General features: G+C 40.0%; 1 protein-coding gene across 1 annotated transcript; it reads left to right on the top strand.

Moving 5' to 3' along the window:
- Window positions 1–22,881: 22,881 nt before the first annotated feature.
- Window positions 22,882–129,412, top strand: LOC126335038 (uncharacterized). The gene is made up of 6 exons (XM_049997906.1): window positions 22,882–23,008; window positions 77,152–77,434; window positions 104,273–104,411; window positions 121,880–122,112; window positions 126,894–127,067; window positions 129,342–129,412. The coding sequence occupies exons 2-6, from the start codon at window positions 77,267–77,269 to the stop codon at window positions 129,345–129,347; spliced, it is 720 nt and encodes a 239-aa protein (XP_049853863.1). The 5' UTR covers window positions 22,882–23,008; window positions 77,152–77,266; the 3' UTR covers window positions 129,348–129,412.
- The last annotated feature ends 14,767 nt before the right edge of the window (window positions 129,413–144,179 follow it).

Here is a 144,179-nt window from a genome sequence, read left to right as displayed (position 1 = left end):
TCTTGTGGCTTAATCGATGGGAATATTTCTATGAAGGTTATTAAAATCGGCACACAGAAAAACACTGTGTGACTGCAAGTTTAGAAAACTGTGTAAACACTGACTGCTCTAAGATCGTAGCAGAGAGAGCACAAAAACCAGACTGCAGTATGTGCTAAAGACATTGTTCATATGCCACTGCTGACAACGAAAGGTGTTCACATTGCTGAAAATTTCCCCGACCACATGGAATGGCTGATGACATCACACTAAATCATCAGCACTCGTTATGTGAAACATCACACATTAAGTGAGTCACTTTTTACAATTTGGTTTGCTCATTATGTGAATTGTGCACTATGGGAAGTGCTCGTTAAGTGAGGTTCCACTGTATAGGAATATTGTCCACATGTTTTAAAGTGAAACACCCACATAAAACTAATCATAGAAAAGGCAGATGCCATACTGAGAGTACTTGGAAGAATTCTCAGGAAGTATGGTTCAATCACAGGTGAGGTATCTTACAAGTTTTCCATTTGACTGGGTCTTGATTATTGCTCCTCAGTCAGGGACTCTTACCAGACAGGTCTAATAGAGTAAACAGAGAATAATCGAGGATAAAGCTGCACATTTCATCATAGATTTGTTTAGTATGTGTGAAAGTCTCACACAGGTGCTCATACAAATCCAATGGCAAAAACTACCAGGAACATACTTTGTTTCACAGTGTGGAGGTTCTAAGAGTGTACAGAGTGTGTTCCATAAGTAATGCGACCAATTATTTTCTGTTGCAATGGTACACCACAGCATATTGTAACCATCTGGGCTAAGAGGAGGGGGGTGTTAGCTTCAAAATGCTCTTTTTCTCATTCAGCTGCGAGCTGCCAGAGAGTTGGGACGTGCGTTTCCATCAACCCCGTTTTGAGTTTATGTAACACGGCGCAATGGATCATTCTGTAGAGCAACGGTACACTATCAAGTTTTGCGTTAAAGTTGGGAAGTCCACCACCAAAACGTTTCCATTACTTCAGCATGCCTTTGGGAATGATTGCTTGTCCAAATCACAAGTTTTCTGTTGGCACAAGTCATTCACGGAGGGCTGAGAGATCACTGATGAACGTCGCAGTGGACGGCCATCAACCCCACGAGTCGACAAAAATGTGATGCGTGTGCATGATTGTTTGAATTCTGACAGATGGCTGAGCCCTCAATTGATAGCACAAACTCTAAACATGTCAAATATAACCGTTTTCCGCTTTGTGACTGAAGATGAGAAATGTGTGTGTCAAACATGTTTCAAAAGTGTTGACTAACGAACACAAGCACATGCGAGTGCTTAGGTGCAGAGAAATGTTGGAAATGTGTGAAAATGATCCTCATTTTTTAAACTCAGTTATCGCTGGTGATGAGTCATGGATTTTTTAGTATAACCCTGAGACAAAAAGGCAGAGTTCAGAGTGGCACATCCTATCATCGCCCCATCCCATGAAGGCATGCATGAGCAAGTCCAGGATCAGAACCATGCTCATTGTCTTCTTTGACATCAGTGGCATTGTCCACCATGAATTCATACCTACCAGGACTACAGTGAACTCAGCTTTCTACTTGGAAGTGCTCAAAAGACTGAAAAGGAGGGTCTCGCATTGCTGAAGCGACATCAAGGATACATGGGATGTTCACTACAACAAAGTGCCGAGTCACAGTGCCTTCATTGTCGATGACTTCCTGGCCAGGACCAAGACCCCATTGGTTCCCCAGCCTCCCTATAGTCCTGACCTGGCTCCCGCTGACCTTTTTTTGTTTCCTCAGTTAAAAGGAGTCATGAAAGGAAAAAATTGGGACATGATTGAAAGCATCCAGGTGCATGTTACATCAGCTCTAAAGGACGTTCCGGAAAAGGCATTCCAGGATGCCTTCCAGGCATGGAAACACTGCCTCCAGAAGTGTATAGACACAAGAGGGTGCTATTTTGAAAATGTTTGATTATTTGTATGAATATATTCAAGAAATGATTTTTTATGAATTTGGTCGCATTACTTATGGAACACACCTTGTAAATTCCTGGAAGAGTCAAGCAATACATTTATTCCTCATTCAATATATTTATTCCCTATTCTTCTGTGTAGAAATGTTTGAATACACAATACAGCATTTTGACATTCATATTACTATTCTCAATATTTCCCTCATGCTCTTTGGGCCAAAGATGCTCATTGTCATGGCCATCTAGATAAGTTAATGTGCTATCAAACTGAGAGAAATAAAAAATAATAAACTGTAAATTAATGAAAATACTGTAAAGTAAATTCTGCAACAAATGTAAATTGTAAAAAACTCCAAACCTGGCTGATCTATAAAAAACTGCGTAATTACTGAGCCAAGTTTTATTTTCTGATACATTTTTATAAAATCTGATATTTTATTGTCTGTAAATATATTAATTTCTTACTCACATGGGACTTTCTGTCATCACATAAAATAGATGACAAGTCTCCAATTTATGGTTCACCTTCTGGTTAGCAAATTTTCTGCATTCTCTCAAAATGTGATGGACAGATAATTGTGCAGCACAAACAACACACATTGTGACTGGTACTCTAAGTAGAGGGAATTAGTGTATCAGGATGGCAGTTACAAGGATTTTATTTTCCCTCTGTGGCCAGAAGGAGTTATTCCTTGGATGAATAATATACTTCCAATTAATGTAGATTACCTTCCAGTAGCTCATTCTCTCAAAAACAAATGACCCATCCCCCAACATCACAGTTACTGCATGTAAGAAGGAACATTATTGTTTATTGTCTAGTCCTTGAATAGCAGAAGCATTAAGTCTTTGACAGGCACACACAAAAGAGAGAGAGAGAAAGAAAATAAAAAGAAAGACTTTTCCTTTTGTGCATGCCTGTTGACATTTCAACACTTCTACTATTCAATGTGTGGTCTCCCTTACTTCTAAAGTTTAACCTTCTGCCAGGACTTTCCCACTATATTTATTGCATTTTGTCTCATTGACAATGAGATTGTTAGAGATGGATCAAAAACCATTTTGTATGCAAAAGATTCGCCCTGGAATTTCTCTTAAACAAGTTTAAGAAATCCTCAATCTGGCCATCTGAAATTGAATTTGAAGAGGCGGTGTCCTCTTTGTCATCCTTACTTGTGACTCCTAAATCAGGTATGATATAACCACCAACTTATGCAGTTTACTGAATGTATAGACTTTCACCCTTGTTTTTCTAGTATTTTATACCTCCGTGGTTGTTTTTGTTACAATTGTACTTTGATGAGGTATGCTAGTCTCTCTGTGTGAATCTTCTCAATGATGTCAAGTTTCTTTCTCAACAAATTGAATAAGTATATTTCTATCATGGATAAGTTTCTGAAAAGTATCTTTTAAAGAGTAAATACCAGTGTAAGTGTGAATTCTGATACAGTTAGGTAAGTTAAGGACATTCTGTTAAACATAATATTAAAATATTATGGTATATAAACATTTCTGTTGTATCAACAATGTGGGAAAAGGCAGACTGCTACTTACTGTAAAGAAGACATGTCAAGTTGCAGACAGGCATGATTAAAAGACACTCACATATAGCTTTCAGCCACAGCTTTCATCAGTACAGAGAGACACATACAACATTCACACACACATACAAGCAAGCACACCAGATGCACATGTGACCACCAACTCCAGCATCTCGAGCCCACCCATACACTACTATACCATCCCCTTTCTGACCCCCTCCAGATTGCTGCTTGCATCCCAAATGACATTGCATTCTGGCCTGAGATGCTGAAGTTGGCAGTTGTGTATGCATCAGTTGTGCTTGCTTGTGTGTGAATGTGAATGTTCTGTGTGTGTATTGCTCTTTACTGATAAAGGCTGTGGCCAAAAGCTGTAAGTGAGTGTCTTTTAATTGTGTCTGTCTGTAATTTGACATCTCTTCTTTATGGTAAGTAGCAATCCATTTTTTCCTACATTGCTGGTTTTCCTAGCTGGAGTTTCCATTGTTTCATTTCTGTGGGACAGTTTCATTTAATAACATAAAATGTATTTTAGGAGCTTGCATGTTTCATGAAATTCTAGGTAGTGCTGTGGGAAGAAGATGAAAACAAAAGATTGCTTCTGGAGAGAGAAGTGGAAGAAAACTGGCACTTAGGCCCAGTATTGGTGCTAGAATCATTACAGGGTGCTTTGTTCACTGCCTGCCTTGTAATTGTATTGCAGTTCCCAGACACAAGGTGAGATTCTTGAAACTATTAAACTCTTTTTATTATCCTCACAGAAAAACATGGAAAATATGATAATGAAAATATGATAATCAGCTTTTTACTGAGAATTCCAGCGGTGTGGTGCTCCAAGTTTTACCCCAAGCACAGTATGCGCAAGTGTCAAGGACAGTGTCACTGGTCATGATTCATAAATAAGAAGATCTGTAATTCTCTCGCCAGTGCTTCATTGAGCAATTATGCTCTCATTCCTACTCATTTCCCCAGCCCAGCTGATGCTTACAAACTTAAGTATATGTTGGTATTATTCATTGTATGGATTGTGTCATCGCTGTTAATGGATATTTTGCAAGAGACTTGGGTTTTCTTGGTATTTTCTTTCACTGGATTGTGACCCAGCTTATGACAATATCAAAGTTGCTCTTTTATCTTTAAACAGATAAATCTTTTTCATTATGTGGTCTTAGTGATTTGACTCCTCATTTCTAATCTTCTACTCCCATCTAACCTCCCACAACATCTCTCTCTTTCCTCCCAGAGGAAGGAACTAATAGTTCCAAAAGCTAAAAGCTAGGATGTTTTCTTGTAATTTTATCTACATCTACATACTATGTACTCCACAAGCCAGCTTATGGTATATGACAGAGGGTACCACATACCTCTATTAGTCTTTCTTATTCCACACACAAATGAAACAAGGGAAATTAGTTTAGTCAAGTATTAATTTTATTGATGTGTATTAACAGTTTGGTGCAAGTGATTCTTTCTAAAACAGTGTTGATTCATGGACATGAGATTTTTCATATCAGGGAACTTCATTATATTCAAACTGATGAAATGTTCAAGAATTCTGCAGCAAACTGATGTTAAGGATATGTGTGTGATTTTGTGGGTCCATTCTTTTACAGAAGGCACCTGTAATTTTTTGCAGTCACTTTGGAATTTGCACTGGATGAGAGACACCAAATAATTGCAATCTAAGTTAGAGGGCAATACTGTAAACTATTCTTTGTAAAACCGAATTGGGATTCCATCCAGACCTGGAAACTAATTTGTTTTCGACTCTTTAGGTTGCTTCACAGTGCAAGGAATGGCTATTTCTATGTACTCCATATGGGAGTCTGTGTGATGATCAAATGGTGATCTCTCTGTATGATGCCTCTACACAAATGATTTTTTAAATAGAAAATTGAAAACTTTAGCTTCTCATTTGCTGCCTTCTATTGTCACACCAGGCTGGTGAACAAGTAAGTGGATAGATGTGTTTGACACATGTACTGATTTCTAGTAGAACCAGTATTTTCTTGAGATTGTTGGCAAGATCCTTCACTAAGATATGACAGTGGAAGTTTCTAACACATGAAGTACTCTTTAATGATGATGTAAATAAAATAGAAAGAAACTTCCACATGGGAAAAATATATTAAAAACAAAGATTCCAAGACTTACCAAGCGGAAAAGCGCCGGCAGACAGGCACATGAACAAAACACACAAACACACACACAGAATTACTAGCTTTCGCAACCGATGGTTGCTTCTTCAGGAAGGAGAGGTAAAGACAAAAGGATGTGGGTTTTAAGGGAGAGGGTAAGGAGTCATTCCAATCCCGGGAGCGGAAAGACTTCCCTTAGGGGAAAAAAAGGACAGGTGTACACTCGCACACACACACACACACACACACACACACACACACACACACACACACACACACATATCCATCCGCACATACACAGACACAAGCAGTCTGCTTGTGTCTGTGTATGTGCGGATGGATATGTGTGTGTGTGTGTGTGTGTGTGTGTGTGTGAGTGTACACCTGTCCTTTTTTTCCCCTAAGGGAAGTCTTTCCGCTCCCGGGATTGGAATGACTCCTTACCCTCTCCCTTAAAACCCACATCCTTTCGTCTTTCCCTCTCCTTCCTGAAGAAGCAACCATCGGTTGCGAAAGCTAGTAATTCTGTGTGTGTGTTTGTGTGTTTTGTTCATGTGCCTGTCTGCCGGCGCTTTCCCGCTTGGTAAGTCTTGGAATCTTTGTTTTTAATACATGAAGTACTCTGGTTTTTGTGTAATTTATCCCACCACTTAGTGCCAAGGAGTACTCAAAAAAGTAAAATATTAAGCCTGTGGACCCAGGCACTGCCAGGTGGGGAGATGCCAAATACACCCACTGTTAGACAACAGAAGAACAGCTGTACCTAAAATACATCAGTGAGGAAGGGGGACCTCTATTTTAGGACAAACAAACAGTCTACTCACTGTTCATAGAATTATTTTATTGCATAAATTACCATACACATTTGGGTTCAGGATGGGAAAATGGTAATCTTAGGAAAATCCTATACAGTCTAGGAAGACTCCATGCCAAAAATATAAGCCAAGAAAAGTATATTCATCCAATTTAATAAAACTTAATAAGAAAAATATGACAAAAGTGTAAGTATAAATCTGAACTGAAATTTCAATCAGAAATATTCACTCAGACAATATAAACTAAGCTGATGTAACTGGACAATGTTTCCTAATACCTGTATGACTTACCTGAATTTAAACTTCAGGATGATGAGGCTGTCACAAACACAAACAAATTCTAGCTCGTACTCCAAGCTTATGCTTATTAAATGAAAACACACTAATGACTGTTACATTTAGTGCCTCAACAATGTGCAGCAACAGTGGTGGTGATGGCAGGCTGCTGTGTGCGAACTAATACCACTATGCCGGCCTCTGACTGAATTCAGTCAAAAACTTCACTCAGTTTCCATGAAGCAGAAGACTGTATGTGTCCCTCGGTTAAGACAAAATGGCTCTGTACTCTTGCCAAGGCTGGGTGATGTGCACAATATTGCCCTCAAAGTTCTCACAGGAACGTTACCTATAACGGCTCATCTTGTTTCCTCCAATTCAATCAGCATCCAAGTTTTTGTTATTGCATTTAAGTTGTACCAGGTGTCTTTGCACATGGAGCCAATGTGATGACAGGATCACATGATATGTGTGTTTACTAAAACTGCAATAGGGTTTTTTCTACCTGCCTTATAAATGTGCAGAGACAAGGGCCCAGACCATTGTCATCTTAAATTGGCTCACTGCTCTGAGGGTCAGTTTTTTATGCCTCTCTAATGTTTGTGCCCACATCTCGTTGCACTGCTCATTATGTACAAAGTATGGTATGTGCCATGTCAGCTGAATTGGCATGTCACAGAGAATCACATGTAAGGTGGTAAAATATCCTGTCACCTTACAAGGTGTTGTATGCTTCAAAAATTGATCTTTTTGCAGACATGTGGATTTCTATTAATGTTTGCCTGTAAACATTCCCACATTCTTTTTCACCCAAGAGTACAACAGTCTGTGCCTCCGTGGCATTTTTTGAATTTTGTTATTAAAGCAAGGCAGGTCTTTTCCATCTTTCATTCACTTACTCGGCACATAATTCTCCAAAGAATGGTTTACAATCAGTTTTAACTTCATGCACAATTCTTCTACTCCCATCACATTGGAACTAAATCATTTCCATTTGCTGACTAATGCAATGATTCCATAGGCACTCCAGTCTATTCTTGGTAGGTTAAAGTATATTGAATACTCTGGGTATTTCTGCACTACTGAGTGTGAACTTTTTTGGTGATTCTACAACTGTTACAGCAGAATTGAGTGGCCAGTAAAAACATAGTGATCAATTTAAGTTCACTTAGGCCAGTCAAGTACTTTTGAAATTGTTTTCGAAAACTGTCTGGAGAAGTTACCTTGAGAACCCATATGCAATGGAAATATTCAAGGCTTTGTCATTTCAAACAGGCCCAACCTTATCAGCAGTGTCATTATAGAGACAGGGATTAGTAATCATGATGTCATCATAGCAATTATGGTTACCAAGGTAATAAAACCATCAAGAAGGTTAGGAGAGTATTTTCTATAGAAAGAGCAGGTAAGTAGTTGTTGACATCCCACTTGGAGAATGAATGGACATCATTTAGTTCCATCATGATGGATATAGAGGAAATGAGGACAAAGTTTAAGTGGATTGTAAATCCTACATGGAGAAGTAGGTGCCGAGTAAATGGCTTAAGGATGGAGAAGACCTGCTGTGGTTTAATATTAAAACTGGGAAACTGGTGAGGAAGCAAGACAGTTACACTCTCAGTTCAAAAAATTATACACAAATGATGACAGGCAAAAGTTGTAGAAATGCATTCATCTGTAAGAAGTATTGTGTGTGAAGCATTCATCTGTCACCATCATACCTTAGAAAAATATCTTTCTGAGGACCTGTGAAAGTTCTGGAGCTATGTAAAATCACAAAGCGAGTGGCAGGCCTCTATCCAGTCACTTGTTGATGAGTCTGGTGTGGGAATAGTAGAAGAAAAAGAAAGGATGAAGTTTTAAATCTTGTATTTAAGAAAGCACTCACACAGGGGGTCACACAAACATATCATTATTTGACCATTGTACAGACTCTCATGTGGAGGGCATAGTAATTGGCATGTCTGACATAGAGAAACAACTGAAACAGTTGTAAACAAATAAATCCCCAGCTCCCAATAGAGTCCCAATTCAGTTTCATAAAGAGTACTGTATCACAAAATTCTTGAACATATTTTGAGCTTGAATATAATAAATTTACCTGAAACTGAGGAGCTTATGTGCATGAATCCATGTAGTTTTACAAAGCTTCACTCATGCGAAACTCAGCTTGCCCTTTTCTCATATGATATACTGTGAACTATGGATGAAGAGCAACAGACAGATTCCATATTTCTGAAAAGCAGTTTGTTATTCACAGTTAAACAAAAAAATGCACCTGCCTGAAATCGGCCTTTTTCATGCACCAGTTTTTTTCTTTTGGAGGATGAGTTATTGTACCAGTGATTGGGAGGAAACAAACAAAATTCAAATGAAAGTTGAATGCATGTGTTTTTAAGTTAGCCCCCAAGCATTTGCATTCTGGTGCGAAGACTGTGGAGACTGCAACTTTCCTGGCAGTGAGCACCTCCAACGAAGGGTATTGTATCCAGTAATTCTGAAGACCATGAAAATGATGAATGTCACTCTGGCACTCTATTTCACACAGTTCGCCAAGCATTTGAACGACCACTGGCTTCAAGCGGCAGAAAACTGCTTGTCACCAACAATACAAACTGCTCTGGAGCTGTGCAGGATGGCCCAGATCGAGCAGAACATCCTCTGTGAGGAAGAGGAAGGACTAGTTTATGGATACAGAATAGCAGATTGAACATAAGTTGCATAATATTGCTTTTATATGTAGTCAGAACTTCAAACGCGTTTTTCTTGAAATGACTTTCTTTTTATCAAATGGTGTGGTAACTTCAAATCTACTGAACCGATTGGCATGATTCTTTGTTTCTAACAAAGCTAACTAAATTGTCTAAGAGTTGTACCACTTTTATTCCGATCCATCAACTATAAATATTTTTACTTTGCTGACAAAGTCGAAAAATCAATGAGAAAACCATATGTTTTTTTCAAATGGCCATCATTTTGTTTCCTATGGTCCAAATAACTTAAGCGAGGTACAACTCCTAAAGAATCTTATATACTTTGCTAAGATCAATTCAATTTTGATTTCAGACAAGCCAGCCGACCTGTGACATACTGCGAATGGAGGTCTACATCGAAATTTTGTTTCCTCCCGCAGCACTTCCACATTTGCTCTTTGACATTTCTAGGCGAAAAAATTCTAGTTTGTAGAGGAAATATCAATAAACATTTGACCAAATTTGACATTGATATAAGTAACACATCCTGAGAAAAAAATTCTCAAAGAACATGCTTTTTTCGGGCCAAAGATAGTAAACCTCCCCTTAATAACATGCCTTATGCTTGCACACTTCCCTTCTACCTCTCACTGCTACTTCCCTTGGGACTTGTTTACTATGTCTCATATTGAGAATGTGATTAAGTTTATATGTAAATATCTTTTTTAATTGTGCCTGTCTGCAACTCAGTGTGTCTTATTTATGGTAAGCAGCCATCCGCCTCTTCCTACACTATTGATATTGCTACCTAGAGTTTCCATTATTTGAGTTTATCAGAAAATCCAGTGAGTCAACGTTTTGTGAATTTTGTTGTATACAGTATGGGAGCACAGCTCAGATAAAGCTGTCTCACCATAATATCAACAGATCTCAGGAGTACGCATGCATGTTACAAGCTTAGACAAGCTTGTGCCTTAGACCTCTCAATTATATTTGTGTTAACCACAACATGAAACTCACTTCTCAATATATTTTCTCCTTAAAACAGTTGTAGATGATAAGAAAGTAACTACAGATAAACAATGTAAGGAAAAGACAGATTTCCACTTACCCCAAAGGTGACATGTTAAGTTGCAGACAGGAGCAGCTAAAATACACTTACCCTATGCCACTCCCAATCCCAACCCATTGCACCAAGATCATATTCCTGTGGAAGACCCAGGTGTAAGACCTGCCCAATCCAGCCACCCAGCAAATCCTATTCCAGTCCTATCACAGGCTTAACCAACACTATCAGAGGCCAGCCCTACTGTGAAAGCATTCATGTCATATACCAACTTTTCTTGAATCACTGCAGAGATTTTTATATTGGTATGACTACCAAACAGCTGTGCACCAGCATGAAAGGCCACTGCACAGAGTAGACCACCATGTGGCATAACACACAGCTCAACATAACATGCTTGGTTTCAATGGCTAATTTTCTACCAAAGCCATTTGCCCTCTGCCGCCAGCTTTTCTGAACTGTCCAGGTGGAAGTTATCCTTACAACACATTCTCCACTCCCAAAGTTACCCTGGCCTCAACTGGCAGTAACATACTGTTTTAGTATGTCCATCCTTCTGACTGGAGGTCTGAGAGACCCGTTCACTTACGTAATAAAATGGAATGCCTACAGCCATCGTAGCAATGTTATCTATTGAATGGCTACCTGTTTTGGTGCTTCAGTACATGGTCTTCAGGCCTTATCTGATGCTGAGGGATTAACTCCAATTCTATACACATTTCGTCAACATCTATGCACTGGTTTTTACAGATTACCTGTCGCAACGATGATGTTCCTTCAGAAGGGACTCAAATATTTGCTTTCTGTGCAAGGATTCTATCAGATTGCCTGTATAGGTACTCTATCTTCCAAAATTGGTTTTATGAAGCCATTAGGCAAATGCATAACTATTCACTTGGTGAGCGGATTTAATTTTCAACTTACTGTTTCAAAGTCTCATTGTTAAAGTATGATGCAACCTACAAACTTGGTGAGAAGAATTTATCTTTAGATGTCTGAAAAGTTAGCTTGAGGCACACATGTGCTTCCTCACACAGGTGGATTACTGACGTGTGAAGCACAGGGTGGAGCTTATGGCTAAGAGCTTTCTGGTGTCACATGGTAGCCGTTTTGCTGTTTTGTTGTCTTGAAGTCATGCCCTTGTACAATCTGGCACTGTTAGCAATGTCACACATAGTGGCAATGGAACTTTTTTATTCATATTTTTGGGCATATTCCTTATGGTGCAGGGGTTAAACACTGCTGTCTCCAAGTTGGTGGAAGTAAACTTACCTTGACAGGCTTCTCGTTGTTCTACATATTTCTAGTAGGTAGGCACAGGGATGATAAAGCATTACAATGAAGAACTTCAGTGCTTCTTACAAATTATTTCAGTTCTGTATCAGTTAACCTGAATAAATGTGTAATCAGTGGTTATAAATGTTGAGCTTGGCAGTGTTAGCTCATATTTGTTCTTCTTGTGGTCTTCAGTCCAGAGATTGGTTTGATGCAGTTCTTCGTGCTACTCTATTCTGTGCAACCTTCTTTATCTCCAAGTAACTACTGAAACCTATGTCCTTTTGAATATGTTTAGTGTATTCATGCCTTGGACTCCCTCTATGATTTTTACCCTCTGCATTTCCCCCCAGTACTAAACTGGTGATCCCTTGATGCCTCAAAATGTGTTCTACCAACTGATCCCTTTTTTTAGTCAGGTTGTGCCAAAAATTCCTCTTCTCTCCAGTTCTATTCAGTACTTCCTCATTAGTTATGTGAGCTACTATATAATCTTCAGCAGTCTTCTGTAGCACCACAGTTCAAAAGCTTCTATTTTCTTCTTGTCTAGACTATTTATCGTCCATGATTCATTTCCATAAACGGCTACACTTCATACAAATACTTTCAGAAAAGACTTCCTGACACTTAAATCTGTACTCAATGTTAGCAAATTTCTCTTCTTCAGAAACACTTTCCTTCCCATTGCCAGTCTACATTTTATATCCTCTCCACTTTGACCATCATCAGTTATATTCCTGCCCCAATAGCAAAACTCATCTACTACTTTAAGTGTCTCATCACCTAATCTAATTCCCCCAGCTTCACTTGATTTAATTTGACTGCATTCCATTACCCTCATTTTCTTTTGTTGATGTTCATCTTATATTTTCTGTCCAGTCTGTTCAACTACTCTTCCAGGTCCTTTGCTGTCTCTGACAGAATTACAATGTCATCGGCAAAACTCAAAGTTTTTATTTCTTCTCCATGGATTTTAATTCCTACTCCAAATTTTTCTTTTGTTTCCTTTACTGCTTGCTCAATATACAGATTGAATAACATTGGGGATAGGGTACAACCCTGTCTCACTCCCTTCCCAACCACTGCTTCCCTTTCATACCCATTGACTCTTATAACTGCCATCTGGTTTCTGTACAAATTGTAAATAGCCTTTCGCTCCCTGTATTTTACCCCTGCCACTTTCAGAATTTGAAAGAGAGTATTCCACTCAACATTGTCAAAAATGTTCAGTAAGTCTACAAATGCTAGAAATGTAGATTTGTCTCTCTTCAATCTATCTTCTAAGATAAGGAGTAAGGTCAGTATGGCCTCACGTGTTCCAACATTTCTACGGAATCCAAACTGATCTTTCCCATGGTTGGCTTCTAACAATTGTTCCATTCATCTGTAAATAATTCTTGTTAGTATTTTGCAGCTGTGATTACTTAAACTGGTAGTTCAGTAAATTTCACACCTGTCAACACCTGCTTTCTTTGTGATTGGAATTATTATATTCTTCTTGAAGTCTGAGGGTATTTCGCCTGTCTCATACATCATGCTCACTGGATGGTAGAGCTTTGTCAGGGCTGGCTCTCCCAAGCTATCAGTAGTACTAATGGAATGTTGTCTAGTCCCAGACCTTGTTTTGATTTAGGTCTTTCAGCGCTCTGTCAAACTCTTCACACAGTATCATATCTACGAGTTCATCCTCATCTATGCCCTCTTCCATTTCCACAACATCGCCCTCGAATACATTGCATTTGTATAGACTATCTACATACTCCTTCCACCTTTCTGCCATCCCTTCTTTGCTTAGAACTGGTTTTCTATCTGAGCTCTTGATATTCATACAGGTGTTTCACATTTCTCCAAAGGTCTCTTTAATTTTCCTGTAGGCAGTATCTGTCTTACCCATAGTGATATATGCCTTACATCCTTACATTTGTCCTCTAGCCATCCCTACTTAGCCATTATGGACTTACTGTCAGTCTCATTTTTGAGATGTTTGTATTCCTTTTTACCTGCTTCATTTACGGCATTTTTATATTTTCTCCTATCATCAATTAAATTCAATATCTCTTCTGTTACCCAAGGATTTCTACTAACCCTCGTCTTTTTACCTACTTGATTCTCTGCCTTCAGTATTTCATCTCTCAAAGCTACCCATTCTTCTTCTACTGTATTTCTTTCCCCCATTTCTGTCACTTATTCCCTAATGCTCTCTCTGAAACTCTCTACAACTTCTGGTTCTTTCAGTTAATCCAGGCCCAATCTCCTTAAATTCCCACCTTTTTGCAATTTCTTCAGTTTTAATCTCTAGTTCATAACCGTCTGCCTCTGGAAATGTCTTACAGTTTAAAACCTGGTTTTTAAATCTGTATCTTGCCACTATATAATCTATCTGAAACCTTCGAGTGTCTCCAGGCCTCTTCCATGTATACAGTCGTCTTTCATGATTCTTAAACCAAGTGTTAGCTATGATTAAGTTATGCTCTGTGTAATATTCTAACAGGTAGCTTCCTCTTTCATTCCTTACATCCATTCCATATTCTCCTACTACTTTTCCTTCCCTTCCTTTTCCTACTACTAAATTTCAGTCCCCCATGACTATCAAATTTTTGGGTCACGTCACTATTTGATTTTTTTTTTTTTTAATTGCATCATACATTTCTTCAATCTCTTCATCACCTGCAGAGCTAGTTAGCGTATAACTTGTACTACTGTGGTAGACATGGGCTTTTGTCTATCTTGGCTACATTATTGCATTCATTGTGCTGTTTGTAGTAGCTTACCCATGCTCCTATCTTTTTATTCATTATTAAATGTACTTCTGTAATACTCCTATTTGATTCTGTATTCAGGTATTCACCTGACCAGAAGTCTCATTCCTCCTGCCACCGAACTTTGCTAAGTCCTACTATATCTAGCTTTAACCTATCCATTTCCCTTTTTAAATTTTCTAACCTACCTGCCTGATTAAGGGATCTGACATTCCACGCTCCCATCCATAGACTGCCTCTTTCAATAAGGTTGATATATTTCATTGAGGGAGAGGGTGGGTGGCAGAACGTGCCCTGTTCTCATTGCCCCATGCATTAGTACTCGTGTTTCACTGATCTGCATTTTTGGCAGCTCTAGCTTCATGTTCATGAGTTTTCATGGTAAGCCACTCCTGTAGCTCTATTTCTTCAAGTTCCAGGATGCTTATCTGCTGTTGCAGTAAAGTAATGTGATAAGGCTCATCTGCGGACGTGGTTTTCTCGTTTCTGCTTAGCGAGGACTTAAATCAGACATGATTACAAAACTGGAACTGAGACTGAACAGATGTACACAAAAAGATATCTCACTCTATTCTTGCTGATGAAAAGATCCCTTGAGGGAAGTTTCCTGGATTTGTTAACTAGCAGAATGCTTTGCAGTGACACTTACCCCACGTGGATGTGGCGATGACTTGCGATGGCAATGGCCTGAGCAGTGACACAGCAGCGGCACCGGCATCAGTGCTGGTGACAGCACTGGAGATGGCTCGGAATGGCATGGTGCTTCCATCAAACTGATGCAGACTGTGGCAGTCCATGAGATGCCAACAACTTTACTCTGCTTTGCTTGGGTGGTGAGGGGGTGTGGCTGATAGCTTACTTGGCACAGTTACTTAGCTGTCCCGACTGACTCCTGTGGCAGGTGCACTCAGCATGCAAACTTATGTTCAAGGACACCAGGCAAACATCCAACACAGGTGGACATGTAATCTGCAATGAGGTACTGCAGGGCACATGTGTGTACCAGCTCATGTGAGTGCACAGGAGAGGTGGAGGTGGGGGTGATCCCACATCATTATACCACTTTTAGGTGGCAGAATGGATTAATGAGCATAAGTGGGCATCCAGGACTGATCCTGTTCATGCTAGTATATGGAATGAAGAATAGAGTTGCCAGAAATGGTGCTTTTTGCTTCTTTTCTATGGGGTACATTTGGTCTACTGTCTGCTATGGCCATGGAGGGAACTGTACATAGTCATGGACAACATTTCACTCTCAATCAGTGGAGTGGGCAGACACATTAGTAGAGTAGGAGGGCTGGTAGACAAGAGAGCAATCTGCTGCTGAGGCCACTGTCTCACCGGTCAGCCTGCACACCACATATGGCCGATCTCTGCTCTCCTATTGTTTGGCTTTCATCCTTCTGAAAGTGTTACTTGCTCAGCAGCCTGTGAATAGTGTCACTAGCTCAGCAGAATCAAGTGTGGGATCGATCCCCAGTGCTGCAGAGCTGCTTATGTAACCTGCATCAGGCCAGTGAGATGCAATGTTAGTCACAAGAAAAAAATTCCGAAATTTGGAAACAAAAATAATGCTCTTTTTTTACCCTTAACACCACATTGGGCTGCACAGTACAATGCTGTTTTACAAAGAAATTATTTGATAATGTGAGGCTAATGCTCCATTTTTCATTCATTCTCATTCTCTGTCACTGCACAAAGTATAGACACTATACACATTTCATGATGTTACAGTACACACACTATCAGCTGATGTCAGGACTTTAGCTGCAGTGTCTGGTTTCCATTTTGTTGACAGCAGCTTCCATTTGCTAGCCTAAAAAGCTCAGTCAGCAACCCTCTATAACAAGTGAAATTTTGAGCTCAGAAAGAGGATAAATTGTTAGTATGATGTACTGCATAGCTTAGCTTATTGTTATTATTATTGCTACTACTACTATTATTATTTCTTTCTTATCTCAGGTGTTATGTCTGGTCAAAAGCAGAAAGTGACGTGGAGCTTGATCAAGCGTGACTTCCTTTTAACTGTACGGTATATGTTATATTGCATTTAGGAACTTTCGGGTAATTGAACATGTATCAGTAATTACGGGTTTCTGTAGTTGTATATATAAGTTTGGATGTAGCTGTATTGCATTGATGTACTGGTGGATATTGTGTGGTATGACTCCTGTAGTTGATAGTATAATTGGTATAATGCCAACTTTATCCTGATGCCACAAGTCCTTGACTTCCTCAGCCAGTTGGATGTATTTTTCAATTTTTCTCCTGTTTTCTTTTGTATATTTGTTGTATTAGGTATGGATATTTCGATTAGTTGTGTTAATTTCTTCTTTTTATTGGTGAGTATGATGTCAGGTTTGTTATGTGGTGTTGTTTTATCTGTTATAATGGTTTTGTTCCAGTATAATTTGTATTCATCATTCTCCAGTACATTTTGTGGAGCATACTTGTATGTGGGAATGTGTTGTTTTATAAGTTTATGTTGTAAGGCAAGCTGTTGATGTATTATTTTTGCTACATTGTCATGTCTCCTGGGGTATTCTGTATTTGCTAGTATTGTACATCCAGTTGTGATGTGATCTACTGTTTCTATTTGTTGTTTGCAAAGTCTGCATTTATCTGTTGTGGTATTGGGATCTTTCATAATATGCTTACTGTAATATCTGGTGTTTATTGTTTGATCCTGTATTGCAATCATGAATCCTTCCGTCTCACTGTATATATTGCCTTTTCTTACCCATGTGTTGGATGCGTCTTGATAGATGTGTGGCTGTGTTAGATGATACGGGTGCTTGCCATGTAGTGTTTTCTTTTTCCACTTTACTTTCTTCATATCTGTTGATGTTATGTGATCTAGAGGGTTGTAGCAGTGGTTATGAAATTGCAGTGGTGTAGCCGATGTATTTATATGAGTGATTGCTTTGTGTATTTTGCTAGTTCCTGCTCGTTCTAGAAAGAATTTTCTTAAATTGTCTACCGGTCCATAATGTAGGTTTTTTTTATGTCGATAAATCCCCTTCCTCCTTCCTTCCTGCTTAATGTGAATCTTTCTGTTGCTGAATGTATGTGATGTATTCTATATTTGTGGCATTGTGTTCGTGTAAGTGTATTGAGTGCTTCATAGGTCTGTGTTACTCCATTTCACTACTCCAAATGAGTAGGTCAATATTGGTATAGCATAAATATTTATAGCTTTTGCCTTGTTTCGTGCTGTCAATTCTGTTTTCAGTATTTTTGTTAGTCTTTGTCTATATTTTTCTTTTAGTTCTTCTTTAATATTTGTATTATCTATTCCTATTTTTTGTCTGTATCCTAGATATTTATAGGCATCTGTTTTTTCCATCGCTTCTATGCAGTCGCTGTGGTTATCCAATATGTAATCTTCTTGTTTAGCGTGTTTTCCCTTGACTATGCTATTTTTCTTACATTTGTCTGTTCCAAAAGCCATATTTATATCATTGCTGAATACTTCTGTTATCTTTAGTAATTGGTTGAGTTGTTGATTTGTTGCTGCCAGTAGTTTTAGATCATCCATGTATAGCAAATGTGTGATTTTGTGTGGGTATGTTCCAGTAATATTGTATCCATAATTTTTATTATTTAGCATGTTGGATAGTGGGTTCAGAGCAAGGCAGAACCAGAAAAGACTTAATGAGTCTCCTTGGTATATTCCACACTTAATCTGTATTGGCTGTGATGTGATATTATTTGAATTTGTTTGGATATTAAGTGTGGTTTTCCAATTTTTCATTACTATGTTTAGGAACTGCATCAATTTGGGATCTACTTTGTATATTTCCAATATTTGTAGTAACCATGAGTGGGGTACACCATCAAAAGCTTTTCGGTAATCAATGTATGTGTAGTGTAGCGACCTTTGTTTAGTTTTAGCTTGATATGTCACCTCTGCATCTATTATCAGTTGCTCTTTACATCCTCGTGCTCCTTTGCAACAGCCTTTTTGTTCTTCATTTATAATTTTGTTCTGTGTTGTATTTGTCATTGATTTCTGTGTAATGACTGAAGTTAATATTTTGTATATTGTTGGTAGGCATGTTATGGGGCGGTATTTAGCTGGGTTTGCTGTGTCTGCTTGATCTTTAGGTTTCATATAAGTTATTCCATGTGTAAGTGAATCAGGGAATGTGTATGGGTCTGCAATGTAACTGTTAAATAATTTAGTTAGATGTGAATGTGTTGAGGTGAACGTCTTTAGCCAGAAATTTGCTATTTTATCTTTTCCAGGGGCTTTCCAATTGTGAGTAGAATTAATTGCTTTGGTGACTTCATGTTCCAAAATTATCACTTCAGGCATTTGTGGTATCATCTTGTATGTGTCTGTTTGTGCTTCTATCTACCATGCATGCCTGTTATGTTGTACCAGGTTTGACCATATGTTGCTCCAGAAGTGTTCCATGTCTGTTATGTTTGGTGGATTGTCTATTTTAATGTGTGTGTTATCTATTGTCTGGTAAAATTTCTTTTGGTTTGTGGTGAATGTTTGGTTTTGTTTCCTTCTATTTTCACTTTTTTAGTATTTTCTAAGTCGTTTGGCCAATGCTTGTAATTTCTGCTTCTTTTCATCTAATTGCTCTATTGCTTCTTGTTGTGAGATCTTACCTAACCTTTTTCGTTTTTTGTCTGATATTTCTTTTCTTATAAATTGTGTTAGCTGTTCAATGTCTTTTCTCAGTTTTTCTATTCTGATCTGTAGCCTGTGTTGCCATGCTGGTTTTGTGGGTTTCTTCTGTGTGTTGGTTGGTTCTGATCTCTGCCTAGTGTTTATATTTAGTATAGTGAGTGCTCCTATATAAACCAGTAATTGTAACTCTTCCATAGTTGTGTTTTCATTTATTTTGTTGTGTATGATTGTGTTGATAGTTTTTATTGTTGTTTCGACTTGTGGGTTATTTGGCGGTCTATGCAAGAATGGTCTAATGTCTGTATTTGTGTCTTTGTATTCTATATATATCAGCTGAAATTTTTCTTCTAAATCTAATATGTGTGTCACTTCGTGTTCTATTTGTACTTGTTGTGGTGGCAGTCTTAAGATTTCGTTTTCCTCTGATTGTTTAATTGATGCGTGTTGTTCTTTGTTTGTTTGCTCTGGGATGTGTGAGTCCATTACTGTATTTTCTTCTTCTTCTGATTGCACGTTATTTTGTTCCAGTATTTGTTTTACTTGTTGTTTGATGTTTTCTAATTCTGACTGGGGTATCCTGTTATTTTTGATTATTACACAGATCTGATCAGCTAGTCGTTGTTCTGTTAAAAATTTTAATTCTGGGTATCTGGTAATAAATGTTGTGTATACTTGTGATCTGTATCCAGTTGTGTTGGTTCCTAGGTTTGTTGCTCGGTAATAACAGAACATGAGGTGTTGATTAACTTCATCTGACCATCTCATCCTCTGTCTTTGTTTTCCTTCTAGGGTGGTTGCAGGAAGCATATCCTGCAAAACACCTCTATTTGGATTTAAATCTTTTTCCAGTTGGCTGGCAGTGTCGTTACCATTGTGGGCGGGCATAGGGTTCAAGCGTCGTCCCCGACCATGACGGCGCTTGTCCGAGGCTTCTTTAGTTGTGTCCTGAACCAACTAATCACACTAAAAGAGGGGTTAGCCCTATTAGTGGTTTGTTCTTTTTGTCGCCTTTTATGACTGGCAGAACATACCGGAGGCCTATTCTTTTCCCGGGCCTCCACGGGGAATGTATTATTATTATTATTATTATTATTATTATTATTATTATTATTTGTCAGCAAAAAATGAAAAGATGTCTCTCCTGCACTTGAATATGAGCCCAGTCAGTTGTGTCACTGTACTGTTGCTTGGAAATGAACATAAACAGTATTACATAAAGCTTTCAAACTATATTCCCATTTATGTCTCCCTTCACTCTGCTAAAACTGCCATAGCTCACAGTAAAACTCAGACACCCTAGGCTAAGATAACTACTTTTATAGTGGTGTGTGACATCATTGTTACTGCATCCACCAAGCCATGCATCTGAATTACAGTTTCTTTTGAATCGAATTTTAATTTGTAAAGTTTTAAATGTCACTGAACTCCAATTTTCAGTGGCTCAAAAGTTCACAACAGTGACTGCAAATACGAGGTGGTTTAACATCAAAAATATTTTAATAATGTTCGGTAAGGAATGAAACTGAGTAGCAATTTAAGAGAAGATCACAAATTATTGAATGTCTGGATTGCACGGCTCAGATTGTAAGAAAGGAGGGCGGTTAGTCTTGCTGTTAATAGAAATGTACTCCAATGCAGCAAGTGAGCAAGAAGAAACTTGCTCACATGCAAGAAGATGAGGAAATGAAATTTATCAACAAGAAATGACTTGAGCTCTTTTTTTGAGATTTTATGGCATTTAAAAAGAGGACTGAAGCTCTCTTAATGAGCTATGAAATACTTTTGATTGCAGGCACATTATATTAGCATTTATGCTTTGAAAATTGTCAAAATTTACATCTAAAACATGTTTTCCCCAATTTTTTTTTATTTTGTAGTCTGAATTTAATTTAAGTTTATCTATTATATTAATGCCAACAGCCTTGCTGCACTGAAGACACAGGTTCCCATCAGATCATCGAAGTTAAGCACTGTCGGGCTTAGCTAGCACTTGGACTGGTGACTGTCTGCATCTGTCAGGTGCTCTTGTCAAGCAGGGTGCACTCAGCCCTTGTGAGGCCAATTGAGGAGCTATTTTATTGAGAATTAATGGCTACGGCCATGAAAGCTGACAATGGTTGGGAGAGCAGTGCGATGACCACTTGCTCCTCCATATCTGCACATCCAGTGATGCCTACCAGCTGAGGATGACATGGTGGTTGGTTGCTACCATTCGGGCTTCTGAGGCCTGTTGGGAGAGAGTTTTTAGTTTTGTTATATGAGGGTCATTCAGTAATTAAAGAGACAAATTGGTCTGGAGAAAAAAGCATTCATTTTTACAAAACAATACTTTTCTACTTTTCAACATAATCCCCTTGAACATTTATGCACTTGTTCCAGTGGGCTACAAGCTTTTTTTATTCCTGCTGCAAAGAAATCTTTATCTTGATGATTGAACCAATTTCCCACAAACGTTTTCACATCCTCCTTGCCCTGGAACCTCTTCCCACGTAATGCCTCCTTCAGTGGACCAAACAAATGGATATCACTAGGTGCCAAATCAGGACTGTAAGGGGGATGAGGCAGTACTTCCAAGCCCATTTTGTTGATGGTTTCACAAGTTGGTTGAGCAATATGAAGAAGTGCATTGTCTTGCTGGAGAATCACATCTATTCTCTGAGATCTGTGACCTCTCTCTGTCATGGGTGGCTTCACCTTGTTTAAAAGCAAATACGAGTAGCATTGGCTGTTCTTTGTATGCTGCTCTTCACGGTAATCACAAAAAAGTAGACCTTCAGCATCCCAAAACATCATCAACATAACTTTTCCTGCTGATGCTTGGGTTTTGAATTTTTTCTTGATAGGCGATTTAGTGTACTTCCACTAAAAGCTTTGTCTTTTTGATTCTGGCTCATAATAGAAACCCAAGTTTCATCACAAGTTAAAATTTTGTTGAGAAAGTGCTCACCCTCTCTTTCATAATATTCGTTTAGCTCTGTGCACATGCTCAATCTTGTTTCCTTGTGTAGCTGTGTCAACTCCTTTGGGACCAGTCTTGCACATGTTTTGCGGTACTTCAGCTTGTTATAGATAATGTTATGAACTGTACCAGTACTAACTTCAACCTTATCAACTATTATTTCCACAATCACATGGCGGTTGGCATGAATAATTGCATCAATTCGACTTTCAAGTGAGGGAGTTGAAACTGCAACTGGCCGGCCAGAACGATGTTCATCAGTCACTGAGTCATCAGCATTTTTGAACTGCTCTACCCACTTGTAAAAATTTGCATGATTCATATGACCTTCATCATAAACTTTGGACATTATTCAGTATATATTCACTAGTTTCTTGCCTTCAGCAAATAAAAAACGAATAACAGAACATTGTTCAACTAATGTGGGCGTTTCAAGTGAAATGTATTTTTGAGGTTATAAACAAAACAATGTTGATATGTTAGCTGATCAGGGCTCATCCCAGTGATGCCATCTTAAAGCCATAAAAGCACCATACTTGCCCTACTAGCAGTCTTTTCCCCAGACAAATTTGCCTCTTTAATTATTGAATGACCCTTGTATTAATGAGTCACTATAGTAAATACAAAAATGTGTCACAACACTGACCACTATAAATCAGATTAATAACATAAATATGTATTTCCAGGAAGCATACAGAAGGCCGGCATCCCAGCACTAGATTTAATCTTAAGCTATGCAAGTGTGCTAAGGCAGCTTTGTGGCTGGCAGAAAAACTCAGAGCAGGAAACAATCTTCCCTCCGAATGTCGATTTGTAGTGGCTACAGGATCACTAGCATGCTTCTCTGTAGCTGTTCTCGCAGAAGCTCTATTTGATCGGTAAGTATCATTATGTTATGAGTTCTTGACACACTGATTCTCTGAATGACACATTGTGTCCTACACAACTTCTTCATGACAAATATATGTAAATATTTTATTTGCTTGTAGATACAGAGAGAATATTATTTTGTGATCCAACAGAATTAACTGAAGAAAAATGTACTATGCAGGAAACAACACATGTGAGGCATGCTTTGATCACAACATTTGTTCTGGCCCATTCCTTATGTGGTGTATGGGTTGTATCTGAAATAGACAAATTAGTAGCAACTGTGGAAAGACGTTCAAGAAAACTGTTGTTCCGTGTAGAACTTCAGAATGACATGTCAGCACCATCTGCACAAACTCAGCAAACAAACAGCAGTGCGTTGGTTGACTAGTTCAGATTCAGATAGTGATGGTGAGCATCAGAACTGCAAGTAGCTATTCCAGATTGTGTGTATATGTTGGAGCGGTTGATCTTGTGAAGCATTCTTTTTTTTTTTTTGTGAAGCTTTGTTATATTTTTTGGTGTATGCAAACTTGTCCAAAAGTCCGTCTTAGAGTTCTGAAAGTACCCGCCAGTTGCACGGAGATCGTCAGCATCTACGTCTACATCTACACACTGCAAACCACTGTGAGACACATTGCAGAGGGTCCATCCCATTGTAAAAGTTTTTAGGGTTTCTTCCTGTTCCATTCACATGAAGAACGGCTGTTTGAATGCCTCTGAGCATGCAGTAATTATTCTAACCATATCTTCATGATCCCTATGTGGGCAATACACAAGGGTTGTAGATATTCCTAGAGTAATCATTTAAAGACAGTTCTCGAAACTTTGCTAATATAATTTCTTGTTATATTGTATGTAGAGCTGCAAATCTCTTAAACAGGTACTGTGTTTCTGTTTCTGACAGGTTGGAGTTAACAGGTTTTGTAAAGAGTGCAATGGAGTATCTGAGACCATTCTGTACAAATAACTCCAGTAAAATCGATATGTCACTCATGTCTCCCAAAGAAGTAGCATCCATCATAAAATCTTTAATATCTAAGTATTCTAGTAGTTATGATAAAATATCAATGAAGTTGATCAAAGAGTGCTCATGCAAGTTGAGTTCTGTCCTAAGTTACTTTTGTAATCAATCTCTTATCAGCAGAACATTTCCAGACTGGCTGAAATATACTGAAGATAAATCTCATTACAAGAAGGGGCATAAAGAGATACATCAAACTATTGACCAATTTCACTTTTCACAGATTTTTCAAACGTATTTGAAAAGGTTGTATTCGAGTGCCTTGGTAACAATCTGGCCACAAATAATGTATAGTCCAAGCCACAGTTGGATTTCTTAAGAGTTCAGATATAGAGAAAGCAATTTACACATACAGTGTCATGTATGTAATTCATTAGATAATAAATTAGAGGCTACTGACAATTTCTGTCACCTTTATAAAGACTTTGACTGTGTGACCATAGATTTCTCATAAGTAAATTAAACTATTATGGTGTCATTGGCAATGTGCAAAATGGTACGAGTCTTATCTATCTAACAGGAAAGAAACAATCTACTCACCAAGTGGCAGCAGAACACTCACATAAAAGTTGGTGTATTGGCAAGGTATTGGAGCCAGGGGCTCCTTCTTCAATCAGAATGGTCGAAGGGGCAGGAAGAAGAGTGAAGAAGAGGGCTAGAAAGGGATAGAGAGGTCTAGGAAAAGGGGTAGATTTCAGAAAAGTCACCTAGAACTGCATGATAAGAAGGAAAGACCAATTGTTGGTGACTGAATCAGATGAGATGCAGAGACAAAAAAAAATCTCATGCGATGCAGTCCCCAATAATCAGTTTTTCCTTCTCATTCCGTACAGTAAGTCTCCTCTGACCCACGGTTCTGGGTGACTTTCCCAGAATATACAACTTTTCCTAGACCTCTCCAGCCTATTTTCTTCACCCTTCAACCCCTGTGCCTGAAGACGAGAGCCACTGGCTCCGAAACCTTGCCAGTTACAACTGCCTTTTATGTGCATGTTCTGCCGCCGCTTGGTGTGTAGATTTTTTATCTACCCAATTAAATAATTTATGATGATGTAAATAAAATAGAAAGAAACTTCCACATGGAAAAAATATATTAAAAACAAAGATTCCAAGACTTACCAAGCGGGAAAGCGCCGGCAGACAGGCACATGAACAAAACACACAAACACACACACAGAATTACGAGCTTTCGCAACTGGCAGTTGCTTCGTCAGGAAAGAGGGAAGGAGAGGGAAAAATGAAAGGATGTGGGTTTTAAGGGAGAGGGTAAGGAGTCATTCCAATCCTGGGAGCGGAAAGACTTCCCTTAGGGGAAAAAAAGGACAGGTGTACACTCGCGCACACACACACACACACACACACACACACACACACACACACACACATCCATCTGCACATACACATACATGTGCGGATGGATATGTGTGTGTGTGTGTGTGTGTGTGTGTGTGTGTGTGTGTGTGTGTGTGCGAGTGTACACCTGTCCTTTTTTTCCCCTAAGGGAAGTCTTTCCGCTCCCGGGATTGGAAAGACTCCTTACCCTCTCCCTTAAAACCCACATCCTTTCATTTTTCCCTCTCTTTCCCTCTTTCCTGACGAAGCAACTGCCAGTTGCGAAAGCTCGTAATTCTGTGTGTGTGTTTGTGTGTTTTGTTCATGTGCCTGTCTGCCGGCGCTTTCCAGCTTGGTAAGTCTTGGAATCTTTGTTTTTAATACAATTAAATAATTTTGTCAATAGTTGATTGTTTTCATTGTTATAAAAGGAAACAAAGGGTGTCATAGCAAGATACCAGTGCAATAAACAGTAGGTCGTCATCTGATTGGGAGTTAATTACATGTGGTGTTCCTCAAGGTTCCTTCTTGGGTCTGTTGCTTTTTCTTTTGTACATTAATGATCTCTCGTCTGTTACAATGCCACATGATAAGTTTGTTTTGTTTGCAGATGATACCAACATTGCAATAAGTAGGAAGTCAAGTACAGATTTAGAAATAACTGCCATCAAATAGATGGTTTAAAGCTAATTCACTGTCATTACACTTTGGAAAGTCTCACTATATGCAGTTCAAAACATGTAAGAGATTTCCTTCTAGCATGTGTATAACATATGAAGACATGCAAATTGAAGATGTTGACAATGTTAAATTTCTGGGATTTACACTTGATAATAAATTCAGTTGGGAAGGGCATACCACAGAACTGCTGAAAGCCTTAAAAAGTTTGTATTTTCAATGCGAATGATCTGAGATGTAGGAGACATAAATATAAAAAACCTTGCATACTTTGCTTACTCTCATTCTCTTATGTCATAAAGGCTCTTATTATGGGGTAACCTGTCAAACGAAGCAAACGATTTTAGTGTGAAAAAGCGTGTAATAAGAGTATTTGTTCTCCAATTAAATTTGTTGCAAGTAAGATATCTCTATTTCTAACCAATAGCTCAATACATTTGTGGTTGTTCCTGATATGCAGAGTGGCAGCGATCATTAAATAACACACCAACATACATTAATACAACTTTATTATGCGAGAATATTTACAACGTCTTATACAGTCGGCAGCAGAAAACAGAATGGAAAGCAATATGGCGGCGCACAGTAGGTCCGCATGGGTCAGAGAGCCTGCTATGGCAGAGATAAATAACTTGTAGAGTCAATAGTCGCCACTGAGCCCCCCTCCCCCTTTCACTCTCCCCACCTCCTCCCCCCCCCCCCCCCCCCCCCACCTTGCAGTGCAGAGCACAGTGGTGTGTCCTGTTCCAGCCTGGTTGGGGTGGGTCACTTGATACATAGAACACTTGGGAGTAGGTGTAGCAAGCATAACTGAAGCTAGAACATAATAACTGTGCCAACGGGGTGGAACCACCGGTCGTCCGGCCCGTGATATAGGCTGCAAGGGGGGAGGAAGGGGGGGAGGTGTGGTGGGCCCGTCCAAATCATGATAGGATTCCTGGGAAGGAGGGCAGGTGTGGTGTATGTCGGGGTCACTTGCAGAGTGTTCCTGCAAGGTCCACGCAGGTTTCACCCGGTGGAGTGAAAGAGTTACTGGTTTGCCGTTGTCAAGTATCAACAGTGTGGAAGGGCCTCTGGACAGGACTTTAAACGGACCAGTGTAGGGTGGCTGCAGTGTTGTCCATACTGTGTCATCACGTAACATGATAAATTCACATGTGGCCAGTTCCTTATGCATGAACACATGAGGCTGACAGTGGGCAGAGGGCAAGGGAGGTTTGATGAGCGCGATGTGCCCTCGGACACTCTCGACAAGTGCTGGGAGCTCGGAAGAGCTTGGTAGCATCGTATCCTCAACAAATTCGGCTAGTAATACCAGAGGCTCCCCATAAAGGATCTCGACAACGGAGGCTTGCAAGTCCTTTTTGTGTGCTGTGCGGAGGCGTAGCAAAACCCAGGGGAGTGAGTCAGACCACTGGCCACTGTGGCACATTAGTGTGGCTTTAAGCGTGCGGTGCCAGTGCTCCACAAGTCCATTGGTCTGGGGGTGATAAGCGGTTGTGTGAAACTTCGTGGCGCCACAGTATGAACAGAGGGAGGTGAGCAGCTGTGATTCAAACTGCCTACCTTGGTCAGTGGTCGGTGAGGTAGGGCTTCCGAATCGGGAAATCCAAGTGGTAACGAAGACCCGAGCCACAGACTCATCCGAAATATCTTCCAAAGGGACTGCCTCAACCCTTCTAGTGACCCTACCAATAACAGACAGGATATATCAAAAGCTCTTGGAGGGAGAGAGGGGACCTACAATATCAATATGGGCATGTCATAGACGTCCTTTATGTAGTCGAAAATGCCTGGCGGAGGAAGTGCATGGCGGCCCACTTTAGCTCTCTGACTCGGTACGTAGGCGCGAGCCCACATCCTACAATCATGTTTAACACTGGGTCGGATTTACCTTTCCCTGACCAATCTGATGGAGGCTTTGGTGCCTGGGTGAGCTAGATTGTGGAGTGCATCAAAAACAGAGTGGCGGAGAGCTGTGGGTACGAGAGGGCAGGGGCTACCAGTGGAAACATCACACCAGACCGGTTCTGTGGTGCCGGGGAATGCACATTGTTACAGTTGGAGGGAAGAGGTTGTGTCTTGTTGCAAGGCACGAATATCGGGGTCTTCGGTTTGCCGGCAGGCCAGGTCGGTAAGGTTAAGTAGGGTAGTGATGATGTTGATGTGAGACAGGTAGCCAGCGACTACATTGTCAGCGCCTCAGATATATTGTGCATCAGTGGAATATTAGGATATGAAATCTATATGGCGGAAGCATAGTGGGAGGAGATCGCGTGAAGGGTTGCGGATTGCATTTGCCAAGGGTCTGTGATCTGTATAAATCGTGAACGGGCGACCCTCGATATCAGCTCTGAAATATTTGACCGCCTCGTACAGGGCGAGGAGTTCACAGTCAAAGGCGGACCATTGGGACTGGGATTTAGTTAACCTCTTGGAGAAGAAACGGAGGGATTGGGGGGTATCCAATACATGTTGCTGAAGGACCGCGCCAATTGCAGTGTCACTCACATCAGCTGTAATAGAAATCGGTGCATCAGGAGCACAGGAGCAGGGTCAGTGAGTGTGACAGCTTCAGAGAGGGCGGTTTTGAGATTTTTGAATGAATCGGCCATCTCCAGTGTCCAAACAAGTTTGCGTTTGCCTGTAGTATCCTTACCTGCCAGAGCGTCGGTCAGGGGGATCTGGATAGACGCAGCATGGGGGAGGTGGCGCCTGTAGAAGTTCACCATACCTAGAAAACAGCGAAGTTCAGCGAAGTCCTCTGGGGAAGTGAGGCTAAGTATGAGTTCAACCTGAGAGGAGGTAGGGCGGACACCCTTGGCCATGACTATGTGACCTAAGAAGGTGACCTCAGGACTGCTAAGCTGCGACTTCTCATGGTTGATACCCACTCCATTAGCAGCAGGCAGTGCAAGCACTCTGGAAAGATGGAGAGTGTGTACCTCAGGTGAGGGGGAGAAAATCAGAATATCATCTAAATAGGCATAGGCGAAAGTGAGGTCAATCAACAGTGTGTCGATGAAGTGTTGCCCTGTCTGTGTGGCGTTTTTGAGACCATTTGGCATGGAACAGTACTCGAAGAGGCCAAATGGAGTAATTATGGCTGTCTTGGGGATGACGTTGGGGAACATGGAAATCTGATGATATGCTTAGCTACAATGGAGAACGGAAAAGATCTGGGAACCATGCAACATCTGGGTAAAACCTTGAATGTGGGGGATAGGGTAGTTATCGATGGTAGTGCATGTGTTAAGAGCACGGTAGTCACCACAGAGGCAGAAAGTACCGTCCTCCTTTGGCACGAGATGGACTGGTGACGACCAGTTACTATCAGATTGACGGAGAATGTTGGAATCCAAAAGATCTTTAACAATGTCTTTAGCACGGCGAAGTTTCTGCGCATTTAGGCGGCGCGCCTTATGCCGCACAGGGTGTCCTTCAGTTGCATTTATTCTGTGGCACGTGCCATTGGCAATTGCACGCAAAAAAGTGGGAGAAGCAGACGGGGTAGTGGTAGGAAGGGTGGGGGCAGGGGAGGTTGGGACAGGAGGGTCAGGGGAAGGGGGGTAGTGGCACGGGGGGTAGTGGGAAAGGGAGGGTAGGGGCAGAGAGGGTAGGGGCAGATGGGGGAAGGGCAGAGGGGGTAGGGGCAGATGGGGGATGGGCAGAGGCTGGCCGAAACGTTAATGGGATCACAGCTGCAGAACAATGACCAGGTTGAGGAGGAGGGTCCACGATTGCAAGAGTGGGTGTGCGGAGCTGCAGAGTCTGCTGTTATGTCTGCAACAGTTGTGCATAGACTTTGTCGATGCGAACACGCAGGTTGGTCTTCTGAGTGCACAATGCATCCACGTCTGAACGCTCGTGCAAGAAACCTGAGAGAGCAGAAGAAAGGTTTGCAGCAAGTGACATCCACTCTGAAAGGGCAGAGTGTGAACAGTTGTGACACACCAGGAACACTCCAACCGGAGACGTGAGTCAGACAGCCGGCTTGCAGATTAGGGGAGAGGGCATAGTGATGAAGAAAATCGAGGCCCAGTACAGGTGCATCAACTTCCATGACGTAAAATGTCCAGGTGAAAACCTGATCTGGGGCAAATTTAAGCAGGAGATGTGAGGAACATAGCACCAGAATTGGGGAATTGTTAGTAGTTATCAGTGGTGGTGCAGATAAGGGATCTGTGTTAGGGGCGAGGGAGGATGGGATAACACTAATGTCGACTCCAGTATCCGCTAGAAAATGAAGTTCGGTGTTGGTGTCCTCGACGAAGAGGCGCAAAGCAGATGACAGTGCAGCAGGCGTCGGATGAGTTGCTGGTAGGCACCGTGAGGCAGCGTGGTGGGACGTGGCACCTAGCCGTGCCCGCCATAAGCATTTGGGAGAGCACACAGGGGTTTGAAGTTGTGAGCCGTGTCACCAAAGTTAGCGTGGAACCAGCAATAAGGAGAGCCTGCTTGTGGTGCAGGAGCATGGTTGGGCAGTGAGGCGCCGGAGTGTACTCAGGTGCTCGCTTGGCCATCTCCGGTGATCTTTGGGGCGGCAACGTAAAAGTAGGTAGTGCAGTCGGGCGACCACGTGGTGACGGGGTCATTGCTTGCGCTGACAGCAAGATGCATCTCTTGCCACGGCCACGGGTAGGCTTGGCTTCTGTTACTGCATAATGCGTGGGGGCGGCAGATGCTGGACTCGAATGCTGGAGGTACCAGTGTTCGAATGCATGGTCGGCGATGCGCAGGCGTGCTTCAAGGGGCTCAGAGACATGGGACAATAGCTGCAGTTGTAGCTTAGAAGGAAGTTTAAGTAGCCAGATTGTCCAAAGCGCGACATCTGGTAGAAAGTCTCTGTCCACAAGGGCGCGTAAGTGGTGCCACAGCTGTGACGGGGTACGGTCATCGATGTGTTCCTCATGGATAATGCGTTGGATTGACTCAGCAAGCAGACTGGATAAGCGTTCAATGATACAAGCTTTAGCAAATTCGTACTTATTCTGCATGGGAGGCGAAAGCAGTAGGTCACTAATAAGATCTGTGTGATCATGCAGGTGACTAAGGAGGCACACATATCAGGTTATGTCATCTAGGACACCATGAATGTCCAACATTTTATCCAGTAATGCAAACCATGTCTTAGGGTTCTCCGTTTGTAGGGCTGGCAGTTTTGGGAATCTGCTAGGCGTGAGGTACTGAGGAATGGTCAGTGCAGCAAACACACTCCTTGGAGGTGCACACGGTGTAGCAGTGTAGAGTGATGCCAAATCAGGATCAGTAGCAGGAGACTGGCACAAAGTAGCTGTACTAATCTGGTTATTAGGGACAAAACCACATGATTTACATGCAGCAGGAAGAGAATTTAGTCTTGACATGTGAGTTCAATTGCATAGTGTAGGCAGGTACAGTTGCTGGGGCCTCGGCTGGGGGGGGGGGGGGGGGCATGGTTGGGTGCGGAAGACTCTCCAGTACCATGGAAACAGGTACAGTTCGAACTGGTGAGCACGTGCCCGGTGTTTGCCAAGTGAAAGAACCCGGCGCGGAGAAACGTGGACCGGTGCGGCTGGGGTAGCCGGTGCTGCCGCGGGTGCGGGCGGTAGGCACGTGGGAGTTATTAACAATGGGTGCAGGAGTGTAGCGGGTGCGGTTGAAACTGACATGGCAGAGATGGATGAAACCATCGGGAAAATCTGTGGAAGACGAACAGGAGTCGGGTTGGCGCGCGGTGCGGAAGGCGCGTCTGCATCATACCTGAGCGGTTGTAAGATGTCCATGGAGAGTTGCATAGTCTACGGCTGTAGAGCAGGCGTCATGTGTGGGTGTAGCAGATGAGCAGGAATGGCAGGCTCTGGCAGTGCTAGGGCGTCGATAAGCAGAATGCAGTCCGATGGTCGTGAGGCAGCCATAGGCACGGGACACATGCTGTGGCGGCGTAGCGGGAACCGTTGAGGTTATCTCGGGGCCACATAGGTTAAAATCCGGTTGACAGCAGAGTTCACTTTGGCACTGAAACTGCGGCATGATTTCCGGTATGGGTTCATTTTTCACTTTGAAAGGCTGCGTCTGAGAAGTCAGATCAGAGGGACTGAACGGTTGTTGAAACATTGTTTGTAGCACAATACAAATCACTGTTAATAGCACTTGTGAATCGAATTAAAACAGATCGGGGTCACCAATGTGGTTATTCCTGATACACAGAGTGGCAGCGATCATTAAATAACACACCAACATACATTAATACAACTTTATTATGTGAGAATATTTACAACGTCTTATACAGTCAGCAGCACAAAACAGAATCGAAAGCAATATGGCGGCGCACAGTAGGTCTGCATGGGTCAGAGAGCCTGCAATGGCAGAGATATATCACTCGTAGAGTTGATAGTTGCCACACATTGATACTATACTAGGAATAACAACAGTCTAAATAAGGACCTAAAATCACTTACCTTGTTCCAAAATGGGGGTCCAATATTCAGGAACACACATTTTCAATAAATTTCCAGCAACCATTAATAACTTGGTTTTTAGGTAAAGTACATTTTAAACAGAGCTTGAAAGACTTTTTCGTAGACAACTCCTTATACTCTATGATGAATATCTTAACAAGGACTGTTAACTGTTTTAAGGTAAAACATTCTGTTATATTTCAGTTTTGACAGCACTTTGTCACAACAGTCAAGATTAGGTATTTTGTGTCTGATAAATTGTTTAAAAGTGCATAACTGTGTTCTTTCTGACAGTGTATTAATTTTGTAAATGTTGCCACTTCCAGTTTACTGTAATGCACTTGCCTGTTTTGACAATCTCCTGATAAATGATCAGGGTAGTGAGTATTATAGTCAAATGTTTTTCTTTTTTTTTTGTTATACTTTCTGACTTGTTCTACAACCATGAGAATCATCTCATTTTTGAGTCTGTGGAATGAGGACTGAATCTAATCTAATAGTTTACATCTACCTTCAAGAGTCTTTCAGTTCAATTCCTTTAGCATCTCTGCGAAACTCTCCCATTGGTTAAACAAACCAGTGACGAATTGTGCTGCCCTTCTTTGTATACACTCAATATCCCCTGTTAGTCCTATATGGTATGGCTCCCACACACAGGACCAATATTCTAGAACCAGTCACACTAGTGATTTGTAAGCAATCTGCTTTGTAGATTGTTGCACTTCCCCAGTATTCTACCAATAACTGAAGTCTACCATCTGCTTTTCCCATGACTGAATCTATATGATTATTCCATTTCGTATCCCTACACAGAGTTACACCCAGGTATTTGTATGAGTTGGATGATTCCAGCAGTGGCTCATTGATATTATAGTCATAGGACAAAATGTTTTTCCATTCTGTGAAGCACAAAATTTTACATTTCTGAACATTTAGATCAAGTTTCCAACATAAGCGCCACTTTGAACTCTTATCAAGACCTGACTGAATATTTATGCACCTTCTTTCAGATAGTACTTCATTATAAATAACTACATCCTCAGCAAAAATCCAGATTTTACTATTAATGTTGTCTGCAAGGCCACTAATATATAACATGAACAACAAGGGTCTCAACACACGTCCCTGGTGCTCACCTGAAGTTACTTGTACACCTGATGATGACTCTCCATCCAAGATAACATGCTGTGCCCCCTCTACCAAAACGTTCTCAGTCCAGTCACAAATTTCACTTGTTACCCCATATGATCGTACTTTTGACATAAGCATAGGTGTGGTACTGAGTCAAATGCTTTTCAGTAATCAAGAAATGCAGCACCTACCAGATATGCAGGGTGTGTGGTGTACAATAAGTGTAACACAAATTATTATTCTCACCTTCTTCCATCAATACAAAACAGCTTCTGATAAGTATATGAACAATATTTTATGACTTTTTTTTTATTTCAGGGAACCAATAACTAACAAAGAGTCCTACAGATATTTCACACAGGACACTGCAAGTGTACACACCACCAATGCATGTATGTGAATACTATGAAACGTCTGCATCTATATGTACATCTACATTCTGCAAACCACTCTTTAAGTGCAAGGTAGAGGGTATGTCCAATCGTAACAGCTGTGAGGGCATTTTGCTGTTCCATTCACACATGGATCTAAGGAAGGATGTTTAAATGCCTCTGAGCACTCTGTAATTAATTTAATATTTACCTTATGATCCCTATGATCTTATATTCCTAGAGTCGTTATTTGAAGCTGGTTCTTCAAAATTTGTAAGTCCATTTGGTATGGTCCCATACACTTGAGCAATAGCCTAGGATGGGCCACATCAGTCATTTGTCAGCAGTCTCCTTTGTAGACTAATTGCATGTCCCTTGTATTCTACCAATAAACTGAAGTCTACCACCTGCTTTACCCATGACTGAGGCCATGTGATCATTCCACTTAATATCCATAAAACATGTTACACCCAGGTATTTGTGAGAGTTAAGCAGTTTCAACTGTGACTCATTGATATTTTAGTTACAGGATACAGTTTTTTTCCTTTTTTATGAAGTACACAGTTCTACATTTCATTGATGATATAGTTCAGAATTCTTCCCCATAATCAGTTTCCTAACTACCTTGGCATCATACTAGATTACACCCTGTCTTTAGAAAATACTTGGAAGCAATGACAGCTAAATCCAACATATGCAACAATATCCTGCATAAATTGTGTGGCAGGAGGTTGGGGGCATATGCTTCCACAACAAGAGGGTTTACAAAGAGTAGTCTATTGCATGGCCCTTTACTTACCCCACATTTACCATGAATCTCTCACCCAGCACAAGATCCCAAGTGACTAGAAGAAAGCAAAAGTGACTTCAGTTTATAAGAAGGGTAAAAGTACGGACCCGTAAAATTACAGACCAGTATGTTTAACATTGGTTTTCTGCAGAATCCTTGAACATATTCTGAGTTCAAATGTAATAAATTTCTTGTAGACTTCTGTCCTTGAATCAGCATGATTTTAGAAAGCATCACTCATCCAAAACTCAACTTGCCCTTTTCTCATGTAATTTACTGTGAACTATAGATGGAGGGCAACAGGCATATTTTATATACCTAGATTTCTGAAAAGCATTTGACACAGTGCCCCACTGCAGATTGTTAATGAAGGTACAAGCATATGGAATAGGTTCCCAGAGTTTTGATTGTCCCAAAGTCTTCTTAAGTAATAGAACTCAGTACATTGTCCTTGACGGTGAGTGTTCATCAGAGACAAGGGTATTGTTAGGAGTACCCCAGAGAAGTGTGAGAGGACTACTAATATTTTCTATATATATAAATGATCTGACAGACATGGAGAGCAGCAATCTGTGGTTGTTTCATGATGGCCTTATGGTGTGTGGGAAGGTGTCAAAGCTGAATGATTACAGGAGAATACAAGATGACTTAGACAAAATTTATAGCTGGTGTGATGAATGGGACCTAACTCTAAATGCAGGAAAGTGTAAGGTAAGTTAATGAGGATGAGTAGGAAAAAGAAGCCCATAATGATAAGATACACCATTAGTAATGTACTGCTTAACATAGTCTTGCCATTTAAATGTCTGGGTGGAACACTGCAGATCAATGTGAAACGGAACAAGCATATGAGGATTATGATAGGAAAGATGAATAGTTACCTTTGGTTTATTGAGAGAATTTTAGAAAAGTGTGGTCCATCTGTAAAGGAGATCACATATAGGATCCTTGTGCAATCTATTCTGGAGTACTGTTTGAGTGTTTGGGATCCACACAAGGTCAGATTAAAGGAAGACATCACAGAAATTCAGAGGCAGGCAGGTTAATTTCATTTATCTTTCTGTTACTTTTCTTATTGTCCATTTTGATATTCTTTTTATAGCTGACTTTTAACTTTTATTCAACTGCTCATCTTAATGTACAATTTATTGTTCCTCTTACTGGCTCCTCTCACAGCCTATGTTTGCTGGTTGTTTTACAGTCTATTGTATCACACATTGTGCTGTTTTTTTACTGCATGTTTTATATCTATTTTATAACTAATTGTACATAAAACGTGATGTATTTGTTTTCTGAGCTTCTTAGCTGGAGTAGTTTGACTATCTGATGCACCATAAATGTTCAAGTGCTTGTGCCAAATGATAAATGAAATACAGGACCTTTGCCTTTTGTGGGAAAGTGCTCTACCAACTGAGCCACCCAAGCATGACTCATGACCCATCCTCACAGCTTTATTGCCACCATGACATTGTCTCCTACCTTCAGTCTTCTGCCTTCAGTCCAGCACACAATTTTAATCCACCAGTAAGTTTCATATCAGCAGACAGTCTGCTGCTGAGTCTAAATCTCATTCTGAATAAAGAAACTAATTCACAGTTCCAGTGTCAACTGTTCTGTGAATTTCACATACTCTAGTAAATGCAGCCATTGCCAGTTAATGTCCAGCTCAACAGCAATAGTGCCAGAAGCCACTGACCACCAATGTGAAGTGTTAAAAGGTCTGCCCCACAGCATGGGTAGTAGTTGGAGCCTGCCTGCACATTGTTGATTTCCTTTCAACGTTAGATATGGAACTTGTGTCATTGATGTAACTCCTTGTGTAAAGAGGTGAGTTCATATTGTCTTCACAGAATAGTTGTAATCACAGATACTGTAATCTATTGGAGCAGTTTTGCTCTACCAGTGTTTTAAATGACTAATTGCTTGTGCCTGCAGGTTCTTCTTCATGTGATTAATTGGTATTCAATGTGTGTGTGTGGGGGAGGGGGGGGGGGAGGGGGGCTTTTGGGAGGAGTCTTGTTTATTCTTCAGCCTTCAGCCTTCAGCCTCTATTCACAGACCATGTTGGGGCCATCAAAATGAAGTAAAGCAACACTAAATATAACTCACACACAGACATACCAATAGTCATTGTTTTAATTAGACACCCAATATTGGCTGGGAATAAATGTGAATATAAATCACACTAGCTGTGATACATTTTGTAACAGATGTAACAGACCAAGGTGGTATGGAACCACTTGTCTTCATACCATTCCTGATGCTGATTGTTTTTTCCTGATCAGTTTTCATTATTATTGCATGTAAGTAGTTAAATAATATGACTAAATTGTTATCCATGCAGTATTTCACTAAAATTCATTATTCACATTATAATTTACAATCTGCCGACTACAACAGTGTAAATAGTCCGTGTAGAAACAATTTATTTAAAGAAATATTCATAATTTATTATACCTGCAGGCCATATGCACATCAAAATCTAGTACTACTTTAGTAGTAGTACTCTTTTAGCAGCAACGTAGTTTATATGAAAACTCTGATTCTCCTATTTCTAGTAACCATTTTACTTTTTATGAAAACTTAATATTCCAAAATTTATTCAGGTTCAATTGAAGAGAAATAAAAACAAATTCTACCATGTTGTGTACATCATATAATAACAGTTCATTATAATCAACAAACACACAAAGAATATTAAAGAATAAAGAAATTCAACAAGGAAGATGGATTTGAAACAGATCAGAAGTTACAATTTTATGTTGATTATTAGAGTTCAGTTTCAGAAATGAATGTTGATGCACAATATTCAAATGGAGGAGTATTGTGGATGTAAAAGTAATGCCATTAACAAGTGAGAATTTTATTCCTAGGTTATCACTGGAAGGTATGAGATATATGAGGGACAACTTACATTATTAATTTTTTGTTTGTTGCAGGTATATGCCTGCAGTACTGGTATGCCCTGAAATCAGTGTGCCATAGTACTATAACATACTGATAGAGAAGCCAAATAAATCTGTTCAGTCCACTGATAAATTGGAGTATTTGTTATACCTTCAAGTTGAACAAATACACTTCAAGGACAACACAATACATGTAAGTCACAGATCAAGTAAACATAATAAGACGTGTATACATTTTAACAGTCAAACCATAACTGAGTCTGAGTCTAGCCGCCACTGGCTGGCTGGTCGCTTAGGTGGGGCTGCTGCTGCATGGCTGGCATACAGCGCCGCATGTAGAGGATGTGCGTAACTGCGCAGCGGCACTTTGAAAGATCGGTGAGTCACAACACTTTTCCCTCCTTTGACGTTTTTGCACAGGTCTTGATGGAGGTGACCTGTAGATTGCTAATGTCCATAGGTGTTGTTTGACTGGCCGTAAAGTTTTGAGGAGGAGGCTTCCCGTACGGACTGAAGTGCCCCCGATGATAACGGGTTGAGATGACAGGAGACGTTAGGGTCAAATTTGCTGGGGCCCCGTGCACCAATCTGCCCGTTGCAGCAAGTCTGGTTGTTGTAACAGGAGACATGGACGATGTACCCGCGTCCGTAGGAGGAGGAGGCAAGTAGAGTTGCTCTGGCAGATGATGGTCATCTGGTTCCTGCCTGGGCACGTCTCCTGTTGGTGTCAGTTATTGTGCTGGCACCAATATGATGGTGAGAGGACTGCGTTGTGAGTAATGAGAAATTCCAGGATCCCAAGTGTCAGGTAGAGCCGAAGGTGGCGTAGCAGCATCCGGAACAGGCATTGCCAACACATGAGGCCAAAGCTGGTCCAAATGACGCACTGCAAACACCCATGTCCATCGGGATTTCATACATGTGTTGGCCACGGTGTCGTAAGATGTGGCCAAGACTCCATTTTGGCTGCCTGCCATATCCCCGTACCCATACAAGGTCGCCGGCGGTGAATCGGCCAAGCAAAGGCACCCGCGGCCATGAGGTGGAAGGCCGCAGAAGATGAAGTAGCGTATGGGGCTGTCGGCCATGTAAGAGCTCAGCCGGGCTGTGGTCGCCCATGGGGGTGAAATGGTAAGAAGGCAGAAATTGGAGAAGTGCATCATCAGCAGCAGAAGAAGTCAGGAGTTTCCTCATCTGAGCCTTAAGTGTGTGGACCAGTCGTTCAGCTTCACTGTTTGACTAGGGATGGAATGGAGGGACCGTGACATACGTGGCACCATGACGGGCACAAAAATCTGCACAATCGTAAGAGAAAAATTGGGGACCATTATCAGTAACAAGAGTAGAGGGAAGGCCTTCCAAAGAGAAAATATGAGCTAGAGCATTGGTGTTTGCCGCAGTGGTAGGCAACGCACAACGGACAATGAAAGGAAAGTTAGAGTAGGCATCAATAACGAGAAGCTAATAAGTACCTAAAACAGGTCCCACTAAGTCAGCTTGAATACGCTCCCAGGACTTCTCAGGCTGCTTCTCAGATGAAGGCCTGTGATGCACAAAGGCTGCAGGCAGTGGCGATGTGTGCGATTTCAGAGTCAATGCTGGGCCAGTACACATGACAGCGCACCAGAGATTTTGTGTGAAAGACACCCCAGTGCCCTTGATGAAGGGGGCGGAAGACCGAAGCCCGCAAAGATGCAGGTACCACAACACGCGGCGAAGCATTTTTGGTGGAAAGGAAGATAACACCATTCCTAGCCGTAAGGTGGTAACGCAAAGTGTAGTAGTTCCGCAACAGATCAGAAGTCTTAGCGGACGGACGATCTGGCCAACCCTTCTGAATACAGCGTAAAACCTGGGAGAGGGTAGGGTTAGAACTCGTAGCAGCTGCCAGCCGGTCCCCGGTGATGGAGAACCCGTCCACAATCCGCTGCTCGGCAGCATCCAGGTGGAAACACAAAAGTTTGTCCCTGTCGAATGCTAGAACAGGACCCATGGGAAGGCGAGACAGTGCATCAGCATTTGCATGTTGAGCCCTTGGCTGGAAATGAATCTCATAATTGAAACGAGACAAGTAAAGAGCCCAACACTGGAGGCGTTGTGCAGCCTTGTCGGGAAGTGATGTTTATGGATGAAACAAGAAAACAAGTGGTTTGTGATCCGTAACAAGATGAAATTTGGATCCATGGAGAAAAACACTAAAGTTATGAAGAGCATAAATAATGGCCAAAGCTTCTTTTTCAATTTGAGAATACTTGTGTAGGGCATCCATGAGCATTTTGGAGGCATAAGCAATGGGTTGTTCAGAACCGTCAGAAAAACAGTGCGCAAGGACTGCACCAACCCTGTATTGAGAGGCGTCTGTGGCAAGAAAAGATGTTGGCCAGGTCGATAAGTAGCCAGGCACAGGGCCTGTTTCAGCATAGTCTTCAATTTCTGGAAACCGCATTGGATGACGTGGACCAGTGAAAAGGCACATTTTTATGCAACAGGCAATGCAATGGCTGAGCCACTGAAGCAGCAGACAGTAAAAACCTATGATAGTATGCTATTTTCCCCAAGAAGGCCTGCAGTTCCTTAACAGATGTAGAGTGAGGAAGGGCATCGATTGCAACGACAGTTTGCTGAAGTGGACAAATACCATCCCGAAAGAGTTGAAACCCCAAGTACGTGATAGGTGCCTGAAAAAATTTTGATTTCTGAAGATTACACTTAAGACCGCAGTCTGTAAGACATGAAAAAGCGTGCGGAGATTTTGAAGATGTTCTTCAGTTGTGGAGCCAGTGACAACAATGTTGTCCAGGTAATTTATACACCCAGGGACAGTGAGGAATAATTGTTGCAAGAATCGCTGAAAGAGAGCAGGGGCGCTGGCAGCCCTGAATGGCAATCGTTGGTATTGATAGAGGCCAAAAGCTGTGTTAAGGACCAGAAACTGATGGGAAGCAGCATCGAGAGGAAGTTGATGATAAGCTTCTGACAGATCAAGTTTAGAAAAATACTGGCCTCCAGCAAGTTTAGTGAACAATTCTTCAGGTCGAGGCATAGGGCAAGTGTCGATAAGGCATTGAGCATTGACAGTGGCTTTGAAATCGCCACAGATACTTACATCACGATTTGGCTTAGCAATGACAATGACAGAGGAGGACCACTCACTGGAAGTAACAGGAAGCAAGACCCCTGAAGTAGTGAGACAATCCAGCTCCCGTTTGACCTGATCACAAAGGTCCACCGGAATGAGCTGAGCCCGAAAAAACTTAGGCTGAGCAGTGGGTTTGAGCGTGATATGAGCTTCAAAGAAAAAAGGGACGAAAATGTCATTGACAAGGAATCCAACTGAGCATAAGGAATAGAATCAGAGATGATATTGACAGAGTCATCTATGGAGAACCCAAAAACGCGAAAGGCATTGAAACCAAAAAGATTCTCCGTGTTACTATGGTCGACCACAAATATGGGAACAGTGCTAACAACAGATTTGTAAGATACCTCAGCATCAAATTGTCCCAAGAGAGAAATCTTCTGTTTATTGTAAGTCCGTAATTGCCTAGTGACAGGTGACACGATTGAAGAACCCAATTGAAGATATGTCTGATAATTGATGATAGTGGCAGCAGAACCAGTATCCGCCTGCAAGCAAACATCTCGACCAAGTATTTGGACAGTGAGGAATAACTTCCCTGAAAGGGAAGAAGTACAATTGACAGACAACACAGAATCAAAATCAGTGCCATGTTCATGAACATCATGCATGTGGTCGGATTAGCAAACGGATGACATATGACCTTTTTTTTTGCATTTGTGACACACGGCCCAACGTTGTGGACAATCCTCTCGTGAATGTTTCATAAAACACTACGGACATGAAGAAAGTTGCCGTGGGGTTTGCTGCAGTTTCTTAGAGGGTTGTTTACCGTTAGGCCAAGGCTGCGCTTGGGAGCATACGGCGGTCACATTGGCTGGCGGGGACACACCACACGCTTTGCCAACAGTGCACAGAGGTTGTATTTCCCTGACGTCACCGCATGACTCTATTTGTGCTCCAGCAGCGCAAGAAATTTCAAAAGACTGAGTGATGGCTAGGATTTCATGTAGAGTCAGATTTGCCAACTGAATAGCATGTTGCCTAACATCTTTGTCGGACACCGACCCGATAATAGTATCCCGTACTATGGAATCGGCGTAGGATTCTGTGTGAACTTCAGTAAGAAATTGACACTTTTGACTGAGGCCATGAAGTTCATCATCCCAAGCGTGATAGGATTGATTTGCTTGTTTTTGACAATGATAAAAGGCAACATGAGAGGCTACCACATGCATATGCTTTTGAAAATAGACGGACAGAAGTGAGCACATATCAGCAAAGGCCAAAGATGCAGGATCTTTCAAAGGAGCCAATTGTGACAACAACCGATACATTTGAGGTGAAATCCATGAAAGGAACAGAGACTTACATGTTTGGTTGTCCGCGACATGAAATGCCAAGAAGTGCTGTCGAAGATGTTTTTCGTAATCAGACCAGTCTTCCACCATCTTGTCATAAGGAGGAAAAGGAAGTAGAGACGACGACGAGAGACACCCCACATTTGATGCCACGACAAAATCACGAATCGCATTTGTGAGAAGTGTTTGCTGTTCAATGAGACTTTGCTATAGTTGCTCTAAAGTAGCCATGGAAACATGTGGGTCAACGATGAAAAATAAGAATTCACTACCTCGTCGCCAATTGTTATAACTTCAAGTTGAACAAATATAACTGAGTCCGAGTCCAGTGGCCGCTGGCTGGCTGGCCACTAAGGTGGCGCTACTGCTGCATGGCTGGCAGACAGTGCAGCACGTAGAGGACACGTGTAACTGTGCGGTGGCACTTTGAAAGATTAGCAAGTCACAACAGCATTGTGTGGCAAATCATTTTTGGCACCAGGGCAATCTTTGCAGCAGCAACATGTCAGTCCAAATAAAGAAGTAAATATCCTGGTCTGACACAGCTCCAACATTTCTGTTTCTACCAAAAATGAATTAGCAGACAATACTCCACTTTATCAGTGGGCTTCACCAATTTATTTGGCTCCTGTAGACAGCATGCTATACTACTGTGGTACACTGATTTCACTGTATACCAGTACTGTGGGCATGAACCTACAAACAAACAAATAGTACATAAATAGTGCAACAGAGACTGTCTTTTATTTTGAACCTTATGACTCTCGTGACATTTTTAAATTGACAAAATGAACATCACTGTGATGAGTGCAGTTGCACTCAGTGGAGGGACTGATGATGGTGTGGGATAGAGAGCCCAGTGGGAACACTGGTGCTTGTAAGGAATGCCTTATTCTGCCTTGGTACATGCTTTGTTGTGCTTCAGTGGGGCAAAATGCACCTCACTCTGTTGACTCAGGCTGGCACAGAGGTACAGGTGGCAGCTTTTGCCCTAATGAGAGGGTGCTATGTAGGCACCCTGTATTGCTGACAGCAGGCAGTGGTCTGTGTGGGCTGTGGTCTTGATGTCAGTGGCACAGTACCTCTCTGTGGCAACAAGCACAATCATGTCTCGAAACCATGGCTGCTCCCGGCAACGTCCAGTCTGGCATGGCCCAGTTGTCATGGTGGTACTACTAGACTCTGGCAAAAGGAAGTGCTCTGCCTCAAAACACAGTACTCCAAAAGAGGATGGACAAGTTTAGTGTAGACAGTCTCTTTAGTAGATATGTTGCATATTCCATGTGCTCTCCCAATAAAATGCAGTTTTTGTTTTTTCTTTCCAGTTTAAGTTGTATGTAATTGCAATTTATAGGTATTTAGTTGAATTTATGGTCTTTATATTTGATTGATCTATCATGTAACTGAAGTTTAATGGATTCCTTTTAGCACTCATGTGGATGACCTCACACTTTTTATTATTTAGGGTCAATAGCCAATTTTTGCACCATACAGACATCTTATTTAAATCATTCTGCAATTTCTTTTGATCTCCTGATGACTGCATTAGATGATAAATCACAGCATGATCTACAAACAACCTGAGTTGGCTGCTCAGATTGTCTCCTAAATCTTTTATATAGATAAGGAACATCAGAGAGCCCATGATTATCCCTGGATTGGATTTCTGAATGTTTTATTGTTTCAGATACATAAAAACTAGGCAAAGCAAAATGAGAGTCACTATGGTGCCAGGAACTGTGACACTCAAGGTCATGGTTACCTGATATTGGCCATCCTAATACTGCTGTGATCTGCCTCTCCTGTGTGGCTATCATCTGATAGTGAATAGTCCATGCTTGGTTACCAAGTTTCATTTCTACATCTAAATCTACACCTATATGCTGCAAACCACTGTAATGTGTATGGCAGAGGGTAAGTCCCACTGTACCAGTTATTAGGATTTCTTCTCATTCCATTCACATATGCAGCACAAGAAGAATGATTGTTTGAATGTCTCTATGCATACATTAATTATTCTAATCTTATCTTCACAATCCCTATGTGAGTGATACATCGGGAATTGTAGTACGTTCTTAGAGTCATCATTTAAAGCCAGTTTACAGAGGTAATGTTCTGTCTGGACAACATCTCTAGAGGTTCATCTGACCAAAACAGCTATGTCTGTGTTAAATTCAACAAAGTAACCTCTGTCATTTATCTGATAAATAAAACATAGGCTACATGATATCACAGACTCACAGAGGTGCCCAGGGTTACTTTAATGTTGGTGAAGTTTTTAATAAAGATACTGATATGTCTTATTTTTATAGTACAAGGCGCATTTGGAAAGTCCGTGCAAAGTTTGAGAGATGGCACCACCGGTGTGTATCAAGGTCATGTTTAGTTAGTAGCATCTTTGGAAAGGATGCACACCAAGTTTCAGCCATATTGGTCTATCTCTTTGTGTTTGGTATTCGTGTGAATCAAGGAACTCGAGTGGTTGTCAAAAAATATACGAAAAAGAATTTCGTGTGGTGATTAAACATTACTTTATGAAAGGCAAAACGTCCAGGAGACTAAAGAGAAGCTTGATAAAAATTAGGGTGACTCTGCACCTTCTATTAGAGCAGTTTACAAGTGGTTTCAAAATTTTCCGAGTGGCCATATGGGCTGAAGTGATGCTAAACATTCTTGATGCCCTGTGAGGGTTACAACTCGTTGATAAAATCCATGATATGGTGATGGTTGACAGAAGAGTTAAGGTGTGTAAGATTGCTAGTGCTGTGAGCATCTCAAATGAATGGGTACATAATATTTTGCAGGAACATTTGGATGTGAGAAAGCTATCCGCAAGACGGGTTCTGCGATTGCTCGCGCTTGACCTAAAACTGAATCGTGTGAAGTGTTGCAAGGATGGTTTGCAGCTGTTCACAAAGAATCTGCAGGACTTTAAGCTTCATTTCGTCACTGTGGATGAAACATGGATACATTGCTATACTCCTGAGGCCAAACAACAATCTAAACAATGGGTTACCAAGGAAGAATCTGCGCCAAAAAATGCAAAGACCATTCCTTCGGCTGAAGAGGTTATGGTGACTGTCTTTTGGGATTCACAGGGGATAATCCTCATTGACTATCTAGAAAAGGGTAAAACTATTACAGATGCATATTATTCATTGTTATTGGACCATTTGAAAACCGAGCTGCAAGAAAAACACCGGCAGTTCGACCACAAAAAAGTCCTTTTGCCTCACGACAATGCATCAGCACACACCTCAGCAATTGTGGTTTCAAATCCCCCCTATTCTCCAGACTTGGCTCCCTTGGACTGCTATTTGTTCCCCAATTTGAAGAAATGGCTGGCGGTACAAAGATTTTATTCAAACAAGGAGGTGATTGCAGCAACTAATAGGTATTTTGCAGACTTGGGCAATTCATATTATTCGGAAGGAATCAACAAATTAGAACAGCATTGGACAAAGTGTATAAGTCCAAAAGGAGACTATATCAAAAAATAAAAAAGGTTTACCCCAAACACGTAAGTAGTTTTTACTTTTTCATAGACTTTTCAAATGCCCCTCCTATGTTGCCTTTTGTATTGAGGACTTTCGGATATCATAAGGTGGATCAAGATGGAGCTATCTACATGAGGGGTAAAGGCTCTGGTGTTTGTGAAGCTGTAAAACTTGTTGACGGTTTGATTGTATATTATCGCAAATAAAGAAGCCTGATTCCCAAACACTACACAGTGATCTTAAGAAAAGCTGAGAAGCACCTCCCAGGAATATCTTGGATGCTCTCTGTGTGATGCACTCCTGTGCATCTATGTGAGTTGTGGCTACTATACTGAGTTATAAAGCAGTGAAATTTGTGTGTCATTGCCCACAGCTGGTAAAGACGCAAGTTTCAAAGCATCTGAATTCTGATGCTGATAAGGGATAAGATAAGGTCACACTCAGCTATATAAGTGTTGACCATTTCTAGTTGCACTGTCAGTCTGGATTGGGTTGCCGCACAGACGACTGCTTTGAATGACTCACAATATGCATTATGATAGGCGTGTTCAGTGCTCACGTGCTACTGTTTACAAACACACTGATAATGCTGAAATCAGTACCGAAGCCGTGGATAAAAATAAAGTGAAAGTGAAAGGATTTGCTTCTCATGCTGTCCTTGATGGTCCTTGTGTTTTTGCAGGTGGCATTTTGAATTTTACCCTCATAAAGAATGATAAATTTGGTCATGTTTCTGGATGTCTTACCATGACTATTGTTCACTGTGGAGGTATTGATAGTATTTCTGGCTTTGAAAGTTTTAATAATCTTGATGTCATTACTTACCATCCTTTTAATGCTGGTTAAGTTTTTAATGAGGATCTTGGTATGTCTTATTTTTGTTGTACGATGCCTTTCATATTGTGGAGTCATAGATGTCATAAGGTAGATCAAGATAACAACAATCCACTGCTTTGTAATTCGAAATATCTTGCTCCCATGAGCTTTCTCTCCTAATAGCAATTAGCAACCATTACTGTGCAATCATATACTGAGTATACATGATGCAAACCTACTCTATGAAAATACACTTTTGTGCAATCACTACTTTTTGGTATGAATGCTCCCTGCTTTGCCCCAGAACAGGTGCATAATGCAGGTGTTTCCACCCATCACAGACTCATGGCTGGGCATATGGTTACCATAGAGTTCTGACATTGTTGAAGCTCACCTTCCATCATGACCATGTATCAGTTCTCATTTTCTCCCACTAATAATACCCCCTCTTCTCTTACTTGCACAAATCTCCCAACTTACATGAGCTTCATTGAAGAGGTGTGCAGTGTGTATTGTTGTTGTTGTTGTGGTCTTCAGTCCTGAGACTGGTTTGATGCAGCTCTCCATACTACTGTATCCTGTGCAAGCTTCTTCATCTCCCAGTATCTACTGGAACCTACATCCTTCTGAATCTGCTTAGTGTATTCATCTCTTGGTCTCCCTCTATGATTTTTACCCTCCACGCTGCCCTCCAATACTAAATTCGTGATCCCTTGATGCCTCAGAACATGTCCTACCAACCGATCCCTTCTTCTGGTCAAGTTGTGCCACAAACTTCTCTTCTCCCCAATCCTATTCAATACTTCCTCATTAGTTATGTGATCTACCCATCTAATCTTCAGCGTTCTTCTGTAGCACCACATTTCAGAAGCTTCTATTCTCTTCTTGTCCAAACTATCGTCCATGGCTACACTCCATACAAATACTTTCAGAAAAAACTTCCTGATACTTAAAACTATACTCGATGTTAACAAATTTCTCTTCTTCAGAAACGCTTTCCTTGCCATTGCCAGTCTACATTTTATATCCTCTCTGCTTCGACCATCATCAGTTATTTTGCTCCCCAAATAGCAAAACTCCTTTACTACTTTAAGTGCTTCATTTCCTAATCTAATTCCCTCAGTATCACCCGACTTAATTCGACTACATTCCATTATCCTCGTTTTGCTTTTGTTAATGTTAATGTTATATCCTCCTTTCAAGACATTGTCCATTCCATTCAACTGCTCTTCCAAGTCCTTTGCTGTCTCTGACAGAATTACAATGTCATCAGCGAACCTCAAAGTTTTTATTTCTTCTCCATGGATTTCTTTTGTTTCCTTTACTGCTTGCTCAATATACAGATTGAATAACATCGGGGAGAGGCTACAACCCTGTCTCACTCCCTTACCAACCACTGCTTCCCTTTCATGTCCCTCGACTCTTATAACTGCCATCTGATTTCTGTACAAATTGTAAATAGCCTTTCGCTCCCTGTATTTTACCCCTGCCACCTTTAGAATTTGAAAGAGAATATTCCAGTCAACATTGTCAAAAGCTTTCTCTAAGTCTACATATGCTAGAAATGTAGGTTTACCTTTCCTTAATCTATTTTCTAAGATAAGTCATAGGGTCAGTATTGCCTCACGTGTTCCAACATTTCTATGGAATCCAAACTGATCTTCCTCAAAGGACGGATTCTACCAGTTTTTCCATTCGTCTGTAAAGAATTCGCGTTAGTATTTTGCAGCTGTGACTTATTAAACTGATAGTTCGGTAATTTTCACATCTGTCAACACCTGATTACTTTGGGATTAGTATTACTATATTCTTCTTGAAATACCCTCTTCTGAGGGTATTTCGCCTTCCTCATACATTTTGCTAACCAGTTGGTAGAGTTTTGTCAGGACTGGCTCTCCCAAGGCTGTCAGTAGTTCTAATGGAATGTTGTCTACTCCGGGGTCATTGTTTCGACTCAGGTCTTTCAGTGCTCTGTCAAACTCTTCACGCAGTATCGTATCCCCCATTTGATCTTCATCTACCTCTTTTTCCATTTCCATAATAGTGTCCTCAAGTACATCGCCCCTGTGTAGACCTTCTATATACTCCTTTCACCTTTCTGCTTTCCCTTCTTTGCTTAGGACTGGGTTTCCGTCTGAGCTCTTGATATTCACACAAGTGGCTCTCCTTTCTCCAAAGTTTTTTTTTTTTTTTTTTTTTAATTTTCCTGTAGGCAGTATCTATCTTGCCCCTAGTGAGATAACCCTCTACATCCTTACATCTGTCCTCTAGCCATCCCTGCTTAGCCATTTTGCACTTCCTGTCAATCTCATTTTTGAGACGTTTGTATTCCTTTTTGCCTGCTTCTTTTACTGGATTTTTATATTTTCTCCTTTCATCAGTTAAATTCAACATTTCTTCTGTTACCCAAGGATTTCTACCAGCCCTCGTCTTTTTACCTACTTGATTCTCTGCTGCCTGCACTACTTCATCCCTCAGAGCTACCCATTCTTCTTCTGTTGTATTTCTTTCCCCCATTCCTGTCAATGGTTCCCTTATGCTCTCCCTGAAACTCTGTACAACCTCTGATTCTTTCAGTTTATCCAGGTCCCATCTCCTTAAATTCACACCTTTTTGCAGTTTCTTCAGTTTTAATCTACAGTTCATAACCAATATATTGTGGTTAAAATCCACATCTGCCCCTGGAAATGTTTTACAATTTAAAACCTGGTTCCTAAATCTCTGTCTTACCATTATATAATCTATCTGATACCTTTTAGTATCTCCAGGGTTCTTCCATGTATACAACCTTCTTTCATGATTCTTAAACCAAGTGTTAGCTATGATTAAGTTGTGCTCTGTGCAAAATTCTCTTTCATTTCTTAGCCCCAATCCATATTTACCTACTATATTTCCTTCTCTCCCTTTTCCTACACTGGAATTCCAGTCACCCATGACTATTAAATTTTCGTCTCCCTTCACTAAATGAATAATTTCTTTTATTTGATCATACATTTCTTCAATTTCTTCGTCATCTGTAGAGCTAGTAGGCATATAAACTTGTACTACTGTAGTAGGTGTGGACTTCGTATCTGTCTTGGCCACAATAATGCGTTCACTATGCTGTTTGTAGTAGCTTACCCGCATTCGTATTTTCCTATTCATTATTAAACCTACTTCTGCATTACCCCTATTTAATTTTCTGTTTATAACCCTGTAGTAACCTGACCAGAAGTCTTGTTCCTCCTACCACCGAACTTCACTAATTCCCACTATATTTAACTTTAACCTATCCATTTCTCTTTTTAAATTTTCTAACCTACCTGCCCGATTAAGAGGTCTGACACTCCACGCCAGTTTTCTTTCTCCTGATAATGACCTCCTCTTGAGTAGTCCCCGCCCAGAGATCTGAATGGGGGACTATTTTACATCCGGAATATTTTATCCAAGAGGACGCCATCATCATTTAATCATACAGTAAAGCTGCATGCCCTCGGGAAAAATTACGGCCGTAGCTTCCCATTGCTTTCAGCCGTTCGTAGTACCAGCACAGCAAGGCTGTTTTGGTTATTGTTACAAGGCCAGATCAGTCAATCATCCAGACTGTTGCCCTTGCAACTACTGAAAAGGCTGTTGCCCCTCTTCAGGAACCACACGTTTGTCTTGCCTCTCAACAGATACCTCTCTATTGTGGTTGTACCTACGGTACGGCTATCTGTATCGCTGAGGCACCCAAGCCTCCCCACCAATGGCAAGGTCCATGGTTCATGGGGGGGTGGGGGGGGTGTAACATTTGAATAATGCATTCTTGTTTGCTATTGGAAACCTCATTGATACATACAACCATGCACTGTCAGTTGTCATAAGCACAGTTGCTTCATGGTAGTAGAATGGTAAGTTGTGGCTGCTCAGCTCCACTACCAACTGTAATCCTGGCTGTAGTTCTCCTTGTATTGTTCTCAATCAAATCTGGTACTGTTCAGGGACAATCAGACCATGCTTAACTGTCCATGTAGTGCCTTATGAATGGCTTCCTGCAAGTTCATCAACTCCACTCTTGCATCCCATATACTGTCCACTAGTGACTGCAACAATCTTTTGGGGATTATTCTTCCATCTGATACTTGCACCCAAGCTTGAACTGCCTCAAATCTTGGTTTGGACAAGACTCTGCCATAATCCACAACTTCATTAGGTAGCTGTTGAAGCATGCATATATTGTTCATCATGCCGCTCTCCAAGTTTGTACTCTACATGGAATGCCACTTCATAGTTGCTTTATTCACCTTGACTAAATCCCTGGTGGTTCCTGCTGTTTTGTTCAATTCACTCATGTCACTTGCATCAGCAGTCCCAAATTGAGACTTTAGTATTCTCCTTCGGCATCTATCCACCCCCCTTTTCATCCTCCTTGACTCATGTGGCACCACACCTGTCACTTCCTGCATCTGCTACCTCAGTTTTGCATATTCCCTGAGCAGCTTCCTAGTCCCTTGAACACCTCTCTAAGCACTCCATTACTATCTGCTAATAGTTGCACCCTTGAAAACACATCCTCCAGTCTCCTGGTCTCGTTTCACAATTCCCATTCATTAACTAATAAATCCAATGGCCATCTGTGGCTAGATAATACTATGTTTCATTGCCAGAAAAACAGAATTCCTCCACCAAGGTGATGATCTTGGAGGGCTCCTATTCCATCCATTGTGAAGGGAACAACACTGCCAAAATTAGCATTTTTATTCTCTCGCCATATGGCAATCTGATATTTGGGACCATTACCACCTCCCCTCCCCTCAGAAGGCTTGGCTCTGTGAATCGCATGTCATATCAAACTAAAGACTATTCCTATAAACATATAACCTTATCTGAAATAACTTCAATAACCTATACAAGACACCAAAGGAAAACTACCCAAAATCACAAAAACACAAAATATGTCTACTGCTTCCTTGGCCTCCATGTAAACTGAGCCTTAGTTACATGGACCCCTTCTTCCTATTTATCACATTTTTGGTCCGTTTTTCTTTTCTCCTTCCTCAGCTTCATTAATACCTCTCATGGAATTGCTTCAGGCATACCCTTCAAATACCTAACAAAATCACCATTGGGCTTTGAATTGAGGTAATGTCCCCACTTACTTTATTGCCTCATCTTACCTCTCCAAGGACTTAATATATGCTTGCTGGACCCTACTCCACACTTCCCTCACCTTTCTTGCAAATTCCATGACTGACTCTCCATTCCTGCTTCCTTTCTATCTAAACATATCAAAAGGCGAAGGCATCACCATACACCACCTTGAATGGTGACAACCCTGTGCTAGAGTACACTTGGAGCTATATGCACTTATCACTATATAGGATAAATATACATTTCAATTCAAATGGTGTACATTCATGTAATAACTAAGCATCCTCCCAATTTTCTAATGAACTCGTTCTGGCATTCTGTTAGCTTGAGGATGAGGTGGATTAGTTTCTAACATTTTTACATTTAATAACTAAAACAACTCTTTCATCAGGCCTGAGATGAAGTTCATCTCTTGGTACTTTATTATTGTCTCTGGTACCCCAAACTTCAGTATCCACCTATTAACTAATGCTTATTAGACTGTGACTGCCTGTTGGTACAGCATCACCTCCATCTCAGTGTTATGAGAAAAATGGTCTATTATGGTCAGCAAAAAATGGTTACCTGCTGGTGTTTGATTGAATGGTTCTGACATGTCCACCCAAATGAGACTAAACTGTTCTGTTGCTTCTAGCAACCTCTGCAATAGTATCTGCTTCCGATTCAAATCCACGGACTGCACACATTCTACACAATTTCTGAGATGCTTATGAACATAATTTTTCCTTCCCTTCCACAAGTACTTTTCTGGCAGTCTTCAGTTGGTCATCCCTCATTCCTCATGGCCCAATAAGATAATATCATGCATTCCACTTCTTGCTTCAGCTCTGCTGGCAAAACCACTTGTGGTCATAATTTGTTTTCTCTATATAATTATCTGTCATACATGCTAAGGTGCTTGTTATATTGTTTATATTCCTCATCAATGCTGTGTGGTGTTTACTATTCAGTGAGGTTCTGACCCAGTGCTTGTACTACTGCTATTTTCCTGTTTAACTTGTTGATATTTCTGCTGTGTTGTTTGAACAAAACATGGCCAGGGACAAAGCATCACAGGCACAAAGATGCTAGCTGGTGCCAGTGCCATAGCGACTTGCCACTTCCACGAATTCCACCAGCACCATGGTGGCACTGAGGATGAAGATATTGACTCTGCCTCAGCCAATTGTCAGCTGAATACAATGCACCAATGACCAATGATTCGATATTTCTAGATTTCCAAAAAGCATTTGGCTTGGTACCTCATTGCAGACTGTTAAAGAAAATATGTGCATAAGGAATAGGCTCCCAGATATGTGACTGTCTCAAAGGCTTCTCAAGTAATAGAACCCAGCATGTTGTCCTTGGTAACGAGTGTTCATCAGGACAGGGGTAACATCAAGAGTGCCCCAGGGAAGTGTGATATGACCAATGCTATTTTATGCATATATAAATATTTTAGCAGACAGGGTTAGTATACCATCCAATAAATGCTGCTGGCCTATTTTTTTTAATCTGAACAGCATTCTTCTATACTGATAATATCCCCAAGGTGATGAAAATGCAGCTTCCACACTGTTCTCTGTAGCCACTTGTAACTGATGGTACCGCTCCTCAAGTACTGCCCAAAATTATCAATCATTTCTATGATGTTCAGAACTGGGTAAGCATGTGTCACAATTTTATTACTTAAATGGCAATAGTCACAACAGAATCAGATTTCTTTGAACTGTCTGTAGACTTCTTTGGTACAATTATAATTCTCCTCCCCACAGGTGCTACTACTGTCTTCTATTATACCATCAGTCAGTTGTTGATTAATAAATTCCTCCAGAATTGGTTGCAGAGATTGTGATATTCTGTACGGTTTCCAGTATACTGATTCATTTCCTGTTGGAATCCTGTGTTATGTCACTGATGTAGCAGGTAATGGCCCTTGCAGAAGAATGAGGTACTGAAATTCTAGCAGTAATCCTCCACCTGTGTTCTTTCTGTCTCCTCCAAATGACTTAATTTTCACAAAGTGCAGTCCTAGCAGAGTCTTGTGCCCTCTTGAAACCTACACCACTGGGACAGCAATCTTCCTCATCTGAAATCTCCAATGTAGCCAACAGTGTTCCCTTCAACAACTTAACCTCCTCATCACAAAAACTATCCACACTGATGGGTACTACCTGGCCTCCGACTCTCTCTTGTGTGCGTACAGTACTACATATCCTCAAACAACATGCTGGATCCAATACCTCACTATCCTACAGCAGTTCCACTGTACATGACATATGTCTCAATAAGTCAGGCCCCAGATCCATCCATAGTGACCTTACAGCGCCACTCGACACACAGTCATGTGAATTAAGCCTTACTGTCATTGTCTGATGTTTAGCTGGATTGCTCCATACTGGATGCTCCTTATGACAGATTGACATTGACAATACCTTCCTGTACCCAGAATGTTTTTCAATTAAGCTTCACTATATGTTTTCAAGGACAGTTATTGCATGATGTCGACCCAGAAAATCTAACCCTAGGAACGTGATGTACCCCTCACTTACATGAGACACCACTTCCACACATTGTCTAGACTGAGTTGTCTCAAATGAAAAATTTATCATTACTGACCACAATGGCCATATATCACTATCTCATGCACCACCCAACTTGTAACATGGTGGGTTCTATTGCCTCCTACTTACTCACACTCCTGAGTTCACCAACACATGTTCCCCTGTGTCAAATATAACTTTATATGACCTATCACCTACAACAGCCACTATGGCACAATCCACCTCCACATTTGTTTTTACTGCATTTTATCTTTACTGGGAACCCCTTCCAGTGACTCTGGGGTACTCTCTGAAGTTTGAAATGTACTTCTTACCCCACAAACCACCCCTCCCATTACCCTTATAAAATCATTGGGAGCCCATGCCATCCATATTACCCCTCTGTGGTAGATAGCATTGTCTCTGGACAAGCCCTGTACATCCACAATTAAAACATTTTACATTTGAGATGGACATATGTCTCCAATCATGTGCCCATGTGATCATGTCCTGTTGACGTATCAGTTTCCTCATACTCCAGCCCTAACCTAACTCATGCATGGAGATTGTTAGGCACCCCATTGTGCAGCTTCCTTGACATCTCTGGTTTTAAATCTCTTAGGAAAGCCTCAACCACACATTGCTTGACTTCCTGAAGCAATACTTGCAACACTTCGTGTACCTCCTCACTCCATGTTAACTCATAAGCACGTACATTACACTGGGGTGACAAAAGACATAGGCTATCTCCTAATATCACTTCAGACTTCTTTCTGCCTGGCCTAGTGCAACAAGTCAATCTGGCATAAACTTAATATGTCATTGGAAGTCACCTACAGAAGTATTAAGTCATACTGCCTTTATAGCCATCTATAATTGCAAAACAGTTGCCAGTGCCAGATTTGTGCATAAACGGACCTCTCGATTACATCCCATAAATTGAGGGGGCTCATGTCAGGCAGTCTTGGTGGCCAAATCGTTTACATGAATTGTCTGGAATGTTCTTCAAACCAGTCATGAACAATTGTGCCCCATGTCTGGGAACATGAAGTCCATGAATGGCTGCAGATAGTCTCCAAGTAGCCAGATATAACTGTATACTGACAGTGATCGATTAGTTAGACCAGAGGACTCACTCCATTACATGTAAACACAGCCCACACCATTATGGACCCGCCACCAACTTGCTCAGTGTCTTGTTCATAACTTGGGGCCATACCTCCATGACGTCTGTGCTATATTCAAACCCTACCATTAATTCTTACCAACTAAAATCAGGCTCGTCTGACCCTACCATGATTTTCTAGTAATCTGGGGTCCAACCAATATGGTCACAAGCCCAGGAGATGGGCTGCAGTTAATGGCGAGGTGTTACCAAAGGCATTCACATTGGTCATCTGCTGCCATAGTCCATTAATGCCAAATTTTGCCACATTGTTCTAATGGATGCATTCATTGTATGTCCCACATTAATTTCTTTTGTTATTTCACGCATTCTTGCTTTTCTGTTCACACTGACAACTTTACGCAAATGCCACTGCCCTTGGTCATTAAGTGAAGGCCATCAGCCACTGTGTTGTCTATGGTGACACTGTGGATCTTGGAATGTTGAATTCCCTAATCATTTTTGAAAGGGAATGTCCCATGCAAAATTGCTACACCAAGAAGAAATGCAGATGATAAATGGTTATTCATTGGACAGATATATTTCTAAGACAAACTGAATCACTTTTGGTCCACCTAAGTAGGAAAACTAAATGTATCATTGTTATGGGTGACTTCAATGTGGACCTTTTAATAGAAAATAGAAACAAGACAGATTTTGAACATTTAATTGACTGTTACAATTTAGTACCATTGGTGGACACTCCAACTAGAGTAACTGCCAGCTCTAGCACTTTAATAGATAATGTATTTGTAGATAAGGATATTTGAAATAATTCAACCATGAAAAATATTATAAATGGTCTCTCTGATCATGAAGGGCAATTCCTCACTCTAAACCAAATGAATGTACAAAGAAAAGAAAATTTCATTTAGAAAACATTTAGGATTATAAACAGACACACCACTGAAATCTTTAATCAGCAATTACAGCTTGTGGACTGGTCTCCTGTATATTCTACAGTTGACGTTAATTCAAAATTTAATATATTTATCAATGAAGTTACAAGCCTTTTTGAAGAAGCATTTCCTAAAACAATCAGTGAGAGAAAACCTGTTCAAATCTGAAAACAAGCCTTGGATTACTAAAGGCATCAAAATCTCTTGTAAAACAAGAAGAGAACTGTATGCTGCAGCCAGGAGTTCAAATGATAACAGTAGGATTACACACTATAAAATCTACAATAAAGTTCTGAATAAGACAATTCAGGCAGCAAAGAACATGTGCTTGAAGGCAGAAATTGACAACTCGAGAAATAAAGTAAAAACTATCTGGAAATTTGTAAAGAAGGAAATGGGGGAAAATTCAGTTTGTAGTGAAAATATCCAAATCAAAAGTGAGGGTAATCTTGTTAGCGACCTAAAAACAGTTGCTGACACATTCAACAACAATTTTTTAACAGTAACAGAAAAAATAAATTTACAAGGGTCCATGAAGCAAGCCATCAATCTTTTGAAAGCTAGAGTACCTGGTTCAGTACAACATATGAAGGTAAAAACAGTCACTGTTCAAGAAATTGAAAGAGTTATTAAATCCCTGAAAAGTAAAAACTCTGCTGGAATTGACAACATTTCTAACAAATTATTAAAATACTGCTCCAGCCATGTAAGTAAAGTCCTTTGCCACACTTTTGATGCCTCACTTAAGCAAGGAATAGTTCCTGAGAGGCTTAAGTATCCAGTTGTAAAACTGCTGTATAAGAAGGGGGATAAGACGGATACTGCTAACTATAGGCCAATATCACTACTGAAAAGCTTTTCAAAGGTTTTAGAGAAACTAATGCATGCTAGGATAGTTAAGCACCTCAGTGAACACAATAGTTTCAGCAAAAGTCAGTTTGGATTTCAGATAGGTTTGTCAACAGAAGATGCAATATTTGCATTTACTGGCAAACTCTTGGAATCTATCAACAAAAAACTGAAAGTGATTGGCATATTTTGTAACCTAACAAAAGCATTTGACTGTGTAAATCACCAAATTCTTTTACAAAAAGCTGCACATCTCGGTATAAGTGGTGCAACAGGGAAATGGCTCGACTCATATCTGTCAAACAGAAAACAAAAAGTTGTTGTAGATAGCCAAGATGGTGGCCCAGTATCTTCAGAATGGGGTCCCATCGCATGTGGAGTGCTGCAGGGCTCAGTTCTGGGCCCCCTTCTTTTTATTATATTTATAAATGATCTTCCTCTCTCTACGGAAAAGTGTAGATTCACCATTTTTGTGGATGACACTACACTACTTATTGATAATTCAGTAGATAAGCTTGAGGTAACAGCAAATAAGGTTTTAAATGAAATGGTGAACTGGTTCAACATTAATGGTCTTATTTTAAATTATTGCAAAACAAACTACATTCAGTTCCACAAAACATCCAAAGATGAGGAAATATTTGTAAAGGTAGGGGAGCAGACAATAACCAGGGTGGATTCCTCAAAATACCTGGGCTTGCATATTGATAGCAAACTGAATTAGTCAAACCACATCGTGGATCTGTGCAAAAGACTAAGTTCAGCAACATACGCATTGCGCATTATTTCTTCTTATAGAAATATGGAAACTATGAAGTCAGCGTATTATGGTTACTTTCATGCAATTATGGCATTTGGAATTATATTTTGGGGAAATCAGCCACTGGTTAAAAAAGTACTGTGTGTACAAAAAAGAGCCATAAGGATCATGTGTGGAGTCCATCCTAGAGGCACACGCAGGAATCTTTTTAAGAAGCTTGAAATACTTACATCCACTGCGCAGTATATGTTCTCGTTGATGTGCTTCATAAGAAAAGAAAAATCCATCTTTAAGTTGAATAGTGCATATCACAGTCACAATACTAGAAAGAAACATGATATCCACTATGAACAGCCAAATCCAAGTATGGTGCAGAAAGGAGTCCATTTCAGTGGCTGTAAGATTTTAAATGCCCTCCCTTCAAGAATTAAGTGTTTAGTAGATGATGATCTCTTGTTTAAAAAAACCTTAAGGCAGTTCCTTTTGCAAGGATCATTTTATACATTACAAGAGTTCCTGAACTGCAGTGTTTAACATCTCTTCTGTTGTAAATTGCAAATGTATGCCCAAATTTGTATTTGTAATACAGAATATTTTGATTGTAAACATATATTTTGCAATATTTATTTCTCTGTAACACTTACTATTTTGTAATCTTTATTTCTCTCTAAAATGTATTTTTGTAGTGGGACCTAAGTTACTGTTTACTGTTTTTTGTTTTGTAATCTCTATCTATATCTAAAATGTATTTTTTGTAGTGGCACCTAAGTTACTGTTTACTGTTTTTGTTTTGTTTTATGTATTGCCATAAATTCTTGCCAAAAGCTTGTAAAATTAACATGTTCCATATCCTGTGATAGTGTCACAACATGGATTATTGGAACAAGAGATTAATAAAAAAAAAGTAAAATAAAATAAAAAATATAAATAAAAATACTAGAACTGACAAGTGATTACATTTTCACGCAATTTGGGTGCATAGATCTTGAGAAATCAGTACCCAGAACAACCACCTCTGGCCATAATAACAGCCTTGATATGCCTGGGCATTGAGTCAAACAGAGCTTGGATGGCGTGTACAGGTAGCCCATGCAGCTTCAACACGATACCACAGTTCATCAAGAGTAGTGACTGGTGTATGGTGATGAGCCAGTTGCTCGGCCACCGTTGACTAGACGTTTTCAATTGGTGAGAGATCTGGAGAATGTGCTGGCCAGGGCAGCATTCGAACATTTTCTGAATCCAGAAAGGCCCATACAGGACCTGCAACAAGCAGTCATGCATTATCCTGCAGAAATGTAGGGTTTTGCAGGGATCGAATGAAGAGTAGAGCCACAGGTTGTAACATATCTCAAATGTAATGTCCACTGTTTATAGTGCCGTCAATGTGAACAAGAGGTGACCTAGACATGTAACCAATGGCACCCCATACCATCACGCCGGGTGATACAACAGTATGGCGATGACAAATACACGCTTCCAATGTGTGTTCACCGCGATGTCGCCAAACATGGATGCGACCATCATGACGCTGTAAACAGAACCTGGATTCATCCAAAAAAATGACGTTTTGCCATTCATGCACCCAGGTTCATCGTTGAGTACACCATCACAGGTGCTCCTCTGTGTGATGCAGCGTCAAGGGTAACTGCCGCCATGGTCTTTGAGTTGATAGTCCATGCTGCTGCAACCGTCATTGAACTGTTCATGCAGATGATTGTTGTCTTGCAAACATCCCCCTTGTTGTCTCAGGGATCAAGACGTGGCTGCACGAGCCGTTATAGCCATGCAGATAAGATGCCTGTCATCTCGACTGCAAGTGATACGAGGCCATTGGGATCCAGCACGGCATTCCGTTTTACCCTCCTGAACCCCCCAATTCCACAATCTGCTAACAGTCATTGGATCTCGACCAATGCGAGCAGCAATGTCGTGATACAATAAACTGCAATCACAATAGGCTACAATCTGACCTTTATCAAAGTCGGAAATGTGATGGCACGCATTTCTCCTCCTTACACGAGGCATCACAACAACGTTTCACGAGGCAATGTCCATACACTGCTGTTTGTGTATGAGAAATCGGTTGAAAACTTTCCTCATGTCTGGACATTGTAGGTGTCGCAACTGGCGCCAACCATGTGTGAACGCTCTGAAAAGCTAATCATTCGCATATCACAGCATCTTCTTCCTGTCAGTTAAATTTTGCGTCTGTAGCACATCATCTTCTTCGTGTAGAAATTTTAATAGCCAGTAATGTAGCTCCAACTACAACTCCACATTCAAAACTTTTAATTCCTGTCCTGCAGCCATAATTACATCAGAAATCTTTTCACATGAATCACCCCAGTACAAATGACAGCTCTGCCAATGCACTGCCCTTTTAATACCATGTGTGTCCAAATCATTATTTCATGACTTTTGTCAGCTCAGTGTAAGTTTCCTAATTCTATCCACAAAGTTTTCTGCTGCTTCATTATGCCTTTTGGAGACCACATTCAGCTGCACACAGAAAAACTGTGCACTGTTCTGTTTCCTGTATATTTGCTCTAATTTTTGAAAAAGTAATGTACAGTCGACTTTATAACCATCTTATCTCAAATAACATACTGTCAAAGTCACAGTTTGGATTTCTAAAAGGTTCTAATATTGAGAAGGCTGTCTACACTTACAGTGAAAATATGGTTAATTCATTAGACAAAAAATTGCAGGCAACTGGTATCTTTTGTGATCAGGTATTTGACTGTGTAAATCACAACATCCTTTTAAGTAAATTAGAATATTATAGTGTAACAGGAAATGCTGCAAAATGGTTCAAATGTCGTATCTCTGGCAGGAAACAAAGAGTGTTATTAGGAAAGAGACATGTATCAAGCTGTCAGGCATCATCCAACTGGGAACTAATTACATGTGGGGTCCCACAAGGTTCCATTTTGGGGCCCTTACCTTTTCTTGTGTATATCAATGACCTTTCATCAGTAACATTACCAGATGCCACATTCGCTTTGTTTGCTGATGATACAAACACTGCAATAAATAGCAAATCAAGTGTAGTCTTAGAAAGATCAGCTAATAAAATATTTATGGACATTAGTCACTGGTTCCTAGCCAATTCTTTGTCACTAAACTTTGAAAAAACACACTCCATGCAGTTCAGAATTTGTAAGGGGTGTCCCATATGTATATGTCTAACATATGATGACAAGAAGATAGAAGAAGTGGACAGTGTTAAATTCTTGGGATTACAGCTTGATAATAAATTCAACTGGGAGGAGCACACCACAGAACTGCTGAAGCGTCTTAACAAATCTCTGTTTGCAATGCGAATTTTGTCAGACATAGGAGATATAAAAATGAAAAAGCTGGCATACTATGCTTACTTTCATTCCATAATGACATATGGGATTATTTTCTGGGGTAATTCATCAAGCCAAGCTAAAGTTTTCTGGGCACAAAAACTTGCAGTAAGACATATATGTGGTGTGAACTCAAGAACATCCTGCAGAAGCCTGTTTAGGGAACTAGAGATACTAACTACTGCTTCCCAATATATTTATTCCATAATGAAATTTGTCATTAAAAATATATCACTGTTTCAAACCAACGGCTCAATTCATGGAATCAATACTAGAGATAAGAATCTTCACAAGGATTTAAAGTCACTTAGTCTTGTACAAAAAGGTGTGCATTATTCAGGAACACACATTTTCAATAATTTGCCAGCAGCCATAGAAAGCTTAACAACCAATGAATTTCAGTTTAAGAGAAGCCTAAAGGATTTATTGGTGGCCAACTCCTTCTACTCCATTGATGAATTTCTCAGTAAAACCAACTGATTTGTGTATATATATAAAAGTACAATATAACTTCTGCACAATTTCAGAGCAGTAATGTGTTCATTGTAAATGTGTGTGTGTGTGTGTGTGTGTGTGTGTGTGTGTGTGTGTGTGTGTGTGTGTGTGTGTGTGTAAGTACAATCTAACTTCTGCACCATTTCAGTGCAGTAATGTGTTCATTGTAAATAAGTATTATAGTAGTTGCATTATATGTTTATTACCTTATAAATAAATAAAAACCTTTTTTTATTTTAACTTCAGTGCATTAGTATTTGTAAAATGACTCTTTCACATAGTATTCATTAAAAAATGATGATCATTCCACTTGGGACCTGTGGAATGGTACATTGGCTTATTTGTTTTAGTTGTAAATATTTGTCACGTATTGTTGTTTTTTTGACATGTTCCACATCCTGGAGGACCTCCTCACTACGGATCAATTTGAATGAAAGTAAATCTAATCTAATCCATAATCCCCATGTGAGTTGATCAAAACACTCTGCCTTGCACAGAGACACCATGCACTGTATGAATGACTTCATTTTTCCTGTTTAACATGACCTTGTTATCTGTAATAATTGCTTATTTGATCAACCCCTTATGTCAACCAATGAACTGAGATCCACCACAAATGCTAACACATCCTCAGATGACCTACCACAAAAAGAAGAAATAAGGTTTGCATCAGTCAGATTACTAATTTTAAATTGTGAAAATGAGTCATAATGGGGCAGTGGCAAAATAAGAGACACAAGGTGTCATCTGGGAAGAGGCATACAGTCACTGGTAACACAGGTAACTCAATTAAGGGTAGTTTTGGATAAAAAAAACTAGCAGAGAAAAGAGAAGATAGACTGGTTAAAGTCACATAGTCTAGGTGTGGATGAGGCTGTTGCTGAAAGGAGTGGATGTGGCTGTTGCTGAACTTATTCTCTCTTTTGTGGTAGGTCACCTGAGGACATATTAGCATTAGCAGCGGATCTCAGTTCAAAGGGGTTGGTCAAATAAGTACATTTATAGATAGCAAGGTTATGTTTAACAGGAGAAGTGAAGTCATTTGTATGGTGCATAGGGCAGTGTGCAAGCCAGAGAATTTTATCACCTCACATCAGGATTAGAGCAAAGATGTAGGAAACAGAACAGTGCACAGCTTTTTTGTGAGCAGATGAGTGTTGGTTCCAAAAGGCATAATGAAGCAGCAGAAGACTTTGTGGATAGAATTAGGAAACTTACTCTGAGGTGACAAAAGTCATGGGATAATGATATACGCATACGCAAATTGTGGTAATACCGCACACACACAATTTATAAAAGGGCAGTGCATTGGCAGAGTTGTCTTTGTACTCACGTGATTCACGTGAAAATATTTCTGATGTAATTATGGCTGCACAGCAGGAATTAACAGAATTTGAATGCAGAATAGTAGTTGTAGCTGGATGCATGGGACATCCCATTTCAGAAATCATCAGGGACTTCAACATTTCGAGATCCACAGTGTCAAGAGTATGCCAAGGATACCAAATTTCATATTTTACTTCTTACCACAGAGGTCCAGCAAGCAAATACTAAGACATTGGAGAGACAAGATGAGACAATAAAGTGAATAGGAACGTTACCTTAATACAAAGAAGTCCGATAAGTGATTTTATAAAGTCTCTATACTCTGAGGGGGGAAAATAAAACTGTTTGTAACATGGTACCAGGGCCTGTAAAAAGTAACTGAAACATCACCAGTAAATGTGGGGCTTCAGTTGCCAGAAAAGTGGGAAATAAGGTTAGCAACAATCAGATCCACTCCTAGAGTCGGTGACTTAAGCAAATGTATCTTCTCATTTTTCTCTGCTGGTTGTTTATTCAAAATCACCCTTAATTGAGCTACCTGTTATATCAGTGACTGTACGCCCCTTCTCCGGTGACGCCTTGTGTCTCTTATTTTGCCATTACCTCGCCATTACTCATTTTTATGACTCAAAATTAATAATCCAAACAATAAACAAGATAGAATGCTCCATTTCTATTTGTACTCCTAACATATTTCTTTTGCCTAATCTTGAGCCACCTGGACACTCTGCTCTTTGCCCAGAACCACAAGGGTGGTTTGAAAAGTTCTTGGAATCACCACACTCTGTCAGCACTAATGCAAAAAGTTGTTCATTTGATATTCATTGGACTGTTGCCTGTAGACACGTGCCATCTCAGTCCTCTTGGAAGAGAGATGTGGTGGTGTCATGGTTCTGTTGTTGTTCCCATGTAGTGATTTGCAAAAATGGAAAAAATCGAGATTCGAGCAGTGATTAAGTACTTCGTAAAGATAGGTCTGAAAGCAAAGGACATTCATGCTGATTTCCAGAATAGACTGGGGGACTGCTCCTTCACATCCAACTGTGCCCAACTGAACAAATGAATTTAAATTTGATTGGGAGAGCTTAGATGATGGTCCACGCAATGATGTCACTACTCCAGAAATCATGACAAAAGTACACAAAATGGTCATGGAGGATCACTGATTGAAAGTGCATGAAATTGCTCACATTTGCCAGAAGTTATCCGAAAGGATATATCACATTGTAACTGAAGAATTATAAATGAAAGAAATGAAAAAAAAAAAAAATCTGCAAGATGGGTGCCACAACTCTTGATGCTGGATCAAAAACATATGCCATCGCCATGGCAAAACTTCACAGACTAAGGTATGAATTGTTGCCACACCCTCCTTATTCACCTGATATGGCTCTGTCAGACTCCCATCTCTTCCTAAAACTGAAAATTTTTGTTGGTGGACGAAGATTCACTTCAAACGAAGAATTGATAGCCGGAGTTGACAGCTATTTTGCAGACGTGGAGAAACTCATTTTTTAGGTGGGATCAAGGCACTGGAACATCATTGGACCAAGTGCATTATTCTACAAGGAGACTACATTGAAAAATAAAGTTTCAGTGATGTAAGAACTTTTTTCTATTCCATTCCAAGAACTTTTCAAACCACCCTCATATTACACATAAAGCAAATAGTTGCTACAGACACAGTAAAGGGGCAGAACATCCAAGCAAACTGCACTGTGTACAACCCACAGGTTGTAACTATTCATCTCAAGAATTACCTTTATACTGTCATTTAAGCCCACTAGTTCCTCTGATTTTGCATATGTAACCCTACTGTTACCATACCCCCTAATCCTTGGCCCCATTATTGTCACCACAAAAGAACAAAACATTCTTACTCACCCTAAACAATGATATTGTAAGCTGTGGCTTGGACACCATGTTGCAGCTGCTTTCTCTCACTCCAATAGTGACTGCAGTGACATTGGCTCCTCTGACACCATTCTGAAGACAGCAGTTGCACTCAGAGGGGTGAATGATGGTGGTGATGGGCCAGAGAGTCCAGTGGAAACATTGGTGGAATGCTTTATTTAAATTTGTTTCATGGTTTGTCTTAGCAAGGCAAAAGGCACCTCGCTCTGTTGACCTTGGCTGAAACTGATGTACAGACAGCAGCTTCCACCCTGGCAAGAGAATGCTATGTAGGGATCATGCATTGATCATAGCAGGCCTGTGGATGGCCAGTGGCCTCTGTAGGTCACAGTTGCAACATAAATGGTATGCTACTTCTCCATTGGTGATGACGCTTGGATAGGTCCCTCAGCCCTGCACATGTTCACCGCAACTGGAGACCACTGTGCATGGTATTTGACCCACTGGCCTCTCACAAGTATTTTGTGGAAGTTGGGTGGGTGATGGTACATCACTTTACAAGAGTAGGAAGGATCGTGAGTAGGATGTCCCTCATTTCAGGGCATAATTATAGATAATCAAAGCCCTGATGAAAGATGTGGTTCAGTTGTTCCAGTCTGGGGTGCTACTGGATGACAAAGGGGGCACTCCTTTGTAGCTGGTTCTTGAGAGTGGTTGGAGTAGGGGGGGGGGGGGGGGAGGGGGGTGCAGGATTGTCGGATTTGTGAATTTTGGGGAGCTAGAGTAATCCTATCTCAGAAGTCCAACATAACCTCCAACTCCAATTAAAGCTGTGGTAAATCGGATCCTATATTCACTGGAGAATAGAATGATCCACCACTTGATTATAAGATTGAAGTTTTATTACATTATACACTGATGCAAGAGACATAAACAGTACAAACAAGCAAAAGATGCACCTGATTAGCATCCATTCAAAGAGCTTCAGCTAAAGCTCCAGACACTGTCGGTGGTGTAACTATTGATAGCCACCATAGAGGCTACCACTCTCCCTCCCCCAGCAGTATGGGACATAGGAGAGGACAAGAAATGTCAGTGTGGTGAAGGTAGAGGACGGCCCGCATGGGAAAGTGGAATCACTTGATTGCATGTCATAGGGGGTTAGGGGAACCTGTAGTCTGCAGCACCCTGAAGAAAGAGCACTACGGGGGTGGGGGTTGGGGGGGGGGGGCAGGTGTTTGTGTGTGTGTGTGTGGGGGGGGGGGGGGGCATGTCACACACAAGGAGGAGGCACTAGGGATAAGGTCATCCAGATCAGAGTTGAGTCCGACACCAGTTTGACTCTGCTGAGTGCTATAGTTTGGCACTTGCCATTCGGGTAAATGTCAACCATTTGGCTGTACGATTAAGTTCTCTGTGTGATCATGACTCTGAGGGCTGAAAAACTGCCTGAACTGAGTCATCACAGCTCGTAATAAACTCACACCAGTCAAGTTCCTTGTGGATGAACATACAAGGTGTAGAATGAGTGCATGGTTGAGGGATGCGTCCCTGAAAGTGGTACATACACTGAGTAACACCCAAGGTAGCCCTCTGGGCCAGGATCTTCTGTGACACATTACAACTGCTTTCAGAATGCAGTACCAATGCTTGACTAGTGTGTTGCTCTGAACATGAGATGTGGTTGTGTGGAATTTTTTTGCACTGTACAATGCACATAGAATGGAAAAAAATAGTGACCCAGATTCCTTTCCTGGCCAGTCATGATGGAAGAGGGTCAGCTGAAGTGGGTGAATCACATATTGATGAAAGCTCACATGTCTGAGTTGGCCGAAATGTTGGTCAGGTGCACTGCTTACACCCATCTGCTAGTGCAGTCGATCATGGAAAGAATGTACCTAAACCATCAGATGGGGAGAGTGGGCCTATGAGGTCAAATGAAACTGACCTTTTTAGGAATCTCAAAATGTTCTAGAGGAGGTTAGGTGTGTCAACCAACTTTGCTGCATTGGTGGGATAAACAAACCCAAGCCCTAGTGTGACAGTCATCATTTTTAATTCTCAGTGAGACAAAATGTTGGGTCACAAGGAGCTTCGTAGCCTGATACCAGGGTGTGCTAGCTCCTACAGGGGAAGGTAAAATGGTTGCACAATCAAAGAGGAAGAGGTATCATGTAACAAGTTTTGGATGTCAGGGTCTTGTGATTGCAGGTAAACTAGTTCATTTAAATCGAGTGGGGAAGAAATAGCATGAATACATAACCCATAGTCAGTCATGACATTGTTGACTCCTTTAATGTAGTGGATTTCTGTGGTGTGTCAGCAGATAAGGTTCATGCGCTGAAAAACAGTGTGGTGGAAAGTCAGCTGCAGTGTTATGGTACATATCTGCCATTGGTCAGAGATTGGTGAATATAATTACTTCTCCCTCTCCTATGTCCTTAAGTAAGCAATAGATGGCCTCATACGTCATTAAGATTTCTCTATCAAAGGCTGATGAGTTTCATTGCAAGGAGGAAAGTTTTTTGAGAAAAGAAGAAGTGAGCTGGCTGTGAGGTCACACCAATATGTTGTTGCAAAACAGTGCCAATCAAAAATTCACTCATGTTTTGATAGTGATGCAACCACTGTAAATTGGGTGCACAAGGGTGACAGTATTTGTATGAGCTATCTTGGGATCACTGAACATACATCTCATACCTTCAGACCATTGCACCATGCACACCAGAAGTGTTTTTACCTGCCAGGGCATCTGTCAGAGCGGCCTGGAGAGCAAGAGTGTTAGGAATATGACACTGTAAAAAGTTAACCATGTGAAGAAACCACCTGAGGTCATGGTAAGTTTCAGATAGAGGCAGTTAATTAATGAGAGCTATGTAGTTGGACATCAGACTGACACCTATGGAACTGACAGTCAGGCCGAGGCAGATACACTATGGCTGTGAGGGGGATTTGTCTGCTATGTATTTCTCATGGTAGATGTTTCATGTGGCATTCTCAGGGGAACAAGACAAGCATTCAGTGATAATCACACATGCCTTGGCATATTTTGGAGGGGATGGAGGGGTCAAAATCAAGACACTCATCAAGTCTGTGTGATCATGTAGGTGGATTAATAGGTACATGAATCTGGCATCATTGTTGTGGATGCCATGTACTTCCAGGATATTGCTGACCAACATGAACCATGTTTTTGGATTGTTTTTAAGTTACTGACATAGCTTGGGGAAATGTCTGATGTTGTATTGTGAGGGGACCCAGTGTAGAGCAGGGCAGGGTGGAGTGACTGGCCGTTGCAGCAATGTGTCGGAAGTGCCCAGAACACATCCGTAGCGCAGTAATGGTGTCAAAATTTTGACTTCTCATGGTTGATCTCTACACCATTCTCTGAGGTAAGTGCCACTCATGCTCTTCAGTGGAGGCAAAGAAGATGAGGATATCATTTAGGTAAACCAAAGCTTTCTGGCAATCAATAACACTAATGAACTCTGTGTCATGGAGCTGCTGCACAAAGTCCTAAATGTGATGTACTCGACACTTGTCCATAATATTACATGCATTGAGCTTGCAATAGTCTCTGCATAACCTAAAGGTACTGTCTTTCTTAGGATCCAGGTGGATGAGTAAAGACCAACTCCTGTCAGATGGGTGCACAATACCTGCACCTAAGAGTACTTGCATGGCAGCCTTCACTTGACAAAATTTTTTAGCTTTAAGATGCCTAGCTTTATAACAGACAGGAGGACTTGCTGTCATGGGTAATCTGTGGCAGGTACTGCCAGATATCACACCAGTGAGGGTCATTTTAGTACTTGGGAGCATTGTACATATAGCTTCATATGAAACATTGATAGTTTGTGAGTCACTGACCTGAAGTATCTGTAGCAAAGACTGCAATGAGGGAGCAGCAGACACACAGTTGGAACCTTCAACAGGAGATGGCCATACAGTGGTGAGGTCATTAACTGTGCAGAAAGCATGTGCCAGATTGGCTGACACATCAAGAATCAGCTGATAGAGGTTGTTGTTGATACCAGAAACGTCAATGTCTTGGCACTTAGTCATGAGCTCTGTCAGTGAGTTGATGAGATTAGCTGTCAGGTGGGAGAAGTAGGAACTAGTGCAAACAAGGTGGTCACACTGAACCACAGATGCAGGAGACAAGGGGTGAGGGAGCTGGGATGCATGTGCCCAATGCATGGAGGTGTAAGACAGCAGAACATAGGTTGGGGGAGAGACCGAACTGTTTACAAAAAATGATCCTAAGGAGAGGGCCCTCCACACTGGTGATGTGGAAGGTCCAAGAGAAATGAAGATCCAGCAATAGCTGAAGCCAAAGATTGGTGGCACCATGGATGGAGATATCAGGGGTGTTAGCCACTCAAAGAACTATTGACACTGGGAGAAAGCTCAGAGGAGTGAAGGACAGAGAGATGACACTCAAATCTTCACCCACATCAATGAGGAACACTATATTATTTGCTCAATCAAGTGCATAAAGTCTGTTGGTGGAAGGAGGCACCGAGGATGATGACTTGACTCTGGAGATAGTGTCCTGTTGTAGCAACATGGGATGAGGCACCACAAGTGGCCTGCATGATGAGTTTGGGTTCCACATGCACAGAAGTTGACAGTTTCTTGCAGCATTGCTGAATGTCATGTGAAACCAGTGTAGTGGGTAGACAGTTTGTAGGGCAAGGTGGGTGTCACCCACATCATCTGTCACATCATGCTGGTGACCAGCAATAGCAGAGTGTGTGTCATTGACTGGAGTAGATGGGGAAGCAGGAGCCGGTAGTGCCAAGGGCTGGCCTCCAGATGACAGCAAGATGGTATGTTGCATTGCACAAGACCTTGCATGACCTTTGACATATGAGCATGGAGGAGGGTGGTGGTTGGAGCACTGCTACAAACCTTGCCTGTCTGAGAGTGATTTGTTGCAGGCAGGAAATGACAGTGGCAAATGATGTGATAAGAATGATCAGCGAGCCAGAGTTGAGCATCTAATAGCTCCGTGGCATGTGATAGTAGCTGCAGCTGGAAGTCATGAGGCAGTTTGATGATCCCTAATGTTTATAGAGCAACATCAGGCATCACATCCAGTTCCACAAGAGCAAGTTAATCTCCACTAGAGCTGTGAAGGGGATTTGTGTGCTATGTGTTTCTCATGGTAGATGTTTCATGTAGCATTCTCAGGGAAACAAGACAAGCATTCACTGATAATTACACATGCCTTGGCATATTTTGGAGTGGATGGGGGGTCAAAATCAAGTCACTCATCAAGTTTGTGTGATCATGTAAGTGGATTATTAGGTACATGAATCTGGAATCATTGTTGTGGATGCCATGTACGTCCAGGATATTGCTGACCAACATGAACCATGTTTTTGGATTGTTTTTAAGTTACTGACATAGTTTGGGGAAATGTTTGATGTTATATTGTGAGGGGACCCAGTGTAGAGCAAGGCAGGGTGGAACGGCTGGCCGTTGCAGCAATATGTCGGAAGTGCCCAGAACACATCAGTAGTTCAGTAATGGTGTGCTGAGCGAAGTGTCACCTGAGGTTTTGGTGAAGGTGTGAGCCAGGAGATGGCTGCACAAGGAACATGGCATGGTGGATATTGTACATGGCTGAAGACATGACTGGCATGAACAGAACAGCCATAACCATTGAGAAGCAAGTCAAATCATTCAGTTGCAATCAGTCTTGAAACAAAATGAGGCAATATGTTTCCCCTACAAAAAACAATTCTCTTGCCAATTGTGACAGGATAATCAAAGGTGGGGAAGGATGCACTGGTGCTGCCAAAAATGCACTATGTTGATGTTTAAACAACACTTGTTCCTGAGGTGCAATCTTCACAGGATCATAGCTGCTCATGGAAGCTGTGGCATATGGTTATGGTATGGCATGATGTTATTTCCATGATGACATTGCCCCACTCAGTTAATTTACATTTCAACATGTCTTGTGACAAGGCTTGATGACGCTGAGTCAATAATTGTACACTTGAAAATGGCTGTGAAACGTGAGTGATGTCTGAAGTAACAAGCAGCAACAGAACATGTGCAGAAAATTGATCCATTGTCTGACACTGTTTATCACTGTCACATGTAAAAATAACGATGTGAGGTGGCAGAACTGGGATCATTGCTCTGGGAAATCAGGTCCTATACTCACTGGAGAACAGAATGATTCACCACTTGATTATAAGATTGAGGTTTCATTTCACAATACACCGATGCAAGAGATAAAACAACAGCACATGAGCACAAGCTGGAGCTGTCTAGCATCCAGTCAAAGAGTTTTGGCTAAAGCTCTTGAGACTATCAGCAGTGAAACTATTGATAATCACCACAAACCTGGTCATAGGTCTATAGTTCTGCACCTTCTTGAAAACAGGGATGACCTGTGCCCTTTTCCAATTTTTTGGAATGCTACGCTCTTCTACAGACCTACGGTGCACCGCTGTAAGAAGGGGGCAATTTCCTGCATGTACTCTGTGTAAAATTCAATTGGTATCCCATCAGGTCCAGCAGCCTTTCCTCTTTTGAGCGATTTTAATTGTTTTTCTATACCTCTGTCATCTATTACCATAACTACCATTTTGTCATCTGTGCAACAATCTAGAGAAGTAACTACAGTGGAGTGTTCCTCTGTGAAACAGCTTTGGAAAAACATATTTAGTATTTCGGCCTTTAGTCTGTCATCTTCTTTTTCAGTACCATTTTGGTCACAGAGTGTCTAGACATTTTGTTTTGATCCACCTACTGCTTTGACAGAAGACCAAAATTTCTTAGGATTTTCTGCCACGTCAGTACATAGAACTTTACTTTTGAGTTCATTGGATGCCTCTCGCATTGCCCTCCTCACACTACATTTCGCTTTGCGTAATTTTTGTTTGTCTGCAAGGCTTTGGCTATGTTTATGTTTGCTGTGAAGTTCCCTTTGCTTCCGCAGCAGTTTCCTAACTTGGTTGTTGTACCACGGTGGCTCTTTTCCATCTCTTATGATCTTGCTTGGCACATACTCATCTAGCGCATATTGTACGATGGTTTTGAACTTTGTCCACTGATCCTCAACACTATCTGTACTCGAGACAAAACTTTTGTGTTGAGCCGTCAGGTACTCTGTAATCTGCTTTTTGTCACTTTTGCTAAACAGAAAAATCTTCCTACCTTTTTTAATATTTCTGAAACCATCGATACAGTAACTGATTCCCTGTTCTGCATTAATTGTTTCAAATAGTTCGGGTCTGTTTGTCACCAGAAGGTCTAATATGTTATCGCCACAAGTCAGTTCTCTGTTTAACTGCTCAAGGTAGTTTTCAGATAAAGAACTTAAAAAAATTTCTCTTGGATTCTTTGTCCCTACCACCAGTTATGAACGTTTGACTCTCCCAGTCTATATCCGGCAAATTAAAATCTCCACCCAGAACTGTAACATGGTGGGGAAATCTACTCGAAATATTTTCCAAATTATCCTTCAGATACTCAGCCACAACAGCTGCTAAGCCAGGGGCCTATAGAGACATCCAATTACCATGTCTGAGCTTGCTTTAACCGTCACCTTCACCCAAATTATTTTACATTTCGGATTTCCGTCAATTTCCTTAGATACTATTGCACTTCTTATCACTATAAACATGCCTCCCCCTTCGCTGTCCAGCCTGTCTCTGTGGTATACATTCCAATCTGAGTTTAGGATTTCATTACTGTTTACGTCTGGTTTCAGCCAACTTTCTGTCCCTAGTACTATATGGGCGTTGTGACCGTTTATTAATGAGAGCAGTTCTGGGACCTTTCTATAGAAAGGTTTACTATTAGCACATTAATATTGTTATTCCCTGTTGCATTTTGCGTACTCCTATTTTGCCGCATCTCAGGAGACGTCTTGTCGGGCCTAGGGAGGAAATTCTCCACCCTAAAAAACCTACATGTGCACTCCACATGTACTACGCTACCCTTGTAGCCACTTCCAGCGTGTAGTGCACGCCTGACCTATTCAGTGGGACCCTACACTTCTCCACCCAAGAGCGGAGGTCGAGAAATTTGCACCCCAGATCTCCGCAGAATTGGCTGAGCCTCTGGTTTAAGCCTTCCACTCAGCTCCAAACCAGAGGTCTGCCATATGTTCTGTGAACGATACTACAAATAGTCAGCTCTGATTCCACCCTGCAATTGAGGCTTTCCGCCTTCAACAAATTCTGCCAACCGCCTGTATGAACTGAGGATGACCTCTGAACCGAGACGGCAGGAGTCATTGGTGGCGACATGAGCAACAATTTGCAGTCGGGTGCACCCAGTGCTCTCTATCGCTGCTGGCAGGGCCTCCTCCACATGTCGGATGAGACCCCCCGGCAAGCAAACGGAGTGAACACTGGCCTTCTTCCTCAACCTTTCTGCTATTTCCCTAAGGGGCTCCATCACCTGCCTAACATAGGAGCTCCCAATAACTAATAAACCCCTCCCCCCTTGTGCCTGCTCGGACCTTGCTGAAGGAGCAGCCACATGTCCACTCACAGGCAGAGCGGGCGATGCCACACAGCCAGCCTAAACATTGACCCTCCGCCTCGTGTGCTGTGAACGCCGCTGAACCCACCACTACCCTTGGGGAGAGGGTGACCCAACCACGCCCGGTACCCGCGAAGATGTCTCTACAGCAGGGACAGTGAGTGAAGCATGGAACACCTGGGGTGTACCATACGATGCATCAGACTCCCCACTGCCGCTACACTCCAAAGGCAGCAGCCTGAAGACGCCTGACCGCGGCCATCAACACGTTCAGCTGTTCGTGAACAGTGGCCAGCTCCTCTTGTGTCTGTATATAGCAGTCACACATACCATCCATCCTAAGAAATCAATTTACTGTAGAGAGTTAATCAACTTTTAACTAGACTGCTAATTCACTAAATGTGGCTGATTATTGACTAAATTGTGATTGTTAGCCACTTCTTGTAGAAAACAATGAAAATAGCACTACCTGTCTCTGGACTGTATTGAAAACAAACACTAGCACTACTGGCATTATGGATGACTAAAGGGACTCACTCTGACTGTATTCAAAACAAACACGAAATCTGTGGAACACTGTTACTAGCACTCGACAATTAAAGCTTCCTAAAAGCAAAAACACACGGAAGAAGAAGTGACAAGTAAGAAAATACAGTTAATACTTAAATTAAGGTAGCTCACTGCACAGCAGATGTGAAGCAGACGGCAGTCAGTGTACCACAAAAACTGTCTTGATAATGCTATGTGTGGATACCGGTCATGTTTCAAAATGTAAAATAAGTTTATTTCTGAAGAGCTACACAACCCATTCAGTGATAAGGTGATATGAAAGCTAAGTATCCAAGACTGTTCCCAGAAGCATAAAAACATTTTAAAGTCCTGAATGTTTTAATCATCTTCCGGAGCATTTCAAGTATTAAGATATATGTTTGTGATCTTCAAGTTTGTTTTGAGCTGTCCTTGTAGTTATTTATACAGGAATCACAATTTCTTTTGCTACAGTCAGCTCGCTATTTACATGCTTTACTAGGGAATTTAAATACAATTCCTTAAAATGTTTGTGGGCATGAAAAATCTAAAAGAAAAGAAAGAAAAGCAAGTTATAACATCAATTTACCTATAGAACTTACAAACCATAATAGCTCTCAAATCAACAAACTTAGAATTGTTCTTTCAGAATGTGTAAACATTAAAATTATCTGCCGAAAATGAACACTGGTTAACAGAAGGTTACATAAAAGTTTTGAATAGTGTTAAATGAAGATCAAAGGCAGAAGGTCTGAGGAAGAGCAGCAAGTAGATGTTGGATCAAGTGCAGTCTACCTTTTCATGTTATATTAAGAAAAGCTGAAAATTGCTGTTGATGTAGATGTCTAGCCAAAGATTAAATTACTTAAGAAATGAGTGAAGACATGAGGTCACAACATTATCAGTGAGTTAACTAACTCATGATGCTGAATAATTTTAAGGTAACTAGCAGTTTTTGAAAGAAGTGGAACTACTGTGGGCACCTGTGTTCTTGTTGATGCCACAATTATTTAAATAAAGGAAGCATGTTTAAGAGTTACTCTGCACAGCTAAACAATCTGACCTTCTTATACATACCATACCATCAAAAACTGCTGTAAAACTTTATAGCAGTTCCAATTTTTTTGTTATCTGTGGCAGATGATTGAAGCTTAAAGTGGGATTATTTTCTGTTCCTGTAGTTTCTCATTTAAAAACCTGCTACAGTGGCTTACACAAAAATTTATTTTAAACCACTGGTGTGCCAGTATGGAACTTCTTGTCTGCTCAGGTGTAATCCATAAAATCTTCTTATAATTGTGTTCCACAGCTTTGATAAAAGGCAGAATTTAATATGAACTTTTGACCTACTTATCATAGCAGCCTGCCAGATGTGATGCAAAGTCAAAACTTTTGGTGGTTTTTCATACAAAGGTGTGACAAAAGCTTAAGTGATTTAAAAACACCTTCTCAAATAAGTGTTACAAAACTATTCTTAGCTAAATTCCAATGTCTTCTAGAAACTTTCAAAGGGGAAAAAAAATGTTTTGTGACAACAACACTTTAACTTAAATGTGTTAATGCAGAGCAGTAATACTGCAAAATTTCATGAATTAATTTAGAAATCTGATTTCATGCTACATTTTTAAGGTACTTGGGGAAGCTGCATTGAAGCAGCATTAAAATTATCAATCAAAATGCAATATTTCTGATCATTCAGCTCTGACTATTGTGGTTCCAAAAACGAATAAAGTAAAGTACAAGACATAAGAACTGTATTTCAGAAAACAATTTTTTTTTTGTTTTCTCAACAATGAACTGAGTATTTTAAGCTGGCCTGTAGACAATTACAGTTCAAGCACCAGACACTATGATAAGGTCTTAAATTGTTTTTTAAATACCTTCAATGAAACTTTCCTCCCAAGGCTTGACAAAAGAAAGTAAACAGTAAAGCAAGATGGATTACAGCAGAAATGAGAATCTCTACTGCTAAGGAGACTATTCACCAAACAGTAAAATCTTTGAGTCATTGACAGGGACATAAAAAAGAATGAAAACTTGCCAGCTCTCAGACAGATCCTTACTTTACTGTGCTGTAGAACACATACATATTCCCGCAAGCACAGTTGATTGTTCAGTTTGTGTGTGTATGTGTGTGTGTGTGTGTGTGTGTGCGTGTGTGTGTGTGTGTGTGTGTGTGTGTGTGTGTGTCCTCTGGATTGTTAAAAGATGATTTATCATTCATCCAAGAGCTAACAAGTTTTCACTCTTTTTTGTGTGTTTGTTTATGACTCAACACTTCTACTGTTTAGTGAGTGGTCACCTTTACTACTAAATTATTTACATTCCACCACAACTTTCCTCACTACATTAATCTCTATTGCTAGGAAGAGACAACTCCACAGTGAGGTGAAATGTAACAGAAATCCTGATTTCATTAGTGTGTGTTAAAGACTATAAAATTGTATGCAGGGAAGTTGTATTGGCAGCTTGAAACTCACAAATAATATAATTACTCTGCAGCATAGAAAGAAGACAAATGCAGTTTGGTCTCTCGTTTGATCAGAATTAGGAGCCAAAGTATTAAGTCAAGAGCTTTTGAAAATTACATTTGAAAATAATATTATACTTAATCCCGTTGGAAAGTCAAATTGTTCAACGAATTCTTTTTAAGTGTAATAAGATCAGATGCACACCTGACAACCTATGAAGTCAAGGCAAATTTCATAAACTTGGATATCAATCAGAAAAAGAAAATCTTTTTAAAAATGTGAAATGATGATGAATTTCAAATTGACTATCCCACATTCCTTTGTCAGGAAGAAAAATGTTATATCTAATTTAAAGAACGGACAGCTAGCAAGAATTAAAAATTGTTTAGCATGAGTATCACAAAATCTTCCAATCCTTAATCAGAAAGCAAATGTAGTAAGTGCAGGAAATAACACACTAAAAGGATAAAGTAGTAATAATTTGGAGGAGAAAAAGTTGCCAGGTAAATGAAATTGAGTTTTCAAATAACAACTGTAGCAGAAATGGTAACACTTTCCAATTACTGACCTCCAATTTGAATGATAATTACTACATAGTGATGGCAAACATTGCACTTGCTGTAAGACAAGCAAAAACAGGTGCTTCAGCAGGTATTAGTTCAAAAAATTTAATCTCCAAATTAGTTATATGACCTATACGTTATGTAATTTTATCTAACAACAAACTTACATTTGAATTTTCTCAGTTATTTAAAAAATTACTTTTTTACATTGATAAACTTGTAAATTGGTACACAGTGACACAGCATTAATGAAATGATTCAAAATGCATATTGACTGTACCATGGGAGTGGTCATTTATGTATCTTCTACAGGGTGAACCCTCGGTCAATAGTGGCAGTGACATCAGATCCGGAACTGTTGCCCCAGGTGTCCTCTACCAGGTGGTCCCTGCAACCTTCTGTCTGGGGGTGGCCAGGAGTGGCACACATGGTGGATGCCTCAGGGGCAAAAGTTGGTGTGGCCTGGTTGGAACCGGCACGGCGTGCTCTGAGAAAAATACCAGGTTCTTCACTGCCCCAGGGAAAGTGGCATGCAGAGATAAGGCCATTGAGATGTGTGCCGGAGATACAGCAACTGACTGTAGTGCCAGACCAGGTTAAATACCACCTATCACGGTGCTGTAACTCTAAGAACTAGTATATAGTGCAAAAAAGAAATATAATTACATATGTAGTTTATGGTTTATAGACAGGGACAGGTAAGACAAAAATGAATATAAGCTTTCATGTTGGTAAAAATCGAAATTCACCTGTTCCAGGTAAATTAATTTTGGCTTTTGTGGGCCTCCATAAACTTCTGTAAAGTGACAGCACCTACATTTTTTAAAACAATCGACACACTAAACTAAAGCCAAGTAATTATTTATAAGGAAGAAGAGTACGCATATAACAAGAGGTGCTGAAAATGTTAGGTTATGGTGCTAGTGAAGCTTTCATTAATGAAATCAGGTAAAAGTGTGTGAAGACTGGTATGAGGCACAGTCTTGAAGATTTTAGTCTTGTACACTTCATAAGTGAATCTCCGGTATTTGCAGATGTAAGATAACAGGGGGCAGCGTCACACAATAATACATATCACAGCTGTGGCACCATGTGCTAGAAATTTCCTCAATAGTCTTCTAGAGAGAGAGAGAAAAATGTATAAAAAAATGCCAAGGCAAGTCATCCACTATGAAACAGTTCTGCTTTAATCCATAAATAATTTGACTGTGTGTTTTGAATGAAAAGTTGGTTATGAATAATTTTAATGAATATTATTTATTAAATAAAAGTGACTGTGTGTGACCAAATGTGCTTGGCTGCAGATGGAGTTTTGACTACGATAGTGGTCATGTGACTGACTGAGCTGAGAATTCAGCCAAAGAATACATTATGCAGGTATTTCATTATATATCAGTACAAATAAACATGCGTTTTTGAGAGTTTTCAGAATGTACCAATGTCCATTGCATAATCTATGAGCAATTTGTAGCAAATAGCCAATTCTGATTTACTTACTGTAGCAGATTTTTTAACTGATATATTGTGTTACGTCTAGTTTTCTGTTAAATAGGTGTAGCCATGTATGTTATCTGCATTTATCATAACCTTCCTGTCATATCCAGCTTCACTCAGGGAGTTGATATGAGGTTGTGTGGTAGTTGGAATAAAAGGATAAACTTTAAAGTATAAGAGGTAAACAAATGTTACTGAAAACATATTCTAACTATTTACAATACTTGAAGTATAAGAGACAAATGATTTTTATTAAAGTAACTATTTACAATATTTGTTTGTGAACAAGATTTTTCATTTTCTTATCCGGGGTGTATATGCACAAATTTTTTGAATTCCCTACTTGAGAGCAAGCTATGAATAGCTGACAGTGAGAAAATCAAGAGTCTTTGAGGTTGATGTCACAATATTTAAAGTTTGTGCTTTCACTTAGTTAATTGTAAAACTGTAGGCTAATTTGCTTGGGATTTTCAGTCTTATTCATTTAAATGGCAGTTCAGTAGAGGTCAGTGGTATTCTGGGGATAAATAGTGTGTGTACTTTGTCCTTTTGAGTCATAAGTTTGGCTTCAATGTTGTTATTTGACAGCTGTTTGATAATCATCCTTGTTCCATTACATAGTTTTGGTGAGTTGAGATTTCTGAGTAGTATCATTGGAGATCCAATTTAAGTTGGGGGAGTGTACTGGCATTCCCAGTACTTGCAAAGAGTTTAGAAATTCTGTAGGGAAGTTCACACTTTCTACAACGATTACCACCATGTCAATCAATTTATATATTCTCTTTTCACTGGGAATTTTCTTTTGAATATTAAATCTGATATCATTGGCAAAATTATTTTTAATTGGCCTTTCAAATAGCCAGTCCAGATTGGTATAGTTGCGAACAATGTTTGGATAGATTTGGTTGATGGGTTCGTTTTCACCAGTGGCTATGTTGCAGAAATCACTGTTGAGTTTAATAAGGCCAGTCATCTGGTCAGTAGGATATATGCCTTCACGTATTTGTAAAAGTTATTGAGCAAAATGTACTGTCGTTTTCTCTTTTGATAGTCCAACTCTCATATTTTTTGTTAGTCACAGTGTTTGTATGTGTGGCCAGAGATGTGACTTTTTAAAGTATGCATTGATCTCATCTGCTGTTGTGGACTTAGGGATAACTTTCCAGTTATCTCCGAGTCAACACCAGCAGATGAGATCAGTGCATGCTTTAAAAAATCACATCTCTGGCCAACATACAAACACTGTGACTAACAAAAAATGTGAAATTTGAACTATCAAAAGACAAAACAAAATCTCCTGAGAGTATGAGTACAGCTCCACCAATCACTTAAGAGTTTCCTTGCTACTCTTGTATAATGTTCTGTCCATGGCGTTATGTGTCATTCGTGTCATTTTTTTATGTGTCATTGAGCATTCATCCCAGGAGATAATTTCAGCTTGCTTTAGAAATTCACCCCAGCCAGATGCTCTTGAGATTTTACATACTGCAAATTGTTCTTCAGCTATATTCAGTGGTAGTTGTAGGGCAGAATGGGCAGTACGTCCTCCTTCCATAAGTGTGGCTGTAATGCCGGATGATGCGAGTGCAGGTGCAATGTGTTGTTTAGCATGTACTTCTGCCAGCAATAGATTTATTAGAGACATTTTCCTGGTGCCACCTGGTGCATCCAACTAAATAATTCTGACAATGTTGTTGTCATTCAAGTCCATGACAACATTGTAAATTTCCTTTCAATTGTCACTGAGGAGTGGTTTGTTGTGAGCAATGTATTAATATAGTTTTTTGATATTGTAGCTTTTTACCTTTGTAATTTCAAAGTTTAACACACTGATAGCATCTTTTTGTGATGCTTGCATCCCAGGTTGTACTAAGGTCTGGTTGTTTATTGCTAAACATTTAGCTTCTAGCTGAGTGAGTGTTTCATTGAAGATGTTGTCATTGAATTCAGTGCTCAGTTCAAGATCAGTTTGTTATATTTGGTACAGTATGTCATCACCCATACTCTCTATGAAAGAGACCCATAGCTGTTTTGGATTTGAAGAGTTACATTGTTAGAATTAGGGCAAATTAGTCTTTTGTTTGTTCAGCTGAGGCTGTGAATGAGGTTTCTTATAGAGTTAATTCCCAGTGATTGCCATTTTCCAGTGGTGTTAAGTGTTGTAATGCTTCTCTGTAGGTCTGCCATAGGTAACTGTCAACAGTCTTGTGATCTGTGAAACTTGATGGCCCCCGTATTTTCATGTAGCAACATTTAGAAATAAAAATATTCATTGTTGTTCATATGTATGGTAAACTATGTGATCAAAAGTATCTGGACACCCCCAAAAACATACTTTTTTTCATATTAGGTGCAATGTGCTGCCACCTACTGCCACATACTCCATATCAGCAACCTCAGTACTCATTAGACATTGTGAGAGGAATGGGGTGCTCCGAGGAACTCATGGACTTCGAATGTGGTCAGGTGATTAGGTGTCAGTTATGTCATACGTCTATCCCTAGGTTCACTGTTTTCGATGTGATACTGAAGTGGAAATGTGAAGGGACGCTACAACACAAAACCATACAGACTGACCTCGTCTGTTGACTGACAGAGACTGCTGACTGCTGAGGAGGGTCGTAATGTGTAATAGGCAGACATCTATCCAAACCATCACACAGGAATTCCAAACTGCATCAGGTTCCACTGCAAGTACTATGACAGTTAGGCGAAGGTGACAAAACTTGGATTTCATGGTCAAGCGGTTGCCCATAAGCCATACATCATGCTGGTAAATGCCAAATGAAGCCTCACTTGGTGTAAGGAGCATAAAAATTGGATGATTGAACAGTGGGAAAACATTGTGTGGTGATGAATCATGGTACACAATGTGGGGATCCGATGGCAGTATTTGGGTATGGCTAAAGCCGCTAAACGTCATCTGCCAGCATATGTAGTGCCAACAGTAAAACTCGGAGGCTGTGGTGTTATGGTGTGGTTGTGTTTTTCATGTAGGGGGCTTTCACCCCTTGTTGTTTTGTGTGCCACTATCACAGCACAGGCCAACATTGATGTTTTAAGCACATTCCTGCTTTCCAGTGTTGAAGAGCAATTTGGGGATGGCGACTGCATCTTTCTACACTATTGAGCACCGGTTCATCATGCATGGCCTGTGGTGGAGTAGTTACATGATAATAATATCCTTATAATGGACTGGCCTGCACAGAGTCCTGACCTGAATCCTATATAACACCTTTGGGATGTTTTGGAATGCCGACTGCGTGCCAGGCCTCACCGACTGAGATTGATACCTCTCCTCAGTGCAGCACTCCTTGTAATGGACTGGCCTGCACAGAGTCCTGACCTGAATCCTATATAACACCTTTGGGATGTTTTGGAATGCCGACTTCGTACCAGGCCTCACCGACTGAGATTGATACCTCTCCTCAGTGCAGCACTCCATGAAGAAAGGGCTGCCATTCCCCAAGAAACCTTCCAGCACCTGATTGAACGTATTCCTGTAAGAGTGGAAGCTGTCATCAAGGCTAAGGGTGGGCCAATGCCGCCACAAACTTGTAAGTCATTTTCAGCCAGGTGTCCAGATACTTTTGATCACTTTGTGTATATACTCAGCCTAGTGTGCCAGATCATCTATTGGTATTCCTTGTTTTGTCTTTGAAAGTTTTATTTTATTTTTAATTTTTTCACATATATTTGGTTAGGACATTGACATGTAGTAATGTTTTCGTGAACAGATCCATTTGGCACAGTTGGTAAAAACCTGTTGATGTTGTGTCCTGAGGTGGTTCATTTGCAATTGTTCTAGCAGTGACTTTTGTAAAGTAAACTCTCTGTCCATTCTCCAAATGTACTGCTAGATGTTGCACCGCTGGCTTGCATTCATGTATGGGAAAACCAAAAATCCGCCATGCTGCTCCGTTATTGTTGATGTATCTTCCCATTTGGTACATGAGGATCTCATTGTTTCTGTTTTGTTGTTCACTGTTTTTAGCTATTTGAAATATCCTTTGTTCACATACTTACAGTCATATTTCAAACAATGGAAAATCCAGGATGAAATGTAACAATATTATGAGAAGGCAAGTTGCTACTCATCATATAGCAGAGATGCTGAGTTGCACATAGGTGACTTTCCTTCTCATAATATTGTTACAGACATATTTGATGGATTTTGTAGGATTACAGTATTCTATGTTTATGTGTGCTTGGAACATTTTGGAAAGTAGTATGTTGTGTGGCTCTACCCATTGATTACCTATTTTCAGTTCATTGCTGCCTTGTAATCATATTTTTGCTGTGAAGCCATCATTTAAGGGTGATTGTCTTCTGTATTTTAGATAGCCATCAACTCCAGTTTGTGTGTCATCCAAGTATGGTTTTGGGTATTTTTGTACATTTTCTAACATTTATACATGGTGAATTGAGATTTAATGGTCCATATGGTTCTTTAATCATGTTTTTCACTACTATTTCGTACAGTTCTGGATGTTTTTGGGAAATTCGTCTTGGATGATTTCGTCAATAAATGTGAGATGAATTCTCTCATGTAGAGATATCAGATGGTGCATGTAAGGCAGTCCTAATTTTTGCCATTTGATTTGTACATCCAGCATATAATGGTTCCATAGATGTGGTATTTTATGATGACATCGATAAATCTCATTTGTTTTTGTTGGAAATCTCAATCTATTATGCCGTGTTGATATGTGGGGGCTTGTCTGTATCTTAGTTGTTCTTTGATTTCTGGCCATTTACAAGTTGCATGTGAATGTTATGAAGAGGTCAGGTTGTCCATATTTTCTTAGGTAGGTCATGGCATCTTGAGTGTATTTGTGCATGTGTCTCAGACTTCCTATGTATCATGTGGGTAAGATTACCATTGTTCCAATGTTGTCAATGTTTCCATCATTTATGATTGCCTTTCGAAGGTGGATGTATTCTTCTGTGCGTAATTTCTTCTGATTCAGTCTTATGTAAAGCATCAGTCCCTCTTCTATTTTTGTCTATATATCTACCAAGAATTGGTGGAATAAACACTGAGTGTTGAGAATCGGATTGTATGTTTCATTGTCTTTGTTCATTAAACAGTAGGCACAGAACCCCATGGAAGTGACCATTTTGTTTGTTTCTATACCTGTTTCAGGTTGAATTTATTTCACACTACAGTGATATCCATCTCCTCTCCTCTCCTCCCCACTCACATAATGTAAAAATTCCTGCTGAGGTGTTTTCAGTGGTAGTAATTGAATTATTCAATTTATGCAATAGAATCCTGGTGTTTCTCTACCGAATTTTTCACATTGCAAAACTGGCAGATGTTATCTATTTTCCCAATTACAACATTTGTGTTTATTGTATCCTTTCATCAGGTAATAGTGGAAGGCTTCATTTGTTAGAGTTTAATGTCTGTTTGTCCTTGTTCATGCTTCCCATGGCACACAACTGGTTGTGACGATGTGATGAGTGGTTACCCACAGAGGGGTACTGTGAACAGGCATCCACAATGAGCAACCACATTGATCCCAAAGAAGCTGAGTTGGTTGTGGTCCCAAGGATGATTGAGTGTGGACCAGGGTGCAGATGATTGTCCAGGTGTTGCTAGGTGCCAGACACACAATGTGCAGCCGTGGATCATCCACTTGCCATCATATTGATCCTCAGCCGGTTCTCGTGTCAGTGAGCCAACATCTTCATGTAGGATATCCCCGAAGTCCACAGTGCACCAACGTCAGAACTCATTGCTGCAATTCAGCTGGAATGATTACTCTATACATGTCTCAGTATTCAAGTGAATGACATCATTAACAACCGAGAACGTGTGAGAAATAAGAAATGTGTTTCCAAGGGTTGTGCTCGTTCATCAACTGGTGGGTGAGGTAGGTAGGGCAGCCATGGGTCACATATCAGAAGACTTGCCACATGGTGGGGTCATGGCATGTGGTAGCAGCAAAGTATGCTGCTATAACACAGAGATAGTCAAATGTATGTTGTTGTGCAGTATCGATGTGGAAGCAGAAGACCTCCTGTTGGTCAGTATCAGAGTTTGGGCAAGTGTGTGCACAACTATTATTGTCATTGGAGTGTTGTGCCTTGGACTTACACTGGGTGGCACAATTGTATGCACTCAGGAACAATGCTAGCACTGGAGGCATTGATCTCTTCATTCTGGGAGGTGTAATTTGGTCTGAATAATGTAAGAAAAGGCTTGTGATCCATAATTAGAAAGAATTTTGTCCCAAATTTGTTAATGTCAATGCTATTGCCAATGCTCTCTTTTTGATTGGTGATTTGCTGTGCTGTGCTGGTGTCAAATTCTTGGATGTGTAAGCTTGGACTGTTCAGAGTCACCCTCATTCCTGTGTACCAGGACTGCCCAGATGCTGTAGGTGGATGCACCAGCAACCACAACAAATGGATGTTCAGGAAAGAAAGGTGTGAGACAAGGGACAGATTCTGACATGGTTTTCAATTTGGTAAAAGCCTGGTGACAGGCAGGGGTCCAGTTGTGGGTCACTCCCTTTTTATGGAAGTGATTGAGGTGCTGCACACTATGGGTTATTTAAGATAGGAACCTGGAGCAATAGTTGATTTTGCCCAAAAACACCTGCAGTTTGGGTAAGTTTCTTGGGCAGGGAAGGGAATCTGTGGCAGCCACGTTTTGATCAGTAGGCCTGATTCTGTCTTTTGTGAGCTGGTACCCCAAATACTCCACTTCTGGTGAAAACATCAACACTTGTCCAACTGACAATGCAGAACTGTGTCCTGTGTAGTTGTAAAGAGGATGTGGAGGCTTCACAAATGCTTCTGGCAGCAGGGTCCATTAACAATGAGATCATCCAGATAGTTCTCACTTACTGGAATGTGCCATGTCAGTTGTTCTAGATGCATATGGAAAATTGCACAGGCTGAGGCAATGCCAAATGGGAGACGCCTGTACTTATATTATCCAAAAAGCATGCTCATGACAACAGTGTTCTCAGATTCCTCATCTAAGGGCAACTGAAAGTAAGCATCGGCACTGTCAGTCTTTGAGTAGTACTCCTCTCCAGCAAGTTTGGTAAGGAGGTCTTCTATCTGGGGAATAGGATAAGTTTCAACCTGTAATTGAGTATTCATGGTTCCTTGAAATCCACACATAATTGAAGAGATGACTGGGATTTCTGTTTATGACCAGTAGGGTGACCCATGTGCTAGATTTCACTGGCTTGATAACTCCAGCTTGTGGGTCTGATGCAACAAGGTCTGACAGAGGGGCCAACTTTTGCAGCAAAGAGAATATTCCTGGTAAAGCCCAAGACAAAAACAATTATCTCTGCAATGGATCATCCATGACTTGAAATGCTGTTTCATACAACACAAGTCATGTTACAGTCCACCTTAGCGTCAGTGAAAGCTGAAAATGATGGAGAATGTATGGGGGCATCAGAATGGGAGGCTCTGAGGCCTAGTGCAACTGGGCCTCATGTGCCCTGAGTTTTTCTGCCTGAAGCTGGAGTGATTTTTGTAACAAGTCTAAGTGTTGTATTAACTGCTGCTGTTGCTCCAGCATGCAAACCAGTTTACTATCCATGGTGTTAATAACTTCCTTTTCCCTCATTGCCAATACTATATCTCAGATAGCCAGATATTGGCATGCACATCCAAGCTTCAGAAGAAACGGAGAAATAGAGGAAGCCATTGGGTAAGTGACCCACCAGCAGACAAGTAACCCAAACTAACAGTAGGTCAGTAAAATGCAACTGAGTGCAGACAAGACAACAGACCAGGACAAGGACAAACAACCCAGATGATAACAAAGCCCAGTGCAAAGCCTTCACCACATTGACAACAACAAGGCCAAGAGCAGTGGAGAGACAAATCCAAGACATGATCAGAGAGAGTAACTGGTATTTAATAATTAACCAGAGACATTTTTAATTAAAGTCCACCTCTGTAGCTGAGTGTTCAGTGTAGATAGTTGCAATGTGGAAAATCCAGGTTCAATTTCTGTTACTGCCAAGGATTTTCCTTGGTGGGAGGACTGGTGGTGACCCGTCTGTGACTGCAATTGTTAATATTACACAATGGAGCCATTAAACTACCAAAAATGTAACTTACTTAATGATTTCTTATTCCACCTTCCTCAGAATTAATTAATTATACTTCAAATTCTTGCTTTCCATAACACTGATCTCACTTTTAACGATCATCATTTGTAACATAGTTTTGTTCCAGTCAAGATTCTCTCGACTTCTCTTTTCAACATGCTTTTGTACTTGACTCTTGGCATCCAGTAAGTGACTACACGAAAACACATGCAACTCAGCTTGAAAAACTCACACTCTCAACATGACAGTGCCTAATAAATGTTCATCTCCCAAAGAACTTAGTATCCCATTGACTTGATACACTCATATTCCCATGGTTAAGTTTTTACAAATACTTGGGATTTTTTTGGAAACGAAATGACCTTACCATTTCTGAAAGATCTGGGATGCATCTTACCATTACTGTAAACCTCAAAGTTGCTCTTAACATTCCATAAACGAAAAATATGTTTGCAAAATTCTACAGTTTCTTTGACCCTTTTCACACCAAGAAAATAATAGTCGAAATTTACTATTTTTTCTGTTTGCACACCATTACAGAAAAACTTGATGTTGACAACAACAAAAGTCAATTTAATTGTCTGATACCCAACCCAAAGGCTATACAGGTCACAGACAAAATGCATCTGGGTGCGTTATCCAAATATGAGTCCCCATTACCACACATTATCACATTCATCCATCCCTACCTCAAAGAATATACTTAATTTACAATAAGTTTCCTTTCCTCTGTATACATTAATAGAAAAACCAGTTAAGTATTTCAACATACTTTTTGTAACGTAGACAATTAGTTAATCATAAGACATGTTCCAAACTTTATACAATTTTCCTACTGTGTACTGAAGACTAGTTATCCTCCCCTTTCACAACTATACAAAAAAATATTTATCTCAGATAATCTCATACAAATCATCTATGAATAATTAAATAGAAAAATGTTATTTAAATCTCTTTTAAGCCATATGTTATGTAAAGAATCAAAATTTATTGTCATATTTGTATCTCATTAGGTGGAAATTCATGTTAATCAATATCTTGGAATATTCAGTCTGTAGTGACAGTTACCAAGTACCAAACAGATTCTTTAATAAGATATTTACAGTTTTTAAAAAGAGACTCGAGTTTTAGTCTGACTGTTCCTACCTGTCATAGGAAACAATAAACAGTGATAATATTAACAATATTTGTCCCATAGTCTTTGCACTAGCACCCTTCACACACTTTGCTGTAGTGGGTCATTATGTGAGCACCCCCACTTGAAGCCTGTCAGCAGTAGTATGCACCCTCACACACCCCCTACTGCCTCATAGTAGTGCAGTGGGTGTTCTAACAATGGGCAAGGCAGTGCTGTGGGTGGCGGTCAAACTCATAGTCAACACAACCACTTTTCCTTGGTCTGCTTTTCTCATAGTTGTTTTTTCTATCATACTGTTGCATACATCTCATTTTGGATCCAATTATTTTAATTGTGAGCACTTGTGGCAACTAGCACCAGTCGAGAGGAGAGTATTGACCAGGGAGTGTAGAAGTTCTTTGGGACTGTCTGTTTTTGGATTCTTGTTATAGTTTCCATTTATGTGGGACCTGTTGTGATGTACTACCAGTTTTATTTTATAATTAAAGTGTATTTGTTGTGTTGGAATATTTCTTCTGGCTGCTGACAGGCAGGGACCTGGATATATCAACAGTGATGACCCTGTTTTGTGTGTTCCACATGTGTGTCTTTGTCTAAAGGGTGCAGTTGCCAAAAGAACAGGCACAGAGGATTGTATGGCCAACCACACGACAGACTACAAGTTTTATGTTACTACTGGACGTCTTGACCAAGAAGCACAGCAGCAAGCAATGTCTGCTACAACTCTCACAAGTGATATGATACATCTTGTCCAGATGACAGTTTTACAACAGAAGCAGACATAACCTACAATGTCCCATTTAGACAGGAAAACTATGACACACCTCATCCAAACATGTTTCAGCATCCACACTAGAGAACATTGCCAACCACAGGAATTAGTTATGTCTGCCATACAATATCTGACGAGCACTTTTCACAGTCAATGAGTGTACCTCAGTCTCCATTCACGGGCCAATTCTCACAACTTCGACCTGACTTTTCATGCACATCAGTTCCACAAAATCTTGCATGTTCAACTGTCATGCTGCACTGGATGTCAAAATTTGCCTGTCTGACCAAATGTTTCAAGTGATAAGGCATGGCCATCTCATTCCAGCATCTAATAGACTGGGAAGCAGTGCAGGTAGCCTGCAGAGACAGGTAGGACAGGTGTCATAGGCACGCATGATGTTCAGTGGCCAGGAGGGAGGCACCCACAGCTCCAGGCACCACAATCCCTGATGACTTGGATCTGTGGGCAAGCTATGCTCCATTCCATCAATTCTGCAGAAAATAAAGTCACTTGTTCATCCAGGACATCTCAACAAATCTTTCATATTTAATCAACATGGAGTGTGATGTCCTATGTCACTGGCCTACACTGTCAGTGAAACTATCCTTACGTGCAGTTAGCAAGATGGATATAAGTCATGGTGCAGCTGAACTCCAGATTCAGTTCCTGCCAGATGTATACTTTCCATGGACCTTCCATGTGGCTGAAGTAGATGACATAGCTATAGAATTTGACCCAAACGTGGCAACTGTTCATTGTCCGATGTTGTACAGGATGCCATTTTGCTGTACATGTCTGGATGATATTTTAATCTTTTCTGCATCTGTTGAGGATCAGCAGTCACATCTCCCACAAGAAGCTTTTAAGGCTAATGGTGTGGAAATCAACCACGAAAAATCTCAGTTACATGGAGATCCAGTCACAATCCTGCACCATAAATATTGGTGGCTCCCGACCACGATTCAATCAGACTGATATCATGCATTTCCTACCTAGACCCACAACATTCAAAGAATTGAATCACTCCTACCCAAAGCCACATTAATTGAGACTCTGTTAACAGATGCCTTGGCAGATAAACAAATACCTGGCTCACACTGGGTTCGATGGACAGACAATGTGATTCAAGTCTTTGAAGCACTCTAGGTCCCATTAGTAAATACTGTTACACTCATGCACCCCTTCCTGGATGCATGCATTGATATCACCATAGATGTGAGAGATTCTGTGATCACTGCAGTTTTACTTCAACAATTGGGCAGTTCCAACCAACGAACCAACCTTTATGATTCTTTTCCAAGAAACTATCCAGCCAACATAAGTAGCCTGAATTTGACTGGGAGAAATTCACAGTACATGAGTCTATGAAGTACTTCTGGATGACATCAAAGACAGAGAAGTCACCATATATACCAGTCACACCATTCGATCTGCAACCCAGCAGCAGATCTGTCACCCTACTGTTTTTGGCAGATGTTTCTCATTTTTCGGTACACTGAAAATGTCAGATACATTAAAGGACTAGAGAGTATGGTAGTAGATTGCTTATTCTGGGTTTTGGCAAATACTTCTCAACTTATATTTGAAGAGTTGCTCACTTACAGCAAGAAGATAGGGAGATGCAGGATTTGTTACATGACATCTCCACAAATCTTACTATAGTTTCACCATAGCTTCCTGGGGCTGCCAGTTCAGTAATTTGTGACATCACTGCAGGCAGTTTATGCCCTATAACCCCAGTTGCTATGAGAAGAGGAATCTTCTCATTGATACATGTTTGGGCACACTCTGGTATTAGAGCAACAACACATTTGATTACAGAACATTTTGTCTGGCTGCACACTAAGAGAGACTGTCGGGCATGGTCACACACATGCACCTCATGTGGAAAAAGTAGGGTTGGTGTCATAATCAGTCAGCATTAGGAAAATTTTATGTTTTAAAAGGAGCCAGCCGGGATGGACGAGCAATTCTAGACGCTACAGTCTGGAACCGCACGACCACTACAGTCACAGGTTCGAATCCTGCCTCAGGCATGGATGTGTGTGATGTCCTTAGGTTAGTTAGGTTTAAGTAGTTCTAAGTTCTAAGGGACTGATGACCTCCGAAGTTAAGTCCCATAGTGCTCAGAGCCATTTTTTTAAAGGACACCTAAGTTAGGTTATCCTTGACACTGTTGGCCCTCTACCACCATCCAAAGGCTACATATACATACTTTCAGCCATGGATAGAAATATGTGATGGGTAGAGGCCATGCCTGTTCAAGATATTACCGTCAGTTATGTAGCTACTACTTTTACTAATATGTGGATCATGAGATTTCAATCACAACTGATCAGGGTCAGAATTTCGAGACCCAACTGTTTGAATAACTGTGCTCCATATATGTTGTACAGATAAATTCCATACCATTGCTTACCACCCACAGAACAATGGCCTCATAGAATGAGGGTACTGTATTTTCAGGACAGTACTCACCTGCCACAAGGAGGCATGGACTCAAGCGTTACCCTGAGTATGACTAGGAATCCACATAGCACATAAAGATGACCTCAGGGCTTCACTGGCACAAGTAATTTATGGGGAAAAACTTGCGCTGCCAGCTGAGTTTGTTGAACACTCATCAGTCACACCTTCAACACACCTTCAAGCGAGTTACTGGCATTGGTTGAAAAGATCAATTGCCATACCACCAAACTGTGCATGCATCCATCCCTACTTCATTCAACTCCTGAACATTTATCCACAGTGAACTTAACTGCAAATTCATTATTCTCTGAAACAACATGGTACAGGCAGTTCTGCAACTGCCTTATTTGGGTCCATGCCATGTCCTGACTAATTCCAATATCACAGTGAGCATCACATTGAACAATAAAAGCCAGACTGTTTCAATACATATCATCAAGCATGCATGGACGTTAAATGATGAATGTGTGGCAGCTATACCTCTTATGCAGTCAGTGTCATGTGAAGCTCTTTGAGAACTGTGTGATTCCACCCCACTTTTCAATGTGATTCGCGTCCCTAGTTCAAACTTCATCCATTACAGCCCAAACTATCACCACACCTCCAATTGGCAGCAGCTCACTGGGGAAGCATGTGACCTCTGCTCCACTGCAAGCACCAGATGTGATGTTAAGCATTGACATCTCCCATCATTGTGCAGAGCACCTGGCCTTTCACCTGGCTGACAACATTCTCTCCATTTCTCTAAGCCCATACATGACTCCAATGGTGGGGCAACACCATGTGTAATGCTCCTACACTCATTTCAAATCACACAATGACGATGATGCCAACACTGATGCCATATCAAGGGCAGTGGACTCCTCACAATCACTGTGGCACTGTGTATGGTCACTACTGCAACCCCACGCCCTTGCACAGGATGCTGTCTTCACCCACCTGCATGACTATGAGACTAAATTGCACCCAGGCACATCACACCTGTTTCTGTCAGCTCCACAAGAAACAGTCCAATCATCTCCTCCTTAAGTAGCAGCCACAATAACCTCCATGACACAAAATTGCATCCTGTGGAGGCCAATATCAATGAGACCCCTTCCATCTCCTTCCAACTTCTTGCCCCCATGCTGCACCAGTTGAGAGGATACCATTGACCATGGAGCTGTAGAAGTTCTTAAAGAGTGTTTGTTTTTTGACTCTTGTTGTAGTTTTCAGTGACACAAGAGCTATTATGCTGTACTACCAATGGTTATTTTGTAATTAAAGTGTAGTTATTCTCAAGTGTTGGAATGTTCCTTCTGGCTGCTGATGGCCAGATAGCCAAAACTCAATCTTATAGTAGTTGCCTGCAGCTGGCCAAGTGTACTGAATCATCCAAATGTGCATCTGGTGCGTCACTCTGTGCACTGGTGAGAAATCCTTGCTGCATACCTGTCATTGCTCAACACTGTGTCACTCTATTCTGTCACTACTGGGAGAGAAGCCTGATTCACTTTTGCTTTCATTTCAGGTAGGATAGTGCTATAATTAAACTATGTTTCCTAGGTTTTCATGTAACTTGCTATTGATTTTGAGTTCTTTTATGTAGAGTTCTTCTCTAGCTGTGAATTGTCACTGCTCATTGTGTTTGAAACCTCCACATCATGAGTACCAATAATTAGGAGGTCCACTATTTTGTCTCCCTCTCTTCTCCCACTTGTTGAATTTTTGGCAGTGATCTGTATCAATGCGATTCTTCCTGCCTCCAGTTCTCAAGGCTCTTGTCATTTCATGCTTGATGTCCAAATTCTCCTTTCTCAGTTTATAATTATATTCTATGTCCCTGATACTGTTTCAGCAGTCATACATAATAATCGGTTCTGCACATAGATGACAGTTTTCTTATCATCTATTGTATGACCTTGGTTTCTTCAAAGGTACTTTCTAAATAATTGATCTATTCTGGATCCTTGTCCAAAAAATTCATAAAATTACTATCTTCTCTTCTGTTGTGTGATTGGTAAGTAACTATTTCTATTATTCCTTCCTGTTGGCTGTGTGACCTGTACTTCATGCGAAAAATGTTTTCACATTTTTTGTAGATGAGCTTCTTTTCTAGTCACACTCTTTAGTTCGCTGCTTCCTCTTCTAGCAATCTAATGGTGAAGCAACTATTTTACGCTTCAGGCCACACACAGGTCATAGTACCTTTGAAGCTTCGTAAAACTAGAACTGGGTGTAACCAATCATTCAGGCTGAAATTGTTAAAAAGAATATTTTTATAAATTCCACTACTGGATCACAAGCCACAACACCTATATTTGTTCATAGTACCTTTGAAGCTCCGTAAAAATACAACTGGGTGTAACCAAACTTTCAGGCTGAATTTCTTAAATAGAATGTTTTTATAAATTCCACTTCTGGATCACAAGCCACAACACCTGTATTTGTCAGTTTAAGTCTCTCTTTCTGTACATATTTTATCTTCTTTAGCATTGCTTTGAGTGGAGTCAGGAGACCTTATCTGCACTGTCATAATTTTGGTTTCATTCTCCTGGCATGTCGCTTCCATTTTTAATTGTGCCACTTATGTGTACCATTAATTTAACCTGATCCTTACTACTCAAACGATGTCAGCCCCCAAAAGAATCTGGCATCACAGTTGATGCAGTACCCTTACACTGCAAGCACATAGATGGCTGCACAGTGGTCATTCCTCAACCTAAGTGATACCATTAAGTTAATTTATTGACACATATGAGCTACAATCCATGGAGTCCTTATTTGATTTTTGTAAATGGGAATCATCCTTCCAACACATCCTTTGATCCCAAAATCCTTGTGGCCTTAATATCCAAAAGTCCCTCAGCTCTTACCAGAAACCAATTGTGATAAATGTGAAGGTGTGAAATGTGGCGGAAACGAATTTCATAATCTATGCAGTGGAGAAACAAACAAAAAAACGTTAAAAATATGATCATCAAACCATTGAAAAAAAGGTACAATGTTCTCTTATTAACAGACAGCCTCGGCAGAAATTTGGCGAGTGTTTTACAGGACAATTACAAAGATATCCAAGCAATTGGAATAGTGAAACCAGGTGCAAGTACAAAATCTGTTGCTCATTTTGACCTGCAGTGAAACAAGACAGAAGAGAATGAATATGTAGTGTGTAAAGCTGGTGCCAATGACATCACAAGGCATGAAGAACGAAATTGCTTAGCAAGCTTGGAAAACTTCCTAGAAGCAAATAAATCATGAAACACCATTATTACAACATTGTATCACAGGTATGATGTTATGTACAATTCGTGAGTAAGTAAGTTGATTCGAAGAAACAAACATTAAAATGAAACAAATTTGTGCTTGTTTTGGCAAATGTAAAATATTAGATATATGCAAACTGAACAGAAGCCTACATACCAGACATGGTATGCACCTAAATTTTGAAGGCAAAAAATTCTTGTGTGATAAAATCTGGGAAATTATCAAAGAAAAAGATGAATTAAACAGAATTCTCAGTCACAAAGTAAACAATGATGTTTTTTTTAGAGGACAGCATAATAAATTAACCCTTGCATATCAGAATGTCCAGTATGTAACTAATAAAACAGAGCAGCTGAGTGTTTACCTAAATGAAACTAAGCCACACGTCTTCCTAGCGGGTGAATTGGGATGCAAGGAAGAGGAAGCATATTGTTACAGGCTAAAAACTTACAAACATATAAACTTGTACTGCAGAAAGACACACCAAAGTGGTGGGGTAGGCATTTATAGTAGAAATGATGTAAAATGTGAAAAAGTGGAATGGATAGATGATCTGGGTACTGAAATGGTATTTGAGGTTGCAGCAGTAAACCTATATAGTATGGAAACAACAGCCTTATTATAGTAGCACTGCATAGGTCACCTGGAATTAACATAGAAGAGTTTCTAGATTGCCTAGAGAACTTGCTGGAGGGGACAGCAGTGTATAAAAAAAACTTGTTGCTTGTTGGAGACATCAACATAGACTCATTAAATAATAGTGTTAATTATTTGTGCTATATGGATGTATTACAGTGTTATAACTTTAAACAAATGGACATAGAACCTTCAAGAGTCACTGCAAATATGAAGATATGTATTGACCACGTTCTCACAAATGTAGGAAAAGAGAAAGTAAATTTAAACATCTTAGCAAACTACATTTGTGATCACAGAGCCCTTACTATGTAAATTTATGTACAGAACATAGATGTAACTGAAAGTGATACAGTTATATATTAAAGAAAATTTAATTATTCTAAACTTAAGATGACACTAGGGAATGACAAATGGGAATTAGTGTACAATGCAACTGAAGTGAATGAAAAATGGGAATATTTCTATAAGCTATTCAGCAATACTTTAAATGAAACCTGTCCTTTAGTTAAATAAGTAAATAAAGCTGTAAACCATAAAGCTGAGAATCTCTCTTCTGAAATTATTGAACTGAGGGAGAAAATGAAAGATTGTTATATACTTTTTAGAGATTTTAAGCTACAATATTTCTCAACAAAATATAAACTGCTCAGAAAAACATACAGAGACTCCTTGACTAACCTAAAAGCGCAGAAATATACTCTGAAATAAGGAACTGTAGCTGTATCAGTAAAACTGCTTGGAAAATAATGCGTAAAGAAAGCAGGAAACAGAATTCCAGTGAACACAGCAACATAACATTAACGGAAAATGGCAAATAAAAAAATGACCCAAAAGAAGTGTGTGAGAAATTTATACAAAAGTTCAGCACAGTTGGTACAAATGAAGTTCATGTCAAGACACAAAATTTTAGTACTGGAAAATCTAGCCAGTCCTTTTATATCCATGGCATTACTGAGAGGGACGTCCTAGCAATCATATCAGCAGTTTGACCAATAGCAATCATATCAGCACTTCGACCAACAATGTCTTGTGGCTGGGATGACATTTCACTTAAACTGCTAAAGGAATGCAGGGATGAATTAGTGAAACCTCTGACTCACTTGATAAATACCTCCCTCAGTAATGGTCTATTCCCTGACCTTTTGAAAATTACTGAAATTATACCAGTGCATAAAAAGGGATTAAAAAACTGACACTAAAAACTGCAGGCCAAACCTCAGAACTAGGCAAATTGTTAGAGAGAGTAATACTAAATCAAGTTGAATCATATTTCACCAAACAAAATCTGTTAAACAACCTACAACATGGATTTAGGAAAGGGAGATCTACTACAACAGCAGTAGCATCTTTTATACAGCTGGACAAAAGTGACAAGGTAATTGGCACTTTCCTAGATATGAGTAAAGCCTTTAATACTGTGAATCATACCTTTCCTCTGTGTGAGCTAGAAGAGTACGGGTTGAGAGGACTAGCTTTGAAACTACTTACATCTTATTTGAAAGACAGGAAACAGTGTGTAAAGCTAACTTATCAAAATAATGAGCAGCTCCTAACAACCAAATCAACCTTCAGGACACTTCACTGTGGCATTCCTCAAGGAAGCATACTAGGGCCTTTTTTGTTCCTTGTATATGTAAATAACTTATTTGAACACCAAAATTGCATGGTTGTAAGCTATGCCGATGACATATTCTTCATCAGCTGTGGCAGTGATATGCAGTCCGCAGCTAACAGTACCAAGATCGGTTTCAATACTCTGTCTGCATATCTTACAGCAAACAAGCTTCTTGTAAATAAAGGCAAAAAAGTAATAATGAAGATCATCCTCAGTTATAATGCTGCCATAACTGATACTGTATTTACATCCCCATTGGGTCTTGTATATGCAAATTCACATAAATTTTTGGGCATCATTGTTGATGAACACTTATCATGGAAAGAACGTGTAGATAATATTTGCAAGAAAATCAGTAGAAATGTGTATCTACTGAAATGGGTCTCAACCTTTTCGGACCATGATACCTTAAGGCAAATATATTTTGTGTTGATTCATCTGCACCTTCAGTATGGTATTGAGATATGGGGTGGGGCATCTGCAGTTCATATAGATAGACTTTTTAGATTACAAAAAAAGGCAGTAAGAATGATGGTAGCCAAGGTAAAGAAGAGAGAGCCTTGTAGAGACACCTTTAGAAAATATGAAATTCTTATGGTGTACTCCATGTATATACTGCAGACAGTCATGTTTGTGAAACAAAATCCTGAATTTAATATGACAAACAGTAATGTACACAACTATGATACACGAGGAAGGGAAAATTTTCATAGAATTGTGACCAATAAAAAGCCAACAGACCACAGCCCATATATAATGGGAACAATTTTCTACTAAGCACTATCCTGTGAACTCAAAATCTAAATATGCTAAAGAGTAGACTGAAGCAGTTATTAATAGAGAAGTGTTGTTATTCTATAGAAGACTTGTGGTGCCATCTTGGAAAACAGTGTATACAGGGTGCTACAAAAAGGTACGGCCAAACTTTTGGGAAACATTCCTCACACACAAATAAAGAAAAGATGTTATGTGGACATGTGTCTGGAAACGCTTAATTTCCATGTTAGAGCTCATTTTAATTTCGTCAGTGTGTACTGTACTTCCTCGATTCACTGCCAGTTGGCCCAATTGAAGGAAGGTAATGTTGACTTTGGTGCTTGCGTTGACATGCGATTCATTGCTCTACAGTACTAGCATCAAGCACATCAGTAAGTAGCATCAACAGGTTAGTGTTCATCATGAACGTGGTTTTGCAGTCAGTGCAATGTTTACAAATGCAGAGTTGGCAGATGCCCATTTGATGTATGGATTAGCACGGGGCAATAGCTGTGGTGTGGTACATTTGTATCAAGACAGATTTCCAGAACGAAGGTGTCCCAACAGGAAGACGTTCAAAGCAATTGATCGGCGTCTTAGGGAGCACAAAACATTCCAGCCTATGACTAACGACTGGGGAAGACCTAGAACGATGAGGACACGTGCAATGGATGAGGCAATTCTTCGTGCAGTTGACGATAACCCTAATGTCAGCATCAGAGAAGTTACTGCTGTACAAGGCAACGTTGACCATGTCACTGTACGGAGAGTGCTACGGGAGAACCAGTTGTTTCCGTACCATGTACAGTGTGTGCAGGCACTATCAGCAGCCGATTGGCATAGACAATGCAACCCTGGTACCAAGTGTAGACACTCTTCGTGCTGGTATTGTGGACAGCTGTGATACAATATGCCATTCTCCAGGGCTGCATCAGCGTATCAGGGATTCAAATGCGACGGAGGGTGGATGCATGTATCCTCGCTAAAAGAGGACATTTTGAACATTTCCTGTAACAAAGTGTTTGAAGTCCCGCTGGTACGTTCTGTTGCTGTGTGTTTACATTCCATGATTAATGTGATTTGAAGAGAAGTAATAAAATGAGCTCTAACATGGAAAGTGAGCATTTCCTGACACATGTCCACATAACATATTTTCTTTCTTTGTGTGTGAGGAATGTTTCCTGAAAGTTTGGCCATATCTTTTTGTAACACCCTGAATACACAATGTCTCTGATCTATCAGTGGTCTGAAATATAGTAATTATATACTGTATTATGTGTACTGTACTGTTATAAATATAAGCTTAATTGTGTTACACTATAGACGAACCTACTTTTAGTGCCCTTTTGAAAAAATAGTGCATACAGACATGTGTCTGATCTGTATGATGTTATGAAAGAATGTAAATATTTTACTATATATGTGTAATGTAAGCTAAATTTTCCCGACAATGTCCAAAAACTTTTTGTAATATGTACAGAAAATAAATTGTCCCACATCCACTTCTACCCGCCACTCTCCCAGCACCCTCCACCAACAACACTCTTGCTTTACCCATCTGTATATTTATTTATCAGAATCCACACTTCTCTCTCTGCAGTCCCCCTCTGACTTTATTTTACAATTAAACCACTCCTTCTCCTCTCAACTACTCCACTTCACAGTGTGCTAATTGTGTTACACACAACTTCCCCTGCTTCTGCCAAGGCAGCTCCTCTTCAACCCTCCCCATCATGCAGTCATATATACAGCTGCCACCCATTCCATATCAAACGGTCCCTTCCCTACAGCCTAGGCCTTCGTGGCAAACGAATCTGCTCCAGTCCTGAATCCCTCGACCATTACACCAACAACCTGAAAACAGCTTTCGCATCCCGCAACTACCCTCCCAAACTGGTACAGAAGCAGATAACCAGAGCCACTTCCTCATCCCCTCAAACCCAGAACCTCTCACAGAAGAACCCCAAAAGTGCCCCACTTGTAACAGAATACTTCCCGGGACTGGATCAGACCTTGAATGTGGCTCTCCAGCAGGGATACGACTTCCTAAAATCCTGCCCCGAAATGAGATCCATCCTTCATGAAATCCTCCCCACTCCACCAAGAGTGTCTTTCCGCCGTCCACCTAACCTTCGTAACCTCTTGGTTCATCCCTATGAAATCCCCAAACCACCTCCCCTACCCTCTGGCTCCTACACTTGCAACCGCCCCCGGTGTAAAACCTGTCCTATGCACCCTCCCACCACCACCTACTCCAGTCCTGTAACCCGGAAGGTGTACACGATCAAAGGGAGAGCCACATGTGAAAGCACCCACGTGATTTACCAACTGACCTGCCTGCACTGTGATGCTTTCTATGTGGGAATGACCAGCAACAAACTGTCCATTCGCATGAATGGACACAGGCAGACAGTGTTTGTTGGTAATGAGGATCACCCTGTGGCTAAACATGCCTTGATGCACGGCCAGCACATCTTGGCACAGTGTTACGCCGTCCGAGTTATCTGGATACTTCCCACCAACACCAACCTATCCGAACTCCGGAGATGGGAACTCGCCCTTCAGTATATCCTCTCTTCTCGATATCCGCCAGGCCTCAACCTCCGATAATTTCAAGTTGCCGCCACTCATACCTCACCTGTCTTTCAACAACTTCTTTGGCTCTGTACTTCCGCCTCGACTGACATCTCTGCCCTTACTCTTTGCCTTTAAATATGTCTGCTTGTGTCTGTGTATGTGCGGATGGATATGTGTGTGTGTGTGTGTGTGTGTGTGTGTGTGTGTGTGTGTGTGTGCGAGTGTACACCTGTCCTTTTTTTCCCTAAGGGAAGTCTTTCCGCTCCCGGGATTGGAATGACTCCTTACCCTCTCCCTTAAAACCCACATCCTTTCATTTTTCCCTCTCCTTCCTTCCTTCCTGACGAAGCAACTGCCAGTTGCGAAAGCTCGTAATTCTGTGTGTGTGTTTGTGTGTTTTGTTCATGTGCCTGTCTGCCGGCACTTTCCCGCTTGGTAAGTCTTGGAATCTTTGTTTTTAATATATTTTTCCCATGTGGAAGTTTCTTTCTATTTTATATATATATATATATATATATATATATATATATATATATATATATATATATATATATATATATATATATATAAAACAGAAAGAAACTTCCACATGGGAGAAATATATTAAAAACAAAGATTCCAAGACTTACCAAGCGGGAAAGCGCCGGCAGACAGGCACATGAACAAAACACACAAACACACACACAGAATTACGAGCTTTCGCAACTGGCAGTTGCTTCGTCAGGAAAGAGGGAAGGAGAGGGAAAAATGAAAGGATGTGGGTTTTAAGGGAGAGGGTAAGGAGTCATTCCAATCCTGGGAGCGGAAAGACTTCCCTTAGGGGAAAAAAAGGACAGGTGTACACTCGCACACACACACACACACATATCCATCCGCACATACACAGACACAAGCAGACATATTTAAAGGCAAAGAGTTAAGGGCAGAGATGTCAGTCGAGGCGAAAGTACAGAGGCAAAGAAGTTGTTGAAAGACAGGTGAGGTATGAGCGGCGGCAACTTGAAATTAGCGGAGGTTGAGGCCTGGCGGATATCGAGAAGAGAGGATATACTGAAGGGCGAGTTCCCATCTCCGGAGTTCGGATAGGTTGGTGTTGGTGGGAAGTATCCAGATAACTCGGACGGTGTAACACTGTGCCAAGATGTGCTGGCCGTGCATCAAGGCATGTTTAGCCACAGGGTGATCCTCATTACCAACAAACACTGTCTGCCTGTGTCCATTCATGCGAATGGACAGTTTGTTGCTGGTCATTCCCACATAGAAAGCATCACAGTGCAGGCAGGTCAGTTGGTAAATCACGTGGGTGCTTTCACATGTGGCTCTCCCTTTGATCGTGTACACCTTCCGGGTTACAGGACTGGAGTAGGTGGTGGTGGGAGGGTGCATAGGACAGGTTTTACACCGGGGGCGGTTGCAAGTGTAGGAGCCAGAGGGTAGGGGAGGTGGTTTGGGGATTTCATAGGGATGAACCAAGAGGTTACGAAGGTTAGGTGGACGGCGGAAAGACACTCTTGGTGGAGTGGGGAGGATTTCATGAAGGATGGATCTCATTTCGGGGCAGGATTTTAGGAAGTCGTATCCCTGCTGGAGAGCCACATTCAAGGTCTGATCCAGTCCCGGGAAGTATTCTGTTACAAGTGGGGCACTTTTGGGGTTCTTCTGTGAGAGGTTCTGGGTTTGAGGGGATGAGGAAGTGGCTCTGGTTATCTGCTTCTGTACCAGTTTGGGAGGGTAGTTGCGGGATGCGAAAGCTGTTTTCAGGTTGTTGGTGTAATGGTCGAGGGATTCAGGACTGGAGCAGATTCGTTTGCCACGAAGGCCTAGGCTGTAGGGAAGGGACCGTTTGATATGGAATGGGTGGCAGCTGTCATAATGGAGGTACTGTTGCTTGTTGGTGGGTTTGATGTGGACGGATGTGTGCAGCTGGCCATTGGACAGATGGAGGTCAACATCTAGGAAAGTGGCATGGGATTTGGAGTAGGACCAGGTGAATCTGATGGAACCAAAGGAGTTGAGGTTGGAGAGGAAATTCTGGAGTTGTTCTTCACTGTGAGTCCAGATCATGAAGATGTCATCAATAAATCTGTACCAAACTTTGGGTTGGCAGGCTTGGGTAACCAAGAAGGCTTCCTCTAAGCGACCCATAAATAGGTTGGCATACGAGGGGGCCATCCTGGTACCCATGGCTGTTCCCTTTAATTGTTGGTATGTCTGGCCTTCAAAAGTGAAGAAGTTGTGGGTCAGGATGAAGCTGGCTAAGGTGACGAGGAAAGAGGTTTTAGGTAGGGTGGCAGGTGATCGGCGTGAAAGGAAGTGCTCCATTGCAGCGAGGCCCTGGACGTGTGGGATATTTGTGTATAGGGAAGTGGCATCAATGGTTACCAGGATGGTTTCTGGGGGTAACAGACTGGGTACGGATTCCAGGCGTTCGAGAAAGTGGTTGGTGTCTTTGATGAAGGATGGGAGACTGCATGTAATGGGTTGAAGGTGTTGATCTACGTAGGCAGAGATACGTTCTGTGGGGGCTTGGTAACCAGCTACAATGGGGCGGCCAGGATGTTTGGGTTTGTGAATTTTAGGAAGTAGGTAGAAGGTAGGAGTGCGAGGTGACGGTGGGGTGAGGAGTTTGATGGAGTCAGGTGAAAGGTTTTGTAGGGGGCCTAAGGTTCTGAGGATTCCTTGAAGCTCCGCCTGGACATCAGGAATGGGATTACTTCGGCAAACTTTGTATGTAGAGTTGTCTGAAAGCTGACGCAGTCCCTCAGCCACATACTCCCGACGATCAAGTACCACAGTCGTGGAACCCTTGTCAGCCGGAAGAATGATGATGGATCGGTCAGCTTTCAGATCACGGATAGCCTGGGATTCGGCTGTGGTGATGTTGGGAGTAGGATTAAGGTTTTTCAAGAAAGATTGAGAAGCAAGGCTGGAAGTGAGAAATTCCTGGAAGGTTTGGAGAGGGTGATTTTGAGGAAGAGGAGGTGGGTCCCGCTGTGATGGAGGACGGAACTGTTGCAGGCAGGGTTCAGTTTGGATAGTGTCTTGGGGAGTTGGATCATTAGGAGTGGGATCAGGATTGTTTTTCTTCGTGGCAAAGTGATATTTCCAGCAGAGACTACGAGTGTAGGACAGTAAATCCTTGACAAGGGCAGTTTGGTTGAACCTGGGAGTGGGGCTGAAGGTGAGGCCTTTGGATAGGACAGAGGTTTCGGATTGGGAGAGGGGTTTGGAGGAAAGGTTAACTACTGAATTGGGGTGTTGTGGTTCCAGATTGTGTTGACTAGAATTTTGAGGTGTTGGGGGGAGTGGAGCTGGAAGTGGGAGATTGAGTAGATGGGAGAGACTGGGTCTGTGTGCAATGAGAGGAGGTTGAGGTTTGTTGGAAAGGTTGTGGAGGGTGAGTGAGTTGCCTTTCCGGAGGTGGGAAACCAGCAGATTGGATAGTTTTTTGAGGTGGAGGGTGGCATGTTGTTCTAATTTGCGGTTGGCCTGTAGGAGGATGCTATGTACAGCCGGTGTGGATGTGGGAGAGGAAAGATTGAGGACTTTGATTTGGGATAGGAATATATAAAAACAGAAAGAAACTTCCACATGGGAAAAATATATTAAAAACAAAGATTCCAAGACTTACCAATATATATATATAAAATAGAAAGAAACTTCCACATGGGAAAAATATTTTATTAAAAACAAAGATTCCAAGACTTACCAAGCGGGAAAGCGCCAGCAGACAGGCACAATGAACAAAACACACAAACACACACACAGAATTACTAGCTTTCGCAACCGATGGTTGCTTCTTCAGGAACGAGAGGGAAAGACGAAAGGATGTGGGTTTTAAGGGAGAGGGTAAGGAGTCATTTCAATCCCGGGAGCGGAAAGACTTCCCTTAGGGGGAAAAAAAGGACAGGTGTACACTCGCGTGCACACACACACACACACACACACACACACACACACACACACACACACACACATATCCATCCGTACATACACAGACACAAGCAGACATATTTAAAGGCAAAGACTCTTTGCCTTTAAATATGTCTGCTTGTGTCTGTGTATGTACAGATGTATATGTGTGTGTGTGTGTGTGTGTGTGTGTGTGTGTGTGTGTGTGTGTGTGTGTGTGTGTGTGCGTGCGAGTGTACACCTGTCCTTTTTTTCCCCCTAAGGGAAGTCTTTCCGCTCCCGGGATTGGAATGACTCCTTACCCTCTCCCTTAAAACCCACATCCTTTTGTCTTTCCCTCTCCTTCCTGAAGAAGCAACCATCGGTTGTGAAAGCTAGTAATTCTGTGTGTGTGTTTTGTTCATTGTGCCTGTCTGCCGGCGCTTTCCCGCTTGGTAAGTCTTAGAATCTTTGTTTTTAATATATATTTCCCATGTGGAAGTTTCTTTCTATTTTATATATATCTGTGTGTGTGTGTGTTTACAGTTTGTTACCTTTATGGAACATTGCCTGAAAACATAGTGATGATTTTAATCTTCTCATCTACACATGTGATGTTTGTTACATTCACTTCAGTTATAATTTTTACCTTAACCGTATATTAAGTAAAGCAACTAAAAATGTTCACTGACTTATGACAGTGTTGGTGCAATTCACTGATGTGTAAATACAATCATTCACAGAACAACAATAAGAAGTCAAAGTCACACCATCATCTGTCTCTGGCTGCAATTAGAGCAATAATGAATGTTGTACATCTGTGGCTTGCTGATTTTGGATTTCCTCCTGAGGAAATTATATCCCTTGGTATCTTTTCTGATGGTGAGTGATGACTTTTATTTCAACAGTAGCTCTAATGAAAAGTACATATGCTTGACATAAGGATTCACCATAAGGCACAGTTTTTCAAACTGTGCTCCATGGAATAACAGTGTTCTGCAGAAATTGAATAAGTGCTCAGTGAAAAACTACTAATGACATGATTTTTTAAGAGTTTATCTCATTTAAAATTGAAGTAATCACTGAGTAGAACAAATTCTTCCTATTTTGTTAACCTTCAAAATAAGCAAGGTTTTCCATCAAACTAACAGAGTTCTCAGTGTTCTGTCAAAGTATCAAGATTCTCAAAGTGTTCCATAAGAGAAAAAATTTTGAAATCCCTGCCATAGAAAATGGAGTTAGCAGCAGATAGGAACATGAAGTTGGTTTTGATTACTGTAGCTCAGCTATCAGCTTTGTGTTCAGGGAGAATAGAGGAGTTGGGAAGGGAGGGGGCTGCATTGTATGTGTGCATTCATATGCTTTCTCATAAAGAACACAAGGTTTGATTGTTATGCTGGTTTAATTTCTTTTTGTTGCCTTGTAAAGGAACATATCATGTGTCTTTTTGCTGTGCAGTACCTCTTTTAAGTAATGGGAAATATTTAACCAATGATTTACAATCACTATTTTATAGTTGGAGGGATAAAAATCATGTCAACAAGTGGCAGCAGTGGAAAACACATATAAAAGTTAAGAAAAGGTAAAAGCTTTTGGAGCCAGTGGCTCCTTCTTCCAGCAGAAGGACTGAAGGTGAAGGAAAATGGGCAAATGAAAAGTATTGGCAAGGTTTAAGAAATGGGGAGACCTATGGAAAAGTCACCCAGAACCCTGGTTCAGGGGAAACTTACTGAACAGTATGAGAAGAAAAGATTAATTGTTGAGAACTGCATCAAACAAGATTTGGAAACCTGAGCGCTTAGAGATTGAAGGTAAGAATAATAGGCAAGACAGAAGTTACTGAGAAAACACTGTGCAAGAGTTAATTAGTGTATAAAGCTAAGTGCATTATTTGTGGTTGAGGTGGGAGGGCAGGGGAAATAGGCAGTCCAGAAAACAAAAGATATAGTAAACTGAAAGAGATCAAAGAAATGAATAATTATTGAGTAGAAATGCTGAAACTGAAGAAACTGATGTAAATTTAGGCCAGTTGTATGCTGAGAACTAAGGAAATGTTGTAACACCAGTTCCCTGCGGTGGAGCTCTGAGAAACTAGTGTCAGGGAGAAGAATCCGGATGGCACTTATGATGAAACACACACCAAGACCGCAACTGTCATGTTGTAGATCATACTCTCTGCAACAGGATATTGTGTGTTGCCAGTATACACCCCCTGTCTATGCCCATTCACCCTAACTGATAACTTTGAGGTAGTCACACCAATTTAGAAGGACAAACAGTGCTTACATAATAGCTGGTACATGGTATGTTGTTTCACAGGTGGCCTTTCTTTTATAGTATATGTTTTGCCAGTTACAGGGCTGGAATAGGTGGTGCTAGGAGGGATCATCATGCAAGTCTTACAGCAGCGATGGTCACAAGGGTAGGAGCCATAAGGTAGGGAAAAGCGTCAGTAGGAGCATGAAGTCTGACTAGGATATTGTAGAGACTTGGGGAGCGAGCGAAGTCACAGTATTCTTGAAGTAGATGATTAGTACATTCAGGACCAGGATGCTACTGAGTGATAAGAGATATGCTCCTAAGTTTTTTTGGAGGGATCAGCAATACTGGAATTGGGTGTAATATTCCCAGAATCTGCTTTTGAATTAAGCTGGCGGAGTAATTACACCCAATGAAGACTGATATGAGAATGCTGTGAAGAGTTTGCATCTGCACAAAAACATTTGCCTCAAATGCCACCTCCTGTCAGTCAGAACTATCCTATTTTTGAATGTGTTAATCAGATACTTTGACAAGTCTACAACTTCTTAAAATCATGCCCTGAAAGGAGGTTCTTTCTGTCTGACATTTTGCCCACCACACATAGAATAGCTTTTCATTGCACTGACCCCATACTTACCCAGTCTGCTCAAAATCCTGGGCATATCCTATGCTCCTTCTTCGCTCATTTCCCTACTCTATGACTCCGACCCCTGTGACTATCCCTACTGTAAGGCTTGTACTATGAATCCTGCAACTGCCACCTGTGCTAGCCCTGAAACTGCAAAACATATATTATCAAAGGAAGAATGTCCTGTGAAATCACACACATTGTATACCAGCTGTTATGTAAACTGACACAGGTATTGTTTTTGGCTAGCTTAACTTGTACAATAGCATATAGAAAGAAGTAAAATTTGTAACTCCCAACAAACCTCACATAAGTATCCCTTCTAACTTTATATCACTAGGAACCAAGATTACCCTTAATGTAGATATATTACTTTTGGATTCTCATAGAATGTCACCCAAGCTGACTAGTCAAGGTCATGTTAGCAAACACTGAGTTAGATGCATGAGTGTATTCTAAAGCACTCATCCACATCATGCAATTAATAGTCCCCTCGACAACAATCTTTAGCACATGGCAAAAGATGCAGTTGGTAGTTATAAAGATTTAATTATCTGCTCCAAAAATAATGGTAGGTAATAGTTTTGTGCATGTTTTCTAGTAAATTTTGCTATCTTGGTACACAATAGTATCCCCACATCACAGCACCATTCTCATGCTATAAAATTCTATTTTTAAGTGTCTAGTCTGTGCTGGAAAGTGTGATATGTGTGGGTGTTACTGTAGGATAATCAGACAAGTAGTAGTATGTGTAGATTGTGGACTGGAGCTTCACTTGGGTGACTGTATTGGGGAACTGAATTGGGTGACTGTATTGGGAATGCAGACCCTGCAAAAGAGACAAAAGAATCAGTGAACAGGAGGCAAAGATTTGTGCCTTTAAGTGAACCAGAACATGTGTAATTTTAACTAGGTAGGTTGAAGGGGGAAAAAGATTATGGGAACTGGGCAAAGGTAAAAAGCAATAGACCCAAAAGGGGACCAACAAACTTGGACCAGTGATCTCACAGATTGTGATAGATAAATAAGTAAATAACTCCATTGGCTAGTTTTCTGCTCATTTTTTTAAATATGATAATTAAAACTCAAACAATGGAAAATCCAGGATGGGGTGTAACACTATTATGAGAAGGCAAGTCGCTTCTCACGATATGGCAACTGAAACCACACTGTGAGCAGCAGCACCAGTGCATGATGGGAGTAATGACTGAGTGGGGGTAAGGAGGAGACGGGGGAGGGATCGTATGGTGGGGGTGGCAGACAGTGAAGTGATGCAGATTAGGCAGAGAGCTGGGGAGAGGTGGGGAGGGGGGGTGGGGAGGGGGAGCGGGAGAAAAGGAGAATGGAATGATGGCTTGTGTAGTGCTGGAATGGGAACAGGGAAGGGGCTGGGTGGGTGAGTACAGTGGCCAATGAAGGTTGAGGCAAGGAGTGTCATGTGAATGTGTAGCTATTCGCCCACTTTGTTTTATTTATTAATTTGTTGTCCTTGGTGTCAACGTACTGTGTGGAAAAAGAGAGGATGGATGTGCAGTACTGTCTACTGTAAATAATGTAGCCGACAGATGCACAGTTGCGTTTCACAGTCTTTTACTTTCACTTTTCACAACCCCCCAATTATACACAGTTATATATATGGGCAGTGCGCAATTGTTCTAACTTCCCATAGCCTCATTAATAGTTTGCAGATGAACATCCACCTACTGCTACAATAGCTTCCTGTTGAACATCTACGAGCAGTAAAAACATAACCACCTAATTCACAGTTTTCTCGGAATAATCAGGTACATATGGAACAGATACTGGTTTAACACATGGCCTATTGGTGTAACACTTATTTCACTGTTAAGTTGAGGCATTGTTGTCTTTCTAACCAACACAGGTTCTTCGTCTGAAACTTGTGTATGGACTGACTGTCTTGTAACCAAAAATTGGGCCCTTATATATCATCACAACAATAGGTACTGAAACTAAACATTGTTGAAAGTTAAATTTACAGAAATTACAATTAAAACTTAACCCATTAAATTAATTGAATACATCGAAAAATTCGTTCTTTTTAACAGTTTCTTCTACTACAAGCATTATGCTGAATTATTTGTTTAAATAATGAAATTAACTGATATTGTTATGCAAACAATACTTTTGACAAAATTGTTAACTACCTTGGAATTAATTAAGGGATGGCTTTGCTAACATGTTTTCAAAGAGAGCCAAATAAATACTTTAAGATTACTAGTATTTCGTCTTCCAAATGTTTCCAGTTATTACAGAATTTATATTTGTTTATATGTCAACAAAAGAATTTATGTTACGAAACAATTATTGATGTCACCCTATAACAAAAAATACTAAATAGGAATAATCAAAATAAATTACAGAATCAATTACATACATAAAACTAAGCACAAAATTAGGTCTGGTGTTATATTCTTTAAAATTAAGGGCCAACCTTTCTCTTTCATGAAAATGCAGATTATATTTGTGTATGTTATTGGTAATTAGTTAAAATTGTAAGAATGAATTTTAAGGAGGCAGATGACAAAACAAGAAGGGAAGTAAAAAATATCCCAGTTTGCATCGCCAAAAATGTAGGATGTATTGCAGGGAAAGTTCCCACCTGCACAATCACATAGAACATGTGAAACCTGTTATGTGATTTACAAGCTAAGCTGCTACCACTGTGCTGCATTCTATGTACACATGATAACCAACAAGCTGTCTGTCCACATGAATGGCCACCGACAAACTGTGGACAAGGAACAAATGGACCACCCTGTTGCTGAACACGCTGCCAAATATGACACCCTTCATTTTAGTGACTGGTCCACAGCCTGTGCCATATGGATCCTTCCCAACAACAACAGCTTTTCCTCTGAATTGAATTGCACAGGTGGGAACTTTCCCTGCAATACGTCCTATGTTCCCGTAACCATCCTGGCCTCAACCTTCGTTAGTCACTGTCCTCAACCATCCAGTCCCTACCCTGTTCTCACTCCAGTACTACACAGCCATCATTCCACCGCCACACCCAGTCTTTTTATTTCTCTCCCTTTCTGCTACTCCCCCCCCCCTCCCCCCGCCCCCCCCCCCCCCCACTGCTCCCCTGTCCTCTGTCTAATCTGCAGCACTTCACTGTCTGCCACACCCCCACCATACTATCCCTCCCCCTCCCCACTCCAGTCTCCGTGAGAGTCTTTTTGATGTCCCTATCTGCGACTCAGAAACTTTCCTTTTCATAATATTGATAATGAAAACTTTTATGATTTCCCCTCATATATTGTCTTGATTGAAATCCATTAGGTACTGGATTTTCCTTGTCACTAGGACAGTTTCCTTACATGAGAAACATAATGGAAATAGGACTCTTGTTACATCTGCCATGACAGGCAAGTTTACAGAGACACAGTGCCTCTCCACATCCATAAACGTGTTGGAAAATGGTGTACTGAATGAGAGAATGCACTGCTATATTTGGGCTAGCATGGTTATTTGCCTGGCCTCCTTCATCACCTTACCTTCGTTCCACTGAATTTATTTGAATTTATCCACTATCAAACATTTTATGTGTTATTGGCTTAAGTATTTACATATAAAATGAAGGTACACAAATAACATAAAAATTTAAAGATATTTACATAAGTGATACATTATTACATATAATGGGAGAATTATGTATGAAGAAAACTTTTAACTAGTAATTTTTTACCACTTAGTGTGACAGTAGTCAGAACCTTCTGTCACATAACTCTACTTGCTCATATTCTTTCATGGAGTAGTATGCTCCCTTCTTAAACCATTCTGCTAGAACATTCTTGGATGTATTATAGTGAACAGAATGGGGAGCTTTCTGTAATCTATTGAAAAATTGGGGCCTAGATACTTGTGGCAGTTGTGAACCTTTGCTACTAGTTGTAGGGTATGTCAATTGATTGTCCAGTTCATGTGTTGTGATGATGTACAGATATCTTAAGGTTAAAATTATTTAAATTCTTTGTAACACTGAGAAGGCAACATTACATATAGAGGCTTGGGACTGACATAATGTTGAGCTCTTTGAAGTGATCTTCACAGGATTCTCTTGGAATCAGTGCTGACGTACATCTGAAGCCTTTTTTTTTGCAACTTGAATACAGTTTTTGAGCTGGGGCAATTATGGCATAAAATGTTTCCATGGGTAAAGTTGAATTTGCATGTACTGGTAGGATTTTATTTACATTATTCCTCACTTTGTTCAACAGATAAATTACTTGAGAATGTTTTGAGCATAAGTTTTCTGTATGACTTGCCCAGCTTAGTTTCCAATCTATGTGGAAACGTAAGAGTTTGATTATTTTTTTATGTTCATTGGAGACACTTAAACTGAAAACAATATCCTCAGTTTTATTGTTATTAATCTGTAAATAATTTGCCCGGGACCAGATAGTGCATCAGTCCATAGCTGTGTTTACATTATGTCGCAACTCCTCTGTATCATCAACTTGTGTGATTAGAGGTGTATTATCTGCATACAGTACTGCCTGCCCAGGCAAAAATCAAGATAAGATATATAATGAGTTTGATTTACGGCTGTTTATAGTTGCCACCTGCTTTCTGTTACTTTGGTAAGACTCAATGAGGTGAAGAGCATCCTCTCCAGCTCCATAGTATTGGAGCTTTTTTATTCGTATACTATGGGAGACAGTGTCAAAAGCTTTCCTCAAATCTAGAAGAGTTGCACAGGTTGTTTCTTAGTCTCAAAAGAATCATGTATTTTTGTGATGATAATCTCAACTGCTTTTACAGTGGAGAAATGAAATCTGAATGCGTATTGTGAGGAGCTAAGTAGATTATTTTGCTCAAAGTGCTGGTTCATCTGTATGTGCGTACAATATTCTATAATTTTTACATGACTGGTATGAGTGAGATGGGACGATAGTTATCAAGAGATGTTTCATCACCTTTCTTGAGGGTAGGGGATACAATAGTAATTTTAGGCAATCTGAGAAGATTCCTTCAAGCATTGGCTTGATGATTTTGGTAAGTAGCAGTAGAATTTCTTTCTTTATATTTTTTATTAGATGATTTGAAAGTCCATAGAAGTCTTCTACTTTTGAGTTACTAAGTTTGGCAGTTGCTTCACTAACCTGTCTGTAGGATACACGAGTCTAGCAGAACTTGTCTTGTTGCTTACTGTCTAGAGGTGGAAGCAAATCTACAGCTTTGTTTGCATCTTCACTGAGATTTTTATTTGAACCATAACTCGTAAAGTGTGCATTTAAGGTGTTTGGTTGAACTGGACTGTTGTTGTGTTTATTTTGGAACTTATCTCTCTTTTGACAACTTTCAATGCTGCTTTACACTTATTTGTCGATCTGAGTTTGTAACTGTCATTGGCTCTCCTCTTAGCTGCTCCAATTTCTGATCCATACACCCTTCTTGCTGTTATGTATGCTTCCTTTTCAGCCTAATTCTGTTGCAATCTGTCATAGGGCACCATCATTTCTTCCCTACATTTGCACATTTGTGGCGTGTACCACTTCCTCAGTTCTTGCAGTTTATTACTCCAGTTCTACTTTGAGGGTTTTCTGTGATATTTGGGATGACATGAGTCAAGGTTTTCTACTAATAATTCTAAAAATTTCTGTGTTGAATCATTGGCAGACATATCATTAGTAAGTACTGTATCCCAGTTTATGTGATTAAGATTGGTTTTTAACTGATTCAATTTATGTCCATTAATTAGCCTGATTACTCTTCCTGGTTCAGTTGAAGAACTGTCTGTTTTGTTGCTTATATGGTGCCTAAGCCATAAACCTGTATGATCTGATATCCTGAGGTTTACGGTAGCAAATTCAGTTTTATTTGGCTGAAAAGTTGCATATTATGTTATCTAAGCAAGCACTGACCCTGGTGGGATTGTCATTTAGACAGTGGAAGTCCTCCCATGAACCTTGCCATTGGTTAGCAGACTTGTGTGCCTCAGTGATACAGATAGCCATACCATAGGTGCAGCAACAACAGAGGGGTATCTGTTGAGAGGCCAGACAAATGTGTGGTTCCTGGAGAGGGGCAGAAGACTTTTCAGTAGTTCCAGGGGCAACAGTCTGGATGATTGACTGATCTGGCCTTGTAACATTAACCAAAACAGCCTTGCTGTGCTTATACTGTGAATGGCTGAAAGCAAGGAAAAATTCAGCCATAATTTTTCCTGAGGACATGCAGTTTAACTGCATGGTTAAGTGATGATGGTGTCCTCTTGGGTAAAATATTCTGGAGGTAAAATAGTCCACCATTTGGATCTCTGGGCGGGGACTACTCAGGAGAATGTCATTATCAGGAGAAAGAAAACTGGTGTTCTACGGATCAGAACATGGAATGCCAGATCCCTTAATCAGGCAGGTACGTTAGAAAATTTAAATAGGGGAATAGATAGGTTAAAGTTAGACATAGTGGAAATTAGTGGTGTTTGGTGGCAGGAGGCATAAGACTTCTGGTTAGGTGAATATGGGTTTATAAAGACAAAATCAAATGGGGGTAATGTAGGAATAGGTTTTATAATGAATAAAAAATGGAAGCATGGGTAAGCTACTATGGACAGCATAGTGAATGCATTATTGTAGCAAAGATACTCACGAAACCATGCCTACCACAGTGTAACAAGTTTATATGCCAACTAGCTCTGCAGATGATGGAAAGATTGAAGAAATGATTGATGAGATAAAATTAATTATACAGAAAGTGAAGGGAGACGAATATTTAAGTTGTGGGGGACTGGAATTTGATAGAAGGAAAAGGAAGAGAAGGAAAAAGGAGTAGGTGAATATGGAATGAGGTTAAGGAATGAAATCGGATTACAGAATGAAAGAGGAAGCCATTTAGTAGAATTCTGCACAGAGCATAACTTAATCATAACTAACACTTGGTTTAAGAATCGTGAAAGAAGGCTATATATGTGGAAGAGGCCTCGAGACACCAGAAGATTTCAGATAGATTATATAGTGGTAAGACAGAGATTTTGGAACCAGGTTTTAAATGGTAAGACATTTCAAGGGACAGATGTGGACTCTGACCACAATCTATTGGTTATGAACTGTAGATTAAAACTGAAGAAACTGCAAAAAGGTAGGAATTTAAGGAGGTGGGACCTGGATAAACTGAAAGAATCAGTGATTGCAGAGAGTTTCAGAGAGAGCACTAGGGAACAATTGACAAGAACAGGGAAAATAAATACAGAAGGAGGACAATGGCCAGCTTTGAGTGATAAATTAGTGAAGGCAGCAGAGGATCAATTAGGTAAAAAGATGAAGGCTAGTAAAAATCCTTGGATAACAGAAGAGATATTGAATTTGATTGAAAGGAGAAAATATAAAAATGCAGTAATCAAAGCAAACAAAAAGGAATACAAACGTCTAAAAAATGAGATCGACAGGAAGTGCAAAATGGCTAAGCAGGGGTAGCTAGAGGACAAATGTAAGGGTGTAGAGGCATATATCATTAGGGGTAAGATAGATACTGCCAACAGGAAAATTAAAGAGACCTTTTGAGAAGTGAGAACCACCTGTATGAATATCAAGAGCTCAAACGGAAAACCAGTTCTAAGCAAAGAATGGAAGATGGAAGGAGTATATAGAGGGTCCATGCAAGGATGATGTACATGAAGGCAATATTACAAATGAAAAAGGACGTAGGTGAAGATGAAATGGGAGACATGATACTGCATGAAGAGTTTGACAGAGCACTGAAAGACCTAAGTTGAAATAAGGCCCCGGGAGCAGACAACACGTGTTAGAATTACCAATATGCTTGGGAGAGCCAGCCCCTCAAAACTCTACCATCTGGTGAGCAAGATGTATGAGGCAGGTGAAATACCCTCAGACTTCAAGAAGAATACAATAACTCCAATCTCAAAGAAAGCAAGTGTTGACAAGTGTGAAAATTACCAAACTATCCATTTAATAACTCACACCTGCAAAATACTAGCAAGAATTCTTTACAGATGAATGGAAAAAATGGTATAAGCCAACCTCGAGGCAGATCAGATTGGATTCCGTAGAAATGTTGGAACACGTGAGGCAATACTGACACTAGGACTTATCTTAGAAGATAGATTAAGGAAAGGCAAACTTACATTTATAGCATTTATAGACTGTAATACTCTTTTTCAAACTCTGAAGGTGGCAGCAGTCAAATACAGGAAGAAAAAGGCTGTTTACAATTTGTACAGAAACCAGATGACAGTTATAAGAGTCGAGGTGCACGAAAGGGAAGCAGTGCTTGAGAAGGGACTGGGACAAGGTTACAGCCGGTCCCCAGTGTTGTTCAGTCTGTATATTGAGCAAGCAGTAAAGGAAACAAAAGAAAGATTTGGAAAGGGAATTAAAATCCACAGAGAAGAAATAAAAATTGTGAGGTTTGCCAACGACATCGTAATTCTGCCAGAGACAGCAAAGGTCCTGGAAGAATAGTTGAACAGAATGGACAGAATCTTGAAGGGAGGATATAAGATGAACATCAACAAAAGCAAAATGAGGATAATGGAATGTAGTAGAATTAAATCAGGGAATTAGATTAAGAAATGAGACACTTACAATAGTAGATGAGGTTTGCTGTTTGGAGAGCAAAGTAACTGATTGTGGTTGAAGTAGAGAGGATATAAAATATAGATTGGCAATGTGAAGGAAAGTGTTTCTGAAGAAGAGAAATTTGTTAACATCGAGTATAGATTTAAGTGTCAGGAAGTCTTTTCTGAAAGTATTTGTATGGAGTGTAGCCATGTAAGGAAGCGAAACATAGACAATAAATAGTTTAGACAAGAAGAGAATAGAAGATTTTGAAATATGGTGCTACAGAAAAATGTTGAAGATCAGATTGGTAGATCATGTAACTAATGAGGAAGTACAGAACAGAATTGGGGAGAAGAGGAACTTGTGGCACAACCTGGATAGAAGCTGGGATTGGTAGGACATGTTCTGAGGCATAGAGCGGTCATGAATTTAGTTGGAGAGAAGCACTGAGGGTAAAAATCATAGGGGAAGAGTAAGGCATGAATACAGTAAACAGATTCAGAGGGATGTAGGTTGCACTGGTTACTTGAAGATGAAGAAGTTTGCACAGGATATAGTAGCATGGAGAGCTGCATCAAAGCAGTCTCTGGACTTGAGGCCCACAACAACAACAACAACAACAACAACAACAACAACAACAACAACAGGTTTAATGATCTTAATATGTCTAATAGGTGCTTCTCATGTTAGTTCTTATACCTAGTATCTGTGTTAATATCGGAACTCTGCGTTTTTATATTTTAAAAGCATTATTATCAATTTCTTGAGATTTTCTATGAATAATTCTATGTTATTACTAGGAGATTGGTACACTGATATAACTATTAGTTCTTGACTTGGTATCATTATTGCTGAGGCTTCAAAATCTGGTTCTATATAGAGAAAACTTACATTTATTACTCCATATTCTAATTTTTTTTAAAATAGAAATTGAAATAATACCGTCTTTCAAATTTGTTCTACACTAACATGTTGCTAATTGGTATCAATAAGGTACAGGAAATAAAACAACCCCTTGTTTTACATTCCTTTTTTGCTGCCCTAATGAAATACTCTCTGAAGAGGCAATTTACTGAAAGTTTCATAATTCCAACTGTATCTAGTGCACTTGCACAAAACAAGTGATTTTGTATAATACATTAAATTTCATAAAATTTATTATTTCATTTGTTTACTTATATGTCATGTTCATCCAATATATGCTAGCATTATTTTGCATTCACTAATTAAGTCATAATTAAGAAAAATTAGGTTGGCATTGTTGTTTTTCACTATTTAGTATAATGTGATATATATCTTATTTAAAAACCTTTTATATTGTATACCTCATATTGGGCATAAAATACAAAGGGTTTTGTGTATAGTCATTCATAATAACTTTGAACTTTTAATTGTTAATTTTATAAATTTGCACTATAGTTTTGTTAACTTCATTGTTAAGAACATATAAATGGGGGGGCGGGGGGGGGGGGGGGGGAGCAGAAGGCTCAGAGGAGACACAGTTGGAGACAGTCCACAGACATGATCACTGTGTTGCATGCCAGTGTAATAATATAATTGTTGTACTACGGTGGTTTTGTAGCTATGTAGCCTGTTATGTGCAGTGGGCTACCACCAAGAAGTTGTGCAGCTTATCATTAATAAACCACTATAAAACAACTTGGTACCTGGATTATTTCATGGAATTCACATAACTAGGTCCAGTTTGCAGATGAAATGGATCACGGCGATGAATTCCACAGCAGCAGCAGAAAGCAGATTACTCTGAGTTACACCAAACTAAGATATGTGTAAGCAATGAACTAACTTTATATGCCACTGCAGAACTAATGACTAAATTGTAATGTTTGGAAACTGTTCTAGCAGTAAACATATGTATTTGTCTAAAAGTTATCTTTGAGTAGTGGGGGCCAGCGTGATGAGTAACAAAGACATCCCCATGATCACATGTTCTTGATGTCATTGGAACAGAAGTGTAACAACAAACTTTTCAAATTCTCTGTTTTATCAAAAAAACTTTCATTGGTTATTTTTGTTGTATTTTTGCCACTGTTTCAGTCTTCTCTGCAATTCGTTACATACACTTAATTCAAGTTCACTGTGAATTAACCAGTGATCATTTACTAGCAAAATATCACAATTTGATTCTTCCAACCATTGTTCCATTACTGTGAGTTTATTCTTTAGTGACTGTATGTTAATATGCTAGAAAAATACACTTTTTGCACTGTTGTCTGGCTGGTTGGACAAACAAAATTTTTTGCTATTGTCATCTGGCTGCCCTAGGTGAAATGCATCAGATGACTTACGCTACACCTCCCTTGTGTTACTCACCATAAAAAAATGCTGAGGTTCTTTCCTCGTGCATGTTAGATGAGGTGCTTTTTGAGAGTGCCATTTTAAGATGATTTCTCTTTTGGGTATTTGATACCTTTGTTGATGTTATTATTCATATTTTTATGAACAATTTTTTCCCTAGGCTGTTAAGATGTAATCTATGTGATGTGTGAAATCTAAGGCCGATGTTGCTAACATGAAGGATTTTTACATTTGTGAAATTCTATGAGATGGTTTTAAGAGATACTGCAACTAATCATATTATGATGTTTTCAGTTGATTTTTTTGTCAGCTGACTTTTGAGAAACTATAGTCTCATCATTTTCTGATGTCTACAAGTGTAATGAATACCTTTATTTTGCACATCAAGTGCCATTGGTCATGGGAGTTGTGCCCTTTAAGATACTGAGTCTTCACCCTGTGAAGATGGTTGTCACAACAGCATTTCTCAGTAACTGCTCCAGGTTACAGTGTTGCCACAACTCCACTAAATATCTTCACTTAATCTACAAAATAATTTTTGTCATTATCTATCTTTTCGTAATGAGTATGTGGTAGCTCGAAAAGCAGTTAATGGTCCAATAATTTTATATAGTGTTCTAAGAATAGGAGCAACTAATTATTAACACTGACCTTGCAACACTTCCCAGTGTGATTTATTTGTATAAGCCAAGTAAAAATAATTAGCAATTTTCACTGTTTTAAGATCAATTTGAATTAATGGGATAGTACGAGGTTAAGTCAATTATTATCCACAATTTAGTTATATTTTTGTTATATTGATGGCACATGCTTTGTTTATTTGTTGTTATATCTTTGCAATTTTCAAGCTGCTAGGTTAATTTTGTTACCTCTGCCATGCTGTTAACCATGGCTGCTCTACTATCTATTTGCACCAAAGTAGAGCAACATTCAATAGTCCATTTTTGTGGTCGAAAGGCATATCAGGGGCCGAAATTCATCGAAGACTTTCGGTACAGTATGTGAACAGTGTTTTGCCACAACAGAGAATCTACAAATGGACTGAAAAATTCCGAAATGCTCGCACAAGTGTTACACATGATGAAGGAGCCTGATGACTGTTTACCGCCGCAAATGCAGAAACCACTGAGTGTTCATGTGAAATGATTCTCTTAAACAAACGATTAACTATTGACAAAGTGACACATCATTTGCAAATTACTCCTGGGCCGGCGAAACATTGCACTTGACAATTCGCTTTTTATCTAGTTAGGTTGGCTATACTGTAATAGCGATGTTGCAACAGCAGCCTCTATACACACAGCAGACGATATAGTTTTCCATCCCGTCTCATAAATTCAAGCGATTGAGCAATTACAGTGTATATAAAAACTCGTTTTTAGTTGTACTACAATGACAGGAAGGAAGAACCTTATAATAATGCATGTAAAAGCATAACAATGCACACCCTTTCGATAACGGAGCAACAAAATACAAAAAACAAGCATCTGATGACTGGTACTTTAAAATCAATAATGTATATAGTTTACAAAATAAATAATAACTGAGATTGCAATAAATAACCAATATTAGTCATTTTCCACTCACCAATTTACAGCAATAATGGCGCAATTCCATCCAGTTCACCATCGTCACTGTTGTCCAATTCATCGCCAAAACCGTCTTCATAGTCGTCATCAGCAAGACAAATCATTAATTGTTCATGGCCACTGATAATGCCTTCTATTGTCTGTGCTGCTTGTATAAGCTTCTTGACATGCTCTACTTTTTTCTCCATGAGGCTGCATCCACAGACACAAGAGCTTCACGCAACAGCTTTTCCATATCTGTTATTGTAAAGGACTTGTTGTTGTTCCTTACTTACTTTTTACATCACTCCATATTAACTCAATAGGGTTGAAATGGCAGTGATATGGTAGCAGCCTTATTACGGTATGACCCTGCTGCTTGGCATTTTCGTCTACTACATACGTAGGTGTCGTAGGCTTATTTTCTTTAACAAGAGAATATAATAGAATCTTTGTCATACTCATATCCGCTGCAATATTTCGAGCCTGTAACCACTGCACCATAACTTCTTTCTGATCATTTGTGGTTGGGGCTTTGTTCTGTATCACCGAATGATATGGAGCATTGTCCATTACAATTGTTGTAGGGACAGGAAACTGTTTTAAAAGGTTCCTGAACCACTCAACAAATCGTGTGTGATCCATATCTTCATGGTAATCACCAGTCTTTTTTGATCTAAAAACTAAAAGTGCGTCAGGGACAAAACCACTGCAGGAGCCTGCATAGAGCACAATTCATATAGCTCCTCTTCCCATTGGCTGATGGTCGCTACTGCTGGGTGTGTTATCCATCTAGCATTTACTGACAGCTTCCCGGCATTAACCCACGTTTCATCTAGCCCAATTGTAGAATGAATGTCTCTGCCCACAATTTTGTGCAAGAAAATGCTGTGAGTGGTAACAATATGTGCCCTCTCGAACAGTACTTTGCGCCCATCTAGCGTTTTGTAATGGAAACCCAAAATTTTAGCACACTTTTTAGTGATGTTTTACCGCCCCTGAAGAGTTCACTTTCTTTTAAAGAGACTAATAACTTAGCTACAGTCGGATACTCTTTTCTGCTGTAGTAAGCATAAACATGCCTACGAATTGCATCAGTCTGGAAAGAATCTAAATCTGTGATAGGACTAGGCTGCTTCTTCTTCTTTCCCGGGGTTGTTAAAAATGTATTATTTGATCCAGACAGCTCGGAATCATTACAGCTCACTTTGGTATCTTCCAAGTTTTGTAGTAATACTCCCTTACTTACTACGGTTCTTGCACTAATTCCAAGAGTTTTTGAAGTACGTTCCACCACTTCATCGGCAGGAATTGATGGCTGTCCATGAATGCTTACATAGTTTTTCTTCTGCTGGTAAAACTCACGAGTTCTGTGTAGTAACTCAAGTGCCTGGCTGTTTAGCGGCAGCCCTCGACGCAAAGGATTGTCAGTAGGTGAACGAAGTCGTTTTGGTGGCATTTTCCAAGCATGTAAACTCACAACGTAGCAAAAGTCACAACGATATAGCGCACAGTACAACGAAAACATGCAGTAAACAACATACAATTCACGTTGTGTACACATTCACTCAACAAAGCCGGCAACGCGGGAACTTTTACGTCACAGCACGTGAGTAACATCAGTGCTCACTGCACCGTGATTGGCTGGCACACCATGCTTAACACCTGGCACCTATCGTTCTCCACTTGTTACTCTGTTACGCTGACAACTTCATACACAAACGTCAAGTGCAATGTTTCAGTGGCCTGGGTATAGTCATGGTTCTGCCTACGAAATCATCCAAAACAGACTTGGGTTTCATTAAGTTTGTGCAAGATAGGACCCAAAAAACTAACACAGTTGCATAAACAAATGCACTTGGGCATCTGCAAAAAATATTTGAATTGCTATTGTAATCAAGGGGACAACTTCTTAGATAGGATCATTACTGGTGATGAAACATGGATCCATCATTATGAGCTGGAGAGTAAATTGCAGAGTATGAAATGGAAACCTCAAATTCGCCGTGCAAGAAAATGTTCAAGACCCAACCATCTGCAGGAAAACTGATGCTCAAGGTCCAGTACTGGAACATTATGGTGAAATGGGCACAACAATGTATTTTACAGTGAGATGCTTACTGCCATGTTAAAGCCTGCAATTCGAAGCAAATGCCGAGGATTTCTGTCAAAAGGTGTTGTGTTGTTGCACAGCAATGTGCGTCCACATACTGCTGCCGACACTGCTGCAACACTCCAGAAACTCAAATTTGAAGTACTGGATTATCCTCCATATAGTCTCAATCTTGCCCCTTCTGACTACCACTTGTTTGGTCCACTCAAACCAGCATTAAGGGGCCATCGATTTGCCTCAGATGAAGCAGTGGAAGAAGCAGTGCATTCCTGGTTCGCAGCTCAGCCAAGAACCTTCTTGGACAACGATGGACCAAGAGCATTGAAATGCAAGGAGACTATGTTGAAAAATAATGTTCTTGTAAATTTCCTATTTGATTACAATAAAATTTTATAACTACTTATAGATAACAATTGACTTACCCTCTTAAATAAATTCAAAACATCAGTAAAGCAACAAATAGGATAATAAATTAATTCAAAACATCATATCAGAAATGTTTACATTTATTTCTTCCCAAACACAGTTATTACTTCGACACTACTCTGAACAGTTTCCTCAAGTTCTGCACAGATGTTGAGTAATAATGAATCAGCATGGCTCCTGAACCCTTCCAGTTGATGACAGGATGAGATGCCTCTCAAGTGTCAACTGATATTAAAAAATCATTAACAGAAACAAGCTCTTCTAGTCTGTTTAATTTCATTCTTATATGCCTTAATCTATTGTAAATGTTAGGTTTTGAACCATAGCATCTAAATAATTAAACCTCTCTTTTGTGCATTACATGATTTTGTGCTTAGCTTTATTATACCACTTACTGTCAAACTGAGTTATATACAATGAAGACTTTTACAACTGGATGTTTTAGTTTCTGGTGAGTTTCCTGGTTGTTTATCGTAATATTCACACAGGTACACACAACCTACCAAAAGGCTTGGTATTCTCACAACCAGCAATGCTTGACTGCAATGGATTCTGGTCACCATGTGAGACAGTGCTTCCACCTTCAGAAGGTCCTGTGCACCTTGCAGACATACTGCCAATTCCCTTGAGGGCAACTGCTTCCTTTGGACTTGGCAAGTGTATGCGAGCTATTTGGACTCTGCCTATGAGTGAAAGAGAAAGTGAGCAGGAGAAAGAAAAGGTACATCAGTCAATAATATTTGCATTTGGTTTTGGTGAGAGTATGGCTCTCAGTTACATACATGTTAACACTCGTCTATAGGGGAAGCCTGTTGATGACAGATTCACACTGGCATTCTTTGATCTAAGCCTGCTGAAATTGCATTCACAGAAACTATTTAGCAAGTGTATAGAGAAATTATAGCATGTGGTTGCTTGACACTGGGCATCACTGACAAGTCACATTAGTTAAAAACATGCTAGAAATCCTCCACAGTTCTTTATATAGGACAGAAATCATCTGTGATTGAAGTAATTTCTACAGAGAAGCTGTATGGACATCACAAGGACAGCATCCCAAATGGTGGGACTGGTATCCACTTGAGCTGGCCACCAAACCCTTGTGCCCACACTGGTGATCCTCGAGTGAAGCAGCCAGACAAAGCTGATCACTGCAGGTGCAGCACAGGCTGCAGAAGGTGGAGGAGCAGGTGTGGCTGCTGGCAGAGAAGCTACTCAGCCAGGCTCCCCCCCCCCCCCCCCCCCCCATAGGCATGATTTGATAGGTGCCCAGAAAATGGAGAAGGGCATCATCTGGTGCAGAATTCACAAAGACTTTTTCATTTCGGACTTCAGCGTACACACTAGTCATTCCCCTTCACTATTTGATTGAAGGTAGAATGGTGAAGCCATAATATGATGAATGCCATGACAGGAACAAAACAATTAAAAGATTTGAAAACAAACTGGGGCTCATTATTAGAAACTAAGGTACAAGGTGAAATATCTGGGAGTTAGGACACTTCTGCAAGATACACACAAGGATGTAGATCAACCTCTACATTTATGAACACAATGAATTCAACACAAATGGTCTTTGTTGACTGTCACAAACAAGGTACAAACTTTGTAACTAGTTTCTAACAGGAAAATATGTTCATGAATAAATGCAAGTACTTGGTCTACAAGTCTTGGTTGTGGAAAAACATAATAAGTCCTTGCTTTCCTTGAGTGGAACACATTGGAACAGACTAACACATAAATTACAATCTGTACAAGTTCACAGTCTCTACTGTCTTGCCAAATGAATCTGACAGAATATACACAGACCCACAGGCATGTTGCTGAAGTCCCTTGTCAGTGCACACAGCTTGCAGTTGAGGCAGCACTGGCTGCATTGTAACTGCCATGATTGGTGCAGGTGCAGTCCTGAATACCCGTATAGCACAGGTACACTTCCTTCTAATTGGCTTGTGTGACATAGGAGATGCTGCAAAAGATTCATGGCAGAAGCAATCTGTTTTGCTGATTTACATGCCCTCTGTGGTTTGTGGTCAGTCCTGTTGAACGAATCAAACCACCTGATGGAGAACTGGGCTGCCAAGAATGGCAGCTGCTATGCATGAACTCGTAACTGGAAAACCCACAACTGTGGCCTGTGTTTCAGTGTCAAGATGAAAACAAAGCAGGTCTTCATAATCAAAGTCAGGATCAGGACCCACAGGAAGGTGGGACAAGGTGCCCACAATGGGCACGTTCGTCAAAAATGGATTTCATAATTGTAGTGAGACAAGAGCAGTGTCCAGCTTGTAGGCTGTGTGCTGCACTGTCAGGCAAGGAAGTGTGAAGGTTAAACAAGGAAACCCGGTGTTTATGGTCAGTAATAATGTGAAACTTTTAGCTATACAAAAAAACTTGGAATTTCTGAAGAGTATAGACCATGGCAAGAGTTTCTCGTTCCACCTGAGAGTAATGCTACTGAGCTGGATTGAGAGATGTAGAGGTGAAAGCAACAGGTCGTTCAGAGTCATCAGTATATTTGTAGGCTAGGACCATGCCAAGGCCATACTGTGAGGCATCAGTCACCACAACTATGTGCTGGTCCAGAGAGAATGTAGCTAAACAAGAGGCCTGATAGTAGTTTGAATTACAACATTTGAAAAGCATGTTCACATTCTGGGCTCCAGCAGAAATTCACATTCTTGTGTAACAAGGCATGCAACAAATGGGCCAATGTGGCGACCTCCAGCAGGTCCAGCAGGAATTTATGGTGGTAGGCTATCTTCCCTAAGAAGACCTGAAGTTCCTTCAAGGACATGGGATGAAGCATAGGCATAACATAGAAATGTTGTCTGTCAGATGGCAAATCCCATCCCATGAGACCTCAAACCTGAAATAAACAACATAAGGCTGAAAAAAAACTGAGGTTTTGCAGGGTTACTCTGTAAGCCTGTGGACTGCGGGACAGAAAACAAAGTGTGCAAATTTTTCAAGTGATCAGCCATGGAGGAGACTGTGACAACAATATCATCCAGATAATTACTGCAACCCAGGACATGCATAGTCAGTTGCTTTAAAAATAATTGTTAAATGGCAGTGGCACTATCCACACTGAAAGGAAAGTGTAAATATTGATAAATACCAAAAGGAGTATTCAAAACCAGAACTCACCAAGACTCATTGTCGACAGGAACCTGTAGATACACTTCAGACAAATCAATTAAGAAATTACTGGCCATTTGATATTTTTGTGAACAGTTCCTCCTGGTGTGGGAGAGGATATGTATCCACAATTGAATGCATGTTGACAGTGGTACTGAAGTCATCACAGAGGTAAAGTTTCTTCTATAGCTTCCAAACTACAACCAGCAGAAACAACCATTCACTAGCCACAATAAGTTGCACCACCTCTATAGATTGAAGTCTGTCCAGTTCTGCATTCACTTGACCTTTCAGGATGCACACAACACAAATGAGGGATAGCCATGGATTTCAAAAAAATATGAGTGGAAAAATTCATAGCACAGCCTACACCTTCCAAAAACAATTTCCTAAAACTCCTCACACAGGGTTTACAATTGAGAATACGATACCTGATTGGACACAAGATGAACTGCATTGGGGATACAAAACTCAAATGCCTGAAATGATTCCTTGCCAAACATGTTCTCAACTCTGGCATCAGTAGCCCTAACCACCAAAAATGTAATGGAATGGATCAGTGACTTGTAAGAGGCACATGTTGTAAATTGTCCCAACAGCACCTTGTTCTGTTCATTCTGCACAACTGGTGTCAATGGCGGTGAGCCTACAATCACATAAGTTTGAGAATTCAATAACCTCACTGCAGCACCTATGTTGACCTGTAGCCTGAGCACTTAGTGAAAAGCACTTCATTCAGTAAGCAACTTGGGAGAACTCACAAGCATTGGAGTCACACAGGATACCTCCATCTCCATATCCCATGCAACGTGCAGCGAACATCACACAGAGACCATGTGGCCTTCTGGCAAGCATCACATGTAGCCCAGTGCTTAGGACCCACCAAATGTTCATACTGGACAAGACAGAAACAGAGAGGACAAGACAGAAACAGAGAATGCTGATGCTGATGCTGGTGCTGTGGTGGTCATGGTTGCTGGTCCCAGCCTTGGTCTGCTCAGCACTGGGCCTGCATGTTTTCCGCCACCACTGTCACTTCCTCATGTAAGCTATCTGTCATCCTAGTGAGCACATTTTGTGACACTACTGCTGCATCACCCCATGCTTCAGTTTTGTCAGGTGCTGCCTGAGAAACTTCAAAAGATTGTTCTATTTGCAAAACTTCTACCAACTGCAAGTTTTCACAGAGTAAAGCCTTCTGGTGCATTCCTTGTCTGGAGCTAAACAGATAATTGTGTTGAACGCTATAGAGTCTACATAAGAGTCATTATGGGCATCAGTAATGAACTGATACTTACAGCCATGGAGTTCAGCTGTCAGGCCCTGTAAGACTGATTTGGTTTCCTGTGGCATTGGTAGAATGCAGCTCATGCCACTATGACATGCATTTGTTTATGATAATTGTTGGACAATAAACTTCATATGTGATCAAAAATAAGAGCTACCAGTTCTTAAAAGGGCTACGCTGACAAAGGCTTTGCAGAAATTCGAGTGCATCATACTGACAGTCTAAAAATGGTGTCAGAGTCATTTTTAGTAAGCTTACCAATCCTCAGCTGAATCATCATATGGAGGAAAAGACGGTGGATGGACCAGTAGAATGGTACCCTGTCTGTTAATGGAAGCCGACAAAGTGGTCACAGCCTAAGAAAGCTGTTCAATGAATAAAACTGATGAAACTGCACTTAAAAACTGTACACAGAGAAACAGTTACAAACTCGTTACCAATAGTGTAGGAGCCAAGTAATACACAAAGTCATTCCAAGTCACACAAATATGGCTTTATTCATAACTTCTGAACAATAACAGATAAGCCTCTTGGGGCTCCACAAGACACAGAACCACTGATGTGCACAATACAAACTAAAATAACGTAAAGGTGTCAATTAATTACTGTAAGGTCCTTGTACACTTAAGTATGATGGTTCCAGAAGTCATCAGTGTAATGAGTGAACGAAAAAATTGTAAATAAGTAAACAAAAAGGAGGCAGGGTTGACAGTTTCATTTGTGTCTCTCTCAAACCTGGACCATTTGTTTCTGTTTCATCTCATAAAGAGGACAGTCTGCCACTACCACAACCATTATCTTTACAAATTTCATGTTGACCATATTAGAACACAGTATTGCATTTAAAAAACAAAGCTTATAGCAATATTTACAGCTATACTTTGTCACATGAGGTTACACTAAATGTGCTAACTGGTGTAATAAGCATTGTTTAGCTGTATTATGAACTGTTAGATTAAATGATAATATATTTTATAATCCACAAAATACTTTTGTACTTTAAAAAAATTAATATTCCACCTTTTGTTGGAAAATTCTAAAAATTACATATTTCTTATCACTCTGTAAAACAGGCTGCAGTAGAACGTATATCAAAGGAAGAGGAGAAAATAAAAGAATGGTTAGAAATGTACACACTATTGGATGAATATGAAAAGAAAATATCAGCTGAGATAGAGAGAAAGGCTATTTCTACTGAAGCCAAGTACCGATGGCTTTCACTGTCGGAGAGGCTACCAGAAGACAAGGTTCGTGTTTCACAGTAGATCATTTATTTCACAGTTCCAATGTGAAAACAGCACCAGCATAGTGTCTACAATGCACATATGTAATATTGTTCTGTTTTCTTGCAATCTTCATTAAGAAGTTATAACAATTTGAATGACTAACAAACTTTGCTGGAAGCAGCACTCCACAAATATATGTAGTGCAAACAATACATTCATCCATCAAGTTGCATAAAACTCATTAAGAAGACGAACCTTCAGGGATATGGAACAAGTTAAGGTACGCAGTAACAAAGGTCAAGCAACGCTCTGAAAATTAATCTGTAACTTAACAATACACTGTCACTATACTGGTTTATACTGTTTGTACATACTTCAAATAAATGTAACATTGTGAACTAGCAGAAAAGACACTGCTCTGAAAAAATCTTCTCCTCCTCTGTTTCATTACATAGTTAAAATCAAACAATGGAAATTCTGGGTTGGAACAACAACAATTATGAAAAGGATAGATTTCTATTTGCTGTAAAGATGACACACTGAGCTGCAAACAGGCACAATGAATAGACTGTTACACATCAAGCTTTTGGCCAAAGCTTACACCAGAAAAGAAAAAAACATACACACATTCAAGCAAGACAGTACACCTCACACACACACACACACACACACACACACACACACACACACACACACACACACATGACTACTGTCTCTGGCTGCTCAAACCAGACTGGTTGTCTTTGTTATGATATTAAGTCTTCATTTACTTTGAACAAACCTATTAATCATGGAAAGACTATATTTGAAGGTGAACATCCTCAATACTTGCCAGGCAAAGTAATAGCTGAGCAGATTTACACTCTGAATTAGGTATAGTTCTCTCTTCCTAGCCCAAACCAATGTAATTCAAGGAGTTATGCATCCATAATCCTTGCTCATTGTGGATTTTGCCCTTATTTGTTTTAAGGTGAAATAAAACTGAAAAAGCTATAGTAGTATTTTCACAAAACAAATAAATTTTCTTAAAATCTGCAGGTTTTTGTTTATCATATCTCTTCATTACCAGATAGAACAGTTTCATCATGGCTGACTCTCCTAAAAATCTCAGTATTTCTGAGGAAATCATATTTACTCTAGTAGCCTAATTTTGACTAAGGTCTTCCAGTGCTCTGCCAGATTCTTCTTGCACTATATACCTCTCATCTCATTTTTTATCTGCATCCTGTCCTTTTCTGTAATATTGTCCTGCAGTTTATTTTTCTTGTATAGAACTTTTATAAATCCTTCTATGTTTCATTCAGCCTTCCCGTCATCTGATTTTAGCAGGCTCATTTGTCAGCTCATTTTATCGCTGTGATGTGCTGATTGGTATACACTTACTGAAAACAAGCTTCGGGCTTTGAAACCCCTCCCCACGACTTGGACAACCTCTTCACGCCCTTCTCGGCAGGAGGAGGTCATTTTGGCCCAGTTACAGATTGGACACAGCTGGTTCAGCCCCTGCCATCTGCTGATGGCTGCGCCGGCGCTGTTCTGCCCATGTGGGCAATTGCTGATGGTACACTACATTTTAACATCCTGTCCGAATTTTAATACACTGCGCATTGATCTTGGCCTGCCATCTCCTCTGGATGAAATTTTAGCGGATGACCCAGGAGCAGCTGCTCATGTTCTTCATTTTATCCACTTGACAAACCTGTCTAAGGACATTTGATTATACTGTTTTCTTTTAATCCCTTGCCTGTTAATGTGCCTTTTATAGTGTTGTCCTTTTTAGTTGCTGTTTTAACATTGTACCTCGCAGTGCATTCATAATTTAGTCTGAGTGCAAATGAACATTGTAGTTGTGTGCCCTAAAACAAAAAACAAAAAGAAACAAAAAAATCCTTCCCATCTTTGCTTAACCTTCCGTCGGGAGCGGCTGTTCAAATTGATACACCTCGAAATTATTTGTCAACGAGTGGCAGCACTGACACCTACTCACTAGCAGCTGGCCTTTTCCGAATGCTTGTCATTGTTGTGTGCTTCAGTGTCAATACAACTGCTCTGTTGTCGATATATGTGCTGATTGATCAGTTTGACACACTGCACTCGTTCGTGATGCATTTCAACATTTCATTTCTTTGGTTATCAACATAACTTAGTACGTAGTACAATGTTAATATACAGTGTGTAATGCATTTATTTTCTTTTTGGACCGTTTAATCGTCAGTTAAGAATCTTTGCATATCAGGTATCAGATTGATACACTACGCCTGACTGCATTATTTTATAGGAATTTTATCATTTTAGGTGTGAGACACTTGATCATGGCAGGCTACAGTAAGATGTACAACCTCCTTGACCCAAATGATGTTGCAGAAATACAAAAAATGTTGTTCGAAGAGGATAATGATGAAGTTCAAGAGGATTTTGAAGATGAAGTACACACAGATTGTGATGATGCAGTTGAAGTTTGGCAGGAATATTCAGAAACAGAGGAAAACGACAGTGAAAATGACGAGGAAGTACTTGAAGAAAGCCAACATTATTATACTGGAAGGGACAAAGAGACAAAATGGAATAAAGATCCACCATAGCAGAGAGCACGTTTCAGGGCCCACAATATTATTCAAAAGTTACCTGGTCCTATAGGTGCGGCGAAAGCATTGAGAACGCCTTTGGAATGTTGGAATTGCCTCATAGATGATGAAATTTTGTCAATTATAGTTCTGTATACCAATCAGTATATTGAGAGCATCAAAGCTTCTTTTCAGCGACAGAGAGACATAAAACCTATAGATATTATTGAATTAAAAGCTTTCATTGGTCTTCTGTTTTTGGCTGGTGTTAACAAAAGTAACAGACAAAGCTTAGAAGATCTGTGGGGAAGTGATGGGGATGGAATTGAAAAATTTATGAACATAAAACGTTTCAAATTCATCATGCGGTGCCTTAGATTTGACTATCGTGTGACTTGCGATGAAAGGAGAAAATTAGACAAGATAACAGCGATTCAGGAAATATTTTCTATTTGTACAGAATTGCCGGAAATCCTACACCCTCGGAGAAAACGGTACAGTAGACGAGAAACTTGAAGGATTCCGTGATAGGTGCAGTCTTCGCCAATACATACCTAGCAAACCAAACAAATATAGAATTAAGATACATGCTCTTGTGGATTCCCAAGTATTTTATCTCTATAATCTGGAAATATATGCCGGGCTGCAGCCAGAAGGATTGTACCATGTTAGCAATAAACCTTCAGATGTTGTTCTGCGACTATGTGAACCAATTTATAAGTCATGTCGAAATGTGACAGCAGACAACTGGTTTACTAGTATTGGTTTGATAGAAGAGCTAAGAAGAAAAAATCTTTCTTTTGTTGGGACGATGAAGAGAAACAAGCGTAAGATTCCTCTGGCGTTTGCTACCAGTATAGGCAGGATTGTCCATAGTTCACTTTTTCTCTCCAAGAAAAGCTGTACTCTAGTTTCCTACGTTCCTAAAAAGGGGAAGTGTATTATCTTGGCATCAAGTTTGCATGAAGGTAATTCAGTAGATGCTGACACTGGAGATAAACAGAAGCCATCCATTGTAACATTTTACAATAGCACCAAAGGTGGAATAAACGCTACAGATAAGATGACCGCTTCATACAATGTAGCAAGATCAATATGAGTGGAATCAATTCGCAAGTAATTTACTATGGCAACAACGAGAATTTTATCCGAAGAATAGGATTCCTGAAGCAATCTCCCATGCGTTAGTTCTACCTCATTTGGTTTCTAAATGATTGGACACCTCAGGAATTCACAGAGATCTTCAACTGCGGCTACAACAATATAGGCCAACGTGTGAAAAGGAAGCAGAAGATACAAGTAGAAACGAAGAACAAGGGACTGGGATCAAGAGGAAAAGGTGTATATCTGCACAGAAAAAAAAGACTGACAAAACATTGTTGCAAAATGTGTCAGAAGCCTATCTGTTTGATACACATTGAACCTTTTTGCTCTGAATGCGGAAAAATTCTGCATTTGTTACCATAGTCAAAAAGTGACGATGAACCAAATGAGTTGTAATATCATTGTTGTTCTGCTCCAGTGTCATAATAGCCTTTCTGTAAAGATAATTGTCATTTGTAATGCATTTTATTAGTGAAATATAATAAAGATGCAAATGAAAAGTGACGTTTTTATCATTTGTTACTAAAGCACAACATTGACGATAAGAAATCTGAATGATGAATATTTCTACTGCAGTTGTGCTCGTATGTCATCTTTGCCTTTCTTTAAATATATTTGGCACTTATAATATGTTTTTTGAACAGAATTTTATAAATGATCACGTGAATAAACGGTGTGATCAATTTGATACACCACACCCGATCTCGCTGCGACAAACACTGTGCCCGACAGAAGGTTAATGCTCGGTCACCATCTGAGCTTTTGTGCTCTAGGAATTCCTGATTAGCCATTTTGCACTTTGTGTCAGTCTCATTTTTAGCAATTTGTATTTTGTTTTGTCTGATTCATTTCTGAATTTGTATGTTCCCTCCTATTGTCAATTAAATTTGATAACTCATGAGTTATAAAAAGATTTCTATTGTGTCCTGTTTTGTCGTTATTTTATTCTCTGCTGCCATCCGTACCAGATAGGGTTGATGGAACAGATAGAGAAGATCCAACTGAGAGCAGCGCGCTTCGTTACAGGATCATTTAATAATCATGAAAGCATTATGAAGATGGTAGATAACTTCAGTGGAAGACTCTGCAGGAGAGACACTCAGTAGCTCAGTACGGGCTTTTGTTGAAGCTTAAGAACATACCTTCACCAAGGAGTCAAGCAGTATATTGCTCCCTCCTATGTATATCTGACAAAGAGACCATAAGGATAAAATCAGAGAGATTAGAGCCCACACAGAGGCATACTGACAATCCTTCTTTCCACGAACAATACAAGACTGGAATAGAAGGGAGAACTGATAGAGGTACTCAAGGTACCCTCCGACACACAGTCAGGTGGTTTTCGGGGTATGGATGTAGATGTAGATGTAGATCACCATTTCTTCTCTCAGCTACTCATCATCTACTGTGTTACACATTCCTGACACACTGTTGGCTCAAACAGTGACTAACATAAGCAGAAAAATTATTTGTTTTAATCTGTACTCACACTTTTATTTTGCCAGCTAATGACTACATACTAAAACAAATTTCCTTCCCCCTGTTTAGTCACATTTTACCTAATGATCCCTTTGAATCAACACTCCCTGGTTCTGTTAATTTAACTAGTTCACATTTCTTTAATATCCTACCTCTCTGTAATCTCTTCAGTTTGAATCTGCAGTTGGTAACCAAAAAATTATGGTCATATCCCATGTCTGTCTGTGGAAGTGTCGTACAGTTTAAAATCTGATTTCAAAGTCTCTATCTTACCATCAGTCTGAAGCTTTCCACTATCCCCAGGACTCTTTCATGGGTTTTAAACAAAATGTTTGCAATGCTTAAATTATGCCATTTGCAATATTCTGTTAACCAGCTTTCCTCTTCATTCCTTTTTTCAAGTTCACAGTCTCCTACAACTTTTTCTTCTCATCCTTTCCCTCCTATGTAATTACAGTCCCTAGTCGCAATTCAATTTTCCTCTTCCTTAACTATCTGAATAATTTCTTTTACCTTGGAGTGGCCTAAACATCAGCCACCATATGTTAATGCAAAGATCAGTGCTGTGTAAAGTACAGTGCAGTGCAGCATTCTTAGCATGTGAATCTTGGCTCTTTGAGCATTTAAGTGCCCAGCCACCAGAGACACTGTGTTTTCTGAATTTGTTGGTAATATGCACTCCTTGCCAATGTTCTTTTACCTGATGTTACAAAGTTGTAAGCAGTAATCAACTCCTTTTTATGTCAAGGATTTAAGTTACAATCTGTGGCATTTCTGTCCTGTCCATTTTAAGAGAGACATCAGTCATGCATTCCTCATAAAGTTCTAAAGAACCAGTGCAAGTGTCATTCACTTAGTTTTTATGAACTCGTCAAGTGAAATTCGATTAACCAAAAGTTAAGCTGGACATTGCAAGTGGTGCCCCATTATAATTGGCAGAATATCATTAGAAAGGTCTTATGCTACCATAATGCTACAGCTTTGGAACTTTTGAAATGTAGGCAATGTAGACAGGTAATAAATATTTCCTCATCATTTTCACTCCAGTCACTGCATTCCTAGGATTTTCTTTTTTTTTTCCAGACTCACAAAGCACCTTAACGTTCATAATTCTCCGAGTTAATAATGTGATAATACTGTCAAAGTCTATAAAAATAAAGAAAGATGGGAAAGTTATTCTTCTTAGTATTAGTGCACAAAGTTATTTCTTTTAATTTCTAAAATGTAGTAGACATTACAGTCTAACAGCTTATAATAACACCCATTTAATTCTTTTTGATAGTTTTTATTTTTCATTTATTGCTTTCATGTTATATAACTTTAGAATCTAGTTAAGTAACAGCAGTGATGGGGGAAATTTGTCTCATCTGTAACAACACTCTGAAATCCATGAAACCTTAAATGAAGAACTGCTGAATACTTTTTTGGAGGGAAAAAAGGCCACATATTACAAAACTATATCAGCATGATTTGTAATACTTTCAGAATTGATCTTATTCCTAATTATGATTCCAACTGCCCATTGTAACACTCCTACTCTTGTTGTTTACAAATATTTAATTAATAAAGAATTTACAGTTTCCTCCAAAATAATGAGTTTGTTCCAATGTATTCAAAATTACTCAAGAGCAGAAAATGAAACATATTCTTTTTTAATTAATACTCTTCACAACTGTTTATTGTAGTCATTTCATCATTGGTCAGGATTTTTCCAATTTTATGTACACCATGTAGAAGTGGTAATTTTTGAATAAATTTCAACACCTATATTCAGCAATTCTATCCTTTGGTTCATGCAAGCAGAAGCAAGTTTCTTGTGGCAAAGAGATAATGCAAGCAGAAGCAAGTTTCTTGTGGCAGAGAGATAACAGCCAGTGTGACTAAGTTCACTCTCATAGTAAGCCAACTTGACCATCAATTCGCTGCTGACGTGCAAGATATAATTAGGATGATACCACAAACAAACTCATACACAGGCTCAAGTCAGAATTGGTATGACTTGTGGCTGCTTTCCAACAGGATCACATATGGCAAGTCCTTACTCAAGAGGTGATGGACATTAGAAAGTCACACAGGCACTAGAAAGCCACCCCAGTACCTGTGACATGTATGCAGTAAGGCTGACACAACCACTGTAACAGATATGTTGTGCACACCATGGAGCAGTCATATGCCACTGCATATAAAAGCCATAGTTTCCTCACAGACTGACATGCTGCCAGGTGCCACGGCACAGCTGCCGATTGAATACAAGATGCAGTCACACCCACACAGGTCTGTGCAGTGACAGCACAGGGCAACAGTGCAACCGCTGCAGCAACATTAGCATATGTTCACTTCACTACTTCATCCCTCAAAGCTACCCATTCTTCTTCTACTGTATTTCTATCCTCCATTTGTGTCAATTGTTCCCTTGTGCTCTCCCTGAAACTCTGTACAACCTCTGGTTCTTTCAGTTTATCCAGGTCCCATCTCCTTAAATTTCCACCTTTTTGCAGTTTCTTCAGTTTTAATCTACAGTTCATAACCAATAGATTGTGGTCAGAGTCCACATCTACCCCTGGAAATGTCTTACAATTTAAACCTGGTTCCTAAATCTCTGTCTTACCATTATATAATCTATCTGATACCTTTTAGTATCTCCAGGGTTCTTCCATGTATACAAACTTCTTTCATGATTCTTAAACCAAGTGTTAGCTATTATTAAATTGTGCTCTGTGCAAAATTCTACCAGGCGGCTTCCTCTTTCATTTCTTACCCCCAATCCATATTCACCTACTATGTTTCCTTCTCTCCCTTTTCCTACACTCGAATTCCAGTCACCCATGACTATTAAATTTTCATCTCCCTTCACTATCTGAATAATTTCTTTTATTTCATCATACATTTCTTCAATTTCTTCGTCATCTGCAGAGCTAGTTGGCATATAAACTTGTACTACTGTAGTAGGTGTGGGCTTCGTATCTACCTTGGCCACAATAATGTGTTCACTATGGTGTTTGTAGTAGCTTACCTGCATTCCTATTTTCCTATTCATTATTAAACCTACTCGTGCATTACCCCTATTTGATTTTGTGTTTATAAACCTGTAGTCACCTGACCAGAAGTCTTGTTCCTCCTGCCACCAAACTTCACTAATTCCCACTATATCTAACTTTAACCTAACCATTTCTGTTTTTAAATTTTCTAACCTACCTGCCCGATTAAGGGATCTGACATTCCATGCTTCGATCCATAGAATGCCAGTTTTCTTTCTCCTGATAATGGCAAAGTGTGCTACCTATGACCACAGAACAGGGAGTAGCAGATGCAAATGAGAAGGCAAATTGGTAAACCAGAGAGGCAAAAGTGCTGCTATCTGTTTACAGAGAGGAGAACACGGGTCCACTAGCCAGGCCATGTACAATTTGAATTTAGTGGTTTACATTTAAAATGAATTAGAAACAAAAAAATTACATAAAAAATACACAATATAAATTAAAAGTGCATTGTGCATATTAAAGGAGCATATTGAACAGTTTGGTCCAGAACTGTAGTAAAACTGAGTGGAAGGTGCGATATAAAATTATTATATAAACCGTAAAGCGCAATGAAACTTTCCTTTTACATGAGTGGCAAACAAGTTTTAAATTTAGTGGGGATATATAAGTGGCAACATGGCACAACATGCCACAGTCATCAGTTAAAAGAACATGCACATGTGCCACTCCTATTTACATGCTCTTGTTACTGATCAACAAGGCAAGTAGCGAAATCTTACAGTCTATACTGTCAAAAAATGATATGCTAATTAAAAGCTAGCAGAAATAGCATTAAAAGGGCACATTAAAAGTAGGGTCCAATTTAAAACTGCTAACCAACAGATGACAACTAATCAAGGCTTACATTAGATAAGATTGGCATATCACTTTCTGACTTGATCTGTGACTTACATGTATTGTGCCATCCTTGAAATATATTTGTTCAACTTGACGTTATAACATGAACAATGCTATTTCTATGGACCAAACACACTGCTGCTTCACCCATTACATCCTTGAACTGTTCCATCACAGCCTGAGGCACTTTGAACTCATGAGTGACTAGCAAAATCCCTGCTCCTGACTGTGAGATCCTCCAGCTCATTGCCTTCTGATTCACCTCTGTCTGGATGTCTGGAGCAGAAAGAATGATATCATATAGCAGAGGGTCAGCATAGGATGATGGTGATGATTACATATAAATCAGCATTTTATAGACTTAACCCCCTGGGGTGAGCTACCTATGCCAGATATGACTGGTCCAGTTCCTGTTGTCACTGGCGAAAATCCACCCAGGAAGTCACAATGTGGGTTTCCTTATGACAGTAATCATTGAGCAATTCACACACTTGAAAAAAATTACAATGCCACAGGATGCATCAATGGGACAAGTTTCTGGAGCAAATGGAATGTTTTGAGTGCAATGCAAGACAGAATAAAGGATTAATACAGAGCCAGAACCACTGCCTGGACACTGTGTAATGGTTCTACAAATGGCACACTGAATCCCTCTTCCTTCAATTCTTTGAATAGTGGAAAAGTTGGGAGTGTATGTGGGTGTGCGATGGTGGGAGTGGAAGGGTAGTGCCACCCTGGTAAATCATAACCAGCCGGTGAAGCACGTCTAACTGGTGTTGTTTCTGTTTTAACTGCTGCTACTGTTGTTGTAATAACTGAACCAATGTTGTATCCTTTGTGCTTGTGGAACACACATGGAAAAAAAATGAATCCATCACCAAAGACTGTAGTACCTACATTTTTATTGCCGTTAACAAAGTATACAATAATACAATTGCACTAACTGATCACCAGAGATTACACACACTTGTGGACAAAAGCAGTGGGAGCAGAGCAAGGCCAAGTCCAGTAACAAACAAGTTAATCATAAAAAATTCACTGAACAATCCTAACTGGCAGGTAGAACCTGCACAGAACATGAACAGAAAGAGTGGGCCATGCTGCTCGTGTGCAGTCATCCCCACTCAGTTGGTATGGGCACTGTTGGCAAGTGAAGTAGGCTCTCTCACAGTCAATCAATCAATCAATCTCATTTCGGAACTCTGTGAGCGAGATTGTGGTGGCATAAGTTGACATCTCACCACATATTACAACATATCATCGATTTTCACTGGCAGTTATGCTCTCAACAGTCAGACAACAGTTTGGGAGTGACTCATAACATTATTCTTTAATGGCCATTCAACAGCTATATTTAAGAAGTCTTTTTTTCTAGTGTGGATATAAAAAGCATAAAAACTATAAATATCAAATAAAAAGAATACTTTTCATTTCTTCTCAAGCTTGTCTCACTCATTAAACTGATCTTGCTATTATGTGTTGATTTATTTTATGCCTGACTACACCATTATAATCTTCACATGATTTCTGACACTTACCAAAATATGAAAAACTGCAGAACAGACTTTATTGTCATTGAAGTGTGTTTCAAACTCAATTCAGCATCAAAATCAAAATACTGTGGCCAGGTAACACAATCATTTTCAACAAAAAATTATTATATTTTGAAGTTTTAATATCAGTATTTTTATTCCATTATTGATACTACTGCTGCAAATAATACTAGTGAAACTGTTAGCAGGAAATGATAGTCAGGTAGCTGTCTTATACTCAAGTAGCTGTCTTGTAGATGCAGCTCTGTATCAGTCTGTGTAAATTACTGAAGCTGTAGTAACTGAGAAAGTGTGCCATTAGTGCAACTCATATGAGTGGGAATGAAAGGTCAATGTTCGTTTAATAGTGATAAATGGCATCTATGGAGTTTAGTAATTTACCCCAATGCTGTGAAAATCATCTAACTTTTATTGCTACAAATAATCTATACAACAAAATACTTTTGTAAATACAAATCAAGCATCTTTTCAGGTGACAGAGGATGAACACACCAGTGTAGCTTTTGGACCAGATAACAGTCTATTTAATGCTGGAGAAGTATCAAATGTGCGTTTGGGGAAATCAGTGGAATTTATGGAAGACGTAGATTAACTTTAATTATTTTTTATGTATTTTCATCTAATTTATTCTGCTTATAACTTCCTTAAGTTGTTAATGTATTTATTTATCACAAAAATAAAATAGAAATTGTCATCTCAGTAACCTAATACAAATACAGTCATCTTTGCATAATTGTTGTTTAATCATTTTTCTAGTATACCCACCTGAACATGTGTGCACGGTAAATCACTGCTTCCAGGATGAGGAGGTACATCAGACCTGGATCAAATTTACCAGCAGATTAATGATGAGGGTCATTGTGCCAGCCAGCCTGGATTCGGTTTCTAGGTGGTTTCCCACATTCCACTAGGTGAATATCAGACTAGTAACTAAGTTCCACTTTGGTTACATGATTTTCAAACATTTAGAAAACTTTTTGCAGATTTTTACATGCATACAGATAGTTGGGGCAGAGAGGGTAACATGGTGGCAACAGGAAGGGCATCCAGCCACTTCTTAAATTGACTTCCCAAATCAGTTAATAACCATGCTGACCCTGCATGACTGAGTGACAAAGCCACAAAAGGAAAATTATTTCTCCATTATATTACCAGACCTCTCCAACAAAAGAGTGTGCTATCATCTGCTAATAAAGGAATGCTTGTCCTGTTAAGTGTCATGAAGTTTAGATGACAACACCTAATGGCCTAAATTTCCTGTTGCATATTTAAAATGGCCCTTCATCAGGTAAAACATTAAAACTCTTTATATCCCATAGCTTTCAATGATGAAACAAAAGAAAAATCAAACAATCGAAAGTCCAGGTTGCAATAACAACAATATTATACTTTTCATAATATTGTTCTGAAACAAAAGGTAGGTGACAAGAGTTTAACATCCAGTTGCTAGTGAGGTTGAGATGGATCACATGAGGAAGAGCATTTGCCTTAAGCAATTTAGGAAAAACACAGGAAAAAATCTGAATGACCAGATGGGGATTTGAACAGCAGTTCTCTTGAATGAAAGTCCAGTTGCTTGTGTGGTGTTACATTATGTCAAGGTAGTAGCAGCTGCAGCCTGAATGCACTGATGTACTGCACATGGGACCAATTATGTTACATATTGCTCCCTGCATTCAACTGGAAACATTAGCTGGTGATTAACTTCCAGACCATTCTGAGTAAAGTGCCAGAGTTTGAAGCACTCCTAAAAAGCAGTGGAGCTCCCATAATACTAGGTACAGAAAGTTGGTTAAATCCTGAATTTAGTATCAGTGAGATTTTGAGACAAAAGTGTATACTTGAAGGACAGGCTAATGGACAACTGAGAAGGTTTATTTATCATGGCAGACAAATTTCTCTGATCCACAAAGAAAGAAATTGAAGGTGTGTGTGAGATTGTTTGAGCATAGCTCAGAATCAAGGATGGGCATAAACTTATAACTTAATCCTTCTATCGACCACTAGCCTCACCTCCGAATTTAAACATAAACTTTAGAAAAAACCTCAGTTCATTAGCACACAACCTCCCTAATTGTACTGTCATCATCAAAGAAAACTTAAAACAGTCAACAATAAAGTGAGAACATAATAGTTTTTTAGCAGGTAGGAGTGACAAAAAATATAGCAAAACATTACTATAAGCCTTCCGTGAAAATTATCTACAAGAGATTGTTCAGTAGCACCCTCATGATGGAAATATATTGGACCTAATGCCAACAAATAGACTTGCCCTCATCAAGAATGTCCACATAGAAACTGGTACCAGTGACCATAAATGCACTCATAGTAACAGTGATTACTGAAGTGCAATGGGCAACTAAAACAAGTAGAAAGATTTATATGATCAGCAAACTACACTGCCAGATAAAATAAATAAATAAATAAAAACGTAACAGAAGACATGGGTGGATGTCAATGTAACTTCATACACATACACACACCTTAGGCAGGTATGTAAATGATCAGAGTTGCAATTCTCTATGAAAGATAGATCCACCAACTGAGTGCAATAGTGTTGCTCATTTTTAGTGTTGTTACCAAGCCTAGTAGGGTACAAAAGCACCAGCTGAACAATGCTCCTGTTGGAACATAGAAAAGATGAATATATGGGGAACTGGCTGCCTTGATCCCCATTCCACTTTCGTCAATGAAAATTTTAGCCTGCAGACTTATTCACACTCTTTTAACACAGAACATTCTAAATCATTCTAACCAATCTCTGTTTGTAGTGAAGCACTTGTACTCAGTATCTCCCTCTCACTGCCACTATCCATACATCTACATCTATACTCTGCAAACCAGTGTGAAGTGCATGCCAGGGGGTATGCCCCACTGTACCAGTTATTAGGGTTCTTCCCATTCCATTCACATGTGGATCACAGGAGGAATTATTCTTTAAATTCCTCTGTGTGTGCTGTCATTTAACTTAATCTTGTCCTCAAAATCCATATGTGAGCGATAAGTAGGGGGTTGTAGTATATTCCTAAAAGCATCATTTAGAACTGGTTCTTGAAACTTTGTAAGAAGAGTTTCTCAGGGCATTTTATGTCTGTCTTCAGGAGTCTGACAGTACAGCTTCTTCAGCATCACTATAACGCTCTCTCATGGGTCAAACAAACCTGTGCCTTCATGCTGCTCTTCTCTGTATGGGTCCTACACACTTGACAAATATTCCAGAATAGGTCACATAAGTTTCTAAGCAACCTCCTTTGTAGAATCAACACATCCCCAGTATTCTACCAATAAAGCAAAAGGTTACCACCTGCTTCACCCACAAATGAGCCTATGTGATCATTCAATTTCATATACCTACAAAATGTTACACCCAGGTGTCAGTATCAGTTGGTCGATTCCAACTATGACACACAAATAATACAGATATTCACTTTATTTTGTGAAGGGCTCAATTTTACATTTCTGAACATTTAAGGCAGGTTGCCAATCTTTGCACCAAATGGAATCTTATCAAGATGATATTGAATTTTTATACAGCTTCTTTCAGACAGTCCTTCATTATGGATAACTGCAAGACCTGCAAAAAGTCTGAAGTCATTATTAATATTGTCCTCAAGGTCATTAACATACACTCCAGTCAAAAATTTTGCTTGATACCACATACCACATACTTTTGATAACAAGCATAGATGTGGTACTGAGACAAATGATATTCGGAAAGCAAGAAATACTGTATCTACCTCACTGCTTTGATTCAAAGCTTTCAGTATGTCATGCAACAAATGTGTAAGTTATGTTTTGCATGAACGACACTTGTTAATGTGGAGGAAGTTATTTTGTCTGAGATATTGAGGTATCCTGTTATGTTTGAGCTCAGGATAGGTTCTAAGATTCTACAACAAATAGATGTCAAGAATATTGGACTGTAGTATTGTGGATCACTTCTACTACCATTTTTGTAAACAATACTATGAAAAGGAAAGTTGCTTCTGACCATATAACAGAGATGCTGAGTCGCAGATATTGCACACACACACACACACACACACACACACACACACACACACACACACACACACTGGCGATCTCTGGGCCATTTTCTGTACTGCAACTTCCCATTTGCTATCCTGAAAAACTGAGTCAGCATTCCTCTGTAATAAGTGAGATGTTGAGCTCAGAAAGAGGAAGAGGTGTTAGTATATAGCTTGAGGGGAGAGTGTTTCTAGAAAGGAAAAAGGAAGGAAAAAAATATAAAGTGAAGGTGTTATGTGGAATGTTGGATGTTTTATAATCATTACTGTTTATTTGTACATTTCTTTTTACCAAAACCCTACCCTGTAGCATGGAGAGCTGCATCAAACTAGTCTCAGGACTGAAGACCACAACAACAACAACAACACCCTGTTTTATCTAAGTAATCATTCAGTGTATAAAATGTATTGCATAACAGGTACTTTTTAGCTGCCTTTTTAAATAAGTGTATTTTTGCAGTTTCTTTAATCTGTTTTGGTAATTTATTGTACAGTTTTATTCCTTGGTAGAAAATGCTGTTTTGAGTTTTATGTTTATTTTTTTTTTTAGTAAATGTAAGTTAAGTCTATCTCTTGTTGTATGGTCATGGACAGAGCTGTTTGTGCAGTAATTAACAATGTTATTTTTGACATCTACAACTGACTGGTAAATGTATGCACATGGAGCAGTTAAAATCCCCATAGTTTTGAACAGATCTTCACAATGAGCATTTTTGGTTATTATTCTTATGGCTCTTTTCTGGCATTTGAAAATTGTGTTCATATTTTGTGCATTTGTTCCACAGAAAAGAATGACATAGCTAACAATTGAGTGCACATATGATTAATACGTAACTAAAAGACACTGCATGTTACACATTGATGATAGGATTCTAAGGGCATAACATGCTGGTGACATTCTGTTTGCAAGTACCTTTGTGTGTTCACACCACTTCAACTAAGAATCAGTATTCATTCCTAGAAATTTTACATTTGTTACACAGTCTACAGAGGTGCCATCTACATTTAATTTAACATTGTCATTTTTCCTCTTTAAACTTAAATTCATGGCATTGGTTTTATTTATGTTCAATGTCATTTTATTGCTTATTGAGCAATCATAAACTTCCTTGAGAGTTTCATTTGCTTTCTCGGCAAGGAGTTTTCTTGTTTTCTCAGTGACTATAATAATGCTGTCATCAGAGAAGAGAACTTTTTCACCATGACTAACACTACTGGGAAAGTCATTTATGTATATCAGGAATAGTATTGATCCTAATATGCTATCTTGCAAAATCCCTATATTAATGTATTTTGGTTCTAATAAGTGTTTTACTAAATGTTTAGATCTATTTGAAGTATGTATTATCTCGACTCTTTGTGCCCTATCTGCTAGGTATGATTGAAACCAGTCATTAGCTACCCTCTTATTCCTAATGCTTCTAATTTATTCAGTACAATCTTGTGGTTGACTGTATTAAACACCTTAGAAAGATTCAAAAATATGCCTGTGACACACTCATCTTTATCAAGAGCATCAAGTACAAATTTTGTGAATTCTACTATGGCTGACTTCATATTTTTGCCACTTCGGAAACCAAACTGTGACTCTCTTAGAAGATTGTATTTATTCAGGTAATTCATTAATTTGTCTTTCATAATTGCTTCTATTATTTTTGAGAATGCTGAAGCAGAGAAATGGGCTGGTAATTTTCTATGTCTTATGCATTACCTTTCTTAAGCAAAGGGACAACTTTTGCCTGTTCAGGAAATGTCCCTGATGTGAAGGATTCATTTATTATATTTGTTAAGGAGCCTTGTACAATCCCTATGCATTGTTTCAGTACACACATTGGTACTTCATCTAAACATACTGACTTTGTATTTTTTAGTTTTTGAACAGTTCCATTGATTTCATTCTCTGAGGTTGGAAGTAACACCATTGTATTTAGTGCAACATTATTTACAGGTGTTATATTTGTTTTGGGGAATTTTTGCTCTAACTTCTCTGCAATACTTGAAAAATGCTCATTTACCTAGTTTGAAAAGTGTTGTGGATCATTTATTACCTTATCCCCCTCCCTTAGCATTATGTTATTCTGCATTTATTTGCCTCTCTCCGTTTCCTTTTGTATAATATACCAGACTGCTTTGCTTTTATTCTCTGCATTATATATTATTTTTTCATTAAATGACTTTTTTGCAACAATCAGCACCATCCTATAGATCTTTTTGTATCTATGATAGAAATTCAAGAATTCTGGATCATTGTGAATTTTTTCATGGAACTAAGGTGTTTAATTGTTTGGGAGGACTCCTTAATACCTGCTGTTATCCATCTGTTTTTGTGAGATGTTGATACAGACATGCATACTTTTGGAAATGCCTTTTCAGAGTTCAATTTAAACAATGTGGAGAATTTAAAGAATTTCATATTCACATTGGTTTCCTTATACCTTCATCCCAGCTTTGTTTTTCTAGTTCTTTTGAAAAATCTTTTATTTTGATTTCTGATAGATGTCATTTGTAGGCTTGTAGTTTAGGGAAT

Source organism: Schistocerca gregaria, chromosome 2 (assembly GCF_023897955.1).
Source record: "Schistocerca gregaria isolate iqSchGreg1 chromosome 2, iqSchGreg1.2, whole genome shotgun sequence".
Classification (NCBI taxonomy): Eukaryota; Metazoa; Arthropoda; class Insecta; order Orthoptera; family Acrididae; genus Schistocerca; species Schistocerca gregaria.
Note: the sequence above shows the minus strand (reverse complement) of the source record. Positions and strands in the feature narration are given on the sequence as shown.

Coding starts and splice junctions, on each gene's coding strand:
- LOC126335038 (XM_049997906.1), top strand. CDS start 77,267: ATGGTGGATGCCTCAGGGGCAAAAGTTGGTGTGGCCTGGTTGGAACCG. Junction 104,412..121,879: donor CCTTGGTATCTTTTCTGATG/GTGAGTGATGAC, acceptor ATATTCACACAG/GTACACACAACCTACCAAAA. Junction 122,113..126,893: donor GTGAGCAGGAGAAAGAAAAG/GTACATCAGTCA, acceptor TCTGTAAAACAG/GCTGCAGTAGAACGTATATC.